The 115,551-nt window shown below is 41.0% G+C and overlaps 1 protein-coding gene across 1 annotated transcript; it reads left to right on the top strand.

Annotated features, from left to right (window-relative positions):
- The first annotated feature begins 52,920 nt into the window (after positions 1–52,920).
- Positions 52,921–115,218, top strand: SMAD5 (SMAD family member 5). The gene is made up of 7 exons (NM_001077107.4): positions 52,921–53,034; positions 80,666–81,237; positions 91,762–92,013; positions 95,922–96,041; positions 103,027–103,248; positions 108,068–108,324; positions 109,887–115,218. Exons 2-7 carry the CDS (start codon positions 80,835–80,837, stop codon positions 110,028–110,030), a joined length of 1,398 nt encoding a protein of 465 aa, NP_001070575.2. The 5' UTR covers positions 52,921–53,034; positions 80,666–80,834; the 3' UTR covers positions 110,031–115,218.
- The last annotated feature ends 333 nt before the right edge of the window (positions 115,219–115,551 follow it).

A 115,551-nucleotide genomic window follows, 5' to 3' on the forward strand; every position in this document is an offset into this window, starting at 1 on the left:
CTCTTCGTGACCCCATGGACTGTAGCCTGTCAGGATCCTCTGTCCATGGGATTCTCCAGGCAAGAATACTGGAGTGGGTATCCATTCCCTGCTTCAGGGGATCGAACCCAGGTCTCCTGCATTGCAGGCAGATTCTTTACCATCTGAGCCACCAGAGAAGCCCAGAAACACCTTTATTTATGGTTTATAGTATACATTCTTGAGACATTGAACCAGAAGAAATACCCATTATAGGAAATAGATCTTTGAAGGTATATATCACCCTTTTTAGGAGATTATGGAAATCATACCAGTGGATGATCAAAAACAAAAGCCCTTTGTCATCTTCCTAACCATGTTTAGCTTTACATCATAGTTTTACATTTAGTTTTGTTTTCTAATTTGTCTATCATTGTCTTGTTAACTTTTCAATCCAATTTGAATTTGATTTTCTCTAAGACAGGAATCTCACCTCCAGATTTTTATCTCATCCCCAGGAAGTCAACAGTTTCTTCCTTCCCTATTATCTTGTTTTGCCTTCTTGGAGACACATTTGATTATTCATATCAGCTTGTGTCTCAACCTGGTCTTTGATCCACATATCTGTGTCTGAACCTGGATATCACCACTTAAATTGGTGTTAATTTAGTATCTTTTAACATCTAATAGAGTCAGGTTTCCTAGCTTTTGAAGTTAACTTTTCCCTTTTGTAAAATTAACACTTTCTCTTTGCCAAAAGGTTCAGAAAATTTAGAGAAGCAGAAAGGAAAAATAGAGATGACCTGTAATGCTAACAACTAGTAACAGTCTCTGTCGTGTTATTAGAACAGATTCTTCCTGATTTTGTTTTTGAGGAAAATGCAAGCATGTGTCACAGACTGTAATCCTCCTTTATTGTGCCCAAGTACATTACTGAAGGAAGTCCCGAAATAAAACAGGCCTTGTGGGAGGCCAAATTGTAAGACAGCCTCCGTGACCTCATGACTGCCTCCATGGCGAAAAGGAGGCTGGACCCAGGTGGGCCCAATGTCCTCACGAGCCCTTCTCTCAAAAGCAGTTTCTCCAGCTGGTGGCAGAAGAGGCAGCCGGAGGTTAGCCATGGGAGGAGCACTCAATGCAGAGATGCCGGTTTGAGGATGGAGGGGGCCAAGTGAGAAGTCACACAGATGGCTCCCGGGAGCACGGAAGAGCCTCGCTGCCAGCCAACAGGCAACGGGGCCCTCAGACCTTCAACAGCCCCCACCTAAATGGGCATGACAACCAGTTCTCCAGAGCCTCCAGGTAAGAGCCTGCCAACGCCATCCTTTCAGCACTGAGCAGGGAACCCGGGCAAGTCCACCCCAAATTCTCACAGAATTGTGAAATATCAATAGTTGGTGCTGTTTTAAGCTGCTAAGTTCATATTAACTACTTAGATGGCAATAGAAATTAGCATAGGCATTTAAACCAGGGAACCGTTGAAAATAAAAACCCTTTGATCAACTAACTGTATTTTCAATATTAGAAAAATCATATTTGGGGATAAGCCTGTGAGGTTAGTTTCATTTTCTTTACTCACTGTCTATGAGGGCCTCTAAATTGCCCTCGCTCCATGAAAAGCCTGTGTCCTGGCTCCAGATGGGGTCCCTGGTGCTGGGCTTCAGGAGGCCTCACAGGCTCTTTGGGGCCCCACTGGGCAGGTCCAGGCCCTTCCTCTGAAGGAGGTGATCCTCTGCCTCTAAAACTGTCCCAGAGCCACACGAGACCTGCTGAGAGCTTGGGGTATAGAACTGCCTTGGGTGGGCCACATCCCCTCCTCACATGTGCTTGGGCACGCCCCCTGGAGCATGTGGAATCTGCCCGGACCAGAACCCTTGTCCCCTGCATTGGTAGGCAGATCCTTAGCCACTGAACCACCGGGAAGTTCCCAACTTTGCATTTTACACTTTTAACAGCCCGCAAGTTTCTATCCTATAGCAGCCCAGGCTGGCTGGTAAAAGGAAAATTGGATCACAAAGGGTCCTGGAGCTCCTCCAATACCATCCTCTGGTGCCAACCACAATAATCTGAATGCTAGAACACATTCTCTTTTATCATCTTATCTTTGCTTTAGTTTACAAAATGAGAAATGGGCTTAGAGAGGTTATGTAATTTACTCAAGGAGGCACCATTAATGGTTGTCAGAATTCTGACCCAACTCTGACTCTTGGCTCTTCTAACCACTACTTGGGGTAGCCAAGGGGGAACCCATACACTCAACAGAGACCCAGGAGCAGTGGGTTCTCAATCTTGCTGCCTGTTAGAATCCCGAGGGACTTTTATTTTTTTGAATATCGATTTAGTTAGGTTGCACCCGGTCTTAGTTGTGGCATTTGGGATCTTTGTTGCATAATACGGATCTTTTGGTTGCAGCATATGGGATCTAGTTCCCTGGCCAGGGACCGAACCCAAGCCCCTGCAATGGGAGCGTGGAATCTTAGCCACTGGACCACCAGGAAAGTCCCCTCGTGGTGCTGTTGTTCAGTCACTCAGTCGTGTCTGACATTTTGCAACCCCATGGACTGCAGCATGCCAGGTTTCCCTGTCCTTCATTGTCTCCTGGAGTGTGTTCAAATTTTGTCCATTGAGTTGGTCATGCCATCCAACCATCTCATCCTCTGTCGTCCCCTTCTCCTCCTGCATTCAATCTTTCCCAGCATCAGGGTTTTTTCTAATGAGTCGGCTCTTCGCATCAGGCGGCCAAAGTATTGGAGCTTCAGCATCAGTCCTTCCAATGAATATTCAGGGTTGGTTGACTTTAGGATTGACTGGTTTGATCTCCTTGCAGCCCAAAGGACTCTCAAGAGTCTTCTCCAGTACCACAATTTGAAAGCATCGATTCTTTGGCACTCAGCATTTTTTATGGTCCACTCTCACATCTGCACACGACTGCTGGGAAAACCATAGCTTTGACTATCCAGACCTTTGTTGGCAAAGTGATGTCTCTGCTTTTTAGTGCACTATCTAGATTTGTCATAGCTTTTCTTCCAAGGAGTGAGAGTCTTTTAATTTCAAGGCTGCAGTCACTGTCCACAGTGATTTTGGAGCTCAAGAAAATAAAGTCCGTCGCTGTTTCCATTATTTCCCCGTCTATTTGCCTGAAGTGATGCCATGAACTTGAGGGATAGAGCTAGCAATTTGAACAAGCCTCCCAGGTGATTCTGATGCATGGGAGAGTTTGAGAACCACTGTTACAGAAACAGCCACATTTGCTGGGACAGCAGCTCAGGGCTGGCAGAAAAGTGGTGTCTGGTTCTCTCAGTCTCTGCTTTGGGCTTTTCCCCAGGGGGCCAGGTTAGGATGAGCAAGAAGCAGACTAAGATTCTGCCGGCCACATCTGGAACCCAGCATGAATCCCCAGTTTCCAGCCTTGTTGGTATCATTATGCAAAATGCGAAAAGGAACATTCTTAAAGGGAAGCCATTGACTTTATGATTTTAATGAGATCTGGCTCAGCCTGTTCTCAAGATGTCTATTTATTGGTTCACCAACAGCTGCCAGGGAGATGCAATACAGAGTTTGTTTGTTTTCTCAATTTAATGCATCAGTTTCTGGAGCCTAAGCATCCCCTTCTGGAAAGCAGTGGGATTTCCCTGGCCTGAGGACATAGGGGAAGTTAGTCCCTCTCTGAGAGGAGGGGGTGGGATTATCCTTCTGAACATTCATTCTTTCAATAAATACATACTGGATGCCTGTTGTATGCCAAGCAGTATTCTAGGAAACCAGGAGAAATAGCTCTGGTAGGAAGGCGAGGAAATTCTCCTGGATGTACATGAACTTCCCATCAGTTGGGAAGGAGATAGGGAATAATTCTCCTGTCCTTGGTTGCTCAGTTGTGTCTGACTCTTTGCAACACCATGGACTGTAGCCCACCAGGCTCCTCTGCCCATGGGGATTCTCCAGGCAAGAATACTGGAGTAGGTTCCAATCCCTTTTCCAGCATAATTCTCCTAGGGTTCTTTAAAAAATGCAAATTCCAGGGCAGAACCCAAATGATCCTGACTCAGCTGTCTGAAGCGCAGCCCAGGAACCTGGAGCTTTAACCAGATCCTCTTCTGATGACTCTTGGTGGGAAGTCCTCTGAAACAGAGCAGTAAGGGTTTGTCGTTTGTTTTGCTTTAAGTAATTTCTGTTCTTTATGTAAAGTCAGACAATAAGGACTGAACAACATCCAGTTTAACACTCCTGTACCCCAACTTCACCTACCCTCATCACTGTTGATAGATCAGCTTCCAAGCTGGACTTAGTGCAACAGTTTTCTTCTCACTCCGTTTCTCTCCCTTGCAGGGTTCAAAGTCCTCTGGTTGGTTTGGGGAGGGGGATCCTCTTTCTGGGCCAGGACTATTTTCCTTAATAAGGATGTTTGCCTTCAGGCTGTCTGTCGTTCCCAGTCCCCTTTCAGGATCCTGCTGTCTATTGGGTAGGGAGCAGAAGGTGTGTGCGACCCTCTGAAGACTTTCTCCATTGGCCAGCTTGAGGCATGTCAGGGGACCACACAAGGCTTTGTCACCCACCGTGCGCAGCCCCAGAGGCTCCCTCCTCCTGAGCCAAGGGCTGAAAGGAGGTGCTCTGAACTCCAGGCCTGATCTGGGGCTGCAGGCTGAGCTGTGTGCAGTGAGGAGGGGGAAGCAGCGTCCCTGCAAAGACTTGAAAGCAGGATAGATCATGGTGTGAGCAAAGGTGCATGTGGTGCTTCAGAGCCAAGGTGGGTGGAAGGCAAGGTCAGCTGGTCATTGGTCCCCACCACTCAGAGTTGAGAGGAGAGTCAGAAACATAGCCTGAGAGTGCCTCCAGGGGACCCTCTGTGTGGCCCTGAACCCCTTCCCCCAGCATGCTGTCTCCTCCTCCCTGGGGCCCACTGGAATTTCCTCCCCTGAGAACTAAAGCCCCTCCCCAAACCAACCCGGCCTTTCTAGAAGGAATGTCAGTAGGAGTTATCTAAAGCCCTGAAGATAGCAACTCCATGCCGAGGCATTTAATCTGAAAACTACATGTGTGTGATGTGTGTGTTTGTGTGCTCATTCTGGCCTACAAAGTGCTAGATACACTAGTGCTATCCACTAGTAGGGTGGAAGTTCCTACCACCGTGGGCTTAGTGAAGTGAAGTGAAGTGAAGTCGCTCAGTTGTGTCTGACTCTTTGCGACCCCGTGGACTGTAGCCTACCAGGCTTCTCAGTCCATGGGATTTTCCAGGCAAGAGTACTGGAGTGGGTTGCCACTTCCTTCTCCAGGGGATCTTCCTGACCCAGGGATCGAACCTGGGTCTCCCACATTGTAGGCAGACGCTTTACCCTCTGAGCCACCAGGGAAGCCCCACATTAAACCAAGTTGCATAAAATGTCTGGAGACCCTAGGAGTGCTAGAGAGAAATCAGGTGGAGAGAAGGTAAGAGGAGAGATCTATGGATTGGGAGGCAGGTGGCCACGCTACAGGAGTACCACCACGATTGCTGCAAGGGAGCGTGGCTGAGGCATAAAGAACTGGAGGTCTCAAGGCCTTGCTCTGTGCTCCACAGACCAAAGTGCACACACATAAAAAAGGCAGTAAGGATAAAATAAGTGGAGTGATTGTATTAAAGTTGCAGAGGCATTCTCATTGAACTTGAATATGTATGATATCTTAATCCACACTACGACCTGAAGGTCCTGGGGCTCTGACCTTGACTGTGAATCTCTAGTCATGCACTATATATATATATATATATATATATATGTATCTTTTGCTGGCACCATCCAACCTTGCAAGAGATGTTGGTCAGTCAGTCATCTAGGACCAGGCTGTGAGCCAGAAGTGAGCTGTTCCATACACTCCATCCAGCCATCAAATCTACCCCGATTTATATTACCAAAATTAAGTTACAATGAATTAAGTTATTGGGCAAAACGAGTGGTGATCGAGGACATATTTAATTTTTGAAGAGATGGAATTCATTTTTAATTCAGTAGACAAAAGGATCAGAAAGCACCCTCAGGTCTCAAACCTCAATATAGGTATCTGAAGTCCAATGGATCGGAGTAACTGCTTGCGCTGAATCTGACCAGGTAGCTGGTAGTGATCCTAACTCCTAAAGGATTAAGGAGTGACATGGAGAGGCGGGGCTACATCTGCTCCACACCCCCAAGCTGTCTGCACCACCTTGTCCTTCCCTGCTCCCAGCTCTGTGCCCCAGAGCTTATCCGAGTTGTCAGAAGGCCTCTCAGCCCGACCTGTGCCCTGCTGGCAGAACCGCTGAAAGGCATGGGAATTCATGACTGTGGATGGAGGGTGTGGATGAGCATCTGATTTAGGACTGTGGGCCTAAATCAGAGCAGGCAGCCGAGAAGTCCTTTCCTTCTAGAAACCCCTCAGGATGTCCCTGAGCAGATAGGGGGAGCTGAAGGCCCTCCATAAAATAGTCCACGAGCAGTTGTGAGGCCTGCCGAGGGCTGAGGCCCAGTCATTTATCTCTGTGTCAGGCCTTGAGCTGGGGCCTGTGCTTAGTTGCTCAGTTGTCCAACTCTTTGTGACCCCAAGGACTAAAGCCTGACAGTCTCCTCTGTCCGTGGGAGTTTTCAGGCAAGAATACTGGAGTGGGTTGCCATTTCCAGTCCTGGGAACACAGAATTAGCGGTCAGCAAAAACTTGCATGGCAAGTTGAATGAATTAATTAGGGTTTTCAAGTCCAGGAGAAGGCTGAGATGGAGCCTACAGGCCCAAGAGTTTAAAGCCCCACAGCTCAGGAGAATATCCCCACCCAGGATAAAGCAGCATGAATGGCTCCTGCTTTCCCCCACCCCACCCCTTTGTCTACCGTTCTTTCCTTTTGGAGAATTCAGAAGCTAGATGGAGACCTTACACATAAATTGCTAACACAGAGACTGAGACCTCGAGGATAGGACTGTCTCTGTTTATTGAGCATACAGCAGGCACCAAGCTCTGGCTTAAGCATTTTCCTCATTTAATGGCCAGAACCACTCTGTGAGGTTGTTAATGCTGACCCATTTTGCACATGAATAAACAGACTCAGAGTTTAAAAACTGACATGTTAGAAAATCTAAAAACATGACAAGATTATTCAGAGACAGAACCAATATTTGGACTGTCAGGAAAGGGGAAACATTATCTGTAGAATCTGTCTTTTAAAATATTTCAAATAGTAAGGTCCACTAGACAGAGATCTTCTATTGTGCTCTTTACTATGTCCATACACCTAGCACAGGACCTGGTCCACGGTAGAAACTCAGGAAACGTGGTGAGTGAAGGAGGAGAACAGAACCCCGTTATGTTGGGTTGGCCAAAAAGTTTGGGCTTTCAGTAAGGTGTTACAGAAAAACCCGAACAGACTCTTTGGTCAACCCAATATAAACTGTAGTACTGCCAACCTGGGTTGAGCCCCATTTCCCCCTACTTCCGAGCTATGAGACTTCAAGCTCACACTTTGCACTGTTTTTTTATTTTCATGCTGTATGGAAAAGACTCTGATGCTGGGAGGGATTTGGGGGCAGGAGGAGAAGGGGATGACAGAGGATGAGATGGCTGGATGGCATCACCGACTCGATGGATGTGAGTCTGAGTGAACTCCGGGAGATGGTGATGGACAGGGAGGCCTGGCGTGCTGCGATTCAAAGAGTCTGACACGACTGAGCAACTGAACTGAACTGAACTGAACTGATGATACAAAAGGGCTTCCCAGGTTGTTCAGTGGTAAAGAATCTGCCTGCAATGCAGGAGACACAAAAGACTCAAGTTTGATCCCTGGGTCAGGAAGATCCCCTGGAGTAGGAAAGGGCAAATTCCTCCCATTCTGGCTTGGAAAATTCCACAAACAGAGGAGACGTGGGTTACAGGCTACGGGGTCACAAAGAATCAGACATGACTGAGCACACGTCCACGAAACAAAAACCACGTGAAAAATTAAAACCAATACAGTCAATGAAAGCCATACTTGACGTGATCCCAGCTTTCAATCCAAACCCCTCCCCAGAGATAATAGCTATTTTTGAACAGTTGGCTGTGCCTGCTTCTAGTTCTCTTTCTCTAAATTGACATATAGTACTAAATACAAACACATAGCTTTGTTTGGGTTATGGCTCTGTTTTGCTTGATGTGATAGGACTGTACTGCACCAGCTTTGTGGGAAACTCCACTGTATGTCTGAGACGTGTTCCCACAACAGCATCCGGAGAGATCTCATTATTTATAATAGCTCCCCAAGAAGACATGAACCATGATTTATTTTGCCATTCACCCCATAGGACTGGACATTGACGTTGTTTCTGTTTTCTTCACCAGTTTATAGATAGTGTTCCAGTGAACATCTTTGCAAAAGCCTCTTCACGAACAGAGACAAATACTTCTTGAGGATAAATTCCCAGAAGTGGAATTGCTGGGCTGAGTAACACACAATTTAAAATTGTAGTTGCCATCCCCAAATGGTCCTCTTAATAGTACGTACCTGATGGAGGCCTGGGAAGTTCTGCTGTAAAGATGTGCTTCATTCAGGCCGGGCACACAGTAGGCTCAGTAAGCACTTACCAAAGCAGTTGCCGGTGGGTCACTTCTCTAGTCTGCATTCCCAGCCCCTGATCTGAGCACGCCCTGGCTTTGGCGCCTGGAGCCAGGTTGAGGAATGAGAACTGGCCAGCAGACAAGGGAGGACTCAGAGGCTGTGTTCCGGGTGCTCCCCCTGGTGGGCAAACGTCCCCGGACAGTAAGCCATCCCCCATCTTTGTAAGCCCTAAAGCAGATCACAGTCCTTCCTGCCCAAAACCCTAGAAGCCCTCCTCTTCTTCTTAGACTCCGACCGAGACTTCATCTGCTGGATGTTCTGGTGCCTGCCTTTCTTATAGTGCCTCGTGCCCCTCCCCTCTTCCCTTGTTTTGTTGCAACCACATTCCTTTCTCTGGCTTTCTCAAGCACATCCTTTCTAGCTCCTTCATTCTTTCTCAGTGATCTTCCCACCCTACAAGCTTGTCTTTAATACTAACTCATTCTCTGCCTCTTCAGAGGGCCCTATCAAATACACTCTGTCTCAAGGGCCACCTCTCTCCTCTCCACACACCTCCCCCGACCCCTTACTCTTTGTCGAATCAGCCTGTGTTTTTCCTCCATTAGCAAGTTCCCACGGAAACAAACCCAGACATTTCCAGGTGTGGCAGAGTACAGTGTCATGAGAACAAGGACCATTTCTGTCTTACACGTGATCCCTGTCTCCCAGCGCCTGCCAGTAGCACCCAGCAGTGCCAAGCATTCAACACACGTTGAATGAATGGATGAATGAGTAACTGAATAATACTAACAGGCAGGGACAGAAATGACACTGAGAGCTCACAGGGGCTGAGGCAGAACATATTTCCCAAGGTTTTGGCTCTGTTCCTCTGCTAGATGCCCTCCTATGATCAGTAAGAAACAATTTCCCTGGGGTAGGCTTTAGCCGGAGGTATCATCTTGAGTATAATGGAGTAGGGTGAAGGAGACAGAAGGCAGGGGTGGTTTCAACACCTTTTCCTTGCTAACGTCGCCTTAGACTGCAAGGTAGGTCATATTTTCTGGATGAGCAAACTGAGACTCAGAGAGGAGAGTAGGATGTACAGCTGGCATCAGTTCAAAGAATGACAGTATCTGGTAAGAGAAGGGCTAGGAAGCCATCGTTTCCTCTAATTCAGAAGGACACACAGTCTACAGGAAGTGTAGCCCACACTTACGGCATGGAGGCCCTTCTCAGTGGAGAGATCTACACCGGAATTAGGTGGTGGCCTCGTCCATTCAGCACACCCTTAAAATCATGCACTGTGTGCCAGGCAGCTCAACCATGATTAAGTGGTTAATTCAGCTTTCCAAAGCTTCACAGTCAAGAGATAAAATAGACCTTTGTTCTGTAGGATATCCAAGTGGTATGTTTGGAGCACAGACAAGCAGGGAAGCCATATGGCCAGCTTGTGCATACCTCAGATGCAGGCATTGCCCTTCACAACGACCACCATGTGAATGATGCTCTCGGAGCTGAACAGCAAACAACCTGAGCTCCTCAAGGGGATGAGATAAGTCATCCGGAATGAGATCTCAGAAGAGAGAGTAGATCTCAGGGGAGCACCAAGATGTAGGAGTCCGTGGAAGAAGCAAAGGCCAGAGAGGCAGGAGGAAGAGCAGGTTGTGAGAGAAATCAACAGAAGAGGAGTCGCGATGGAGAGGCAGCTGAGAGCACTGAAGCCTCTGAATTGTCAAACAGAGAAGGGCTCCCAAGTGACTGGCAGCAGGACGTGGTGACCTTGACAGGAGTGTTGATGATGGGAGTCATGTTTGTTGAGAGGTGAATGGAAGATGGGGAGAAAGTGAGAGTGTTCAGCTCTTTCTGGAGGTTGGGCTGTGAAAGGAGAGAGGGAGCAAGGGTGGTGGGGCCTTTGGGACTGAAGGAGAGCTTTGTTTTATGGTTAGTCTTTGAGATGAGAGCCTTGTGCTTGTCTCAATGCTGTTGGGAAGGAGGCAGTCAAAAACGTATGAGAGAGCATCTTTACCAGCATGATTGACAGAGGAAAATGGGAGAGAGGTTAGATTCAAAGTGGGTAAAGCTTCCAGATGATGGCTAGACAGGATTCCAGAAGGCTTCATGGAGGTGGTGGGCCTGTGTGTGTTAGTTGCTCAGTTGTGTCTGAGTCTTTGCGACCCGCCATGGACTATAGCCGGCCAGGCTCCTCTGTCCATGGAATTCTCCAGGCAAGAACACTGGCATTCCCTTCTCTAGAGGCTCTTCCTGACCTAGGTCTCCAGGTCTTCAGCATTGCAGGCAGATTCTTTATTGTCTGAGCCACCAGGGAAGCTAGCCTTGGGCAAAAGGGACCTCTGCCCAATGCTTACTGCTTTAAAGAGCCTTGCCTACAGTGCTCTCCACAATGCAAGAAAGAATTGTCGAAGAACCAAAGGAAAATGCATAGCCAGGACTATTGTAGATCATACTCTGCTGCTGCTGCTAAGTCACTTCAGTCGTGTCCAACTCTGTGCGACCCCATGGACCGCAGCCCACCAGCCTCCCCCGTCCCTGGGATTCTCCAGGCAAGAACACTGGAGTGGGTTGCCATTGCCTTCTCCGAGATCATACTGTAAGTAACCCAAATATCCAAATCACCTGCCAGAAGGGCCCTGATAATCTTCCAGGGTCTTTTTGGGCCTTTTTCTCAGGATATCCTCTCAAGAACAGACCACACCTAAGGGGAAGCCGATTTATTTTTATGTTGCTAGCATCCCTCTAATACCACACCAGAAAAACTCATTATAAGAAAGCAACAGACTAACATAGATGTAAAATGAACATATATGTAAAAATTCTAAACAAAGTCTTAGCAAATTGAATCTAACAATCTATAAAAGGAGTAATATATCATGACTAAATAGGATTTATCCTAGAAATGAAAGTTTTGTTTAGCCTCCCTGTAATTGGTTAACTAACATAGTTCACTATTAACAAACTAATACACACACACACACACACACACACCCCACATACATAGACAGATACACATACATATGAAATCATAGCAGGTGATACAGAAAAGGCATTTAAAAATCCGATGTCCATTCCTGCTTTTTTAAAAAATATACAGCAACCTAGGAAGAGCAGGAAACTTCTTCAACCTGATAGTGGGCATCTATAAAAGGCCTACATCCAATATCAAACCCAAATATCAAAGACTGAATGGTTTTCCCCCTCTAAGATGAAGAACCAAGTTAGGGATGTCCACTTTTATCATTTTTATTGAAGATTATACTGAAGGTTATAGTTGATGTAATAAGACAAGAAAAATAATTTATCTAATTCAGAAAGAAATTAACCTCTTCTCATTGACTGATGACACAATTGTCTATGCAGAAAATTTAATGGAATCTACAAAATCTACTAGACTTAATAAGTGATTTTGACAAGATTACAGGATACAAGATCAGCATACAAAAAGCAACTGTATTTTCATTTATTGCAATAAACAGGTGACATTTTCAAAAATACTATTTATAATAGCAACAGTATTTATGAACTACTTCAGGGTTAATATAATAAAGTATGTGCAAGTTCCATAGACTTAAAACTGTAAAACAATACTGAGACAAATAAAAGAAAACCTAAATAAATGGGAAAACCTACCTTGTCTATGGGTCAGAAGATTCACTGTTGTCATTCCTCTCCAAACTTTTCTATAGATCCAGTACTCCCCCAGTCAAAATCCCAGCTAGCTTTTTTAGGTTAAAAATTGATAATCTGATTTTTAAATTCATATAGAAACGAAAGGAACTAGATTAGCCCAAACAACTTGATGAAGAAGAAAACCCGAGCACTAACACTACCTGATTTTAAGACTGCAATTGTCAAAACAGCATGATATTGGCGTGAAGATGGACCAATAGGAGATGGACCAAGGAGACAGAATAGAGACTCCAAAAATAAACCTGTGCGTATATAGACAACTGATTCTTAATGAAGTTGCAAATGCAATTCAGTGAAGAAGTCTTTCCATAGGATGAGGCTGAAATAATTGGTTATTCATATACAAAAAAGTTTGAGCCATTCTTCCCACCACATATTAAACTGAATTTTTTTTAATTAACTGATGATGAAGTATAGATCTAAATGTAAAATCCGAAAACCATAAAACTTTTAGGAGAAACTATTTTTGACCTTGAGTTAGGCAAAGGTTCCTTAAATGTGAGATCAAAAAGCATAATTCATAAAAGAAAAAACTGATCAATTGAATTTCATCATGATTTAAAGCTCTGCTCTTTGAAAGATGCTGTTAAGAGATTAAGAAAACAAGCCATGGACTGAAAGAAAAATCTTTGTAAATCATATACCTGATAAAGGGCTTGTATATAGAATATAAAAAACCCTTAAAACTCAATGATAACAGAATAAGCAGCTCATTTTATTTTAAATAGGCCAAAGATTTGGACAGTTCACCAAAGAAGATATGTGGATGGAAAAATAATTGTATGGTAAAACATTCTTTATATATACTTTTTTGTGTGTGTGTGTTTACTTATTTTTGGCTGTACTGCACCTTCGTTGCTGCTTGGGTTTTCTCTAGTTGCAGCTGGCAGGGCCTCCTCTCTAGCTGCGGTGTGCAGGCTTCTCATTGCAGTGGCTTCTCTTACTATGGAACAGGGGCTCCATGGCACGTGGGCTTAAGCAGTTGTAGCATATGGGCTCAGTCATTGCAGGTCTCGGACTCTAGAGCGCAGGTTCAGTAATGTGGTGCATGGACTTAATTGTTCTGTGGTCTTCCCATTGTCTATTGCATTGGCAGGTAGATTCTTCACCACTGAGCCACTAGGGAAGCCCAAGCATATGGTAAAATATTTTTCGTATTATTAATCTTTAGGAAAATGCAAATTAAAACTATGATAGAGTCCCTTGGACAGCAAGGAGATTGAGTCAGTCAATCTCAAAGGAAATGAACCCTGAATACTCAATGAAAGGACTGATGCTGAAGATAAAGATCCAATACTTTGGCCACTTGATGGGAAGAGCCGACTCATTGCAAAAAGCCCTGATGCTGGGAAAGATTGAAGGCTGAAGAAGAGGGCGACAGTGGATGAAATAGTTGGATGGCATCACTGATTCAATGGACATGAGTTTGAGCCAGCACTGGCAGATGGTGAAGGAATGGGAAGTCTGGCGTGCAGCAGTCCATGGAGTTGCAAACAGTCAAACACGACTGAGCGACTGAACAACAGGGTATCGATACACGTTTATTAGAACGGCCAGAATGAAAAAGACTGACTATTCCAAGTGCTGGCAAGGAGGAGGGAACTGGCACGCTCATGTACTGCTGGGCGGAATGTGGAAAGGTGCAACCACTCTGGCGGGAAAAGAGTTAGATGGTCTCCGAAAAAAGGGAAACATATACATATCATATGATCCAGGCATTCCGTTACTAGGTATTTATTCAAGAGAAAAGAAAGCATGTACAGAAACAAAATCTTGTGCATGAATATTCCTGAAACTTTCATTTGAAATAGTCCCAAGTAGGAAACAACTCAAATATTCACAAATAGGTTAATGAACAGTCTGTCATATCCATACAGTAGAACACTGCTCAGCAATAAAAGGAATTGGAATGTTGCTACCTGCATCAACATGGATGAATCTCAAAAATAATTATACTTAGCTCAGTAAGCCAAAAGAGGTACATACTATATGGTTCTGTTTATGTAAAACTCATTTAAAAAAAAAAAAAAGGCAAATTAGTCTCTTTCAATAGAAAGCAGAACTGTAGTAGCCTGAAGGTGGTGGAAGTAGAGTGGGAGGTATGTTGTTGCTGCGTCGCTTCAGTCGTGTCCGACTCTGTGCGACCCCATGGACTGCAGCCTACCAGGCTTCTCCGTCCATGGGATTCTCCAGGCAAGAACACTGGAGTGGGTTGCCATTTCCTTCTCCAATGAATGAAAGTGGAAAGTGAAAGTGAAAGTGAAGTCGCTCAGTCGTGTCTGACTCTTAGCGACCCCATGGACTGCAGCCTACCAGGCTCCTCCATCCATGGGATTTTCTGGGCAACAGTACTGGAGTGGGGTGCCATTGCCTTCTCCCAGTGGGAGGTATAGGAGGCTGGAACTATAATGGGAGAGGTCTTTGGGGGAGTATTAGATGTTTTCACGATACAATTATGGTTTCATGGTGTATGCATATGTCAGAACCTGTCCTGTGGAGTTTGTTATGCCCACTATACTTCAGTAAATCTGTTTACTATATAGGCCCATAGAATAAAGGCCTCCCTTAATACTCTGCATTTTGGCCCATGAATGTTAGGAACGAGGTTAATGATGGCCATCATTAGATAAGAGTGAAACATTTAGAAAGATGAGAAGCACATAGACATTTCTAGGTGTGTATGTGTGAGTGTGCTGCATTTGTGAGTGAGAGAAAGCAAAAAGATATTTCTCTCAAATCCCCAAACAGCCAGAGGTTTCAAAAAGTCACCAAATATAACTTACAGCAAGTGCGTATTTTTCTTATTGAAGTATAGCTGATTTGCAATGTTGTATTAATTTCTGCTGTATAGCAAAGTGGCTCAGTTACAGACACACATATGTATTCTTTTTCATATTCTTTTCCATGATGGTTTATCACAGGATATTGATGATGGTTCCCTGTGCTATACAGTAGGACCTTGCTGTTTATCCATTCTCTCTGTAATAGCTTGCATCTGCTAATGCCAAACTTCCACTCCATCTTTCCTGTCCCCTTTGGCAACTACCAATCTGACAGGAACTATTTATTTAGCAACCACCATAATGCCAGCCTTGAGCTGTTCTTGACAAATATATATAGTAATCCTTTTGACCCTTTAAGCATTTACTTTGATGGTTTAGAAAACTGAGGTTCAGATACCTCAAGTCAGCTCTCCAAAATTGCACAGCAAAGAAGCAGCAGGGCCAGGACCCATGGGGCGCCACATGGCTGGACTGGCTCCCTTGCTGTCTTTGGGGACCCCTCCCAGTTCCCAGTTGGGCAGCTGTGGCTTCTGACTGCACGTGGGCGGGTGTTAAGACAATAGACCAAGCCTGTCCAAGTGTTCAGCCCTCTTCCAAGGTTAGCTATTGTATGTGGAACTATGTATAGCTAACTGTGGGGAAGAAAGAGAAAATAAGATTTACTTTTTGGAGGCTGAGAGGAGTTAGACAATTTGAAAGGTCCTGACAGCCTTTGCAGAGCAGGGCTGAAAGGGCATTGGCTAAGCACACTTGGAGTGCGGTTTTCTGGCAAAGGAGATGTCCTGGCCCAGGGAGGTGTGACATGTCTCTGCTCAAAATAGAGACCAGCCATTTCCTGAATGAGAGTCAGCTGGGGGTGGGAAGGCAGGCCCAGCCCTAAGGCCTCTGACCACTGGAGGGGTTCGCAGCCCTGCTGGAGAGTGGGAAATGGGGTGAACATTCAGGGCCCTCAAGGGCCTCAGGCTGGGGTTGCTGTGCTGTGCTTCAGTGGTGTCCGACTCTGCACGACCCCATGGACTGTAGCCTACCAGGCTCTTCTGTCCTTGGGATTCTCCAGGCAAAAATACTGGAGTGGGTTGCCGTGCCCTTCTCCAGGGGATCTTCTCAACCCAGTGATGCAACCCATGTATCTTATGTCTCCTGCACTGGCAGGCTTAGGGGATGGCAGAAAAGGGCTGTGAGGAGGCCGCTGCGTTGCAGATGGGCAGCGCAGGGTCGGGGGGTAGACTGGCTCCACCTGGGCCTGGTATGGGGGGTGCTGGGGAGAGAGGGGTGCTTGGTTTCCATGGAGAGGCCAGTCCCTGCCAAAATATGATGGTGGAGGTGTTGCTGAGGCTACAGGTCACTGGGCATGGAGGGACATGACGTTTCCTGTGCAGCTAGTGATCAAAGAGGGTCCGGAGGAGCCAGAGGCTGGCTGATGACCCTAGCAGTGCCGCTGAGCATTCAGAGGGGCTTTTCTAATGGGGTGAGACTCAGCAGTGCCCTTGGGTTAAGATCTTCTACAAGATCTAACTCAGTACTGGCTCCAGGGCTGACAGCGAGCTGATTTGCCACCCTAGGGGCTAAACGTAGAAATACTTCTGTACCATTTGGTAACTAACCAGATCCCTAAAATGGCCCCCACCCCCAGCATCACAACAGCCCCTGCCCCTACGCCCCCCCGACCCATGTTAGCCTACTTCTCGTCTCCCGCGAATCCAACCACCAAAAGGTAAATGCTTAGCCTCCCTCTGTTTGGCTGCTAAATATCATCTTTGCTGGACCCCAAAGAATAACAGTAGTCAATTGCTATTTGCTATGTGCCAGACACCCACCATTCTAGAGGCTTTACCTGCTTTTAGAAGAACAGCAATAATGGGATAACAATAGCTAACTACTATCAGATGCTCCTTAGGTGCCAGGATTATACGAGGTGCTTTGCTTTGATCATGAAGTTTTAATGCCCACTCAGGCCCTGTAACCCTATGTGGCAGGTTCTGATGCCATTCCTGATATTCCTTCCTCCATTTTGGAAGGGGGAAAAAAAAAGCCCCAAGGCCCACCCAGAGAGGTTAAAGAACATGCTTTGGGTCTCATAGCTATAGTTGTAGGGCCTGATTCAAATCTAGGTCTCACTGACTCTAAAGCCCTTGCTCTGGCATTATTCTATATTTGAGAAATAATTTATAAAAATGCTCATAATATGGAAAATCTTGGTTCTAATATTAAAAATGCTCCCTTCCTTTCTGATCTGAGAGTCTAATGCCTTCCTTAGGCAGTTCCTCCAACTTTGTTGCTTAAATGTTTCTAATATATCCTAGAAATTCTCTTGTTGTGAAAACAAGTTTGTGCCAGGAATCTCCTAGTTAATTTGGCTGAACAGTGGCTCTAAAACACTCTATACAGAGGATGTGAGTGAGTCCTGGCCAATGTCTACAAGTGACAAATGGGAACACAGAGCCTTCCCCAGGTCCGTGCCATCCATTTGCTGTCCAGACTCCAGGCTGTTCCTGGAAACCCTCCTTCCTGATTCCTTTTTTATTGTTGGGCTGAAGTCAGTACAAAGGCCCTTAATCTATGCAATGTCTCATTGGCAAGCCTTATAAGAGATGCCCTGTTCCTGAAAATAGGCCTTCTTCTGACTGTGTTCCTGGAACTGTCCAGTGTTTTGATGGCTGGTCATTAGGCTGCAATCATCCATTCACCAACCATCTACGGAGGGCCAATCATGGGTCAGGCATTGTTCTAAATTTGGGAAATAGAACCTTGAATGAAATAGACCTTGCCACTGCCTTCATGGGGCTTGTCATCTAAGGAAAGGTAGAGATATTGGACACAGATGACAGAAATAGGGCTAACTGTGTATTTATGCTTTGTGATAAATGCTAGGAAAGAAGGTAAAGAATATAAAAAAATTTGATGTAAGATCTTAGATTAGATTGTCTCAGAAGTAGGAAGAAGGAACATTATGAGTAATATTCACGTTGACACAAGAGTTTACCAAGTGAATGAAGGTGAGGACCTCTGAAGAAAGTAATTTCCAGGCAGGCGGAACAGCACAGATGAAGGCCATGGGGCTGGGTGAAAGCCTGGCACTTTTGAGATTATGATAAGAAAGAGAACAAAAGCACCGTACTTTAGTTTAATAAGCAGGGGGAAAAGTGAGTTAGTGAGCAGGGGCTAAAGTGAGAGGGGATAAGGCTGAACAGTGGTCGTGGGGACAGACTTTCTGTGAACAAGTTTCTTTATTTAGAAAATGCAGATGAGGACTAAGGGCCTAAGGAGAGCAGTGGAACCATCTCAAAACAACACACTTTGGCAGAACAAAGATAATGGTGAGAGGAGGAGGACATTCAGATTTTTTTTCAGCTGCTCCATGTAGCATGCAAGATCTCAGTTCCCTGACCAGGGATTGAACCCGTGCATACTACAAGTGGAAGCATGGAATCTTAACCACTGGAACACTAGGGTTTTTATTCATAAGGAGAATGAGGATGGCAGTTACTTTCATTAAAAAAAAATTATCTTGGGCTAAAATCATATCATACTGGCAAGGGAAAGCATTCCTGATTAAAACAAACCCAGATAGCTCTTGTTAGTAAAAGTATCCTGAAGTTTTAGGGGCTAGGACATTGCCTTAGGATTCTTTTAGTTAACAGCGACAGAAATCAACTGTAATTAGCTGAAGTTAAAAAAAGAAATGGGGCTTCCCTGGTGGTCCAATGGTTGAGAATCCACCTGCCTGTGCAGAGGACACAGGTGGTCCTGGAAGCTACTGCACGCTGCGGAGCAGCTAAGCCCAGGCACCACAACTACTGAGGCTGTTCTCTAGAACTCAAGCTCCACAAGAGAAGTCACTGCAATGAGAAGCCCGCAGACTTCACTGAAGAGTATCCCCTGCTCGCTGCAACTGGAGAAAGCCTGCGTCCAGCAATGAAGACCTAAGCATAGCCAAAAAATAAATGTATAAAAAGAAATGCATGGATTCAAACCACTGGGAAGTTTAAGTAGTAAACTGGCAGCGTCGAGAGATTCAAGCTGGCCACTTCTGTCCCTTTTGGTCTTTGCTCCCCTGTTCTCTCTTTCTTCCTCTCTGCCTGCTCTGAAGTGGTTTCATTCTAAAACAAACAACAGGGACTTCCCTAGAGGTCTAGTGGTTAAGACTTAGTCTTCTAAGAGGGGTGCAGGTTGGATCCCTGTTTGGGGAGCTAGGATTCCTACATGCCTCATGGCCAAAAAAAATAAAAAGAAAAAAACCAACCAAACAAAGCATAAAGCAGAAGCTATATTGTAACAAATTCAATAAAAACTTTTAAAATGGTCCACATCAAAAAATCTTCAAACAAGCAAGCAATGATGATGTCATGCTATATACTTCAGATAAAAAGGCTAGATTGTTATGTACAATCTGGAGTTACAAAGCCATATACTCTTAGATTGTATACCCATCCCTGAGCCAACTGCCAGAAGGACAGAGCTGTCCAATTGTCCAGGATCAGTTGTGTCTAACACATGGCTCAGGGAGTAAGTATGTGGAACTGAAGGAGTTAGTCCCCAAAGAGGTCCTGGCAAACCAAAACAGATCCCTAGTACTTAACAGGGTATAAAACTTGTCCTGCCTCCACAGGTAGAATTTAATGGTTCCATTATTTTTAGAAATTAACAAAAAATAAATATTACACATAAACCTACCATTGATTGTTGATATTTTGCTATATATCCTATCAACCATTCATGCACATAGACATAAACACATTTCATTGGCTTCATTTTCCTTTTTTTTTTTTTTGTAGTCACTTGGTTGGAGAATTTAAGTCCAATGGTATTAATTTTTAATTTTTTTCCAAAGATTAAACCTCTATTCCTCTCATCAGTGATGTCCCAAATGAAACTCTTGTTGACACTCCTTGATGTAAACTTCAATCAAAAAGTTTACTCTTTCCATCTTTCCTAACATGTAACACTGATATCAAAAGCTCCAGTCACATTCTCATCATTTGATTTTAGATTCACTCATAAGGGCTACAATCGTCTTGTTCCCAAATATTTTTGTACTTTTTGTTTCACCATAGCTTGCTTTCTTTATTTTCTGATTCAAATTTGACCTATTAGAATACTTTCCTTATTCCATTTTCCTAGAAAACATTAGTGTGCTTTCTGAGTCCCTGTGTATGTGAAAAAAATAGTCTTCACACATGAATGATAAGTTGTAGGATTCTTGGAATGTAGTCCTTTATTTTGAAAAGGGTTACTTTTTCACTGTCTGTTAGTTCCCAGTGTTGTAGATGAGATGAGACGTTTAATACCAGTCTGGTTCATTTTCCTTTGTAAATAAGCTTTCTCTCTGCCTGGAAATATGTTGGGTTTTAACCTCAAATCTGAGAAGCTTCACCAGGATATGATTAGCATGGAGTTTTTTTGTGTGCAACCTGAAAGTTGATAAGCCCTTTAGTCCTGAAACTGCAAGTTTTTCTATATCTGAGAGCTTTGTTTCATTATTTCTTTAATTGTTATTTTTCGCATCTATACCTTTTGCCTTAAGGATCTCCTGGTGTTTGCATACCAGATCTTGCAGAGCTGCCGTTTCTGAACTTTATCTTGTGCCCATGATTGACATGTATGTGGGGGATTTTTGTTTTGTTTTGATCTCTGGGTGTGTGTGCTGCTTCCCTCATTTGGTTTTCCAGAACACAAATTCCATTCTCAGCAGTAACTGGTGTCATTTTCCAGTTCTTTCGTTAATTTAAAAAAAATTTTTTTTTTTTTTGCAATTTTCAGGTTATATCATCTATAACGTTTTCAGCGTTAGAGATTTCTTGTCATTCTTTTATTTTAACTGCTCCCATAGGTGCCTCAGTATCTATTCGGGACTTGACTTCTCTCCTTTAAATGGCTGTGAGCTTTCTTTCCTTGAAACAGGGACAGTTCCATTCCACTTTCTGCTGCCATATTGTATTGTTGAGGAATATTCTGATACAAGCCTGATTTTCATTACTTTGTAAGACACCAATTTTCTTTCGATTGAGTGCCTAGAAAGCTGCGCCTATGCTGAGGCTGGTGATGGGTGGCTCCTGTCTTTAGTTTGGGAAGGTGACATCTAACAAGCCGTGGACCACACTAAGAGCAGTTAGAAATCCCCCATGAATTCTTTTTTCTTTCCTACCCATGATTCCATCAATCAACTGTTGGGCTTTAGCCAGGCTTTTACTGGTGGAGAGTCCTCCTGATGTCTAGAACCATTGCCCAGTAGTCTGGTGTCTAATATTCAAGATAATTATTTGTTCACACAGTTAGTTCTGTGAGAAGATGGTGGGGAGTGGGGAGAAATGATTCCAGATAGTAGTTAAATTAAACTCTCTCTCAGTTGTATTATTTGAAAATTATTGGTGAGCTCCAAGAATTGAAGGATGCATTAGTAAAGCAGGCTTAGAAAGTGGGTAGAAACCAAAGGATGTAGGGTGATTGGGAAGGAGGCTGGGAACAGTCTGGCTACTACACTTTGTCATTTCTTCTCTCCCATCCTGCTGCTAGATTCTTAATCTAGCTACTGCCACTGTGAATCATTCCTGACTGCCCCTTGAATCTTTGCACTACTCATGCATTTCAAACACAGCAGGCAGGGTATAAACATTTCCCATTTGGGCTTCATGGTGGAAAGGGGGTTCAGCCTCCCTCCAGGAACCGTAGAATAAAGGAATTTCTCCCCAGAGGAAGGGGTTTAGATGTTGCCAACCACACAGGGGTCATGTGTCCATCTTCACGAGCATCAGTAGGTTTCTTATTTCTTCCACTAAGTAGGAGTCTTTAGTTCTGTTTGGGAATTATAACACTTTCTCCAAAATGATAAAGTAGATGCTGTCTTTGCCCTGCCCTCTTGACACTGATCTATCCCCAGCCTCTGATTACTCCAAACATCTGCAACTCTTGGCCAGCTACAGGAGTGCATTTGACCTCTATCCAGGGCAGGTTGGAAGAGTCACATACTTAATGCCCCTTGATTCACTTCTCAACCAACAACAGGTCATGGCCGTAATGGTTAAGTACACCAGCTTCCAGTTCCATGGTTGGGGTGTCTCTGGGGTGTATTCTATACTCTTTTCTCATGCTTTCCAGCAGGATTCAACACCAGCTGCCCACAGTGGGACATGGTATGATAGATCAGATCAGATCAGATGAGATCAGTCGCTCAGTCGTATCCGACTCTTTGCGACCCCATGAATCGCAGCACGCCAGGCCTCCCTGTCCATCACCAACTCCTGGAGTTCACCCAGACTCACATCCATTGAGTCAGTGATGCCATCCAGCCATCTCATCCTCTGTCGTCTCCTTCTCCTCCTGCCCCCAATCCCTCCCAGCATCAGAGTCTTTTCCAATGAGTCAACTCTTCGCATGAGGTGGCCAAAGAACTGGAGTTTCAGCTTTAGCATCATTCCTTCCAAAGAAATCCCAGGGCTGATCTCCTTCAGAAGGGACTGGTTGGATCTCCTTGCAGTCCAAGGGACTCTCAAGAGTCTTCTCCAACACCACAGTTCAAAAGCATCAATTCTTCGGCGCTCAGCCTTCTTCACAGTCCAACTCTCACATCCATACATGAGCTGGATCATAGAAAAAGCAAGAGAGTTCCAGAAAAACATCTATTTCTGCTTTATTGACTATGCCAAAGCCTTTGACTGTGTGGATCACAATAAACTGTGGAAAATTCTGAAAGAGATGGGAATACCAGACCACCTGACCTGCCTCTTGAGAAATCTGTATGCAGGTCAGGAAGCAACAGTTAGAACTGGACATGGACCAACAGACTGGTTCCAAATAGGAAAAGGAGTTCGTCAAGGCTGTATATTGTCACCCTGCTTATTTAACTTATATGCAGAGTACATCATGAGAAATGCTGGACTGGAAGAAACACAAACTGGAATCAAGAGTGCCAGGAGAAATATCAATAACCTCAGATATGCAGATGACACCACCCTTATGGCAGAAAGTGAAGAGGAACTCAAAAGCCTCTTGATGAAAGTGAAAATGGAGAGTGAAAAAGTTGGCTTAAAGCTCAACATTCAGAAAACGAAGATCATGGCATCTGGTCCCACCACTTCATGGTATGATAACATACCCTTTATTTCCTGTCTCACTTACCCATTTCCCTACTTGTATTTCTTGATACCCCCTTCCAAATAAACTACTTGCACTTGAGTACTTATCTTAGGGTCTACTCTCAGGATTATTCAAACCCAGACAGGTGGTGAAGCCCTGTTTGGAATGGGGTCAAGAGTAAATGGAATGAAGGGACAGGACTGAGGAGTCTTGATCCCTTTCCCGCTTCTCAGAGCTGCAGAGGAAGAATTAAGGCTTTATCCTGCAATCCTACTCTCTATATGCCCTTTGACCCAGTGATTTCACTCCTAGCACTTTATCTTATAGAAGGACTCCTACTTGTGTGCAAAGACAACATAAAATGATTGTAGCTTTGACTGTGACATCCTTTCCATGTTTCCATTTTGCTGTCTATCAGTCAGGTCAAACAAACTACATTGCCTCCCTACAATGTAACACAATGCAGCAAGGAACAATAATGCTACCAGTTTCCAGGAACCAATATGGAAGGAGGCCCAAAATATGCCGTGGGGACAAAAAAATCAAATTGCAAAGCAGCACTGTAGTTTTATTTTGCAAAGAGATATCTCAATAAATATTTATGAAGTGTCTATATGACAGGCTTTCATTGTCCTGTTATTTTAAAATTTCAACTGTTCTCTTACTCAGTTGTGTTTTTACTTTTAAAAATGGCTTCTCTTCCAAACGTGTTCAAAGAAGATAAGAAAAGGGGTATTTGGGGTACCTTTTGGAAGCTGTTTAGAGTTAATAGCTTGAATACCTATATAATAGACCATTTTCTGCCATTTATTTAATGAAAGACCTGATTTGAAGATAAACATTGTATATGAGTATTTGTACATATATCTGAGTTTCAGACAAACCTAGAATTATATACATATACATGTACCCCTTCTGGGCTATATAAAATTTTTACCTCTACACACACAAACTCCAGTACTTTGGCCACCTGATGCAAAGAACTGACTCATTGTAAAAACCCTGATGTTGGGAAAGATTGAAGGCAGGAGGAGAAGGGGATAACAGAGGATGAGATAGTTGGATGGCATCACCGACTCAACGGACATGAGTTTGAGCAAACTCCGGGAGTTGGTGATGGACAGGGAGGCCTGGTGTGCTGCAGTCCATGGGGTCGCAAAGAGTCGGACATGACTGAAGGACTGAGCAACTGAACTGAACACACACACACACACACACAGACACACACAGGGTTTTCTCTCTAAGCCTCCCTTCCTGGTTAGTGGCTCCCAACTCTTTGGAATCCTTGCCCCTTTTTCACTACCAGACTGCTCTTGATCTCCTCTGAACCATTTAACCGATGAGGGCAAAGAGCCATATTTTTTTATTCTTTTTATTTTATATTGGAATGTAGCTGATTAACAACCCACTCCAGTGTTCTTGCCTGGAGAATCCCAGGGACGGGGGAGCCTGGTGGGCTGCGGTCTCTGGGGTCGCACAGAGTTGGACACAACTGAAGCGACTTAGCAGCAGCAGCAGCCGATTAACAAATACTGTGACAGTTTCAGGTAGACAGCAAAGGGACTCAGCCATACGTGTACATGTATCTGTTCTCCCCCAAGCTCCCCTCCCCTCCAGGCTGCTGCATAACATTGAGCAGTGTTCCCTGTGGCAAAGAGCCATAGTTAACCGTCCCGAGGGAGCTGTGTGCTTGGTTCTAGTGCCCTAACACTCTCTTCTCTTCCAAAGGTACTCAAAGATGAGGAAGAATGCAGGGGAGAGCGTTTTAGAAATGTTCAGGGTTCACAACTTGAATACCTTAAAGCTTTAAGACTATTTTTTTCCATAAAAGACTTAAGTTGAAGAAAAATACACTGTGTCATATTTTCCCTGCGCCCCACCCTGTGCATGACTGGCATAAAGCTTTGCTCATTGTAAAGCAATTGGTTATTATGACTCCTTCCGCAAATTAATTTACCTCAGGAAGCCACGTTCCACCATAAAGTGGGAGAAACAATGGGGTCTTTTACATTCTCAATAATATGGTGCTCATTAGCTAAATGCTGACTTTGTTGCGCTCTGGAACAGAACAAAATATCCTAAAGCAAGGTCATGGATGTAGCAAACTGGAAAGAAAGGAGACCCTCATACCTGTGTCTGAGTCCTGGGTGGGGAAGGAGTGGGACTGGGAATCTGGGGGGCAGCTTGCTGTCCAGGTGGCCTCTTTCCCAGTGATCTCCTGTTTGGTTTTTTTTTTTCCTCTCCATACTGTTTTGATTACAACTACCTCTCTTGGTAAAAATGTCTGAGCATATTCTTCCAATATAATTATGATACACTGTTGAGTATCTTCGGAGAAGGCAATGGCACCCCACTCCAGTACTCTTGCCTGGAAAATCCCATGGATGGAGGAGCCTGGAAGGCTGCAGTCCATGGGGTCGCTGAGGGTCAGACACGACTGAGCAACTTCCCTTTCACTTTTCACTTTCATGCATTGGAGAAGGAAATGGCAACCCACTCCAGTGTTCTTGCCTGGAGAATCCCAGGGACAGGGGAGCCTGGTGGGCTGCCGGTCTATGGGGTCGCACAGAGTCGGACACGACTGAAGTGACTCAGCAGCAGCAGCACTGAGTATCTTACAAATGAAAAGAAATCAACATTTTATAGGATGAAATGTTCAAACAAAGAGAAATTGAAGTATAAATATAAGACTACTCAAGTGATAGACCGGGAGCACTCAGCCCTGTGACCCCCAAATGAATCATGAAATGATCCTTAGAACTTGCAGCTTTAAATATAAGCAAGTGGCCTCCTACCAACCTCTACCCCCAGTATCCCACCAAAATGTTTGTGAAGGTACAAAAAAGTCTCAGGGCTGACACTGCTCAAAAGATAGACTTCAATTGAATTAGTTAAGAGTTTTCACCAAATATAGAGTAGGACAGAGAGGGAAAAAATGGTGATAATTCTTGCCTCATCCATTATATAGAACATCCCATTTCCCTAGAAGGAAGGCAGGAAGAGTCTTCAGCAACCTTCGTTTTCTACACTTGAGGAGTTCTGAAACAGCCATGTTATCAGATAGACATTTCAGAACACCAGGAGGCTGTCTTCTGCAGAGCCCTGAGGACCACTCCCCACAGACAATAGGTCTACATCCATCCAAAGACCACACATCACAGAAAGGAGAGCAGAGCGTTTGGGAGTGGGCGAGAGAGAGAGAGGAGGGGGTGGTATGGGGAATTTTAAAGGGTTAAGGTCCCAAGGTCAATGCTTTGACAACAGAAAAGAGCAAAGAAATCTTCACAGCAGCACCTGATGAGGGTGTCTGATTACTTATTCCATCAATTCAACCCATCAGAGAGCAAAGGACTGAGAAGTAAGAGGAAAATCTGCCTTAGGACAAGAAGCATATGATATTGAGAGCCCTTATCCCTCTCTTAAACCAAGCTTTTATGATATTATAGATTTTTATGTCAGAGTTCCAAGTAAGATCTTTTCTGGAAAAAAAAATCTGCTGAAAATCATGACAGATATTCCTCCTGGACACTGGAAATTGGGTCATGAGCTTCTGCAGCCACCTACTCTTCTGCTGAATTGATGAGAAAAGGAGCTGGGCAATCACCCACTCATCTGCCCCTGTAGTTAGTTCTCTCTTTGTCCAGAACCAAGTAGGGGAGGGGGAGCCTCACAAGGGACAACTAAAACCCTCATGAAGAATCACAGGAACAGAAATAACATCTTAAAAATTCAGAGGAAGAATGTAACAATAAAAATGGCATACAGCGAAACCCAGAAGAAAATTTTGGAAACCTGTTTGGCACCTTCCACAAGCAAAGCTTTTATGACATAGAAATGGAAAACCATAAGAAGAGAACAATACGAGGGGTAGAAGGAGGGCAAGGAAGCTGTGGCATTAATGGTCAGATTAAAATCATCTGAATTGGAGGCAATAAATCAAATGCCCAGAAAATTAAATCATTGGCATGAAGGACATGACATGAATTCTAGCAGTCTACAAAATGCAGAGGAAGTGGGGAAAGGCAATAAAGATTATGAGAAAGGAAACAATCTACTTGGAAATAAATAATAGAGACTAATTCCAAGAACTGTAGGCTATCCTAAGTAAGAATCAAAATAAGTGGGTGTAGAACCAATAAAACATAACTGAAACATTACAGAGATTTTTTAAACTGTAACAATGTGAATCAAAAACAAAACCATAAAAGAAGAAAATGCAGGTCAATGTCCTTCTGAAGCTAGGAGGGTTAACAACTCTCTAAATGAACAAATAGCATTACTAATAGCATATATATTTATCAAGATCAATGAATCTAGATATATAATTTTTTACGTTAAAGAGCATCACAAAATTGAGGTGAATTATAAACTTTGAAAAAATGTCTGTGATAACTATGATAGAGGATTACTATATTTAATATATAAAGAACTTTTAAATATAAATAAAAATACAGATACCTACCCTGAAGATGTTGGGCAAAGATCATAAATAAAATAAAGACAAATATCTGATAAATATCTGATGACATATTTATTTATTGAACATATTCAAATATAAAATAATGCTGACATATAAATGTTTGCTTTTTATGCTTGTAGTTTTTATTTAAAGCTGCAATACTTAAGTGCTCAAGGCAATTCTAGTATAGTTGGTTTTTGAAGAGTACAATCAGATTAGTACCGACCCTCATTTGAAGAATTCTTATCGTTTGCTGCTGCTGCTGCTGCTAAGTCGCTTCAGTCATGTCCAACCCTGTGTGACCCCATAGACGGCAGCCAACCAGGCTCCCCCGTCCCTGGGATTCTCCAGGCAAGAACACTGGAGTGGGTTGCCATTTCCTTCCTTTATCCTTTAGGTTTAAGTTTTATAGTCACTTCCTCCAAATTTTGTCTGACCACCCAGGCCTGATTATGCTATCCTTTGATAATTTTTCATTGCATTTTACTCTTTGTGGCATTTATCTCAACCATATTGTGACCATTTGAATGATTTATTTATTCAATATCAGGCATCTCACAGAGATAGTAAAGTCTATATTGAGAATTCGCTTTGTGCTAGGCACTATTTAAGTGCTTTTTATGTGTTTGTCTCATTTAATCATCCCAATAACCATATTTATATATATATATATATACATATTTATATATATAGTCACCTTATTTATTTAATTTATATGCAGAGTACATCATGCAAAATGCCAGACTGGATGAAGTACAAGCTGGAATCAAGATTGCAGGGAGAAATATCAATAACTTCAGATAGGCAGATGACGTCACCCTTATGGCAGAAAGCAAAGAGGAATTAAAAAGCCTCTTGATGAAAGTGAAAGAGGAAAGTCAAAAAGCTGGCTTAAGACTCAGCATACAAAAAATGAAGATCATGGCATCCGGTCCCATCACTTCATGGCAAATAGATGGGGAAACAATGGAAACAGTGACAGATTTTATTTTCTTGGGCTCCAAAATCACTGCAGGTGATGACTGAAGCCATGAAATTAAAAGATGCTTACTCCTTGGAAGAAAAGCTATGACAAACCTAGACAGCATATTAAAAAGCAGAGACATTACCAAAAAAAGTCCATCTAGCCAAAGCTATGGTTTTTCCAGTAGTCATGTATGGATATGAGAGTTGGACCATAAAGAAAACTGAGCACTGAAGAATTGATGCTTTTGAACTGTGGTGTTGGAGAAGACTCTTGAGAGTCCCTTGGACTGCAAGGAGGTCAACAATCAGTTGTAAAGGAAATCAGTCCTGAATACTCATTGGAAGGACAGATGGTGGAGCTGAAGCTCCAATACTTTGGCCACCTGATGCAAAGAAGTGACTCATTGGGAAAGACCCTGATGCTGGGAAAGATTGAAGACAGTAGGAGAAGGGGATAACAGAGGATGAGATGGCATCACTGACTTGATGGACATGAGTTTGAGCAAGCTATGGGGGTTGGTGATAGGGAAGCCTGGCACGCTACAGTCCATGGGGTCACCAAGAGTCAGACATGAGTAAGGGACTGAAGTGAACTGAACCTTATGATGCAGAGGTTTTAATTGTGCTTGTTTTATAGAGGATGAAACTGATTAAACATAGAAAGGTTTATTATCAGGCTTGCTGCCCACCTCCACAGGCTACAATCCACAGCTCCTGATGGGAGAACTGCAGGCATCTTTTCTAAACCTTTTTCCATAGAGACAGATTGAACAGAAGCAAAGCTCCCTCCCTTCCAGGAAGTGACTGGATCTTTCATCTTCTGAAACACAGGCAGCACTAAAACACCTCTGGGGGCTCCACCAGTCAATCAAAGTTGTATCTCAAAGATATAAAGCAAGATAGCTTAATTAGACAAGACTCAAAATTTGTCCTCTTTTTCTCATTTTAGTGAGCAAAGCTTTTCCCCATAACAACCACTTGCATATTTCAAGACACCACATTCCACCATAAAGATAGAAAGCAAAGCTGGGGCCATGGAAGAATTCACAACTCAAATGGGATCTGAAGGAAAATATCTTGCAGCTCTCACATGGTGAGATAAGCAACATGTTTTGAGGATACAGGACACAATGGAATTATTGAAAGTTTAATCAAGTGAAGTTAGGTTATTGCCTCTTGTTCATCAGCAATACCCAAGAGTTTCCGGGAGGGGTGAGCTGGTGCAAGAGACTTCCAGTTTAGGAGAGGGAGTGGAGGAGGCAACTGGTAGAGAGAGAGGGTTTTCTAATTAGCCTCTGTAACCAACAGAGAGCAGGGAAAGAATTGTTGAAGGTGTGCTGTTTTCTACAGCCTGTATGAACTTCTAATCTGTTCCAACACCCTTAACACAGGATTCACATACAAAAAAAACCCAATGCAGCTCAGGGCACTGAGAACCTAAGCTTTAACATTAGGCAGGCCTAATGGGTCTCGAATCTGAACTCTATGGCTTGCCTGTGTGCCAGTTTCTTAACCTATGGGGCCCAACTGTCCCATACATTCGTGATAATAAAAGGGACTGTTTCATAGTGTCGCATGAGTGGTACATGAGATAAATAAGCAAAATACTTAGCACTGAACCTGGTGTGTCACAGGCTTTCCGTACATGTTAATCATTACTTCATAATGGCAACTTGATCTGCCAGTGAAAATAATCCATTCCTTTCGACATTCGTTATTTTTTTCATACCTTAATTATAATTTATGGAAACATGCTAAACCAAAGTGCATTATTTTCCAGGCTTTTTCAGTAGAATGTATGAAATACAGTGAAGGTTTTTTTACTCTGTTGGGCTTTTGTAAGGCATAATGTACTTCATTGTACAAACGTCAGCAATACAGGAGTCTATAAGTCGAAACTGGATGTCTGCTGGGTCTGCTCCTGTTCTCTAAGTAAAGACTCAGAGTTTGTGGCATGTCCCTTCTGATTTCGAACTTTCCTGAAAGTTCCATCAAATGCTGTGATGCAGAGCTGTTCTCATCTGTAGCTGTGGCAGAGTGCAGCGCAGTGTGCTCTTACTCGGTGCCAGCCTGCCAAGCTCTCTAAGCTCCAAACGTAGTGATTCTCCATCTTTCTGGTTCTCCTGTGAGCCTATGGCCTCCTGCTCCTTTCCAAACTAGGTATACTCTCTAATCCCAATTGTTTAGAAAACAAAAAGTCAAACCCATTATAAGAGTAGGCAATTAGGATAGTCATTTCAGCTGTTTCAGATGTATAATATGTTTCATATTATTTCTGAGTTTGTGATTATACCATAAAAACAAGGGTAGCATCCCTTATTAGGATTTAGGAAAAATCCTAAATGAGACTTCTGAAGATCTGATTTTTAGTCCTGGCCCTGCTATTTAACACTTGCATGAACTTGGAAAAGTCACTGAACCTTACCAAGCCTCTGTTTCCCCATCTATAAAATGGGATTCATTAATGAATTCATCAAACCTGTAGTTAATTATTGCTTTCTATGTGCTTAGGCACATTTCTAGGTGTTATACATGCAGCAGTGAAAAAAAAAAACAGGGTTATTAAGCCTTCTAATAAGTTTCATCAAGGATTTTTTTTTAACAGACTATAGCCCATGATGTAAAATATAATTTAACTCTTAGAAAACAAGAAAGTACTCATATATTTGTAATACCAACCACCCAAGATTCTGTGATTCTATAAAGTGTGAGAGAGGGGAGGGGTATCCAGAAGGCACGCAGTTGAGAAACGTTGCTTTACAGTTGATAAAATGCTCTGTCCCCGCTTATTCCATCCCTTAGGTTTTCAAAATGTCTCCCAAATATTGTGGCAGGGAGTGATATGAGAAAAGGAAGAACTTTTGCCCTACATACAAAAGTCAACCTTGTTGATTATGTGAGCTGGACCCCTGCCATTAGCACCAGGATGCTCAACAACAGATTGGAAAGGGAACCTAGACTGAGGCTCTGCGGTGTCCTTTGGCAGTCCCCCCTCTCAAGTGTTTGTTTCCAGATAGTTTAATACATCAGTGACAGGAGGAACCCAGAGCAAGTGGCTCCAGCCACCACGGATGAAGACCAGCAAGACATTATAACGGAGCACATCTGGTAACATGATAGAGGCAGATTTGCACACCTTGGGTTAGGATTTCCATTCATTGGGCTGGAACTGGATCCTTCTTTCAAATGTCCAGTGATGTTGGTTTGTTGTTGTTTATTTTCTAAGTCCTGTCCTACTCTTTTGCGACCCCATGGACTGTAGCCCACCAGGCTCCTCTGTTCATGGGATGTCCCAGGCAAGAGTACTAGAGTGGGTTGCCATTTCCTTCTCCAGGGGATCTTCCTGACCCAGGGATTGAACCCAGGTCTCGAGCACTGGCAGGCGGATTCTTCACCATGGAGCCACCAGGGAAGCCTAGTGATGTTGGTATCAGTCTCCAGCTTCATAGATGACAAAGCTGAGGTTCACAATGGAAGCCTCTTCCAGATTGTTTGCTGAGTATGCTTCTTGGTTTTGCAGGCCCTTAGGAGTCTCCCAGGAGCTCAGGCCTCTCTGGATGTCTCTGGGTCCTAGGCTCCCGACAGTATTGCCTGTTTCCACATCTCTGCTCCTCATACCTCCTCTTCCTGGCCCTCTTCCCCATCTTGAATACAGATCCTCCTATTAATTTTCCTCTACCATAGCACTTTTCTTCTAGGCACTTACAAAGAGATATCATTACATTTTTGAATGTGTTAATCTGTGCACTTTCAGTCTTCATCATGATGTCAGAGTTCATGCCCGTTGGGTTCACTACTGTATTTCCAGCACCGGGTACATTGCTCAATAAATGCATGTTGAATGATGAGTGGAAGAAGGGAAGAAAGTCAGGCCAACTCATCACTTTTATTCGAAAATTCAAACATAAAATAAAAATGAGATTTCCCCTGATATCATATTATGAAAATATTCAAATGCATAGAAAGTTGAAAAAATTGTGTGGCAGTGATTCATCCATTGTTAACATAAATGAACAGCTATCAACTGCAGTTCTTTCAGGGAAAATGGAATTTCAAGTTGGGTGAGTTGGTTGTGACACAAATAGGCACCAGACCAGCATCACTAGCAAATGCTTTGGGGGTTTTCATTTTCTAAGAATTGGTTCTACACCTTGTGACCCAGAAACAGCACCTTGGACAGAAAGCTCCATGCACCCACACGTGGGGCTCAGGCCTCTTTACAGTTCCTTTACTCACCTGGTGTCTTACAAGGTCAGGCGTTGGGGGAACAAGGACAAGTCTGGGCCTGGAAGCCTAATTAAGGCTGAATTGCTTTTCTGAGTCTCCCAGGCCTGACTATTTCATCTTCCCTCACCAAGCTGGGATGATGGGAATTAGATGTAGGACATTGTCCTTTGTAAGCAAAGTGCTGTTGTGATTAAGGGATTATTACAGTTGGGGGTATACATAAAGCATCCGGGTATCTGTTTATTTTCCTTCTTGCTAATTTGCACTGTTAATGAAGAATTCCGGGTGGACTCCCAGCATCTGTTATCGGGCAGGACTTTGGATCGGAGCTGTATGGCTCCTCCTGCAAACATGAAATTGAGCCAAGGGCAGACCTGTGAGGGCCTCTCGGATACCGCTCACTCCCCGAAAGCCAGAGCCCTTTGAATGTTTTGCCAAGTCTCTATCCCACTCTTGGAAGAAGATTTGAGCTCAAAGAATACAGCAACAGTTGTTTTTGTCCACCCTTTCCCCTCCCCTGGCTGTAGGATTTCTGTCTCACATCTCCCCTCCTACTCTCTTTCTTCTCCTCTCTCCCAGACTCAAGCTTGTAGGGGACCTTTTGCCCTGAATTTCAGCAGGAAACACAGCTAGCAACCAGATGTCTGACTTTTTCACCCCATTGGCAAGGATTGGCCATCTTCCTTGTAAACTTCCGGCCTTTCCCCCCTCCCCGTTAGATCTTTCAGCTTCTTCACGCCCCATCTCCTTTGGCTTATACACACGAACACCCTCGGAGGAGAAACAAAAGGTAGCCTGCAAAGTCGTGCAAATGTGCTGAGTATTTATATACCCAATTCAGGAAGTGAGTCTTGCTGGATGTCAGAGGAGGTGGGGGTGGGAAGGGTAGCCGGTCAGTTCTTGGATTCATTTGGTCCATCATTAAATTCAGATCCAATGAGGAATAGGTGGACTTGATCAAAGATGGAGGTAATTAAGTGAATTTGCAACTTAAAATAACACACAAGTGAAGATCAATGCAAATTCTGTTACCATCCAAGTGTTTGGGTGTGAAAAAATAATAGGTAACGCAGCTTTCTCAGCTTCCAGAATAATGAGAGCCCTGGAACTTCTTTGACACAAACCAGAGGACTTTGGTAGAGAAGGAAATGGCAACCCACTCCGGTGCTCCTGCCTGGAAAATTCCATGGATGGAGGAGCCTGGTAGGCTACAGTCCATGGGGTCGCAGAGTCAGACACGACTGAGCGACTTCACTTTCTTTTTTTCTATAGTTCCTTTTGGAGAAGGAGATGGCAACCCACTCCAGTGTTCTTGCCTGGAGAGTCGCATGGACAGAGGGGCCTGGTGGGCTACAGTCTATGGGGTTGCAAAGAGTCCGACACAACTAAGCAACTAACACAAACACACAGAGGAGTTTGGAACTAGGAAAGACCTTAGGGAGAAGCCCAGCCCGTTCCTTCCATTTGCAGGTGGAGAATCTTCCGGGTTAGAAAGGGCCCCAGGTGCCTGGGTTGATAGCAGCTCTAGGGTCTACTAATACCTTCCCTTGAGATGTTTCTGGGTTTCCCTGGTGGCTCAGATGGTAAAGAATCTGCCTGCAATGCAGAGACCCGGCTTTGATCCCTGGGTGGGGAATGAGATGTTTCTGGTAAAGCGAGTGGCAGTCAAAGGGCTGTGCTTTGCCTGCCTGTTGCCTGCTGCTTCCTGTCCCCCTGCTCTTGGGTCTTTTTCTCAGGGGTCACCCTGAGCTACAACCTCTGTCACATAGCAGCAGCACCTGTGAGGGAGCCTCCAGTCACCCAATAAACACCTTAAGGGGGAGGAGAAGCACAAGCCTTATATTTGTTTAAATACAAGAGAAAATAAACCCAGAAAATACTCTGGTTTTCAAGTCAGCACGCTTGGACTATCTACAGGCCAGAAGGATCAAGGGTTTCCCAAAGACAGCAATGGAAAGCCAGTGGGTTATCACAGGAAGCCTTTCACGTGGGCTGGTGAGGGATTTCGCTCAGCTGTGCACAGCGCTGCCCTGCCTCCTTTCCCGTGGACTTCTGTGCTTCCTGGTGTACATCCTCATTCCTCCAGCCCCAGGTGTGGGACTCTGGTCAGGTCTGGTCTCTGTGTGCCTTAATTTCCTCTCCTAGAAAAATGGAATGATTGCAACTAAAAAAAAAAAAAATTTATTGGAATACAGTTGCTTTAAAACATTGTGTTAATTTCTGCTGTTCAGAAAAGTGAATCAGCTCAACATATACATATATCCCCTCCTGTTTGGATTTTCTCCCGTTTAGGTCACCACAAAGCATTGAGTAGAGTTCCCTGTGCTGTACAATAGGTTCTCATTAATTTTCTGTTTTATACATGGTGGTATATATATGTCAATCCCAATCTCCCAATTCATCTCACCTCCCCCTTGGTATCCATACATTTGTTCTCTCTGTCTGTGTCTCTACTTCTGCTTTGCAAATAAGATCATCTACATCATTTTTCTAGATTCTACATATATGTATTAATATTCAATATTTGTTTTTCTCTTTCTGACTTATTTCACTCTGTACAACAGTCTCCAGGTCCATCCACATCAGAATGATAGTTCTTATTCGATATAGTTGCGCGGAGATTATGTGAAGTGAGAGTGATCACACTTAGCATGCAGTAGATATTTAATACACTTTAGTCCTCTTCCAGGCCTCTTCCTTCCATAAGGGAGGACTGTAAACATGGCCCTGAGGCTTTGGTCCCCCGAGGACAGCCAGATGCTTCTTCAGCAAGCACCATAGCATTCTGTCTCCTCACTCACCTGCATCTTTGTCCTGTAGCTCTGGCTGCCTTCAACACAGACTGCTCTGGGCCCCAAAGGATGTGTTTACCTTGTCTAGGTGACTAAGGCTCCTCATCCTGGCAGCATCACTGTGAGAAACCTGTATTCCTTCTCTCTTGGGCCCATAACCAGGGACTTTACCCTGATGTTTCTAATTGTTCACTTCACAAAACCTGAAATTTTCTTCCAAAAAGAGAAACCAAGGCCCCAACATTAATGTAAATGAATCCCAAGGGGTGCCTGTTAGCTTTGGGCCCAGAACAATGAGCTAATTGGAAGTGGTAATGAGAAAAAGCAGCTGACACTCATCAACCTATGCAGCAATGGGCAGTTCAGTTCCTGGGCAGTGGGTGACAGCCAGCCTTTCTAGCCAACCAAGGTGTCAATGGGTTCTGAAAATGATTGCCTGAGGAATACCAGGCTGCCAGCAGGGACAAGGCTTATCTGTAGATCCTGTCACTTGGCTGGGAGCCACCTGTGATGGCTGAGTGCCCAGGGATTCAAGTTCTGAGAATACCCTGTGCATTGAGGAAATACGTGAGATCTAAAGACAATCAACTGGAGTGTCATATGAGAAGCCCCAAAGTCAAGGGACTTGCTTCATGGATTTCTTTGGGTGCATCTTCAGGCTTCAGCCTTCCAGCCATCAAATAAGCACTTTAATACCTGTCCCCCCAGACTCCCAGCACTGCTTTTTTTGGACATCAAATGAGACGATATATTTGGAACTTGGAACACTCTATAAAGTGAGAGATGTGATGTGCGAACAGAAGAGTTTCGCAGGGTGAGCTGAAGTATCAGACTACCTATTTTACTCAGGTTAGGCTCAAAAACTAATTCATAACACCTAAGACTAATGAGAGAATTGAGGTGTATGTATATAATATAAATACAATATAAAACATATTAAATGTATTTGGAATGGTACTGAATTAAATAGTTATGGGTTATTGTTTTCAGGGCTACTTTGTCTTGTAGTGACTGATCTGAGCTCATGGCCAGAGATCCAGTTTGGGCTTGTACTTTGCTTCTTTTTCTAATCATTTCTGGTCATGTGGATCCAATGTCCATTCTTCCCACAGCAGTCCTGCATTATACAAAGAGGGGCGGTAGGCTCAGTAGACAAAGCAGTGGAGGATTCTAAAGACACAGTAGTTCACAGTGCACGAGAGATCTAACCAGTCAAGCTGCCATTTCTTTCCAGAACCTGGCAATCACACTGCATTGCAGACTCAGTACACACTTGTCCACCTGCAGGGCCAAGCGGGGATGTAACATCATCTTCAGTGAGCCTTGGACTGTTTATCTAGATAACTGATGGAGTCCAAGACACAGGAAATTGGGAAGTGTGTGTGTGTGTGTGTGTGTGTGTGTGTGTGTGTTTCCTGCACAGGGAATGCAGAACATCCAACAGGAAAAAATGATAAGCTCCTTGGATAAAAGAGAGGATACAGGGGGTCTCCCCAGCTGTCTCTCTGTCCACCTCCATCCTGCCTGTGTCTCTCTCAGGGTCTCCTTGGACCTTCTAATTAGTCACGTGCAGTCTCAAGTGGGACTTTCTGGCAGGTGCTGAGTGATGTCTCCCACACTGTGCTGAGCATAAATCCCATGGTAAGTCCAGGAACAGGGTCCATGTGGCTGCGTCTGAGCACATCCCTCAGTAAAGCACAACTGAGTACTTCACACACTGCCAGTAGGAGTGAAAACTGGCACAGCCTTCTGAGAACACAATTTGGCAGTCTTTCAAAACTAAAGATGCACCTACCATTTAACCCAGCTTTTACTTCGAGAAATCTGTCTTCTTGAGAAACAAGTACACACATGCATAGAGGAAGAGGCATAAACCTGTTGACTGCTGCAGATCAGTAAAAGTAAGGAATCAGAAACAGCCCACATGCCCATCCGAATGCACAAAGATGGGAGCGCGCTCACTATGATATGTTTGGAATCGTAGAAAAGGGAGATCATGCAAAATCCATTTATAGAAGCTGTTTAAGATATTGAGGTGATTTAGTATGCAGACTAGAGTGGCACAGAAAGCTTCCAATTACATATTGAGTAGAAAAGGTAGACTGCAAAATATTAAATGTAGTGAAGTCCCTTTCATTAGCATATGCATAGAGACAAGGTCTTGATGAATAGATGTGGAACCATTAATGACTCTTACCTTGATGGGAGAAGGGGGTGGAGAATACAGGCGATCTATGCTTTCTTACGGAGAAGGCAATGGCACCCCACTCCAGTACTTTTGCCTAGAAAATCCCATGGACGGAGGAGCCTGGTAGGCTGCAGTCCATGGGGTCACTAGAGTCGGACACGACTGAGCGACTTCACTTTCACTTTTCACTTTCAGGCATTGGAGAAGGAAATGGCAACCCACTCCAGTGTTCTTGCCTGGAGAATCCCAGGGACGGGGAAGCCTGGTGGGCTGCTGTCTGTGGGGTCACACGGAGTCGGACATGACTGAAGCGACTTAGTAATAGTATGCTTTCTTATTTATTTCTATAGTGCTTGACTTCTTCAAGATGAAGAAATATTAATTTTGAATGTTAAAAAACCCAGTCAATATGATTAAGAAAATGCACATCAACAAACCTGAGGGTAAATAAATCTAAGGGGCTGAGGCTGCCTGTCCACCCTTGGGGTATTCAGAAAGGTTGGAGTTGCAGTGTTAAGGATCCAGAGAGGTGGTTTGATTCAGGCACTTCTGTGGGAGCTTTGGTAGGAAGTGATCATGTTTTGCTGGACTTGGATGGAGCACAGGCAGCTCAAGGAGACTGTTGACATTGCCTTCTCCAGGGGATCTTCCCAACCCAGGGATTGAATCTGAGTCTCCCACATTGCAGGCAGATTCTTTACTGTTTGAGACACCAGGGAAGCCCCTTCCCATTGAGGGCACCAAACGCCAATCAGTTTCAGAGCAGAGGAGAAGTTGGCCCAGTGAGGATGCAGGGACAGCCCTTACCATTCTTCTCCCGAAAAGCTGGCATGCAGGGAGGCTACGTCAGAGCTGGCTCCCCATCAGAAGCAGTTCTGGGTCTGAGCCAGCTGGGAAGGAAGGGTTTCCTCAGGACCAACCCATCTCAAAGGCGGGGGACTCAGCACATCCCCTCTTTCCTTCTTCCTTTCCTCCCAGAGGTCCCAGAAAAAACTTTTTTGATCCCTTTTATGACTCTCTAACTCTTAAAAATGTGGTTCCGGGTGAGCTGGACTAGAAAACTCTGACGGTACACTGGGGAGCATCAGTTCTGGGAAATGACCTTCAGTCAGCATCCTGAGTGTACAGTAATTATCATCCTGAGTATATAATGCTCTGAAAGATGAAACTGGCTCTATGGGAACTTAGAATGAAGGACTCCCTCTAGTCTGGGGGTTGAGAAAGGCTCTCTTAAGGAAGTGGGGCTGAGCTCTCAAAGGTGAGTAGGAATGGACAAGGGTGGGAGGCTTGGGAGGGAACACTGTGGGAGACACCCCAGGCAGAGCAGATGGTGTTGTGAGCCAGGGGGACAGCAGGGACGGTGGAGAGAGGTGGACCAAGGGGAGAAGGGGGGCAGGGAGAGAGAAAAGAAATGATTTGTATGGAGATACACGTGACTACCAGCGTCACTAGCCCCTCCACACACGCCCCACCTCTGAACATCTTATTTGGAAACAGATGGAGGGCGAACTGGTCAACCCCAAAGGATGTCTCACAGGGTTGGATCCCTCTTTTTACTAATTATTTAATCCTTTACTGAGAGAGAAACTAAGAGTTGAATTGACTCAGGTGCCTGCTAATTAAGAAACAATGAGAAATTAAGATAAGAGGATCTGAACTGAATATGGTAAAAATACACACTTGACAGTCTAGGTTTTATCTTTGTCCTTTGTACTGGACAGGAATCCGAAATGCCAGACGGTCTGGTTCAAGGCCATGCACTCCTTGTCCGGACTCCTGGGCCTTCTTCCTTCCTCAGGAAACGCAGGCCATTGCCTGTGGACTCAGACGCCCAGAACTTTTCCCTCTTGAACCCAAAGAGCTCCCTACTGCAAACCTCGGGGATTTCACTCTGCCAACCTTCCTCTCACCCTCGCAGACCCGGGCTCCTTTCTCTGGGTGACTGTGCACAGCCCCTTCCTGATACCCAACCTCCAGCCACCTCTGAGCCACAGAGAGTCCTCACACGCACCTCCTGAGCCCCAAACCCCCCCCTCCCCTCACATGCTGGTCCTTCCTGGCCTACACTTCACTCTACCATTTTATTTTCTTTGTCCCAGGCGGAACTCACAGGCCCCTCTGACCAGATCCCTTCAGGCTACCGGTAATGGGAGGGGAACAACAGTAGTGAAAGGGGAATGGGAAGGACTCTCTCTAGACCCCTGGACCTCCACAGCCACCCACACCCTGTCCCTCTCTCTCCACCTCTTCCTCAATAGCCAGCCTCCCATTAGATAGAGTGTCACCTTGGCACGCAAGGGTGCTGGGGATATCCGAAGACCCCTTCTTAGAACTGGAACCTTGGAGCTGTCTGGCCTGAGGAGTGGCAGAGGTGGGAGGCCTGGCCAGTGGGTGGAGAGCACCTTTCTGTGGGTTCTGCCTCACAGGAGCAGGTATTTCCCAGAGAGAAAATCTTCTGGTGCCACAGGACTTCATGTGGAGCTAGTTGCCTTCATCACAGATTCGCTGGGCCACCATGGGCCTGTTCTCCTTGTGGAGAGATGGTCTGGGACTGTCAGACTGGGTTTCTGGAAAATGAACTAAAATACAAAGAATCTTGTTTATAAAGATAAGAGGTTCTTAGCATCTTGGAGATCACAAACACTTAGAATGGGGGTAAAGGGCCCAGAAAGATGTCTATGTACAAAGGTGCCCCAAACTCTGCACACAGCATGGGTTCCATCCTGCAGAGGGCCAGGGAGAGTGAGGCTGGCCACTTGAGTCCCCGCCCCAAGGCCAGAGAGGGCGAGGGCAGCCAAGCTGCTCCTGGGTCCAGCCCCCAGGTCCTGGCTGCAGAGAGAGAATAAATGAACAAGCACCTTTCTTTTTTCTTTAGGGATAGCATCATCACACAGAGGCCCTTCCTGTCTCATGTCATTTCAGCTGCAGCAGAAATCGTCCTCCAGGTCGAGAGGTGAGCAAAGTGCTATTTCAACGCTTTCATTTGGGAAAAGTCTACAGAATTTGCCCTACAGCCTCGAAACAATCTGTTGAATCCTGACCAGCCAGCTGAACCTAGGGCCTTCCTAGGTCTCTAGAGAGGAGAGACCCTCCTAAACACACACAGGTATATGCGCGCGCGCACACACACACACACACACACACGGGTCAAGAGACCAGTCTCTATGGTAGAAATTTATCTGGGCTCCAAACTTTGCTGGAATGTTGACCAGGGCAAAATAAATGAGGTTTCTACAATTCAAATAAATAAGCTAACAAACAAACAAAAATCAATATCTCATAAAGGAATGAGAGCAAAGTCTGAAGGAACCCTGGCTTAGTCTGAGACTTCTCTATCCCTTAAAAAAATTTTTTTAAATGTATTGGTTTACAATGTTGTGTTAACTTCTGTTCAGCAAAGTGACTTATATATATATATATATTCTTTTTCATATTCTTTTCCATTATGGTTTATCAAAGGATATTGAATATAGTTCCCTGTGTTGTGCAGTTTATACATCCTGTATATAATCGTTTGCATCTGCCAATCCCAAGCTCCCAGTTCTTCACTCCCTCACCCCTTTCCCCCTTGGCAGCATGAATCTGTTCTTTATATCTGTGATTCTGCTTCTGTTTCATAGATGTGTTGATTTGTGTTGTATTTTCAATTCCATATATAATTGATATCATAGGTATTCGTCTTTCTGTTTCTGATTTACTTCTCTTGCTGTGATAATCTCTTAGGTCCATCCAAGTTGTAGCATACCCATTTAAATTTGTAATGAACTCACCTTGCCCCAGTCTAGAGGACAAGAAATGAAATTGTTTTCCCTGTCTATTTGGGGTGTTCCTCCTAGATTTTTGCTCAAGGTAATAAGAGAAAAATTGCCTTTTGTTTATTTTGCATTAGGATTCAACCAGCAAACATTTACTATGGGTCTTCAACGCACCACTATACATAAAACACCACAGCAAAGAGTCGGACAGGTGCGCCCCTACCTCTTCCCTGCACCACAGAAATAAGTCTGGGTGCAGTAAGCCTTCCCACAGTCTCCCCTGGATGTCTTGTCATCTAGGAGTCATGCAGGAGTCCCCGCACTCCAGGAGGACATGACATGAAGTGCCCCCTAGAAGGGTGAAGCAGCACATGGGGCTGGGTCTTCCAGGGGCTGTTTGCCGCAGACAGACTTTCCCAGCTCTTCAGTGTTCCATCTCACTCCCACCAGCGGGTGTGCAGGTGGGTGAGACGCGATCCATACAGTTACAGGGCCACCACAGCAAAGTGGCACAAAGCCCCAGGAGTGCCAGCTGCGGTGGGCCTGGGCTGGTCCTGCATAGAAGCCACAGGCGAGAGAGAAGTCACAGTCCTGAAACGTTGGTGGAGAGCTTGTCCTCTGAGCAGCCCCACCTTCCTCCTTCCCCTTGGTAGCCCCGTCTCTTCTCTGAGGGCCCCAGCCTTCCGCTTCCCTGGGAAGGCAACCACCTGGGGCCCAGTCGAGTGGTGCCTGTGAGGATGACACCGAACGCCAGCCATGGCCAGAAGCCCTGGCTTGTCTTGCTCGTCTCTCCAGGTGCAGCCCCACTGGTTTCTCTGTCCAGCGTTGGTCTCCCTTAGTTGCTCATTGCTGCCGCCTGTCCCTGGGGTCCTCACACACACTGTTCCCTCCTCTACCTGAGGGTTTCCCCTGCCTCTCTCTCCTCACCGGCCTTCACCCTCACTAAATTGCCTCTTGTTCATCCTTCAGATCTCAGCTCAAGCATCTCTTTGTCAGAGCAGCCTTCCCTGCCCCCTGGTTCTGGCTGCTCATTGGTCCTTGTTCCTTTTTATACAGCGTGGTTATTTGATCAATACCTATCTTCCCTACTAGGTCATACATACATCATCTGTGTGGGCAGGGACTGGCCTGTTTTTGCTCACTGTGTCTGACATCTATCACAAAGCCTGTGATTGCCTACAGAGTAGGCAATCAGTAAAAGCCTGATGAACTCTTGGATGGATAAATGGATCAATAAATGCCTTGTGTGGGGGAAGCTGTCCACACCAAGCAGATCCCCTGGCATTCACTTTGTGTGCCGGGTTGGCAGCAGTAGAGTCTAAGGAGCCCAGGGTGTCTGCCAGGCCCACAGCAAAATTGTCAGGAAAGTGGCCCAAGCTAATCCATTTCTAGAGAGGTCACTGTGACTTGTGCCCTGTGGTTTGAATGGAAGCAACCTTATAGCTCTGGCCATGGTTGCTCAGATGAGGTCTGATGCCCCTGCCAAACTGCAAATAAGCTGGATGTGGAGAAGCCAATACTTTTCTGAGGAGGACTGGCATGAAATTCTACCCCGGATAATTCATTCTGGGTGATGGCAGATATGGTAGTTTCTCTTAAGAAATCTAACTACCAAGAATTCTGGAAAAGGGAGAAAAGAAAAGGAGGGTCGGTCACTCTAGGGCTGGCTCGGTCCGCAGGCACGCCCTGAGCTATTGTTCTAGGAGACTGCTGGACAACCCAGCCTCGGTAGCTCGGAGACCACAGTGACTTTATGGCTAAGGAAACCACATCCTTGCCACACCACATGCCACATAGCCTTGGAGTATGCCTCTTTTTATCACTGGTGACTCATGTCCATCTCTTCCTTTCAGTTTTAAGGAGTAGGAACAGATCTAGTGACCATGAGGATGAGGAATAGTTTTCTCTGTATGTGTTCATCCTCAAAGTGTGGTGAGTAGAGAAAGAAAAATCTCTGCTTCCTTGTTAAGCTTGTCAGGAGTCTCTAGAGGCAGAAGTTAAGAACCACCGGCACAAAAACTTGTGTCTAGTGTCTTTTTCTCATGCTCAGAAAGCTGTGGCACATTAGCCTGCTGCTCGAGTTGTTCGTGGCATCCTAGTAGCTCCAGAACTGCTGGGGTCCTTAAGGTGACAGAGCATAGACCATGAGGACATGGCCTGTTTGTGAATCAATGCTAATCACCAGCACCCCAGGTGCTGAACCTCTCAGGAGTCAATGCAGATACGGGTGCCTGGAGGTCTGGGTGCCTCTTGTTACTCCAATTTGTTTGTGGTTATGTCAGTGCTGCAAAAACAAAAAAACCAAGCAAAGTGAGAGTGTATCCATGTCCATGAGATTGCTCATAGACCTCAAAAATGAATCCCAGCTGTGTAATGATGTGATATGTAGAGGGAGAGAAAGAAAAAAAAATTGCAGTTTAAAAGTTTAGTTCAGGCAATGCTGATCAGAATAAAAGGGTGTTTTGGGTCCACCTTATATTGGTGGATTGGAGAGGGAGCCATGTAAGCCTGTCTACCTAGCTTGATTGCAGTCCATGTGAGCAGGGGCCCTGTCTGGTTTTTGCACTCTAAGTCATTCCCAACGTCTGGCCCAAGGCCTGGCACATAACAAGCCCGTCACAAATGTTTGTTGAGTGAATAAATGAATGAGAAAGGAGGTGTCAGTCATGAAGTCAGAGATCAAAATAGACAACTGACTAAACGAAGAAATATGGAGGGAAGGTCAAGGAGAGAGGCGAATGTTCTTTTCCACTATTTTTATCTCCGAATATCCTTATTTTTCATGAAAAAAATAGAGGAACATTTGGGACCATTCCCTTACCATCATAGTGCCTGTATATAATATTAATAGAAACTCATCCAGTAATCATAAGAAAATAAGATAAATATTTTAACCCATATGATAAATAGACTTCTTTCCTGTGGTCCTGGAAACCAGAAGCATTCCCAGATGGCTTTTGCTCAGACCCCAGAGACATCAGAGCCAGGACCACATGGGAGCTCAGACATTTCATTTTTGGCAGAATGATCTGGCAGAGGGCTCCCACTACCCCATCCATGATACGTTCAATGCAGGCAAATTGGTTGACTTCTTACCTCATTTTTTGAATTGTTTGAACTTTGATTTTAGCATACAGTGCGATAGCATTCTTACCAAAACAGGTTTGTGGAAGCAACACAGATGAGATCAACCCCCTTGGACTGCTTAGCACAGCTCCTCTCTGCAATGGAAACATTACACGCCATGATTCGGGTGGCCAGAGTTGACTTAGAGGAGCTTAACTGATTTGATTCATCAGTTCAAATCACCTTTAATGTGGCACATTAGTAATGCCACCATATTGTAAATGATACATCCACAGAGGCATTAGTCACTATACAAATAGAATTCATAGGTTTCACTACACTTCAAGATAAACATGTTGGAACAGTAACTGCATTCACTTCGGACCTTTGAGCTTGTTCAGGGCCCTTACCTGACTGTTAGAATAAACACAGAGTTTTACGGCCTACTTGCTCTGGGTGACTTCACCACCACCAAGTGACACACATCCAGTTTAGAAATTACAACTGTGCCTGTCCACACATTTATTTATTCATTTCTGTGTTGGTTAATTCATTCATCATTCGTTCATTCTTTTATTTAGTCACTGAGATTATTTTCCAGCTCAGTTCAGACAGTATTGTGATTCCTTGACTATTATCATAGGATTCACAAAAACCATTTTGTCAGGGTGAGTCAAGAGAGCAGGCAGTGCGCCTAATATTTAGAGCAGGAGTTTGGGTGTTGGATGCACCTGGATTTGAATTCTAGTTTCATTATGAACAATCTGTATGAACTCAGACATTGACTTCACTTCTCTGAGACTCCGTTTCTTTACTGTAAAGTGGCTGTGAAATCCCTCACCTCCCACCTTCTCTACATTGCCTATCTCTTCCTTCCTATGCAACTCTCACTGGATCAAGAATCACATAAAGGTCTGTGAGGGCCAAACAGACCTCCTGAAGTAGGCATTTAACTTGGCCTAGGGAGGAAAGACAGGTCCTGTGGGAAGGACCATTCCCTACAGAGGTTACTGTGAAAGCAGAGTTAAGTTGATGGGAATGTTATGGCGGGTTGGGAGTAGTGGGTCAGCTGACATCAGCTTAGTGATGGGAAAGGTGGTGGTACAGGGGCCTGGAGGGAGGAGTTAGAAGGGCCAGGGTGTGGAAAGCAGAGAGTGCAAGATATTCAAGAGATTACAAAATTCAAGGAGTAAGAAATGGGGCCTAGGTACAAAATATTTCAACCAAATTCTATTATACTTTTCAGTGATCCACAAAGCATTTTGCAAACATCAGTGCTTAAAACACACCCTCCAAGGTGGAGTCAGAAACATCTCTGGGAGTTGCAACCCCAAGCGGGCTGTAGCAATATGTCTATTCACAATGACTAATTCCTTAATGGCTTGTGCCTTAGTTTCTTCATTTAGAAAAAGGAATTTGATAATATTAGTAACAGGAATTACATTGTCAGTTTTCTATGACATTTAGTAAAATATAGAAGGCACATTGTCCTGTACTTAGTATAAAGTCTGTGTTTGATCAATATTAGCTATTCTTATTGGGCTCCCCTGGTGGTTCGGTGGTAAAGAATTAGCCTGCCAATGCAGGAGATGCAGGTTTGATCCCTAGGTCAGGAAGATCCCCTGGAGAAGGAAATGGCAACCCACTTGAGTATTCTTGCCTGGAAAATCCTACGGACAGAGGAGCCTGGCGGGCTATAGTCCCTGGGGTTGCAAAAGAGTCAGATATGACTTAGTGACTGAACAGCAACAATGTTATTATTATTGTTGCATGAAGTGATGTCTGGAAAGATGTTCCATCAACTTATTGACCATGGTTATTTCTACATGTGTGATTTCAAGTAACTTTTACTCTTTTATTCCTTTTCTGTATAATTTGAAATTTTCTAGTAAACATGCAATATTTTTAAAAACTATAAAGCTCTTTTTAAAAAAGATTCATATGAAATATTTCAGGATATGTAGTCTAGAGGGATGCAACTCTGCCTGTAACAACTTTTCAAATGATCAAACTGCATAGTTTAACCCTTAGCACTAAAAACTCCATTTCAGAAAGGGGTCTTTGTTTTTCATTTTCACACATGAATGGTCTATAACATGTGTGAGCTTTATTTTTTTCTTTTTTTTTAAATTTTATTTTAGTTTTTAACTTTACAATATTGCATTGGTTTTGCCATATATCAAAATGAATCCGCCACAGGTATACATGTGTTCCCCATCCTGAACCCTCCTCCCTCCTCCCTCCCCATACCATCCCTCTGGGTCGTCCCTCAAGAGATCCTCAAAGGTATGAAAAATCTCTTCCATTGTAAATGCTTGGGCTTATGGCTTTGAAATGACAGATTTTATTTTCTGGCTTCTGATTTTCCATCAAATGTTCAAGTAAATTGAAGACAGAAGACCAGCAAACATTCGCCCTGGAGACTGAGCTTCACCAGGACAGAGAAAATACCACTCCACCTTAGTATTCTGAGTTCTTGGCCCAGTGCCGGAGGCACAGTAGGTACTACAGCAAGATTTAAGCTGAATGAATAAGTGAATGAATGAATCCTAAATCCAAGGGTTGAGTTTTTGCTTGGGTAGTGGGGGAGTGACACCTGTTACATATTAAAATTTGAGTAGGAAATTTTAAAAAATTAAGTGCAAGCAAAGTGATTTTACTAGGATCAAACATAAAGCTGAACTTGAAGCAGAAAATCCAGTGACTGTTTATTGAGGGTTTAGGGCACTCCAGGCCTGATGTAAGTGTTGAGGATTCAGTTGTGAAGAGGAGCTTAATTCCAGTGGAGAACATAAACTTTGATCAAGTCATGACATGTGAGAAGAGAGACCCATGAGGGAAAGAGCTGGATGCTCTGGAAGTGTATGTACACTGGGATGGAGGGGCAGGTGGAGTGAAGTGGCAGAGAAAGTTTTTGTAAGGAAGGGACCTTTAAGCTGAGACTCAGGTTGGAGAGAAGGAGTGAGACAGATGAGGAGTGGTGGGCAGGGCGTTTCAGAAGTTACCAAGGTGGAAGGTGAGCACAAGGAGAAGACAGCACAGCCATAAAGCTCCAAGTTGGAGAGTAGCTTGTGACATGTGAAGAACAGAAAGAAGGTTCTGTGTGGGCAAGGTTCGTGTGAGAGTGTTGGTGATGGCAGGGACCTTATCACTTGGGGAGGTGCCCTGGTAGAGGGTCTGGAGTTTATTCTAAAAGCAATGGGATGGCCTTGAAGAGCTTTACTTTGAGAGTTACCATAACCTCAACATTTACATTTTTAGCGTGTAGTATCTGTTGGGCGATCAAGGGACTGGAGCAAGGCTGAGTAGAAGCAGCCAATAGTCCAGGTGAGTAATGATAGTGACCTGAACTGGGATTAAACCTGACTATCAGTGGATGGAAGATGTGGAGAGAAGTGGATAGATTTAAAGTATGGTTTGAAGGTAGAACTGATAAGTCTTGATGCTAGATTGTGGAAGGATGACTTGATTTAATCCTGACTACTCCGTCCAAACAGGGGGCTTCCTTGGTAGCTCAGTGCTAAAGAATCCACTTGCCAATGCAGGAAGACACGAGTTTTATCCCTGGGTTGGAAGATCCCCTGGAAAGGGAAATGGCAACCCACTCCAGTATTCTTGCCAGGGAAATCCCATGGACAGAGGAAGCTGGTGGGCTGCAGTCCATGAGGGTGCAAGTCAGACAAGACTCACTGACTAAACAATAAAAACAACAACATGTGTCAGGCACTGTCCTAAGAGCCTAACAAGTATCTGTTCATTTAATCCAAATAATAATAACTCTATAAGTTGATATCGCTGTTATCTGCATTTTACAGACGCTGAGACTGAGGTACAGACTGGTTAAGAAACTTGCGCGAGGTCACACTCATAGTAAGCAAGACAGTCTGTGTTCAAACCAGGAACATAGGGTTAGCTTCAGAGTTGTCACTACTATGATTTTGTCCAGTTAAAGAGCATTTGGGAGAAGGAGAAGTTTCTGTCTCCTTCCCATCTCCCCAGTACCATAACACTTCCAGATTTTCACCTGCTGCTCTGGATTTGTGGCCGAGTGCACATGTGGTTTGGCTCATCTGAGACTATGTGTCTGAGGATGAAAACTGAGACTGTAGAACCGGGGAGGTCAGTTGAGTTAACTCAGAGGGCGTTTGCCGTCAAGAGGAACAGATGCTGTTTAAGTCAGGAAGAAATGAGTGTTCACTCCAAGCCTCACTTTAGAAAGCCTCTTTGTTTTATGACTCTGGGTGCAGGCAACCCTTTTAATTTCGTGTTTTGGATTCCAGCCATAGGAGGCCTTCTTTAATGTAGCAGATGGCTGGAGACAGGCAAGCCTGGTTTCTACTCTCTGCATGAAGCAGCCTTCCCTGGAGAGGAATCTCCCAATTATGTTGCTCTGAAAAAAGAGAAGAAGAAAAGATAACTTAAAATGGACACATTAAATTTACACCACACATAAAATAACCACTGCTTTAGGCATCTGCAAACATTTGGAGATCAGGAAACCTTTTGAGAATCTGATGAAAGCTACAGACCTTTGCTGCAGAAGATCTGAATAGAATTTTCTACACAGAAACGTGCATATTCATTCCATGGGGCTCATGGAGTCTCTGATATCCATTCCTGAAGCTTAAAAGTCTCTGGCAGCAAGATTCCTGTGCTTCCAGCAGAGGCAGCTATTACTCTTTTACTTTCCTTTTCCTTTTTTCAGTACATTTTGTATTGATTCTCAATTTTGTGTTGTGATAGTAAAGGGTCTGTGGAATATTAAGGGCTCATTTCACACAAGAACACTCAAATTTTACTGGAAAAAAATCCTTTCAAATATTGGGTAAAGTCACTTTAGTGTATTCTCTGGTTGGCACAGAACCTTGGCTTGCTCTGTTAAACACTAATGTGAAGTTTCTTTTGAAAACTGTAACATGATGTTTTTCTCTCTGTGGGATCTTGGGGTATGTCTTTGCACAACATTTCTTTAGAACTTCACTCTTCTCAGCACTTTTCTCAGTTTAGGTCTGCCTTCTGCATTGCTTCCAATATTAAGGATGGAGGGTAGGGCTAATTTATCCATTGAAGAGCATACAATTTTCAGAACTTGGAAAGACAGGTTTATTGTTTCCCAGACATTGTCGAGAGGGGTCACACAAACTTAGACATTTCTTCCTTTGATGTCCACTTGCCATGGCTGTGTGAGAAAGTGAGATGTCTCTGAGGTGGCTACCAGATCCCTTTATGGATTTCTGTGATGTCATTCATTGATCCCTCTACACTGGGCAACTCTTTGGAACATCACCACATTCTTCCAATTCTACTGGAGGTCCACTGGTCATTTAGGGAGAATCTTCTGAACTACAGCAAAGGGTCAAATTGAGACATATATTAAATATATTGAAACCAAACCCAATTTGCCCCAATTACCATATATTTAAAAATATGGAAAGACTAAGTTAAGTATTCCAGTTCTTCTTGTTTCATATATGCTCTCACATTTCCTAAAAATTACCTCCTTATAAAATTCAGGGTGTGAGTATGTCACTGACCAAATATTTAAGCTGGTTCTTTACATCAAATGAATAATTAACATAGTTATTGGAAAAGTTCAAAGAAAGGGCTCATTTTCTCCCTAAGCATCAACAGAGCTAGAAGGAAACTGGGGCTTAAATCAGGGTTGTGAACTTCAGCATGATTGATATTTGGGGCTAGATAATTCTCTCTTGCTTGCTTTCTTTCCTTCTGGCTGCTCTGTCTTCGTTGCTGTGTGTGTTTCTTTAACTGCGGTGGGCTGAGGCTACTCTTTGCTGCAGTCTCGGGTTCTCACTGTGCTGGCTTCTCTCATTGGAGCACAAGCTTCAGCAGTTGTGGTACGTGGGTCAGTAGTTGGGGCCCGTGGGCTCCAGCACGCTGGCTCTGTCGTTGTTTCCCACAGGCTTAGTTGCTCTGTGGCATGTGGGATCTTAGTTTTGGGACCAGGGATTGAACCCGTGCCCCCTGCATTGGCAGGTGGATTTTAACCACTGGACCATCAGGGAAGTCCTGGGCCGGATAAGTCTTGGTAGAAGAAAACTGTCCTGCGTATCATAAGAGTGTTTAGATCCCTGGCCACTACAGAGTAGATGTCACCAGCACCACCTTCCTAGATGTGACAACCGAGATTCTTTTCAAATATTGTCAAATGTTCCCTTGGGGTCTTTGGCACCCCTGCTTGAGAAGCACTTGTGTGAGTTTTCCAGTATTAAGCTTCTCTATAAGTAACACAAAATTGAATTTTGAAGCTGCTTCAGTTTGAACTTTCTGGTCGGGTGAACGCTAAACTGAAAAGGCAGTTTGTCTCTTTTGATGCCCCACCAACTATTCTATCAGTTCAGGTTGTCCTGTTCTACATTTGCTTTTAGTCCCTGTCCCCAAAACAGGGACTTCCTATTCCTTTCCTATGGCTCTGACAGGCCTGTTCATTTGCCAACTGATAGTCTTTTTGACTATATAGATCTTTAATGATCTGATTTTTTTATACCCTTTGAATGCTGAGTGCTGTCTTGTCCTTTGGGAGGAGTTTCTCTTCCTGTATTCTATGTTAATATCTCTTTCTATTTAAGACCTAAGCTGAGCCTACACAGCAATTTGGAGAAGTTTGAGTCTCGGGTTGATTTAATCAGTATTTGGACACACAGATCAGGAAGCAAAACTGTTGGCTTTGAGATTAACCTGAGATTGTGAAAGGAATCCTGTAATCACAAATTGTTCTTTACATATGTGCAGTGACTACAAGACAGCAAACAGTTTGTTTTGGGAAGGATTTTACTGCCTGTTTGAAGGGAGGAGTGGCTGAAGTGTACAAAATATTTAAACCACATTTTTATGTCTTATAATGTTCAACAAACCTCTCTGCAAACATTAGTTCTGGGGAAATTTAAAAAAAAGGTCCTCCAAGGCAGGGTTATGGGCACTTTGGGGAGTTGTAAAGCCATGCAGGCTCCAGAAATATGTGCTTTCCAAGGGCTGGAAACTTCTGAATTAACAGCAAATAATCAGTGAGTGTGACAAAGAGTTAAAGTACACAGACTTTACTTTCACAAACTTTATGATGTAGTAAAGAGTTTTAAGACATAGACCTGAGATTACAAACTGATGGCCAGCAGGCTGAATCAGGACCACGGATTTGTTTTACTTGGCTTGTACAGGGTTGGCCTCCTGAATGTCTAAGAAAGAAAAAAGAAAGAATGAAAAAAAAGTTGCTACATACATAAAAATGAGATTTTGTATTGAAGTCCAGATTTCCAGCTGTTTTTGAAAAATCAGATCTCCCAAAACTGGGTCCTTATTTCCACATTTCCCCACGGTGACAGTTGGCTAGAGTGAAATAGCAGCTGCCCCCTTTGAACAGAGGAGGCTCTCTCTGGTTCTGCACCCAGGCCCACTACATTCCCTCACCAGGCCTCTGTCCACATTTGAGATGACTATCCTTAATGCAGAGACTTGGACAACATTCACCATGCCTCTTCCCTGTGGAAAAAGCCTGGAGCAAAACAGCTGCTTCCCATTTAATTTCAGGTGAGATGACCCTGGCTCAGGGCACCAATGCTGGTCAGATCTGGGATGTATTTGAAGGTAGTGTTAGTAAGATTTCATGATGGTTTGGTTTAGAGAATGAGAGAGAGGATTTGAAAATGACTCCAATTTTGATTTTCATTTAGGTTAATTTGTTTTTAAAAACAAACCTATACCAGACTATTGGAAAGTCAGCATTGAACTTTTAAAATAAAAACAAAATTATTTAAAAGTTTTTCTTCACTAGTACTCTCCAAATTGCATGCCCTAGATGGTGAAGTGAAGTGAAGTCACCCAGTCGTGCCCGACTCTTTGCGACCCCATGGATAGTAGCCTGCACCAAGCTCCTCCATCCATGGGATTTTCAAGGCAAGAGTACTGGAGTGGGGTTGCCATTTCCTCCTCCAGGGAATCTTCCCAACCCAGGGATCGAAGCCAGGTCTCTCAGATTGTAGACAGACGCTTTACCGTCTGAGCCACCAGGGAAATCTATGTATTGACAAAGATTCTCAGATTTATATTACAAATCATTAACAGTAGCAAAGTTATATCCGACGATATTTTTATTTACACTTCATACAGGACTGGGAAAATCGCCAACTGTCCATGTCGAAAACAATTGTTTTATTTTATTATAATGTGGGTTGATTTGGCTAGTGGAGACTTCCAGTGGCTATCGTGGCGGTGGGAACTAGCCGACTGCCAGTCCTGGGCCGGCCATGGACGCGAGATGACTCTGGCAGATCGGAAGCTGGAGTTTGCGGGCGCCAAGCCAAGCGCGGAGGCTTCCTCCAGCCGCGGGAGCCAGTCGGCCCTTCCCTCGGTCTGTCCCGCAGCGGTCACTCGGCCGCTTGCGCGCATGCGCCGACCCCGCGGCGTCCTCCCCGGCTCCGTCCCTCCTTCATCCGGGTCCTGGACGAGCGGGCGCCGTGCGCGTGTCCCGCTGCCGAGCTGCTAATAAAGTTGCGCTGAGGAGAAGCGCAGCGACGGCGCCGGGAGAGCGCGCGCCGCCGGCTCGTGAGTGAATGTGGGGCCCCGGGACGGGCGGGCCAGTGAGTGGGACCGTGGGCTGCAGGCTTTGCCCGGACGCGGTTCTGCCCTAGCGGCCGGACTCGGGCCGAGGCGGGGGCGGGCGGAGCGGAAATCACCCGGGCCTGCGGGGCGGGAGGTAGGCCGAGACCCGGCCTGCCGGGGTCCAGGCGGGCGGCGATGGTGCGGCCCGTCCGGCTGCGGAGGCCTTGCCTGCCCCGGGGGCGTCCCGAGGCGGGGCCAACGCTGGCCCTCGTCCGGGCTCCGCCGTTACCACCCGGACTGTGGCGGGAAGCGTTCAGGACGCCCTCGCGGGGATCCCCGGCCCCACTTCTGTCCGGGGGAGCGGTTTGCCCTCCCTTATGCGAGCGCCACCCTCAACACACACCCCTGGTGGGACTGCCGAGCTCGGCCGAGCAGCTTGGTCGGCTACATTGCAAAACCGTCCAGTGGCTTGATGAATCCGTGCCGCCGCCGTCGCTTTGTGTTTCAAAGATAAGGATCCACTCTTATCGGTGGGAATTACACCCCGGGCAGTTGTGACCTGCTGCTGCACTCAGCTGGTAGTTAGACCCGGTTTCTGCCACTTGCCATGCCAGTTTCCATCATTGCAAAGATTTCTTCTACTTTGTGTAAACTTTTGCTGCAAGGATAACGACAAGCAGTATCTGTTTGCCTTCATCATATTCAACCCCTGCTGGGGTCTTTCACTCTAGTGTCAGGGCTCAGATTCATATTCGGTCTGCCCCCTCCCCATGCTCTCCCTCTTTCCTCTCTTCCCCTTTCAGCTGCTGTTATTACGTGGAGTTTGGAGCCTAAGCTTTGAAAACTCCCATGTGGCGCCTGTCTTAAGTCGGAGCATGCTCAGTAGCCAAAACAGATTTTGGTTGCAAAAAAGAACTGGGGCGAGGATAGTCGGGTATTTGGACGTTCGCCCACTTCCTAACAAAATGTTCCAATTCTGGTTTGGATGGCATTGGAGAGTGGAGCTGTAGGCCAGCCCAGAGGTGAGGAATGCCTGAACACCCTGGGCCAGATCTCTATCTTGATTGTAGAGACATTGTTTCCTGACCAGCTGGAGGTCTAGAGAGAGACAGGGGGAAAAGCATTCCTGGCTGCCCGTGCATTTGTATGGGTGTGGTGCTAAGTGTATCTTGTTTACCTTATCTTTCTGTGGAAAAAGTTTTGAAGTTTGGTCGGGTTTGTCACATCATGCCGGTTGCCTAGTACCCCCCCAGAGTGTTCTTATTTAGCAAAAAGACTGGATAGGTGGGAGGTTGTGGCTTGGCCTCACAGAAATTGAGAGGAAGGGATACTGAAGTTGCTGTTTTCAAATTCTTTCGAAAATTCTGTTTCTAAACTTGGGTAGTTAAATTTCCTTAAATTAGAGCACCCATATTGCCCGCAGTGAATTAGTTTTTAAACTTTAATTTGAAAGCTAAAGGGTTGAAAACCTTAGTCTGAATAAATTAGTAACTTGCCAAGCAGTTTAAAATTGTTCCTAGGTGCCAGTGTTGTGGAAGACAAAAGCTAGAGACAATGTGAACATTATGGATCTGAATACTTTTATGAGTGTGTTCCAAATAAGGAGTTTTTTGTTTTTTTTTTTTTAATAGTTCTAAGGGCTTCCCAGGTGGCTCAGATGGTAAAGAATCTGCCTGCAATGTGGGAGACCCGGGTTCGATCTCTGGGTCAGGAAGATCTCCTGGAGAAGGGAATGGCTACACACTCCAGTATTCTTGCCTGGAGAATTCCATGGACAGAGGAGCCTGGTGGGCTATACAGTCCATGGGTTTGCAAAGAGTTGGACATGACTGTATGTTCAACTAACGCATGTACACATATAGATCTAAACCAATTATTTTATATTCTTCCTCTTATTGGTACTTTGGTAACTTTTACCCCCCTCTAAGATGAATCCAAGATTACAGAAATACAGAACAGTTAAGAAACAAGTTTAAAGTGTAACTTTCATGAGAGTTGTGTTGATTATGTTTAGATTTTTTTAATTTAACTTTTGCATGATTGTCTCTGTAGCAGCCTCCTTTCTTCCCTCTCTCTACCTTGCTGCTCCCTCAGTGTGCCTTTCCTTTCACATAGCTGCTTTTATCACATAAACTGTACCTATTTATTTTTGTTAATAAAATCCATCTGTCATTTATGCCTCCATTTTTCAGATCATAGTTGAAATAGACTATAAAAGTTAGATGAACCTTCCCAGCTGACTTTCTTCTTAGATTTTAAATGCATCCAATGATATAGTTAAGAGAACAGTGAACTGGAAAGGAAAAGAGTAAAATATTTTTGTAGGTTCTGTGCAGATTTGGTGGAATTATCTACTTGTCTGGTTCACAGGGTTAGGCGCCACAAAAATGGGTAGATTGGTACGTGCTACATTTCTTTCCCCTCTGGCAAAGTCAGTTTTAATTTCAGTGAGAGACAGTGGCAGAATGTTGTTACTAATGAGGTTTGAATCAGATTGTTTACTGGTTATATAACATGTTGCTGGGAGTATTATTAAAAGTTGCCTTCTGTATCAAGGTAGAGGCAAGTAAATTCTGCTTACCCTCTTCACTGGGTTTTAATTCTTGGCTGAGCCTGAAGCACATTAGACTATAACCATCATTATACCTGGGTAGCCTGCCTGTTTCCTGTTTTCATCATGAACCCAAACATTATGATTTGCAGTGATGATCTTTTTTGTGCCTTGCGTTAAACGAGGCAGTATGTTTTCTCTTACTTCTGAAAAGAGATTTGTAACTTGGTCAAATCAAAGCTACCAGCTTCTTGTCTTTTGAAGACTAGGTAGTAAAATATAAAACTTCTAAAAATTTCTTGGTAACTTGAAATACTATTTATAAAAATCTATTTAATACATATTGTTTTAGTGTTTTTATGTAAATTTTAATGTTACCAGTAGTATGTAGAGTCTGAATAAGAAAGCCCTTTTTGTTTATGACTTATCAGTGTTTATTATTACCAGATGTATATGTTGACTTAGCTGACTTGAGAACTCTTTAGGATATAGCTGCCTTTATTCCCCTGATTATCAGTTTTTCCTGTTCTCGTTATTTCTAGAGTGACTGTATTCCTAGTCTGTTCGTGTGCTTCATACCAGCCCAAAGAAGAAACTGAATAGTTTATTTCTTCAAATGTTACAGCTCCCTTAGATCCTATGGGTTTGCTGGTATACTAATAAAGTCAAAGACAATGGAGAAGATTTCCTTTTATAAGGGACAGTCTTATAAAAGCCTGAAGGATGATTCTTATTTCTACCAGTCTGGATATTTTGGAGAAAAGATTATTTGGGAGTAGGACCCAAGAAGACTGCACAGAGGTAGAATGTTTTCCCCACCAAAGATGATGATGAACGTCCTCACAAAGCCTGCCCATGTCTTTTTACACTTTGATTTTCTGCTTCCAAAATTAATAGAACAGTAGTAATTGAAACTCTCAGTGCTGGCTTATCCAATACATTGCCATTACCTAGAACTCTGAATCTTAGAGGTACATTTACTACTTGGAAGGTTAAGATATAAAATTCTTTTTTAAAAATTGTTAAAAGCTAGATTGTTGTTGCTGCTGCTAGGTCGCTTCAGTCGTGTCCGACTCTGTGCGACCCCATAGACAGCAGCCCACCAGGTTCCCCCGTCCCTGGGATTCTCCAGGCAAGAACACTGGAGTGGGTTGCCATTTCCTTCTCCAAGATTGTTGTTAGGACCAACTAGTTTTTCAGTCTCATATTCTAACATCTTTCAGTGTTTGACAGCTTAGAAAAGATGGGGTAATTACACAGTTACTATTTTTTCGTAAATAATCAGCTAGGTCTTCACTCTGCAGTTTTGATACTTTTTTGCCCTGGGCACCTAGGTGGGGAGATATTTGGCCTTTTTCTATTAGAGAAGTGGTATCAGTGACTTTTCTTTCTGCTTTTATTGTATTCCTAACTTGGTTGTGACAATATTTTAGAAGAAAGTTTGCTTTATTAGGTGGTTCCATGTGTGCGATACTGTAATTGTAATTCGTTTTTGGAAGTCAGTTGTTAAAGTGCCTTTTGTAAGTAGGATTTGCTTTTGATTTCTTTGGTATACCAGTCTCTGCTTATAATGTGTATATATATAAATTACAGAATGGTATACTCTGGAAATTTGAAAATGGCCTAATCTGTTGTGAGGTTTAACTGGATTTTTCCTTTTTGATGTCCATATATATTGTTTTGTTATTATTGAAAATAATATTAATAGTAAGAAAAAGACTGGTATCACCTTCCTACTTTTCTTTGAACATAGCAGCTGGAGTCCTGTAAACAGTCTTAAACTTTTTAAATTTAACTGTGGTCTCAGAATATGGCTGGTACTTTTTCAAGGCAAGCTTTGTTTTGGTCACTTCTGTTTTCATAATATGTTAGGATCTGCCTGGCATCCTATCTGGTAGACTATAACTTGAGATCTAGTTATTCTGGTTTGTGTGTTTCTAGGAAAAGAGGGGCTCTGCAGAACTTTTTCAAAGCTAGTCTTTCATTTTCTTTACCTTCTTCACATCTTTCTGCCCACTCAAGTGAGTAGATGAGCTTATCTGGAAAGTGTCTTCATAAAGATTTGAAATATATGTTGTGTACACAAGTTAGCACTTTGTACTCCAGAGAGACATTTTGTAACATACTGATTGGGTATCTGCTCTTGGTGATTTTATAATTTAAAGGAAAAGCGCTGTAAAGATTGACCAGCTCTGTGTCTACTCCTGTGCCTACAAGCCTATGCAGGTATTCTCAGACACATCTGGTAGCAATGTCAGAAATCTTGCAGGCTCTGTGGGGGTGAGTGATACATCTAGATCAGGCTCTGCTTAATTAGAGGACTTAGAGAAGCAGGTGAGGTTTAAAGAGTGATTAAAAACTGGGAAACAAAAGTCTGGATGTGGGAGATAAAAAAAGACTTGTATGGGCACCGAGAGAGCCTGGGTGAGAGTTCTATGCTGTGAGAAGGGTCAGCTGGCAGCTGCTCAGCTCCTGAGTGGCTTTGAAATCACTGTGAGAACTTTGGATGTCTTTGGAAATTTGGGAACCATAATTGGGAAAAGTGATGATTTAAGTGTTTCTCTAGGAAAATGATTTTGGTGCTCATGTGACTGTATTTCCTCTTCTTTCTAGATGATCTAGTAAAGAATAGGTTTTCTGAATCTAGGAGATCTGTGGGGCCAGCTTGTTCTTGGTTTCTTTCTCTTATCTGCTTGCAGTCATGGATGTGGCTTAAACATTTTATAGTGATTATATACCTAGATCTAGGATTGGTTTGATAGTTGTGGTGACGGATGTCTACTTTTGCTAATACTTGGTGACTAAAGATGTTAGAACCACAGGGGTAAGACACTTGTAAAGCTATACCCCCACCAACCACAAAAAAGTTACCTCTGAATGTGTATAAGCAAGTGACTTTCTCCCATTGTGGATGATCCTAAGGGCCTTGGTTCTCAATCCTACTGCAGAACCTGGGAGGTAGGGCCCTGATGTCAATGAATCTGAATTTTGTGGAATGGTTATGAAGGATTTGTTTCTTTAAAACCCCCATCTGTAATTCTTCTGTATCGGTTTGGTTGAAGTGATGGTGGCTTTGACCCATATGCACATTTGCAAGGGTTAATGTGGTCAGGAGATTTCCTTTTGGCTAACGGTGTTGGGTGAAATTTTTGAATTGGTTTGTTTGCCTTTTATTTTGGATTGAAGCAATCAGAGAGATGTTGGACCAGAAGGTGAAGGAGCTGTTTTTTTAAATTTTCCTTTGAATCTGGGGCTGAGCAGTGTGTGTCTAAAAGTCTGTCTATCTCAGGGAGACTATTGAGGGGGGTTTGTGTGTATGTGTTTATGGCAGGTCAGGAGGTTCTACTCAGGTAACTTGAAGTAAGAACAAGACTTGGTTTCTTGACATTAATAACAATTCATTTGAATGGAAACCTGGTTAAGTTTAACAACATTTTCTTCATACATTCATTTTATGTAAAATCATCCTTTAGCTTCCCTATCAGCCTCCCCTAAATCAATCCCATTCTGGTAGCCCAGGTTGACACCTTGGAGTCATTTTTGACTCCTCCATTCTCACATTCCCCTTATCTCTTCCACCAGGAAACCTTTTGTCTCCCAAACATGTGAAACTGTCTGCTTCTCACCACCATGCTGCAGTCATCCTGGTCTGAGCCAGCATCATCTCTTACTTAAATTGCTGCAGCACTGAACTGATCTCGGTCTCCCTGCTTTCTACCCTTGCTGCCTCCATCCCCACCCCCTCCCCATTCTGAACATGTGGCCCGGAGTGATTGTTTAATAACATAAGTCTGAAAATGTCATATCTTCACTCAGAGCTCTTAAATGGGTCTACATTTCACTTATAGTAAAGGCCAAAAGCACTTATATTACTGCATGGCTCTCTTACCTGTTTGATTCCATTCCTGTTTTCCCTTTCTTATGTGCTTATTGTCAGGGTTTGTGGTCTTGTGGTTACTTGAACGTGCCAGACATGCTCCCACTTTGGGATTTGCACATTGCCTGTTGCCTTCGCTTGTACTAGTTTTCCCTGCCTGGCTCACTCTTTGGTGCCTTCTCAGTGAGGCTCAGCCCAGCCACCCTGTTTAAAATTACACCTCTTTCATAGCACTCCTGATCCACCTTCCACTGTTTTATTTTTCTCCATAGCAGTTTTCACCTTACAGCTATCCTGTATCATTCATTTATTGTACTTTATCTGTCTCCCTCCACTGGAATGCAGGCTTTATGAAGACAAGGATTTTGGTCCACTTTTATTCACTTCTATATTCTCAGCGCCTATACTGTTCAGTTCAGTCACTCAGTCGTGTCCGACTCTTTGTGACCCCATGAACTGCAGCACGCCAGGCTTCCCTGTCCCATTACCAACTCCCGGAGCTTACTGAAACTCATGTCCATTGAGTCAGTGATGCCATCCAATCATTTCATCCTCTGTTGCCCCCTTCTCCTCCCACCATCAGTCTTTCGAAACATCAGGGTCTTTTCCAGTGAGTTAGTTCTTCGCATCAGATGGCCAGAGTATTGAAGCTTCAGCATCAGTCCTTCCAATGAATATTCAGGACTGTTTTCCTTTAGGATGGACTGGTTGGATCTCCTTGCAGTCCAAGGGACTCTCAAGAGCCTACTCCAACACCACAGTTCAAAAGCATCAATTCTTTGGTGTTCAACTTTCTTTATTGTCCAACTCTCACATCCATACATGACTACTGGAAAAACTATAGCTTTGACTAGACGGACTTTTCTTGGCAAAGTAATGCCTCTGCTTTTTAATATGCTGTCTAGGTTGGTCATAGCTTTCCTTCCAGGGAGCAAGTGTCTTCTAATTTCACTGCTGCAGTCACCATCTGCAGTGATTTTGGAGCCCAAGAAAATAAACTCACTGTTTCCATGGTTTCCCCATCTATTTGCATGAAGTGATGGGACCAGATGCCATGATCTTAGTTTTATGAATGTTGGGTTTTAAGCCAACTTGTTCACTCTCCTCTTTCACTTTCATCAAGAGGCTTTTTTGTTCCTCTTCAATTTCTGTCATAAGGGTGGTGTCATCCACATATATGAGGTTGTCTATGTTTCTCCCAGCAATCTTGATTTCAGCTTGTGCTTCATCCAGCCTGGCATTTCATATGATGTACGCTGTGTATAAGTTAAATAAGCAGGGTGACAGTATACAGTCTTGATATACTCCTTTCCCGATTTGGAACCAGTCTGTTGTTCCATGTCCAGTTGTAACTGTTGCTTCTTGACCTGCATACAGATTTCTCAGGAGGCAGGGCAGGTGGTCTGGTATTCCCATCTCTTGAAGAATTTTCCACAATTTGTTGTCATCCACACAGTCAAAGGCTTTGGTGTAGTCAATAAAGCAGAAATAGATGTTTTTCTGGAACGCTCTTGCTTTTTCAGTGATCCAGCAGATGTTGGCAATTTGGTCTGTGGTTCCTCTGCCTTTTTAAAATCCAGCTTGAACATCTGAAAGTTCACAGTTCACATACTGCTGAAGCCTGGCTTGGAGTATTTTGAGCATTACTTGGCTAGCACGTGAGATGAGTGCCTTGGAAACAAACAGAGATCATTCTGTCGTTTTTTGAGATTGCATCCAAGTACTGCATTTCTGACTCTTTTGTTGACCATGATGGCTACTCCATTTCTTCTAAGGGATTCCTGCTCACAGTAGTAGATATAATCATCATCTGAGTTAAATTCACCCATTCCAGTCCATTTTAGTTCTCTGATTCCTAGAATGTCGATGTTCACTCTTGCCATCTCCTGTTTGACCACTTCCAATTTGCCTTGATTCATGGACTTAACATTCCAGGTTCCTATGCAGTATTGCTCTTTACAGCATCAGACCTTGCTTCTATCACCAGTCACATCCACAGCTGGGTATTGTTTTTGCTTTGGCTTCATCCCTTCATTCTTTCTGGAATTACTTCTCCACTGATGTGATCAGTATAAACTGTGGAAAATTCTGAAAGAGATGGGAATACCAGACCACCTGACTTGTCTCTTGAGAAACCTGTATGCAAGTCAGGAAGCAACAGTTAGAACTGGACACGGAACAACAGACTGGTTCCAAATAGGAAAAGGAGTACGTCAAGGCTGTATATTGTCACCCTGCTTATTTAACTTATATGCAGAGTACATCATGAGAAACACTGGACTGGAAGAAACACAAGTTGGAATCAAGATTGCCGGGAGAAATATCAATAACCTCAGATATGCAAATGACACCACCCTTATGACAGAAAGTGAAGAGGAACTAAAAGGCCTCTTGATGAAAGTGAAAGAGGAGAGTGAAAAAGTTGGCTTAAAGCTCAACATTCAGAAAACGAAGATCATGGCATCTGGTCCCGTCACTTCATGTCAAATAGATGGGGAAACAGTGGAAACAGTGTCAGGCTTTATTTTTGGGGGCTCCAAAATCACTGCAGATGGTGATTGCAGCCATGAAATTAAAAAACTCTTACTCCTTGGAAGGAAAGTTATGACCAACCTAGATAGCATATTCAAAAGTAGAGACATTACTTTGCCAACAAAGGTCCTTCTAGTCAAGGCTATGGTTTTTCCAGTGGTCATGTATGATTGTGAAAGTTGGACTGTGAAGAAAGCTGAGTGCTGAAGAATTGATGCTTTTGAAGTGTGGTGTTGGAGAAGACTCTTGAGAGTCCTTTGGACTGCAAGGAGATCCAACCAGTCCATCCTAAGGGAGATCAGTCCTGGGTGTTCATTGGAAGGACTGATGCTGAATCTGAAACTCGAGTACTTTGGCCACCTCATGCGAAGAGTTGACTCATTGGAGGAGACTCTGATGCTGGGAGGGATTGGGGGCAGGAGGAGAAGGGGACGACAGAGGATGAGATGGCTGGATGGCATCACTGACTCGATGGACATGAGTTTGGGTAAACTCTGGGAGTTGGTGATAGACAGGGAGGCCTAGTGTGCTGCGATTCATGGGGTCACAAAGAGTCGGACACAACTGAGTGACTGAACTGAACTGAACTGAGATGAGTGCAACTGTGCGGTAGTTTGAACATCTTTGGCATTGCCTTTCTTTGGGATTAGAATGAAAACTGACCTTTTCTGGTTCTGTGGCCACTGCTGAGTTTTCCAAATTTGCTGGCATGTTGAGTGCTGCACTCTGGCATGTTGAGTGCAGCACTCTCACAGCATCATTTTTTAGGATTTGAAATACCTCAACTGGAATTCCATCACTTCCACTAGCTTTGTTCATAGTAATGCTTCCTAAGACCCACTTGACTTCACACTCGAAAATGTCTGGCTCTAGGTGAGATAAACACCATCGTGGTTATCTGGGTCATGAAGATCTTTTTTGTGTAGTTCTTCTGTGTATTCTTGCCACTTCTTAATATCTTCTGCTTCTGTTAGGTCTATACCATTTCTATCCTTTATTGTGCCCATCTTTGCATGAAATGTTCCTAAAATGCACCTCAGTAGTTTTAGATGAATAGCTTGAATGAATTTAACAAGTTCTCTAAATATGCTTAGTACTGTTTTTTAAAGATTACATTCTAGAGAGAGAGTCGAAAATACAAGAAAACCAACAAATACTTACAATTTGGTAGTACAGTGAAGGAAATGAACATAGTTTTAGATTAGAGATTGGGGAAAACCTACTTTATATAGAGTTAATGGGTTGATCAGGGAAGGTGTCGGGGATGATAGCTAAAGCTGAAACCTTGGAGAGCTAGACATTAGTGGTTGGAGCTTGAAGAAAGTGGTCCAGACAATAGCATTTGTAAAATATGTAAAGTAGAGAAAATATTCTAGTACAGGAAGATAAATGCTTTTCAAAAAATGAATTCTTACTATTATTTATTGGAACCCGAAAGTATTTGGCCCTATCTTTGATTTTTCTTAAATTTCAGCCTCTAAATTTGTATAACTTTAAAATTACTGGAGAGAATTCTTTTGAAATAAAAATGACTCTTATAAATCCTCTTTAGTAAGAATTTTAATATGGTTGAGGTACATCTGCACTTCCATTTTAAAGTTGGTTTTCCCTGGTAACTATACAAGAAATTCATGTTTATTTTAAGATATGCAAAATTGCATGAAACAGAAAGTGAAAAGCACCCTGAATCCCTCCCCATCCCCTGGCTAATTCCTTTCAAAAGGTTTGTATTCACAGTCTCTTTCATTCGTTAGACTTAAATACTTATTGAGCACATGTATCATTCGGTTTACAGTGATGAGCCAAAACAGATATGGCTCCTCTCATTTACATTCTTGCCAAGTTGGACTGGTAAATGTAAAAACAAAGATATGTTAAGTGCTGCAAAATAGAGATACGCGACACAGTAAGTGTGTATAATAGGGGAGTTTCACCTCGGTAAGGCAGTCTGGGAAGGCTTCTCTGAAGAAGGGATGCTTGAGCTAAAATAAAAGTATGATGTGTGTGTGTGTGTGTGTGTGTTTTGTAATGTGATAGATTCTTTTGTAGTACATGATAGTCTCTTAATTTTATTGCTGAGGTACTACTGTATTCTTTGGATTTCCAAGGTACTGCTCTGTATTGTTTTTGTCTGGTTGATAGTTGCAGTTTTTCAGGAGAATTTCAGGGAACCTGACATACACAAGGATTTCTAAAGCTCATAATTCCTTTTCTTTCTAGCTGTCTGAAATGACAATACCCATCAACGAAAGAATCAACTATTAGGTTGGTGCAAACGTCATTGCGGTTTCAGACCGTGAATTTTAAATCATTATAACTAGGCTCAAACACACCTTTATTAGTCAAAATAGTAACCATTATAATCAGTGCATTTTTGCCAGTGAGAAATAAGTTTATTCCTGTGGTGTAAAAATTCATGACTCAAGATTCGACAAACTCTTGGAAAGCATTTTCTGCGTCCTGCTGGTTGTGGAAGCGTTTTCCCTGCAGAAAGTTGTTGAGATGCTTGAAGAAGTGGTAGTTGGTTGGCAAGAGGTCAGGTTAATATGGCAGATGAGGCAAAATTTCGTTGCCCTTTTCTTTCAACTTTTGAAACAATGGTTATGCGACATTAGTTGGGTGTTGTTGTTGACCAGTGCTGGCTGCAGGTGTTGCAGTTTTTGGTGCATCTCATTGATTTACTTCTCAGATATAATGGTTTCAGTGAGATTCAGAAAGCTGTAGTGGATCAGATGGGCAGCAAACCACCGAACAGTGATCATGACCTTTTTCGGTGCAACTTTGGCTTTGGGAAGTGCTTTGGAGTTCCTTCTCAGTCTAGCCACTGAGCTGGCCATCGCCAGTTGTATAAAATCCACTTTTTATCACATGTCACAATCCAATCGAGAAATGGTTCATTGTTGTTGCATAAAATAAGAGATGACACTTCAAAGCATTGATTTTTCTTTTTAAATTTTCATTCAGTGCACGAGGCACCTACTTATCAAACCTTTCCAGTTTACTTCAAATGCTGAACTGCCATAGAATGATTGACATTGAGTTCTTTGGCAACTTCTTGTGTAGCTGTAAGAGGATCAGGCTTTTCACGTGGCACTAGTGGTTAAGAACCTGCCTGCCAATGCAAGAGACATAAGAGATGTGGGTTCAGTCCCTGGGTTGGGAAGATCCCCTGGAGGTGGGCATGGCAACCCCCTCTAGTGTTCTCGCCTGGAGAATCCCATGGACAGAGGAGCCTGGCAGACTAGAGTCTATAGGGTTGCAAAGAGTCGGACATGACGGAAGAGACTGAGAATGCACACAGCAGCTTCAGTGATGCTCTCAGTTGGTCATTATCAACTTCTGGTGCCTGGCCACTGTGCTCCTCATCATCAAGGCTCTTGTCTCCTTTGCACAACTTCTGCAACCACCACTGCACTATGCATTCGTTAGCAGTTCCTGGGCCAAATGCAATGTTGAAGTTGCAAGTTGTCGCCACTGCTTTATGACTCATTTTGAACTCAAATAAGAAGATGGCTCAAATTTGTTTTTTGTCTACCATCATTTCCTTCAGTTCAGTTACTCGGTTGTGTCCTACTCGGTTGTGTCCGATTCTTTGTGAACCCCATGGTCTGCAACATGCCAGGCTTCCCTGTCTATCACCAACTCCTAGAGCCTACTCAAACTCATGTCCATCCAGTCAGTGATGTCATCCAACCATCTAATCTAATGTCATCCCTTTATCCTCCTGCCTTCAATCTTTCCCAGCATCAGGGTCTTTTCCAGTAAGTCAGTTCTTCGCATCAGGTGATGAAAGTATTGGAGTTTCAGCTTCAGCATCTAGTCCTTCCCATGAATACTCAGGACTGATTTCCTTTAGGATTGACTGGTTGGATATCCTTGCAGTCCAAGGGACTCTCAAGAGTCTTCTCTAACACCACAGTTCAAAAGCATCAATTCTTTGGTGTTCAGCTTTCTTTATTGTCCAACTCTCACATCCATACATGACTACTGGAAAAACCATAGCTTTGACTAGATGGACCTCTGTTGGCAAAGTAATGTCTCTGCTTTTTAATATGCTGTCTAGGTTGGTCATAGCTTTTCTTCTAAGGAACAAGTGTCTTTTAATTTCATGGCTGCAGTCACCATCTGCAGTGATTTTGGAGCCCCCAAAAATAAAGTCTCTCACTGTTTCCATGGTTTCCCCATCTATTTGCCATGAAGTGATGGGACCAGATGCCACAATCTTAGTTTTAGGAATGTTGAGTTTTAAGCCAATTTTTTCACTCCTCTTTCACTTTCATCAAGAGGCTCTTTAGTTCTTCTTTACTTTCTCCCATAAGGGTGGTGTCATCTGCGTATCTGAGGTTATTGATATTTCTCCTGGCAATCTTGATTCCAACTTGTGCTTCATCCCGCTAGCATTCGCATGATATACTCTGCATATAAGTTAAATAAGCAGGGTGGCAATATACAGCCTTGACATACTCCTTTCCATTGTCTAAAATAAATATAAAATACAAGCAAGTAATAAGTCATTAGCAAAAAAACATTAAAATGATGGATAACATAACCACATTTATTTAAGAATGTATTCCAATATCAAATGGCAAAGTTCAGCAATGCAAAACCACAATTACTTTTGCACCAACTTAATAGTCAGGTCTTTGTAAACCAGAGGTAAACTGTAAAAAGCCAAAGTAATAGCAGATAATGCGTTCACAGTTAAGTCCCTCCAGTTGTAAGCAGTAGTACACGTTCCTATCTACTCAGTTACTGGCCTTTGTGCCTGCTGTATATATTCTTTACTCTATTTTAATACTGCATCTCTGTTGACTTATCGTATGAAAATCCAGAGTAAAGCTAAGTGATATGGGACTTCCTTGATGGTCCAGTGGTTGAGTCTGCCTTGCAATGCAAGGGACACAGATTTGATCCCTGTTCCGGGAGGATCCCATATGCAGCAGGGCAGCTGAGCCTGTGTGCCACAGCTACTGAGCCCATGCACCACAAGTGCTGAAGCCTGCGTGTCCTTGAGCCTGTGCTCCACAACAAGAGAAGCCATTGCACTGGGGATCCTGCATGCTGCAAATAGAGAATGGTCCATGCTCACTGCAACTAGAGAAAGCTTGCACAGTAACGAGAGACCCAACATAGCCAAAACCAAATAAATACATTAAAAAAACAGACCACCAAGTGATGTGCTGAACAGCACATGAAGCTCTTCATAGAATCTTCTCTTTTTTCTGGTTACTCTTTATGCTCTTTGAGATTACAGATCGTGTCTTTTAAGACTTAGTTCCTAGTACAGAGTATTCCTGGCTTATTGCTGCTGCTAAGTTGCTTCAGTCGTGTCTGACTCTGTGCGACCCCATAGACGGCAGCCCACCAGGCTTCCCTGTCCCTGGGATTCTCCAGGCAAGAACACTGGAGTGGGTTGCCATTTCCTTCTCCAATGCGTGAAAGTGAAAAGTGAAAGTGAAGTCGCTCAGTCGTGTCCGACTCTTAGCGACCCCATGGACTGCAGCCCACCAGGCTCCTCCATCCATGGAATTTTCCAGGCAAGAGTACTGGAGTGGGGTGCCATCGCCTTCTCTGCCCTGGCTTATTAGGTACCCAATAAATTTGTCTGAATCAACTTCAAATCTTACTCCTCTTTGTATCATCCTCCAAATTTATATATTTATTCCTTCTCTCTTGAGCTCTAATTACACATCTGCTTGGACCAGTACTTGCCTCCTTATACTCCTCCGCCATCACCTTTTTACCTTGTCTTGGCTATAACTAGAATCCCCTTTTGGGGTGAGTGGTGTCTAATTCTTTCAGCTTTTAAACCTTTACCTTTCTTAGATTGCCCTGTTTCTCTTCTTCAGTTCAGTTCAGTTCAGTTCAGTCGCTCAGTCGTGTTTGACTCTTTGCGACCCCATGAATCGCAGCACGCCAGGCCTCCCTGTCCATCTCCAACTCCCGGAGTTCATTGAGACTCACGTCCATCGAGTCAGTGATGCCATCCAGCCATCTCATCCTCTGTCGTCCCCTTCTCCTGCTGCCTCCAGTCCCTTCCAGAATCAGAGTCTTTTCCAGTGAGTCAACTTTTCGCATGAGGTGGCCAAAGTACTGGAGTTTCAGCTTCAGCATCATTCCCTCCAAAGAAATCCCAGGGCTGATCTCCTTCAGAATGGTTAGCAAATCCTGTGGATTGTTTGTCACGTCCCTCACGTCTCTTCCACCATTACTGCCTGGTCTGTGTACCACTATCCTAGTGTGTCTTCCTCTCATAGTTGGATTACTAACATGTTTTCAGTTTACGCTCTCTGCCTCTCCTGGTGAAGCCTTTACTTGTCTATGTGCTTTTGCCATTTTTGTCTTCCTGAAATGCCTCTTTGAACGTACCTTTCTGCTTAGATAGAACTGTACCCTGCACACAGGATTACTTCTAGGAGCCTGATCCCTTTGCTTTTATATTCAGTCTTCCCTTGTTTGGCTTTCATTCTGTGGTGATGTCTTTCCCTTTAGCTTCACAGTCTAGCTGATTGTCTCCTCCCAGTCTCTTCTGCCTCATTTGGTTTAATGATACATGGGTTTTCCTTATTCCTGTCCTTTATTACCAACTGGGCTATGAGTTATAGATGGTCATGTTCCTTTTGGAATATGTTCCTAAAATATGTTCCTAAAATTTGTGCTGATATAATGAACTGTTATCCATACCTCATCTTTAAAACTTTCTTTTTTCACTTAGGTGCTGTGTGTGTGTGTGTGTGTGTGTGTGTGTGTGTGTGTGTGTTTAGGTGGGGGAAACGGAGCCTGTCAGAGAAAGGTTACCACTTTTTTCTTTCACTTGCCATTTGCAGCACAGTTAATTCCTTCTTTAGGTGGGGGAAACAGGGAGCCTGTCAGAGATAGGTTACTCTCATAGCTCAGTTGGTAAAGAATCCGCCTGCAATGCAGGAGACCCCAGTTGATTTCTGGGTTGGATTCCTGGGTTGGGATGATCCGCTGGAGAAGGAATAGGCTACCCACTCCAGTATTCTTGGGCTTTCCTTCTGGCTCAGCTGGTAAAGAATCCGCCTGCAATGCGGGAGACCTGGGTTCAATCCCTGGGTTGGGAAGATCCCTTGGAGAAGGGGAAGGGCTACCCACTCCAATATTCTAGCCTGGAGAATTCCATGGAGTCACAAGAGTCAGACATAACTGAGTGACTTTCACTTCACTAATTCCTTCTTAAACAATCTTATTCATGACTGTGTAATCTTTCCATCTTTTCCTCCCCAGTTTCCACTTAGACTGTCATAATTCCGCTTCCTTTCTGTTCCTTTTAAGTTTCCCCTAGATAGAAATTTGAAAGTGTTTGATCACTAGATTCCATTGTAGTCACTCAAACTGCAGTATTGATGAGATTTGATCCCTGGATTGAGAAGATCCCCTGGAGGAGGGCATGGCAACCCACTCCAGTATTTGTGCCTGGAGAATCCCATGGACAGAGGAACCTGGCAGGCTATGGTCCATAAGGTCAGAGAGAGTTGGACATGACTGAAGTGACTTAGCACACATGCAAGATTTACCTTACACAGATTATCCTATGTATTTCCTAATGGAATGTTAGATTTGGGGGGATTCTGTGGGTTTTAAGGTAGAACTAGAAGTTCCCTGAAAGATATCTTAGGCATTATTCAACTTTTTGTTGGAGCAGTTTGTTTTATTAACTTCTTTGTTAGTCTACCTTCTATTATTGTAAGAAGACTTGGCTTTTCAGGAGAAGGCTCAGTTTGATATTTAACATTCAAAAAGGCTGGGTTAGTGTGACTTCAGAAGAGCATAAAAGAGAAAACGGAATTTTTCTTCTATCCCTGCTTATGCTATTGAAATGTGACTTTAACATTTTTAATAATAACTGTTTTGAAAGAGCTTCTCGTGGAGGTTTTTTGCAAAAGAAAATAATTCCATGATTTAACTTCCATGATTTTGGTTTTCATAGGAACTAATTAAATCACATTTAAGGAGTGATAATAGATATGTTATTCCCAATGGTGTACCTTAGGGTAGCTTTAATGTGTTAGGTGGCCCAGCATGACAGGCACACAGAATTTGCTCAGAAGCCAGTTTTCATGTGCGGCATTGTCTTACATATCTGGGCTATCGAATACATTTTCTCTTCTCCTTCGAAGAAAACTCGGAGGTGAGCAATCCCTGGTGCACATGAATATACCAAAGATACAAAATATGGACTCCATGCTGAGTAGGTCCTTTGGGAGTTAGAAGAAATGCTTATTTTCCTTAGATAGTTTATGCATCATTAGGCAGTAGCCAAGCTTCCCCAGAATCCACTGAGGAATGTGAGAGAAGCTGTGAGGATTGGCGAAAGGGGAGGCAGGAAAGGAGAATGAGCACAAGAGAGAAAGAGAGTAGATGCTGGTGGGAAGTGATGGGGGAAAGAAAAGGCTGCCTTATTTCTTGTAAGATGTGCATTATTTTCACCTCTTAACATCTCTGAAGTTGGGATGTGTCTATTAACTGTTGGCGTCTGAATATTGCTTTTCACTAGGTGGCAGTTTTGATGTTATTGTCATTGCACGTGCATGAAGTCTGCTTTTGCTGTTTTATTGCTGTCATTTCTCTCATTTACACCCTCTGGGAAGATCAAGCAAGGACCAGTAGCAAAACTTGCAGGATGGGTGTCAGTGGTTTGAACTATAATCCAGGAGTAATATTGGAACATTCTTCAAACCTGCAGTATTGATGGCAGAAAAATGATATTATGAAGAAAAAACTAAGTGATGAGAAAACATGGTGTGACAGTTTAATTTACAACTTTCTTTTCCTTCAAGGTTCATAAAATAATGGTAGATTGACTTTGTATATTTGATGAAGTAGCCCAGCTGTGTATTTAAAAATCCTGATCCTGATGTAAAAAAATTTCATGATTATTACAACAGTAATGACTACAGTTTCCCTTTGCTGAATATGTACTGTGCCAGGCACTGAGTTAAGTGTTTATCTCATTTAATTCTCAGGACTGATATTCATTATACAAAATAGAAATAAATGGAGGTTTAGGTGTGTTAGATCCAGAATTTGAACCCTAGTTCATTAGACCTCAGATCTAGTGTTTTTGTGTGTTACAATACATATATTAATATTAATGTTCCTGTGTAGGTTAGCCTTATTGTATATTTCTAGCCAGTTTTCTTGTTCTACCACCTATGTTCCAGCAAACTGAGCTGTAATATTTCCCTGTCCTGGTAGATAAAGTCTCTGATTTTATGTCTTTCCAGGAATAGCATTTATGCCTAAGATACAGCTACTTCATGCCTTTTGTCTTCCTCCATTCCCTTCCCCAACGGCCATCCCCTGAATTTCTTTAACATCCTGTTCACCCTGAGGGTATCTGTCGTTCTCCATGGTGTATTGCAGAGAGGGATGGGCACTTTTAGTTGATTATTAACTTGTAATTCTTTACAGTTAAGGTCTGGGCCTGATTTATCTTTTAGCCACTTAGCATCTAGTTTAGTGGCTTGCCCTTTTTAGGTATGCTTAGTAAACATGTGTTGGATAAGTAAGAGTATAAATCTGAGGTTAAGTGTAGCATGTTATTTGTGCCTTAGTTGACCCAGAAAGCATTGTAGAAAGGGAGCATAGAGGACCAGGTTTAACTACCCCACAATTTGTAACCTCTAAAGACTTAAGTTACTGAATGTAACCTTTTTGAAATTTTCTCTATTACTTTGATAAGTTTAACAATAGTATTAAAGAGTTTTGTGGATGACTGTGAACACAATCAGCTGATTGAATTGAGGATGGGTGTTCTCATTGTTTCTAAATTCATTTTATTTAGTGAAAGGTGAAGGGAGTGTGAAAAATGGAACTAACTTTTTAATGAGAGAGATAAAATTAAACCTTTTGGGTACTAGAAAACCTAATCATACTCTAATTTTCAAAGGTATTGCAAGTTCACTTGGGGCTCATGTTGCATATGCTAGCATATGCAAATCAAAAATTGTTATTTTAGTTTATTTTTATATACATAATGAAAAAATTATTTCATAACGGAGGACTTTTGTGAGGATAGAGAATAAATCTATTGCTGTATCGCAAGCACTCTGATACTTTCATTTCAGTTTATGAGCCAATATGTTACTTTTAAATACATATTTTACAGAAAAGATGACAAGAGAAAATTGCTGTTACATGGATATCATAAACAGTTTCACCCACAGTATAACAATTTTCACTTAGAAATATAAATGCTAAGTATTAAGAAAGTGAATATGTGAAATAGAGTTGGGCATATTCTTAGAGTGTTAAATGGAGAGTGCAGAATACCAAGCAGTGCTGTGTTAAACCTCAGTCATGGCCAGAAGTTGGGGAGACTATATATATGCAGAGAAAAAAAATTTAAGGAAGTAAGTATACCAAATGTTAATGCAGTGATGTGGGTAAGTATATTTTATAATTAGAACATTTGTATCTAGAAAAAAATGTTTTAAAAGTAGTACATTATTCCATCATTTCTTAGATAATTATGTTCTTGTGATAAATGTGGCAAAAATGTCCTAATGATAATTTAAAAGGCTTTGGATTAAGTCTGCTATAATAAATGTAAATTTTATACAATAGTAGAAACACTTAGACAGTCCTTTCATACCTCAAGAGTGACTGAGCTCAACAGAGAGAAGAGTGAGTTAAAGTAGATTAAGAAGCTAAAGAAGCATGGGAATTTGCTGTGTGACTCAGGGAACTCAAACAGATGCTCTGTGACAATCTAGAAGGGTGGGATGGGGAGGGAGATGGGAGGGAGATTCCGGAGAGAGGGGACATGGGTGTACCTATGGCTGAGTCTTGTTGATGTTTGACAGAAAACTACAAAATTCTGTAAAGCAATTATCCTTCAATTAAAAAATGAAGTGGCAAAAAAGAAAAGTTGAAAGAAAATTACCAGGCCCTACACTAATGTATTTGCACGTGTGTATTAAAATGCAGTTACGTGAAAGCAAAAAAAAAAAGTTGATGAGCTATATTAAGTGGTATAAAAAAGTCAGTTTGAAAATGAACACATTGGATTATCCTTGGTTGAAATTGTGTGGTCTTATTTTTTGATAACATGTAATGATTTGAATGTTTTGGAGAAGTCTAGGAGATATGGAAGGTATTAATAGTAGATCCTGAAGGGGAGAGCATTTCTTTGCAGGAGGCTTAGTGGGCAGTGTGTGCAGTCCTTAGGAACATAGGTTTCTGGAGCTGGGCTGCTAGGGTTCAGTTCCTGACTTTGTTTCTTCCTATCTTTGTAAATAAACATTAATTTATATAAGTTACATCTAATTTCCTTTTACCTATTCTCTTATCTGTTAAATGAAAATTATGGAATTTACCTTGTATGACTGTTTTGAGGTTTGAATGATTTTCAATTTATAGGTGCTCGATGGTGGTTGGCATAGTGAAGTTTCAATAAATGTTAGTGGTATTATTCTTCTTATCAGAGGAATATTATTATCTGCTTTAGCAGTTGCTTTTGTAGAAAGGAAACTATTCACATTCTTAAAATAGCTGTATTCTTTCAAGAAAGTTATATGTCTAAAAGTCTACCTCTGTGGGTAACTTTTTAAGATCACGCATGCACTTTTGTCTTTTCATCAGTAGCAGCACAGCCCACAGTCTACACTTCCTATAGAGGGTTTTTAGCATGACACAGTAACAGAGGTTCATAATAATAACTAAGTCATTAAGAAAAGCTTCTGCTATATTTAGGTCTTCATGAGCCAGTGATATTTGGTTCAGGAATGCACTCATTCAAAATGAAATCACTTTAAATGCAAACCAGTATTTTATAGTGGATTGTGAATAAAAGGTCTTACTGGGACTTTATCTTAAAAAAACTAAAAATTTGGAAAATCATTAGGTTATAATTGTAAACATGCATTAATCTTATAATAAAGACTGAATTGAATGTAGACCTAATTTTTCTTATAAAATAATTTAGTTGCATAATATGACATCCTACATGCTTGACATTTGTGATACTAATATTAAGAGCATTTTTATTGTGAAAATACTCATGAAAATATGTATCAATTTCCCCAGGGACTTCTGTTAATCTTTTGATAGTGAAGTTATTGTTTCTGAACAGAGAATAGATTTCCTTACTGATCACTATAAAAGTGGTGGACTTCGCAGGCTCACTGTTCATCATCAGTGCAAACCACTGGAGTACGAATAAAGTTGCTATGGACATGTACTTGCCTTTAGGTTGACATAGCACTTGTTTCAGTTGGATACCTACCTAGGAATGGAATTGCTGGATCATAGGGATCCATGTTTAGCATTAGTAGATGTTGTCAGTCTCCCAAAGTGGTTGGGCTAATTTATGTTTCTGTTGGGCTAACAGAATATGTAAGAGTTGTTTTGATTATCATGAACATCTGCTTTTTTTTTTTTTTTAATTCTAGCCATTCTGGTGGATGTAGAGTGATACTTCACTGTTTTTTTTTTTAATTTTTTAAAAAATTTCTTTGGTAACTAATGCTGTTGAACCCATTTTATCATCTAATGGCAGTTTTGATACCTTTTGTGAAAGTTCCTGATCAGGCCTTTTATTTACTAGTGAATTTTTATGATCAGTTTTGCTCCTTTTTTAACTTTGTAAGTTGAAACTTATAAAACAAATACTTGGATTACTTGTGGCACACACCAGCTATACAGTTTGGAAAGTTACAAAACATTTTTAAAAAGAATTCTGGTAAACATTTAAAGTTTTTAATCATTCCACATTTAAAGAGGTGAGTGCAAAGTTTGTCCTTTCCCCTTTCCCAGTAGTAGAAATTCATGTGTGAATAGCATATTTCAGTTTATGAAACATTTATTACATGTGTGTTTAATTGTGTTTTTAGTACTTTAGGCACACATTATTTTATTACTTCAATATTTTAATGACTTAGGAACCATCATCCCTATTTTATAGAAAAATCAATGGAGTTAGAGTGATACCTCATCATGGTCATATATCTAGTAAAGGATAGAATCTGATTCTCTTCTATTTTCATTATGATACTTTAAAAAATTAAAATAGTGCATTTTTGTGTTATAAAATATTTATACACATAGAAAAATAGAGAAAATAACATACTGATGATTTGTCAGATTTTCTTCTAATGTAGTTTTAAAAGAAACACAGCTAAAGCTTTTCCATTCTTTCTTCTACATTCTTTCCTTCTTTCCCTGAAAAGTAATCAGTATTCAGTATGCATGTCATTTTCATGCATACTTTTATTCTCTCTGTGCATGTCTGTAAAGAACTATTTTTTTTGTTTTAAATTTTATGCTGTTGCTCTTATAAAGGTATTTTATGTTTTTATGAATTGCTATTCTAAAACTCTCTACTCATTCATTTAATAAACAAGCACTGTCCTTAGGTTCAAGGTTATATGATGATGGATAAGAAAGACAAGGCTACCTGTCTACTAACATTTTTGTGAGGAAGACTTGTAGTTAATAAGTAAAATCAATATCATTGTTTTGAATGCCATGAGAGAAAATTGAGCAGGATCAAGGGATAGAGAATGATGTGGGAATTGGATGTATGCTATTTTAGATAAAATAGCAAGGGACCTCCTTTTCAGGAAGTGACAACTGAGCAGCTAAATTAATTGAGAGAGAAAGCCATGTTAAAAATCTGGGAGAGGAGATTTCCATAGGAGGGAACATCAAGTGCAAAGGCCTTGAGGTAGAAATGACTTTGGAGTATTTGAGAAATGAAAAGCCTTCAGGTGTGGTTAAGTACAAAGTTAGCTAAGAGAAGGCTAAGAAATGAGATAGGAGGAGAAGCCAAAGGCTCAATTGTGTAGGTCCCATAAAGCAATGTTAAAGAATTTGGATATTGAGTGTAATGGGAAACAGCTGGATGATTTTTGAGCCGAAAAAGGACGTGGTTTGATATACTGTTTTTAGCTTTTTTTTTTTTTTTGGCTGTGCCTTTGCAGCATGTGGGATCTTAGTTCCTTGACCAGGGATCGAATTAATACTACTACGTTGGAAGCCCGGAGTCTTAAGCACTAGATTGCCAGGGAAGTATGGTTTGATACACTTTTAAGATTACTGTTTAAGATTCCAGATTACTGGAATTCTGTGTATTAGAAAACAGGATGATAGTTCTGTAGAGATACGGAAAGAGCTTGATGATAACATTGTGTATACATTTTTCTGTGCGTTTTTTCAATATACTACTATTTGTGTAAAAAAGGTTATGATTATTTATATATCTGTATTTGTGTAAAATTTCTCTGGAAAGACATAAAAGACAAAAGAGGGATTCCCTGTGAGAAGGGGAACTGAAGATGGGAGAAAAATAAGAAGGAAGCTGACCACTCTATACTTAACATGACAGGAAAATACTTAAAAATTGTTACAGAAATCGTACACGTCTTCAGTATTCAGTCAGCCAAATTTTCACAAAGTGACTCTCGCATAAAATCACTCAGAGGGAAATGAAGAGCTTTGCCAGGATGGCAGAAACCCTCAAGTTTCCTTCTGGTCAGTGCCCACAGCCTTCCTTTTAAAGGGTAGCCGCCATCCTGAGTTCTCATAGCATGAATTGGTTTCACCTGTTTGTTTTTTGGTTTTGTACTGGCACTCTTAACTCCATTCTGTTCTATAGTAGATAACAGGTTATCAACTAGTTGTGTTTTAGCATTATGCCTCTGTTAACATATTATTGACCCCAGGGCTTTTTATAGAAACTAATACCTGTAGCCAGCGATTTGTTATGTAAGTGAATATTGAAACACTCTGGTCAATAATGTTCGGGTAACAAAAGGAGTATTACTATGTCTCTGGTCTATACGTTGTTAAAAGGTTAAAACAATACAGAAGCATATGGAACAAATCATGCAGGACCCCCTTTCTATTGCTTATCTCCCATTCCATGCTTCTTCCTAGAGGTAACTGCAGTCGGTTATTTAGTGTGTAGCCTTTTAGTCCTTGTTCTGGGTTTATATACACAAATAACTTTTCCCCCTTTTTTCTTGTTAGTAAATAATATGGTTAGTATTTAATAGTAGAGATGCTAGATTAGTAGTTAACATTTATTAAGCATGCTGTAGTGGTTAACTAAGTATCAGGTTTTCAAGCTCCTCTGCTTTTGTCTCCCTCTTCTTTAACATATCATTGCTTCGTACATGCTGTCTCTCATATACATGCACTACTCTAGATTGCCAGGAGAAATATCAGTAACCTCAGATATGCAGATAACACCATCCTTATGGCATAAAGTGAAGAGGGACTAAAGAGCCTCTTGATGAAGGTGAAAGAGGAGAGTGAAAAAGCTGGCTTAAAACTCAGTATTCAAAAAACTAAGATCATGGTATCTGGTCCCATCAGTTCAGTTCAATTCAGTCACTCAGTTGTGTCCAATTCTTTGCGACCCCATGGACTGTAGCATGCCAGACTTCCCTGTTCGTCACCAACTCCCAGAGCTTGCTCAAACTCATATCCATCGAGTTGGTGAGGCCATCCAACCGTCTCATCCTGTCATCCCCTCCTGTCATCCCTTTCTGATCCCATCACATCATGGCAAATAGATGGGGGAACAGTGGAAACAGTGACAGACTATTTTCCTGGGCTCCCAAATCACTGTGGATGGTGGCTGCAGCCATGAAATTAAAAGACGCTTGCTCCTTGGAAGAAAAGCAATGACCAACCTAGACAGCGTATTAAAAAGCAGAGACATTTCTTTGCCTACAAAGGTCCGTATAGTCAAAGCTATGGTTTTTCCAGTAGTCATGTATGGATGTGAGAGTTGGACCATAAAGAATGCTGAGCCCCGAAGAACTGATGCTTGGTGTTGGAGAAGACTCTTGCGAGTCCCTTGGACTGCAGGGAGATCAAATCAGTCAATCCAAAGGAAACCAACCTTGAATATTCATTGGAAGAACTGATGCTGAAGCTGATCCTGCAATACTTTGGCCATTTGATGCGAAGAGCCGACTCATTGGAAAAGACCCTGATGCTGGGAAAGATGGAAGGCAGGAGGAGAAGGGGATGGCAGAGGATGAGATGGTTGGATGGCATCACCCACTTAATGGGCATGAGTTTGAGCAAACTCCAGAAGATGGTAAAGGACAGGGAAGCCTTGTGTGCTGCAATCCATGAGATCACAAAGAGTCGGATATGACTGAGTGACTGAACAACACTCTGTCTAGCCTGTGTTATATTCTAGTATTATGGAATTAAGGTCTTAGTCAGCTGGGCCTGTCTGCTCTTTATCCTGGGAAATGCCCTATTCATACCTGCCCATGTATTTTTTTATGTTCCCCTTTCCTTTGAAATTTCCCTTCTCATCTCAGACAACCAAATCATGCCTGTACTTTCTGACCCAGATGGCTTTTATCCTGTATCCTTAATGCTGCTACAACTGAAGACTTTTTATACAGTTTAACTCATAACACTGTACACTCTGTGACCTGTTCCTAAAGCGTGCTTTTGTTTTCTTGTTATATTTCCCTGGTTTAGTGTAGGCAGTTTTGTTTTCCCGGTGAAAATTATCCTATGAAGTGTTGGGAAAGACATACTGCCTAGGCTTGGGCATATCCATTCCTACGTAAGGAGTATACCTTCACTTCCCTGCACCCTTCCTCATATGGTTCCAGCACGCAGTCTGTAGAGCCACTGCCGAGCATGTCTCTCACTTCCCAGTGACAGCAAATTACTTGGTGGAATTTGAATTTAGTGAAATGAGGTGTGCGTTTTTCTCTGCACTCTGTGTGGTCTGGCCTTGCAAGTAGGGAGGAGTCAACATAATTGAAGATTGTGCAGTTCCTAGTGACAGGTGCCAAGAGGTTATGATACACATTTCTTGGGTGTGGTGTACAGTGAATAAATGCTTGCAGCTCTTGGCCCTTTTTTGATCAGTGAAGCACTTTTTAATTAATATTTTTATTTCTAGAGGAAGAACTGTAGTTTTCCATAGCTCTTCAACCCTTTTCTCCTAAAGAGGAGTCAGTGCTCCTTTTTCTCTCCTTTTCTGGATCAGCACCTAGAACAGTGCCTAGCACTTTAATAGGCTCTTAGTAGGCAGCAGGCATATGTTGAAAGAATAAATCAATTGGCTCTTAAGATGAAACTATTTGATACTGTGTTTTTTTTTTTAAGTACCATTATGACTATTCATAGTACATGGCACGTAATGTTGTTGAATTTAACTCTATTTTATTTTGTTTACTCAGACTGTAAGTATCTGCAGTGTGGGAGACCCGGGTTTGATCCCCAGCTTGGGAAGATCCCCTGGAGATGGAAATGGCCACCCACTCCAGTATTCTTGCCTGGGAAATCCCATGGACAGAGGAGCCTGGTGGGCTATAGTTGATGGGGTCGTGAAGGGTCGGACATGACTGAGCAACTAACACTTTCACATTATGGGACTTATTTTATTTTTTGGCTCTGCTGGGTCTTTGCTGCTGCGTGGGCTCTTCTCTAGTTGTGGTGCATGGGCCTCTCACTGCGGTGGCTTCTGTTGTGGAGCAGGGGCTCTAGGGCACACAGGCTCAGTAGCCGGAACTCCCGGGCTCTACAGGTTCAATGGTTGCATCGCACAGGCTTAGTTGCTCTGTGGCATGTGGGATCTTCCCGGATCAGGGAACAAACCTGTGTCTCCTGCACTGGCAGGCGATTCATTACCTGTTAGTCACCAGGGAAGCCCTACTGGAGTTTTAACTGAGCACATATAGTCTTTTCTGGGAAGATCACCCCAATCCAGAATAAACTTGATGCTAGAATATTCTATTATTTGTCCAAGACAGAGTTGCAGCATTATTTAGGTCTAAGAAAGGAAGCATCTTTTGTTACTGACATCCTTTTCCAAGCATTACTCCTGCTATTTCACTAATAACTAGTTGTATGGTTGACTGTAGTAACCACAGGAGATTGTACCCACTCTTATCAGTGGAATGCCACTCCATATCACTTCTTCAGGGTATACAATGGTGTTCTGCCTGGAGCAGGTTCATTAACTTAACATACTTAAAATATCGGAGAAGGCAATAGGAATTATAAAATGATAAACTATTTTTGGGGGGATTAAACCTTGGGTTTATTCTTTGTAAATCTAACTTTCTTCATTTTAAACGTAGATGCTTCCCATTTTTCTGCCAGTTATGATTTATTTGAGTATGTCTTATGACAACTTCTAATACAATTTGCATCTAATAATGTGACTTGAATAGTACTGTGATTTTTGTGCAAACCTTACAAGTCTGTGAAACATTTTAAAGAAAGTAATGATGCTAGGGAAGCACTAGGTTTCTCTTAAGACCTTTGTTCAAATCAGGATACTATTATGTTCAAAACTGACACAGCATATAACATGGATTTCAGTGAAGAAAACTACTTCAGAAACTTGGCTTCTGACAGAAGGAAATAAAGGTCTAGGGGCTGTTTTTTGTGGGGTGATAATGTGTAGAAAGTAGAGCACCCTACTTTGCTTGTGGTTATCATTTGACATTGCCAATGAGATTCATATTATGAAGAAGGAAGTGAGTGGTCACAGGACTTAAGAGAAAATTTTTCTGTCTAGACTTAGGTTTTTTGTTTTATTTGGTAAGGCTTTTCTGCTCTTATTGAAAGTAACATACTTTTCAAATTATATTGATTTAAATGTATGTAAATTTTGTTTGTTTAAACTAGGGATCTTATCCTTTTTACCTTTTCTCTTTCAGGGCTTGAACCAATGAAAGAAGCTTCTGGCACTTATGAAGATAAAGGTCACTCCTTCCTTTTAAATTGCAGCTTTTGCTTAGGGCCTGTATATGACTTTTCACCTGTCATCTGTATGTTCAGTAGACACTGACTTTGAGTTGCAGAAAGGTTTCTGAAGATTTAAATCAAATGACGTCAATGGCCAGCTTGTTTTCTTTTACTAGTCCAGCAGTAAAACGATTGTTGGGCTGGAAGCAAGGTGATGAAGAGGAGAAATGGGCAGAAAAGGCAGTTGATGCTTTGGTGAAAAAACTAAAAAAGAAAAAAGGTGCCATGGAGGAACTGGAGAAAGCCTTGAGCAGTCCAGGACAGCCCAGCAAATGTGTCACTATCCCCAGATCTTTAGATGGACGCCTGCAGGTTTCTCACAGAAAAGGCTTACCCCACGTTATATACTGTCGTGTTTGGCGCTGGCCTGATCTGCAGAGTCATCATGAGCTAAAGCCATTGGATATTTGTGAATTTCCTTTTGGATCTAAGCAAAAAGAAGTTTGTATCAACCCATACCACTATAAGAGAGTGGAGAGTCCAGGTAGGTTTTAATTCCCCTGGGAAGAATTATAAAAACTTCTGCCTCCTGATTTGCATTTGACTGAATTTAGTAATTAATAGATTACTTTAGTTTTATGCTTCCTTCTTAAAGTTTTTAATCTTGGGAGGAATACTGGACCAACCTCAAATAAAAGTTAAGAAAGAATTCCTGTCCTGACCTCAGCCACGTGACCCCACCTCCTACGTACCTTGTTCAGTTAGGAATCTCCATCTGTATTACCTCTACATTACCGTTCTTCCTGTTCTTTGTTGACACCCACTCTTGTTAGTCTTTCTTTTCTACCTTTTGACTTGTCAAATTCACTAATGACTGTGTTCTTACAAACAGAGGGATCAATCATTCTCGGTCCTCATCTTACTTGCCCTGTCAGCATTGTTTGGTACAGTTGCTCTCCTTTCCTCCCACTCAAAACTTTTTCATGTTGGCTTCTGAAGCACAGCACTCTTAGAATTCTCTTACCTCACTACCTGTTTTTGCTTAGTCGCTTTGTTGGTCATTTTCCTGTTTTCACAGGACTCAGTCCTTGACTTTTTCTCCATCTATATTTTTCCTGTAGGTACTCTCATGTTATCACATGTCTTAAAACCATCTATAAATTCATGCTCACATTTTGAACTCCAGAGTCAGCTTCTTCTGACTCTATCCAGTTGCCTACATAACATCTCCACCCAAATGTCTAATAAACATACCAGATTTAATGTCAAAATAGGACTTCGAATTTGTTTTTCCCACTAAATCATTTTTTCCTCCAGTTTTCCCTGTTGAAGTCAACGGCAGTATCATTCACATAATTGCTCGCTAGAAGTCATCTTTTATTTCTCTCTGAAATTCTGTGCTTAAGCTATGAGGAAATGCTGTTTGCTATACCTTCAAAATGTACTTTGATCATATCATCTCTCACCATCTCTAACACCACTACTCTAGTACAGACCATCATCATCTTTTACCTTTAAGTAGTCTCCTAATTGGTCTCTGCCTTCTCTGTCCCCCAGCCCATTCTGTTTCCTGTTATAGCAGCCAGAGTGAGTCTTAGGAAGTATATATCAAATCATGTCAGTCCCTGCCCAGACACTTAAAGGCTTTCTGTCACACTTAGAACAGATTTCTACAAGGGTCTACATGACCTATCCTCAAGCTTCCTCTGTTCCCTGGACTTGTCATACATGCTCTTTCCTCTACTTAGAGTACTCTCCCCCAAGCATCTTTTCATGTCACATTTTCTTATTTCATTCTGTCCTTGCTTAAATGCCTCATCACTGCTTGAATGTTAGGTATTCATTTTGTTTATTGACTAATGTGAGAAGGACCTTCCTCTGTCTCATTCTGTACTGCATTCCCAGTGCCTAGAATAGTTTTATTACCTGGAACTTACGAGTGAGTGCTCAGTAAGTATTTTTTTGTATTGAATGAATTATATAAGCTGAGATACTAGTTGGGTACATTACTTACCTATTGCTACATAACAAAGTACCATAAGCTAAGGGGCTAACACACATTAATTATTTCACAGTTTCTGTCAAGTCAGGAGTCAGGCATGGCTTTACTTGGATCCTTTGCAAGGCTGTAAACTAGGTATTGGTCAGTCTTGGGTCTCCATTGGAGGCTCAACTGAGAAAGGTTCTGCTTCCAAGCTCATGTGATTATTATCAGGATTCAGTTCCTTGCAAGCTGTTGGATTCTGGCTGGTTGTTGACTCCTTCATTTGCTTACCATGTGACCATCTCAGTAGGTAGCTCACATTCGTGGCTGCTTATTTCTTCAAAGCCAGTAAGAAAGGGTTTTCTTGCTAGAAGAGGCATTGTGTTCTGGTGGAATGTTAGTATATATATTCTGTTACTTTTGCCATATTCTGTTGCTCAGGAGCAAGTCACAGATAAAATACTCAGATGGAAGGGATTACACAGGGTAAACAGAGGCAGGAATCATGGTAGCCACCTTAGTCTGCTGGCCACACTAGATTTCACATGAAGATAGTATATGCTGATATGGTTTAAAAAAAAAAAAAAAAAAAAACTGTAGCAATAACATTAGATGTGGAGACTAGCAAAAAAAATAAAACAAAATAGGAGTAATGGTGCTGTCAGGGAAAGTTTATTTTAAGGGCTTTAGAGCTGCCAGTTGGTATTTGAGGTGATTCTCAATTTCTTATTGAATCCAAGGAGAGCTGTAGCCAGAGGAATTGATGAGGAAAGGCAAGTATGAGGATTTAAAAGAGAAGTATAGTCTGAAAATCCCAGGCTTGATATTTGCTGGAAGTTGTTGGCAAGAAAGGGACTTTAGTATATTCCCTCATAACCAGGGTGTGTCTGATAGTCAATAGAAATGTCTTATTTTTGTTATCTGTTTTCCTCAGCTGTGATTCATTCTGTAGAAAAGATTGGGGCTTAGGCCTGGTATGCTTAAGCAAGTTAAACAGCTGTAACATGGGATGGATCACTTCATAATACCAGTATTAATAAAGTCATAGTAATTAACATCATTGAGCACTTAAGGACTAGATACCCTTCATGAATCACTGCCTTGTCATGGCTCAGGGGCTTGCATAACTCAATGAAGCTATGAACCGTGCTGTGCAAGGCCACCCGAAACAGATTATAGTGAAGAGTTCTGACAAAACGTGGTCCACTGGAGGAGGAAATGGCAGCCCACTCCAGTATTCTTGCTGTGAGAACTCCATGAACAGTATGAAAATGCAAAAAGATATGACACAGAAAGATGAGCCCCCTTCATCAGAAGGTGTCCAGTATGCTACTAAGAAAGTGTTAGTGTTAGTTGCTCAGTTGTGTCCAACTCCTTGCGACCCCATGGATGATAGCCCTTCAGGCCCCTCCATCCATGGAATTCTCCAGGCAAGGATACTGGAGTGGGTAGCCATTCCCTTCTGCAGGGGATCTTCCCAACCCAAGGATCAAACCTGGGTCTCCTGCATTGCAGGCAGATTCTTTACCATCTAAGTCACCAGGGAAGCAAAAATGCTGCTGAGAAGGTAGTGGTAGTGATTTAGTCACTAAATTGTATCCAACTCTTGCAATCCCTTGGACTTTAGCCTGCCAGGCTCCTCTGTCCATGGGATTTCCCAGGCAAGAATATTGGAATAGGTTGCCATTTCCTTCTCCAGGGGATCTTCCTGACCCAGAGGTCAAACCCATTTCTTCTGCATGGCAGGCGGATTCTTTACCACTGAGCTACTAGAGTCACAGAGGGCAATTATTAATAGCTACAGAAAGAAGGAAACAGCTGGGCCAAAGCAGAAATAATGCTCAGTTGTGGATGTATCTGGTGGTGAAAGTAAAGTCTGATGCTGCAAAGAACAGTATTCCATGGGAACCTGGACTGTTAGGTCCATGAATCAAGGTAAATCGGACATGGTCAAGCAGGAGATGGCAAGAGTTAACATTGACATCTTAGGAATCAGTGAACTAAAATGGACAGGAATGGGAAAATTTAATTCAGATGACCATACATCTACTACTGTGGGCAAGAATCCCTTAGAAGAAATGGAATAGCCTTCACAGTCCTCAAGTCTGATATACAGTACTTGGGTGCAACCTCAAAAATGATAGAATGATCTTGACTCGTTTCCAAGGCAAACCGTTTAGTATCACAGTAATCCAAGTCTGTGCCCCAACCATTGATGCTGAAGAAGCTGAGGTTGACTGGTGCTATGAAGACCTACAGTGTCTTCTAGAACTAACCAAAAAAGATGTCCTTTTCATCACAGGGGATTAGAATGCAAAAGTAGGAAGTCAAGAGATACCTGAAATAACAGGCGAGTTTGGCCTTAGAGTACAAAATGAAGCAGGGCAAAGGCTAACAGTTTTGTCAACAGAACATGCTGGTCATAGCAAACACCCTTTTCCAGCAATCCAAGAGACGACTCTACACATGTACATCACCAAATGGTCAATACTGAAATCAGATTGATTATATTCTTTGTAGTTGAAGATGAAGAAACTCTATACAGTCAGCTAAAATAAGGCCTGGAACTGATTGTGGCTCAGATCATGAACTTCTTATTGAAAAATGTAGGCTTAAATTGAAGAAAATAGAGAAAACCACTAGGCTATTCAGGTATGACCTAGATCAGATCCCTCATGATTATTCAGTGAAAGTGATGAATAGATGTAAGGGATTAGATCTGATAGACAGAATGCCTGCAGAACTATGGATGGAAGTTTGTAACATTGTATAGGAGGCAGTGACCAAAACCATTTCAAAGAAAAAATGCAAAAGGCAAAGTGGTTTTCTGAGGAAGCTTTACAAATAACTGAGTAAAGAAGAAAAGCAAAAGGCAAGGGAGAAAGGGAAAGATATACCCAACTGAATGCAGAGTTCCAGAGAATAGCAAGGAGATAGAAGGCCTTCTTAAGTGAACAATGACAAGAAATAGAGGAAGACAGTAGAATGGGAAAGACTAGAGATCTCTTCAAGAAAATTAGAGCTATCAAGGGAACATTTTGTGCAAGGATGTGCATGATAAAGGACAGAAACAGTAAGGACCTAACAGAAGCAGAAGAGATTAAGAAGAGGTGGTAAAAATACACGAAGAACTGTACAAAAAAGGCCTTAATGACCTGGATAACCACAATGGAAGATCATTCACCTGGAGCCAGACATCCTGGAGTGTGAAGCTGAGTGGGCATTAGGAACCATGAACTATGAACAAAACTATTGGAGGTGATGGAGTTCCAGCTGAACTGTTTAAAATCCTGAAAGATGATGCTGGTGAAGTGCTGCACTCAGTGTGTCAGCACATTTGGAACACTCAGCAGTGGGACAAGACTGGAAAAGGTCAGTTTTCATTCCAGTCCCAAAGACACTGCCAAAGAATGTTCCAACTACTAGACTGTTTTCACATGTTAGTAAGGTTATGCTCAAAATCCATCAAGTTAGGCTTCAGTAGTATGTGAACAGAGAACTTCAGATGTACAAGCTGAGTTTCAAAGAGGCAGAGGAACCAGAAAGCAAATTGCCAACATTTGTTGAATCATGGAGAGAGCAAGGGAATTCCAGAAAAACATTTACTTCGGCTTTATTGACTATGCTAAAGCCCTTGACTGTGTGGACCACAATAAACTTGAAAATTTTAAAGAGATGGGAGTACCAGAACACCTTACCTGTCTCCTTAAAAATCTATATGCAGGTCAAGAACGGTTAGAACCAGACATGCAACAATGAACTGGTTCCAAATTGGGAAAGGAGTATGACAAGGCTGTATAGTATCACCCTGCTTATTTAACTTCTCTGCAGAGTACATCATGCGAAATGCCGGCTGGATGAATCACTAGCTAGAATCAAGATTGCTGGGAGAAATATCAACACTTCAGATATGCAGATACTATCATTCTAATGGCAGAAAGCAAAGAGGAACTAACGAGCCTGTTGATGAGGGTGAAAGAAGAGAGTAAAAAGCTGGCTTAAAACTCACCATTAAAAAAAAACTAAGATCATGGCATCTGGTCCCATCACTTCATGGCCAGTAGAAGGAGAAAAAATGGAAACAGTGACAAATTTTATTTTCTTGGGTTCCATAATCACCACAAATGATGACTGTAGCCATGAAATTAAAAGATGCTTGCTCCTTGGGAGGAAAGCTATGACCAACCTAGACAGCATATTAAAAAGCAGAGACATCACTTTGCCTACAAAGGTCCATATAGTCAAAACTATGGTTTTTTTAGTAGTCGTGTATGGATGTGAGAGTTGGACCATAAAGAAGGCTGAATTCCAAAGAATTGATGTTTTGAAACTGTGGTGCTGGAGAAGACCCTTGAGAGTCCCTTGGACTGCAAGGAGATCAAACCAGTCAATCCTAAAGGAAATCAACCCTGAATATTCATTGAAAGGACTGAAGCTGAAGCTCCAATACTTTGGCTCCTTGCTGCGAAGAGCTGACTCATTTGAAAAGACCCTGATGCTGGGAAAGATTGAAGGCAGAAGGAGAAGAGGGTAGCAGAAGATGAGATGGTTAGATAGCATCACCAGCTCCATGGACTTGAATTTGAGCAAACTCCGGGAGATAGTGGAGAGCAGAGGAGCCTGGCATACTGAGTGAGGTCCATAGTGTCGCAAAACTTCAGAGATGACTTAGCGACTGAACAATGACAAGGACTAGACACTTTCGTAATCCTATGAGGTTATTCCTTCATGGGGTTTGAAAATGGTATAAACATTTTATGATACTCTTAAGTTTACCAGTAAGTTACAGATAGGGAAACCAAAAATTAATAGAAAAGTAGCTTATAAAAGGGGCTTCCCTGAAGGCTCGGAGGTAAAGAATCTACTTGCCAATTCAGGAAACATAGATTCAATCCCTGGGTTGGGAAGAACCCCTGGGGAGGGAAATGGCAACCCATGTAAGTATTTTTGCCTAGGAAATTCCATGAACAGGGGAGCCTGACAGGCTATATAGTCCAGGGGGTCGCAGAAAGAGTCAGACACAATGTAGGGACTAAAAAACAACAACTTATAAAAGATCACGTAGTTAATATGTAGTGGAGCCAGCAAGTATTGCAGAGTTGGAAAAAAAAAGAGTAAAACACAGTTGGAAAGTGATAAAAGCAAAATAGAGAGCCAGGCTAGGTGATTCAGTATTTAATAGTGTTGTCCAGTGGTTAAGATTACTTTCTTGAACCAGATTCTCTGGATTTGGATACTGACTTCACCAGTACTATCAAAATGACCATAGAGAAATTAATTAACCTGTCTGTGACTTTGTTTCCTTATCTGTAAAATGGGAATAATAATACTTACCTCAGGTTAGTTATGAGAATTAGATGAGTTAATGTATGAAAAGTGCTTAGATAAAACATTAACTGGCTCAGAATAAGTTTCATATTAAATATTCTTATAAAATAATAATTCTTAAAGCATTGGAGATAATGTGAAAGAGAAATTATGAAAGAAATACTATTAGAACAATTCCCAGAACTGAAAATTGAATGGGCCCAATGACTGAGTAACCAGAAAAGGAGACAGAAAAAAGATCCATACGTGAAATTTTAGCATATCATGGATAAGAAGATTTTGAGAGCTCCCAGAGTAAAAAAGAGAGGGCACATAAAAAAGACTGGAAATGAGAATACTGGATTTTTCGGTACAATTTTGGATTCTAGAAAAAAATAAAGCAGTACCCTGTACATTCAGAGAGAAAAAGGTTATTCTGGAATTTGTCTGTAGATAAACATAAGACAGGTTACTTTCATATAAGCAAGGACTCAAAATTTATCTTCCTTACATCCTTCCTTAGTAAACTAATAGAGAATGAGGTCCAGGAAATGGGATCCAACTGGAGAGAAAAGAAGAGGAAGTCTAAAGACCTTGACTTTGTAGGGAACTTAAATAGCAAACGATGGAGGATCCAGGGGAGAAAATTGAATCAGTAGATTCTTTATTTGTGGCACCTGGAAAATAGTATTGGTAGGAATTTATTAGATCTGTTGGACTTCGGGAAATTAGTGGTACAAACATGAGATTAAGCAAATGAAGGACCAAGGCAATAATTAAAAAAAAAGTTGTTCAAGAAAAAATATAATACAAATTTGGCTCAGCAATGAATTGTATCTATGTAATTTATATAATATATAAACTATCATAAACACAGGATATTGAGTTAACCAAATTTTTATGTGACTTTATTAGGAAGAGAATGGGGAATAGAATGATTTAAGAAATCTACTTCATTTGCCATAAAAGTAAGTCTACAGATAATGTCTTGACAAAACAGTAACAGCAGTATAAGCATTATTATTTAGTAGGGCACAAAGTGAATTTTAGAGGAAATGGATAAGTTTAAATTTGTTGTTTCTGGAAGCAGTTTGGGAGCAGGCTTAGAAATTGTTCTTTTTGTTTATAATCTCTTGTAGCATCTATCTTTTTAAACTATCAGTGTATTATTAATTTTGAAAGAAAATAATTTCCTAAAAAAGTATGTGTATAGGTAATATACAAGTTAAAGAGAAATTAGTGATTTTAGTTCTGTCTCAAAAAATCCTTACTGGATTGAATTCCTAAATAGTTATTTCACTACGTCTTTCAGATTGCTAGAGAGCTGAACATAGACATTCTCAGTGTCTCATGTCCTTCTGTCCCGTGGCAGCTGCCCATCATTTTGTAAGGAAAACAGCAGTTAGTAATACATAGGAAAAAGCAGTCCTAATCAGATATTAACTACATAGTCACAATACTAATTCAGTAAAATAAAAAGATAAAAAAACAATACAAATTACAGAGCTTCTGATCGCTGAGGTTCATCCCTACTTCAGGAAGCGGAGATACAACCTAGTTCATTTTAAAACAGTTTAATTTTGTCACTGCTGACTTGGGAAGATCCCTTGGAGAAGGGAAAGGCTACCCACTCCAGTATTCTGGCTTGGAGAATTCCATGGACTGTATAGGGTCTCAAAGAGTCGGACATGACTGAGCGACTTTGACTAAACAGGTTTAGTGAAACTAAATGTTTCATTAAACATTTCACTAAATGTTTCACTCTTTCACTCTGCTTAGATGTTAGAGTCAAAGGGAAATTTTTGAAAGTGAAACTACACTGACAAATACAACAAAATTATGAAAGAGATGAGTTAGTACCTTAAGTTTAGAGAAATCAGATTTTTCAATTTCCTCTTGGGAAAGGTGATCAGATGTTATTGATCACTTGAGTTTTTAGAAAAATTGAATGTTTGAATAAAGTGGATCTGTTAAAAAATGTGTTCTTTAAAATTGTTTAGTGAAAGTTGCTCAGTTGTGTCCGACTCTTTGTGACCCATGGACTATACAGTCCATGGAATTCTCCAGGCCCGAATACTGGAGTGGATTCTTTACCAGCTGAGCCACAAGGGAAGCCCAGTTTAAAACTGTTTATGCTTGTGTATATTTTTGTTATGGATGTGTTTAAGAAAATAATTTTGAGTGGAAGACCTCTATCTAGGAATTGTTACTGTTTTCAGTTGGGTAAACTTTACTGAAGAACATAAAATACGGGCTTCCCTTGTGGCTCAGCTAGTAAAGGCTCTGCCTGCAATGCGGGAGACCTGGGTTCAATCCCTGGGCTGGGAAGATCCCCTGGAGAAGGGAAAGGTTACCCACTCCAGTATTCTGGCCTAGAGAATTCCATGGACCCCCATGGGGTTGCAAAGAATTGGACACACTGAGTGACTTTCACTTCACTTTACATACTATTTGGACCTTGCTAGTGGCTTCCCTTGGAGAAGGCAGTGGCACCCCACTCCAGTACTCTTGCCTGGAAAATCCCATGGACGGAGGAGCCTGGTAGGCTGCAGTCCATGGGGTGGCTAAGAGTCAGAGACGACTGAGCGACTTCCCTTTTACTTTTCACTTTCATGCATTGGAGAAGGAAATGGCAACCCACTCCAGTGTTCTTGCCTGAAGAATCCCAAGGACAGGGGAGCCTGGTGGGCTGCCATCTATGGGGTTGCACAGAGTCAGACATGACTGAAGTGACTTAGCAGCAGCAGCAGTGGCTTCCCTGGTGGCTCAGATGGTAAAGAGAAAGAAAGAAGAAATGTTCAAAATTGGAAACATGGAGGCTTTTAGGACCTATGCATAGCTGCTTTCAACTTTATTCTCTAGTCTTACCTCCCAGTTTAGTGCTTAGCCCTCTGACTGTCCTTTGTTCTATCTTTCCAGCTCCTCTTCTACACTCTTGACACGCTCCACCCCTAGCACTTCCATGTGAAATGCTTCCCGTTCTTTAAGGTCCAATCAGATGTTGTCTTTTCCACAGTATTTTGTTTGCCTCCTTGCTCGCTGGGAATACTTACCTCTGTTGAACTCTCAGTGCATTAAATTCTCTGTATTATGGTTGTTTTCATCTATTTTTTAATTAAAAATTTTAAAGTTATATTAGCCCACTATTTTATTTCAGATTCATATGAACACCTTATGAAAATTACAGTCTTGGATGGTAAAGAGCAAACATGCAGAGAAGTAGGACTGTCATGGAAACGGCCATCTGGACTGCAAACTAAGGAATGATGCTTTGGCCCACATGGTTTAGGATGTGTTCCCTGTTTCATATAGATAAAGCAAGACCAACAGCAGTAACATCTAAGGAGATGATGACATATTTACCTTTTTTTTTTTTTGGTATCATTGACATAATATTATATTAAGTTTCAGGTGTACAACATGGTGATTCATAGTTTTTAAAGGGTTAGGGCTATATGCCAATTATAGTTTTTGTAAAACATTGGCTTTATTCCCTTTGCTGTAATTATGGTTGCTCTTAAATATGCTTACCACGATTATCTTCTCTGCTTGGGTATCTGTCGTCTAGAGTATATTATATAGGCTGAATGCTTAGAGAATTTTCGCTTTAATTATTATGTAAATACCGATTCAGGGTTCTAACAAAGCAGCCCTTCCTAAACGTAAATTGTTTTAATAGGTTTACCATCTTCCCTCAATCCTTTCTTATCTGTCCCTTCATGTGTATGAGTTGTTTTAGTCATTGCTCACAGACGACTTTTGATTTTTGTCTTTCAGTCTTACCTCCAGTATTAGTGCCTCGTCATAATGAATTCAATCCACAACACAGCCTTCTGGTTCAGTTTAGAAACTTAAGCCACAATGAACCGCACATGCCACAAAATGCAACGTTTCCTGATTCTTTCCATCAGCCCAACAACACTCCTTTTCCCTTATCTCCAAATAGTCCCTACCCGCCTTCCCCTGCTAGCAGCACATATCCCAACTCCCCAGCAAGTTCTGGACCAGGAAGTCCATTTCAGCTCCCAGGTAAGAATTTATTTTATTGATACAAAAAATAACTCCTAAGAATTAGCATTTGTTCTAATACTGCTGATCCTCTGGGTCAGCTGTTAATATGTCAAGAACTATTTTTGACTATTCTTTGGTAATTGTTTGATTTCCAGAAGAGTTTTGAATTTTATTTTGCCAAGTGCTGTATGTTTAAAAATGCAAGTAGATACATTTTTCACAAAATATAATAGTCCTAAAATGTGTATGGAACCACAAAAGATACAGAATAGCCGAAGCAGTTTTCCGAAAGAGGGACAAAGCTGAAGGCAAAGCTGAAGGCATCATACTCCCTGATTTCAAACTGTATTACCAAGCTGTAATAATAAAAATAATATAATATTGGCATACAAACACACACATAGATCATGCAACAGAGTAGAGTGTCAAGAAATCAACTCATGCAAAAATTGTCAATTAATTTACAACAGAGGAGCCGCAAATGTACAAGGGGGAAGGATAGTGTCTTCCATAAATACATTGGTGAAACTGGACAGACACATGCAAAAGGATGAAATTGGACCATTGTCTTGCACCACCCCCAAAAATTAACTCAAAATAGATAGAGTTTAATGTAAGACCTCAAATCATAAAACTCCTAGAAGAAAACATATATACTAAGCTCCTTAACTAGGTCTTGCTGATGATTTTTTTTAATCTGACACTAAAAGCAAAAGCAACAAAAGCAAAAATAAACAAGTGAAACTATATCAGACTAAAGCATTTCTGCACAGCAAGGGAAACCATCAATAAAATACAAGGGCAGCCTACTGAATGGAAGAAAATTTTTGCAAATGATGTATCCAATAAGGGGCTGATATCCAAAATTTATAGGAAGAACTCATACGACACAGTGGCAAAAAAAAAAAAAGTCTATTAAGATCTGAATACATACTTATCCAAAGAAGACATTCTTTTGGCCAATAGATACATGGAAAGATGCTCTAGACATCACTAATTGTCAGGGAAATGCAGGTCAAAACCACAGTGAGATATTACCTTACCCTTATTACAATGACTGTTTATCAGAAAGGTGGACATAACAAGTGTTGGTGAGGATTTGGAGGAAAGGGAATTCTTGTGCACTGTTGGAATGAAAATTAGTGTGGCCAGTTTTGAAAACAGTATAGAATTTCCTCAAAAAATAAAAAATAGAACTGCCATATGCTTCTTTAATTCTACTTTTGGATATTTATCCAAAGAAAACAAAAGCACTGACTCAGGAAGGTATCACCCCTCTCATGTTTATTGTGACTTTATTTATAGTTGCCATGATTTGGAAGCAACCTAAGTGTTAATTTATGGATAAAGAATATATGATAAATACACACACAAATATTATCCAGCCATAAAAAAGAATGAGATCTTGCCATCTGTGACAACATGGATGAATCTTGACAGCTTTATGCTAAGTGAAATAAGACTGAGAAAGACAAATACTGTTATGATCTCCCTTATATGTGGACTTAAAAAAAACAACTAGGCTCATAGATACAGAGGACAGCCACCTCTGGTTGCCAGAGGTGGTGAAAAAGCAGTTGAGGGAAGTGGGTGAACTGTTTTTATTTTTTTTAGTTTACATAAATGGAAGTGTTTAAAAAAGCAAACACAGTTTGGGGGAGATTGGCAATTACCCTTTAAGAACAGTGACAATAAGGTAGATAAAATTTAAAAGTTGCACTCACTCCTCCAACCCACCTTCCCTTATCTCATTGCTTGATCGTTCTCTATGGCATGTATTACAATCCAGTGTAGTATATTTTGTCTTTACTTATAATCTGCCTCTTCCCCCTCCCAACTTGTCCATAAACTCCATGAAAAAAGGGATTTCATAGCATCTTTTGTTTATTGCTACATCTCCAGTACCTACGTCAGAGTCTAATATGCAGTAGATCCTCCAGTAAACATTTGTTAAATAAATAGATGAAATTACAGCAACACATAAATATATTTACTGCTAGCTATGTAGATATACCTATATGTTAAGTGGTTGCCAGTGCAGATTGAGAGTTTGAAGCCAAATGGTGCTAACTTGAATGATTTCATAGAGAGGAGTCCTATGTACAGTAAAGGCAGAATATAGTAAAAACTCATCAAAAACATAAAGACAGAAAATGACTCTGTCTGATGAATATGAAGGAAAGTAGATAATCGGAAACAAAGTGTTGTTAGATATCAGTTGGCCATATATTGGACCAAATGACTAAATCTATGTATGCCACTAGGCATTACAATTAAGTTCTGTCAAAGCAACAAAGGAAGTGGCTGTATCCGACTTGTTGAATATTTTCATAAAGTTTTTACTACCGAATACCATTTATCAAGTGCCTTTTATAGATGAAAGATATCACATTAAATTTAATCTTCAGAACGTCCATGTGAAATAGATATTATTCTTATTTTACAGATGGAAGATGAAACTGGTATTAACCCCAAGAGTTTAAGTACCTTACTTAAGGTCACATAGCTAATAAGTGGGGGTTCAGGCTCAGGTTTCTCTGACTCTAGTCTGTGCTTTTTTAACTTTGCTACATTGCTTGTCAAATCATTTTATACTTTGATAGCTTAAAATGCAGAGAAGGCAGTGGCACCCTAGTCCAGGACTCTTGCCTGGAAAATCCATGGATGGAGGAGCCTGGTAGGCTGCAGTCCATGGGGTCGCGAAGAGTCGGACACGACTGAGCGACTTCACTTTCACTTTTCTCTTTCATGCATTGGAGAAGGAAATGGCAACCCACTCCAGTGTTCTTGCCTGGAGAATCCCAAGGACAGTGGAGCCTGGTGGGCTGCCGTCTATGGGGTTGCACAGAGTCGGACAGGACTGAAGCGACTTAGCAGCAGCAGCAGCAGCAGCTTAAAATGAACTCCAGTTATCTTTAATTAGATAACTGATGCACTGATTTGCCTGAAGAAGGATCATAAGCAGATTTTTAAAGTAGCTAAATTTTATTAATGGCATGCATGGTCTTGTATGGTTAAATCATTAGAAATATTGGAATGCCTCCTATTGCAGGCAGTCATATATAAATATATACTTAGTGGTTTCTTCATTGCAATGAAATACCAATTGAAAAGGATTTAAGTTCCAACTGTTTAACTTGCTCTTAGGTGTCTTTTCAGAAACTGATTTTCATCCTTTGTACTCCAGTCAGTGCCGATTGGTAGCTCTGTCTCAAAATACATCTTGTACAAACCTTGAGGTGAAAGACAAGTTATATATTCAGATAGATGTTCAGTATTTATAGTTACTGAGACAAAGAAGTATGGCTATAGCTTTTGTAAAGGTTTGCAGCCGGAAATGTTTTAACTGAAAAGATTTTGTAGTTCATTTTGTTTCCTTAGAGCCATAGGACATAATGCCATTGTAAGACATCGTAAAAGAATTAGATAGCTGCTGTTAGTGTTGCAGATTTTGAAAGAGCATGGTTTTATTTTCCAGTTTTAAATAACAATACAGTGTGTAATGATCTTGGCAATTTAAGAATGTCTCTGTAGATATCTGAACGAGGGAGGATAATCTATGGCCTTCAGATTGATTTACAGTAGTTGCAGTTTCTCTGAGCATATGATTCTAAGCAAATGAAGGCAAAATTCTTGACCTTAAATTCTATTGTAGTGAATTTTAGCAGTGATAATACTATGCTGGATTGGACCAAATTCATGTGGACTGGTAGTAGGTTTCTGGTGGCTAAGGGGTATGCTGTCTTTTCTCCTTTTGCCTTGCCCTAAGGTAGCATCCTGCATTTTTGTGTGTCTGTGATGTTTGGTAATGAATCCTACTGGCAATTTTTAAGAACTTTCTGATACATTTAGATTTAACTTTGAGCAAGATAAAGATTTTAACTATTATTTTGGGACTCTAACTTGTCTTTTTTTCTTTCTGTTAGCTGATACTCCTCCTCCTGCCTATATGCCACCAGATGATCAGATGGGTCAAGATAATTCCCAGCCCATGGATACAAGCAATAATATGATTCCTCAGATTATGCCAAGTATATCCAGCAGAGGTAAGAAGTACAATGCTTATTTTGTTGTTTTTGCTCTTAAAAAAAAAAAAAAACAAAAACAAAACTTCTCAGTCACTTTTAGAAGCCAGCTTTATTGAGTTATAGTTTATATACCATGAATTTATCCATTTTAAGTATATGATTCAATGATTTTTTAAAAATGTATAAAATTTTAAAATTACCATGATCTCGTTTTAGAACAGTTTTACAATGCTTTAAAAATATCCCATATGCCTGTTTGCAATCTATCCTCTCATACCCCCAACTCCAGAAACCTTCTAATCTGTTTTCTGTACCTATAGATTTGCCTTCTCTCATTTCATATAAATAGAATCACAGAATGTGCAGTCTTCAAGATTCATCAATTTTGTACCATGTATCAGTAGTTTATTCTTTTTCATTGCTGAATAGTATTTCATTGTATGGATACACCACATTTGGTTTACCCATATATCAGTTGATAAACATTTGAATTGTTGGTAGTCTTTTGCTAACATGAACAATGCTGTTATGAATGTTTGCAAATACTAAGTCTTTGTTTTTCTTTTTCTAAGTCATATGGTAAATTTAAGTATTTAAGAGAAACAGCCAAACAACTATAAATGGTAGTACCATTTTTACGAGTACCATATGAGTGTGCTAGTTTTTCCATACCCTTCTGACACTTGTTACTGTTTATCTTTTTGATTGTAGTTATTCTGTTGGGTATAAAGTGGTGTCTCCTTTGTTTTAATTTGCATTTTCCTACTGAGGAATGATTTTGAACATTTTTAATGTACCTAGCCATTCATACATCTTCTTTGGTTTATTTAAATCTTTTGCCTTTTTTTTGAAATTGAGTTGTCTTATTGAGTTGTAAGAGTTCCATATATTTGGACCCAAGTCCTTTATCAGACATATGATTTGCAAATATTTTCTCTCACTCTGTGGATTGTCTTTTCATTTTATTAATGGTGTCCTCTGAAGCACAAAAGTTTTTCATTTTGATGAAATTACCAGTTTTTTTTTTCCTGGATTATGCTTTTGGTGTTGCATCTAAAAAACCTTTGTCTGTCCCAAGGTCATAAAAAATATTCTCCTGTGTTTTCTCCTAGCAGTTCTTTAGCTCTTATATTTAGGTCTGTGATTGATTTTAAGTTTTTTTTTATGGTTATGGTCTAAAGTCATCTTTGTTCAAGTAGATACCGAGTTGGTTCTAGCACTATTTGTTGATAAGAGTATTGTGTTGTCTTCTCTTTTAGGAATCAGTTGACTATAAATGTAAGGGTTTATTTCAGGATGCTAAATTTTGTTTATTGTTTTGTATATCTTTTCCTTAAAATCTTGATCACTAAAGTTTTATAGTAAGTTTTGAAAACAAGAAGTGTTAGTCCTCCAATTTTGTTCTTTTTGAAAATTGTTTAGCAATTCTACATTCTTTGCATATTTCCATATCATTTTAGTATCAGTTTTTCAATTTCTGTCCCCCTCAAAAAAATTCCTCCTTGGATTTTGATAGAGGTCACTTTGAATCTTCAATCAATATGGGGAGGTATGCCATCATCTTCTAGTACATGGACATGGATTATACTCTGTGTTCTCCATTTGTTTAGACCTTCAACTTCAGTATAAGTCTTTTACTTATTTTCTTTTTAAATTTATTCCTCAGTGAGTGGAATTTTTTAAAAATTTTGTGTTTGGATTCTTCATTGATAGATAGAAATAAAATTGACTGGATGAAGGCTGTCAAAAGGCACAAACTTCCAGCTGTAAGATAAATAAGTACGAGGGACATAATGTACAACATGATAAATGTAATTAACACTTCTCTGTGTTATATATGAAGTTGTAAAGAGAGTAAATCCTAAGAGGTCTCATCAGAAAGAAAATATTTTTTTTCCTGCTTCTTTAATTTTGTGTCTATATGAGTTGATGATGGAGGATCTCCCAGGTGGCTCAGTGGTAAAGAATCTGCCTGCCAGTGCAGGAGATGCAGGAGGCCACAGGTTTGATCCCTGGGTCAGGAAAATCCCCTGGAAAAGAAAATGTCAACCCACTCCAGTATTTTTGCCTGGGAAATCCCATGGACAGGGGAGCCTGGCGGGCTACAGTCTCTGTGGTCACAGAGTCAGACACGACTGAGCGCGCATGCATGAGTTGATGAGGTTCATTAAACTTATTGTGATAATCATTTCATGATGTATGTATGGCAAATCATTATGCTGTGTACCCTAAACATACAGTGCTGGTGTCATTTGTATCTCAATAAAACTGATGAGAAAGACTTAAAATTTTTTTTAATTAAAAACTACAATTGCCTGCATTGACAGGCAGATTCTTTATCACTGAGCCACCTGTCTTCTGAATTTGCTTATTCTAGCCACTGCATCTAAGTGGAATCACGTAATGTTTGTCCCTTTGTATCTAGTTTATTTCACTTAGCATAATGTTTTTAAGGTTTATCCAGGTTGTAGCATATATTAGAATTTCATTCCTTTTTAAGGCTGAGAAGTATTCTGTTGTAAGCATATATACCACCTTTTGTTTATCCATCTATCAGTTCATGGACATTTGGTTTGTTTACACCTTTTGGCTATTCTGAACAATACTGCTAAAAAACATTGGTATACAGGTTTCTGTTTGAGTCTCTGTTTTTTAATTCATTTTGTATTACATACCTGGGAGTAGAATTGCTAGATTTTATGGTAATTCTCTTTAGCTTTTTTGAGGAACTGGCAAACTGTTTTCCACAGTGGCTGCACCATTACATTTTCACCAGTATTGCAGTGGATTTCCAATTTCTCCATATTTTTGCCAACGTTCGTTATTTTCTTTTTTCTTTTGATAATAGTATCCTAATGGGTATGAAGTGGTATCTCAATTGTGTTTTTTAAAGTCATTTTGTTTTGAGACCTTAAACTTCTTAATTTGTCACAAGTTTACATGAAGTAAGGTATTGGCACTTTAGTTTCTTGAAAGAATGATGTCCTTGTGTGTATTTTATAGTGTCTGTGATGATATGGGATGACTGTATGTCCCATAAGCCCTGCATTCCTAAGAATAAATTTCAGGCCCCCTGATAATCTTGTTAATGTTTAAATAGTATAGTACCTTGGCTTTTTCAAGATTAGAATTTATCTAGGAATTTTGTCATACTAATTTGCTTAATATTCATAGTATCTACCTTCATTTAGAGCAGACTGTCTCAGAACATGAATTTATGGATTTGAATTCCTGCATCTCTACTTATTTGCTTCGCAGCTTAGGGTGGCTTTTAAAATATATCTAAGCCTAAATTTCTCCATTTGTAAAATAAAGAGATAATAACTACATAGGATTATTAGTATGTTGATTGACTTTGACTGTATTTATAATGATCTTAGTATACAGCATCAGGTAATTCCCCAAAAATGATATTATCATCCTCTTTCTAAAAATTTGGAGTCTGTTTACCCCATCTATCATTTTCCTTCTTTCTTTTGATTCTCCAGAGATTGGAGAGTGCAGTTTAGTGGTGATGTATATTAAATATTTCTTGGATTATAGTTTCTTAGCCAAACAACTGAGACCCTTTAGAAGAACCTGGCACCCAAGTCTTCTCACCCTCCTAGATGTCTTTTTTCACCAGAGTTTCTTCTCACTTGGGAAATTAGAGTTAAATTGCAATGCTGTGAATCACCAGTTAACAAGATGTCCTTTGCCTTGAGCAGGGTCGCAGACCTTTTGATTTTCTTCTTCTCATTCTAACCAAAATTGTCTTTTTTGTTTTGCTTATCTTGGCTCTAGTCTTTCATGACATTGTTATAACTTCCTGCTACTCATCTATATATGTGTTTGATTATGAGTCCCTCCTTGTTCCATCTTTTATATAAACTTCTTTAAAATCTGAGCTCTTAGAACTTTGCTCTATAGGTCCTCATTGGTTTTTTTTTTCCGTGTACCTCCTCATCTGAATTCTTTGCAGCTGTATAATTAAAACTGAGTTTTAAAAGTCAACCAACTCTTTTGTGGTGTCTACATAGTGTGACTTACTCTTAACATTTTTCTTGGACATTTTAAAAAATTTCTGCCTTTCTTGAAAGAAAACTGACAATTCATGACTTTTCTTTCTAATTTCAGCTCCAAGACAGACACTCTACTAGTGCTGGATGAAGAATTTCCACGTGTCTCTTCCATCCATTGTGTCCATTAGGAATTGTTGATTTTTAACACTGATAAGAATTTGGCTAATGTTTTATATTTTATACAAACCTTTTTCCATAGGCTATTCTGGCACTTAGAACTTCAAATGTATACCACCTTTTACCCAAAGATCACTCATTTGGTTGTGTTTTTTCCTTTCTTTCTTTTTTTTTAAACAAACTATTTTTTAGATTCACAGCAAATTTGAGCGAAAAGTACAGAGTTCCCACATACCCTCTCCCCCTACGCATGTACAGCTTCCCCCACTACCTGCACCAGAGTGATACATTTATTACAATCTGTGAACCTACATTGATACATCATTATCACCCCAGATGTATAATTTACATTAGGATTCATTCCTGGTATAATACATTCCTTGAGTTGTAACAAATGAATGATGACATGTAGCCATCATTTATAGTATCATATAGAATAATTTCACTTCTTTAAAAGTCCTCTGTGCTCTGCCTGTTCGTTCTCCCTCTTTCCTAACCCCTGGCAACCACTAATCTTTTTATTGTCTCTATAGTTTTGCCTTTTCCAGAATGTCTTGTAATTGGAATTTTATAGTATGTAGCCTTTTCAGATTAGCTTCTTCACTTAGTAATATGCACCTAAGTCCCTCCCCTCCATGTGTTTTCATGGCTTGATAGTGCATTTCTTTTTCATGCTGAATAATATTTGGTTGTCTGGTATACTACAGTTTATTTATCCATTCACACATTGAAGGATATCTTGGTTGCTTCCAAGTTGTGGCCATTATGAATAAAGCCTCTGTAAACATCTCTCTACAGTTTTTGTGTGGACCTAAGTTTTTGACTCCTCCAGGCAAACAGTGAGGAACACATTTGCTGGATTGTATGGTAAGAGTTTGTTGCTTTGTAGGAAGTCAACAAATTGTCTTCCAAAGTGGCTGTACCATGTTACATTCTCACCAGCAGTGAATGAGTTTCTATTGCTCCACATCTTCACCAGCATTTGGGATTGTCAGTGTTTTGGATTTGGCAATTCTAATGGTTTTGGTAATTCTAATGCAGTAGTATCTCCTTGCTATTTTGATTTGCATTTCCCTGGTGACATACAATGTGGAGCATCTTTTTATATGCTTATTTGCTTTTGTGTATATCTTCTTCAGTGAGGTGTCTGTTCATATCTTTGACCAGTTTTTCTCATTGGCTTATTCATTTTCTTATTGAGTTTTAAGAGTTCTTTGTATTTGTGTAACAGTCCTTTACTAGATGTGGCTTTTGCAAATATATTCTCCCATTCTGTGGCTTGTCTTCTCATTCTCTTGACAGTGTCTTAAAGAGTAGAAGTTTTTAATTTTTAATGAAATCTAGCTTGTCAATTATTTCTTCAGTGATCATACCTTGGTATTGTATCTAAAAAGTCATTACCATATTCAAGGTCATCTATATTTTCTCCTCTGTTTTTTTGAGATGATTTTCATAGAGTGTCTACTATAGTTTTATAGCCAGTTTTTAAGTTGGGTGGTGTTAATCTTCTTGGTTTGGTTTTCAGTATTGTGTTGGCTGTTCTGGGTCTTTTGCCTTTCCATGTAAACTTCAGAATCAGTTTACAAGATGATTTGCTGAAGTTTTTATTGGGATTTCATTCACTCTTAAGTCATGGTGGGAAGAACTGAGGCTTCCTGCACATGATCATAGAGTGTATTTCTACTTATTTAGTTCCTTCTTTGAATTCTTTATTTAGAATTTCATAGTTTCAACATATATTTCTTACCTGTTTTGTTTGTTTGCTTTTTACCTAAATATTTCATTGTTTGAGTGCTGCTATGAATGATAATGAATTTTATTTCAAATTCTACTTGCTCATTGCTGGTATAGGAAAGTGATTGACTTTTGTATATTAACCTTATATCCTATAACTTTCCTATAATTGCTTATCAGTTTTAGGAGGTTTTCTGTCATTTCAGTTTTTTTGCATAGATAATCTTGTCATTTGTGAACAAAGACAGTTTTATGTCTTCCTTCTCAATCCATATAACTTTTCTTTTATTTTCTCTTACTGCATTAGCTGGGATTTCCAATATGCTGTTGAAAGGGAGTGGTGAGCACATCCTTGCTTTGTTACTGATCTTAGCAGAAAAACTTCTAGTTTTTCACCCTTAAGCATGACATTAGCTGGAAGTTTTTTGTAAATGTTCTTTATATCAAGTTGAAGTTACCCTCTATTCTTAGTTTGCTAATAGTCTTAATTTTTTAGTCCAAATTTTTGTTTAAAATAATTTTACAGATGCTGGTATAGTTGTCTTTCAGTTTGTTGAAACAGAGCTTTTGTCATCTCAAATTTAAACCTGGATTTGATTCTACTAGAAAAGAAACTTAAAATGTAATGTTGCCCATCCTTGTAAATGCATAATTTATAAAAAACTTTTATGATCAAAGGATTTCTGGGGAATTCCCTGGCAGTCCGGTGGTTAAGATTTCACCTTCCAATGCAGGGAGTGTGGGTTTGATCCCTGGTCAGGGAGCAAAGACCCCATATGCCTCCTGGCCAAAAAACAAAGCATAAAAGCAACAGAAGCAACAAATTCAATAAAAATTTCATTGTAACAAATGCAATAAAGACTTTTAAAATGGTCCATATCAAAAAAATCTTAAAAAAAGAAAAAAAGCACTTCTGATTTTTTTTTTTTTTTTGATACAGACTGAAAGCCAGAAAGGCAATGAGACGTCAGTGAAATATCTGAAAATTTTCTTTTTCATATAGTGCTTGAGTTGTGTTAAAGGAAACCCCAATATAGTTTTGAGTTTCTGATAATCATTAAACATTGTTTTTGTGTCTGGTTTGTTCACAGATGTTCAGCCTGTCGCCTATGAAGAGCCCAAACATTGGTGTTCAATTGTCTATTATGAATTAAACAATCGTGTTGGGGAAGCTTTTCATGCATCTTCTACTAGTGTGTTAGTAGATGGATTCACAGACCCTTCGAATAACAAAAGTAGATTCTGCTTGGGATTGTTGTCAAATGTTAATCGTAATTCAACAATTGAAAACACTAGGCGACATATTGGAAAAGGTAATGTTGTCATTTTCCTACATTCAGTTGAATTCAGTTGTGTGTTGTGCTTGCTATGCACCCTGCATTATGTAAGGGCATACAAAGAAACTTAAGGCATGGTCCTGCCCTCAGGTTGCAATACAGAAGAAGGTGTTAAGTAGAGATGTACTCAGACTTCTTTTCTTTATCCTGCCTATTTTTTCTTCATAGTACTTCAGATCTGAAATCATACTATTCTGTATTTTTTCATTTTCAGTCTTCTTGACTGAAATACAAGCTATACAGAAATTTGCATTGTTCATAACAGTATCTTTAGCAATTAGAACAATGCCTGGCTCATAGTACCTACACAGGAAATATTTGTAAAATATATGAATGCTAGTGAAGAATTAAAATTTTTAAATTATGATCTTTGTGGAATATTTTGGGTTGAGATGACTTGTAAGAATTTTCATTATGATGGAGGAGCAGGATTACTGGTAGAACAGTTTGAATAACTTAAGTCTTCAGTGGCTTCACTACCACTCTTCCTACCTTTAAATTCAGGTAACAGTGTTCTATTTATAATTCATCCTCCAAGACAGTTGCTACAACAAACAAGGAACTTTTCACATTGCAGTGAAATTGTCTCATGCGTTAAGTGGTCAGAGAGGAAACCTATCCCATGTCGGGCTGTTTGCCTATCTTTGAAGTTTTGTTTTTATTACTTTTTGCTGCTTTGACTTGAGAAGATCTTAGGAACAAAAGGTAAATAACTTTAATTGTAATATGATTTCTTATAGAAGAGACTCAGAAAAAATACTGTGTCCAAAAATAAATTGGAAAGAAAGTTTCCATTCTTTTTTGACTGAACTATTAACTTGCTATAATTTTTTAGGTAAAAATGCCCCACTTCTATTCATTGATTTTTCATTCTACAGTAGGATAATTTAAGAGAAATCTGCTTGGTGAATTCTTAAATACTAGACTCATTTTACCCTTTTTTCCCTAGTATATAGTTCTAGGATCCTTTCTTCCAGGGGAAGTATTTGCTCAGAAACAGAACATACTTTTTAATGTCATAGCCTGATACCACTCTGTGAATCACACATATGTACTACGATGGTCTTTTTAGTACTACGTGCAGTAGTGAAAAGTTGGGAACAACTTGAGCTTTAGCTATATAGTTTGAACTTTTAAATAGTGAACATTCATATATTATTTCGGAGAAGGCAATAGCAACCCACTCCGGTACTGTTGCCTGGAAAATCCCATGAATGGAGGAGCCTGGTAGGCTGCAGTCCATGGGGTCGCGAAGAGTCGGACACTTCACTTTCACTTTTTACTTTCATGCATTGGAGAAGGAAATGGCAACCCACTCCAGTGTTCTTGCTTGGAGAATCCCAGGGACGGGGGAGCCTGGTGGGCTGCCGTCTATGGGGTTGCACAGAGTCAGACACAACTGAAGCGACTTAGCAGCAGACGCAGCATATATTATTTATATATTTTTTAAAAATACCAAAAACATTTTTTAAAGGAAAAAGAATAGCAAGAAGAGATAAGAAAGCCTTCCTCAGTGATCACTGCAAAGAAATAGAGGAAAACAACAGAATGGGAAAGACTAGAGATCTCTTCAAGAAAATTAGAGATACCAAGGGAACATTTCAGGCAAAGATGGGCTCGATAAAGGACAGAAATGGTATGGACCTAACAGAAGCAGAAGATATTAAGAAGAGGTGTCAAGAATACACAGAATATGGAGAAGGAAATGGCAACCCACTCCAATGTTCTTTCCTGGAGAATCCCAGGGACGGGGGAGACTGGTAGGCTGCCGTCTCTGGGGTCACACAGAGTCGGACATGACTGAAGTGACGCAGCAGCAGCAGCGATAGGAAAGTAAGTGATATGAAACAGCTTTTCTATCCTGTGTGTTGACCTGGCTGTAGGTGTGTTGTATTATTTGAGCAAAGATAAATCTTAGGAATCCTTACCTCAGGCTTTTTAAAACACAGGGTACCACTTAGCCACCAGGAAGCCCATTAAAAGACAGGGAGGTCCAGTAATCAGTCTTTTAGGAAATTGGTAATGATGTCACCTAAACTTGAAACATTAAAAAAAAAAAGTGTTCTCAACTATGTAAAATCTTTCTCCTCCTACCTTCTCAAATGTAATCCTAGGAATTTTGCCTGTCAACAAAGCATTTCTGGGCCAGAAATACTTCTCTCTTTATAGCAAGGCTTCACATTATATTGAGTGCCACAGGTTCCATCATTTTTAAAGGCACAGACATAAATGATAAATAATGGATATAAAAATATTACAATCTACCACCTCAAAAAATATTGTTTATGGAGCTTGGAGATTCAAGTATTGATTGCAGTTTTATTTTGAAAACAATGCTACAACTTATGTGGTTTTTCTTCCTCATGTTTATATTAAAAGAAAAGCTAATAAACTATTTTAATTAAAAAAAAAAAAGAATACACAGAAGAACTGTACAAAAAAGATCTTCACAACCAAGATAATCACAGTGGTGTGATCACTGACCTAGAGCCAGACATCTGGAATGTGAAGTCAAGTGGGCCTTAGAAAGCATCACTACAAACAAAGCTAGTGGAGGTGATGGAATTCCAGTTGAGCTCTTTCAAATCCTGAAAGATGATGCTGTGAAAGTGCTGCACTCAATATGCCAGCACATTTGGAAAACTCAGCAGTGGCCACAGGATTGGAAAAGGTCAGTTTTCATTCCAATCCCCAAGAAAGGCAATTCCAAAGAATGCTCAAACTACCACACAATTGCACTCATCTCACACACTAGTAAAGTAATGCTCAAAATTCTCCAAGCCAGGCTTCAGCAATACATGAACTGTGAACTCCCTAATGTTCAAGCTGGTTTTAGAAAAGGCAGAAGAAGCAGAGATCAAATTGGCAACATCAGCTGGATCATCGAAAAAACAAGAGAGTTCCAGAAAAAACATCTATTTCTGCTTTATTGACTATGCCAAAGCCTTTGACTGTGGATCACAATAAACTGTGAAAAATTCTGAAAGAAATGGGAATACCAGACCCCCTGACCTGCCTTTTGAGAAACCTATGTGCAGGTCAGGAAGCAACAGTTAGAACTGGACGTGGACCAACAGACTGGTTCCAAATAGGAAAAGGAGTTCGTCAAGGCTGTATACTGTCACCCTGCTTATTTAACTTATATGCAGAGTACATCATGAGAAATGCTGGGCTGGAAGAAGCACAAACTGGAATCAAGATTGCCGGGAGAAATATCAATAAGCTCAGATATGCAGATGACACCACCCTTATGGCAGAAAGTGAAGAGGAACTAAAAAGCCTCTTGATGAAAGCAAAAGAGGAGAGTGAAAAAGTTGGCTTAAAGCTCAACATTCAGAAAACAAAGATCATGGCATCTGATCCCATGACTTCATGGGAAATAGATGGGGAAACGGTGGAAACAGTGTCAGACTTTATTTTTTGGGGCTCCAAAATCACTGCAGATGGTGACTGCAGCCATGAAATTAAAAGACGCTTACTCCTTGGAAGGAAAGTTATGACCAACCTAGATAGCATATTCAAAAGCAGAGACATTACTTTGCCAACAAAGGTCCATTTAGTCAAGGCTATGGTTTTTCCAGTGGTCATGTATGGATGTGAGAGTTGGACTGTGAAGAAAGCTGAGCGCCGAAGAATTGATGCTTTTGAACTGTGATGTTGGAGAAGACTCTTGAGAGTCCCTTGGACTGCAAGGAGATCCAACCAGTCCATTCTAAAGGAGATCAGCCCTGGGATTTCTTTGGAAGGAATGATGCTAAAGCTGAAACTCCAGTACTTTGGCCACTTCATTCAAAGAGTTGACTCATTGGAAAAGACTCTGATGCTGGGAGGGATTGGGGACAGAGGATGAGATGGCTGGATGGCATCACCGACTCGATGGACGTGAGTTTGAGTGAACTCCGGGAGATGGTGATGGACAGGGAGGCCTGGCATGCTGCGATTCATGGGGTCGCAAAGAGTCGGACACGACTGAGCGACTGAACTGAACTGAACTGAAAATAAATCTGCCATTTAAAGACTCTTCCTATGACCTGAAATTAACATTATATGACTTAGCTTGCTTTCTTTTTTTTTCCCAATGATGCAAACCCTTCCGTTAGCAAAAAGAGTGCAGAACTCTTTTGCCAACCAGCTATTCATGATAGTTGATAGCACTAAACATTTCTTTGAAAGGACTCATCATAAGGTGCCTTCTTGGGGAATTTTTTTGGCCATTATTTCTCTCATAGAGATCATAAAACGTTGGAAAAGGGGGAAAAAAAGCAACTCTGAGAACTGATAATCTAATATGCTGCCAACTTGAGGCTTAAGTCTTAGTTATTTGAGGATCATTTTAGATTTAGGTAGTCATTCAGTTCAGTTAAGTCGCTCAGTCGTGTCCGACTATTTGCGACCCCATGGACTGCAGCAAGCCAGGCTTCCCTGTCTATCACAAACTCCTAGAGCCTGCTCAAACTCATGTCCATTGAGTTGGTGATGCTATCCAACCATCTCATACCCTGTCATCTTCTCCTCCTCCCTTCAGTCTTTCCCAACATCAGGGTCTTTTCCAATGAGTCAGATCTTCACATCAGGTGGCCAAAGTTATTGGAATTTCAGCTTCAGCATCAGTCCTTCTCATGAATATTCAGGCAGACATTAGCCTCGACTGTCTTCAGCAACATAAGGCCATCTAGTGGTAGTTTCTATTTGAAGACTTGCTCTATAGTAGTTATTTTGTCTTACCTCATGCAACCTCTTCAATTTTATTATACTGCTTTGTGAAGGTGGCTTTTGTAATTCTTGTCTTTTTAAGGTGTTCATCTGTACTATGTTGGTGGAGAGGTATATGCAGAGTGCCTCAGTGACAGCAGCATATTTGTTCAGAGTAGGAACTGCAACTTTCATCATGGCTTTCATCCTACCACTGTCTGTAAGATTCCCAGCAGCTGCAGCCTCAAAATTTTTAACAATCAGGAATTTGCTCAGCTTCTGGCTCAGTCTGTCAACCATGGATTTGAGGCAGTATATGAGCTCACCAAAATGTGTACCATTCGAATGAGTTTTGTCAAGGTGAGTGGGTTGAGACCTGTAGCTTAATTTGAGTCACTGTAACATATAACATGTGTATTATATGTCTGTAGGTTATAATTTTTAAAAGTCTGTGTTAAATGAAAGGTAGTAATTACTTCTGACCTGATTTAACAGGTTTCTAAAGAAAATTCTTAACTTCATAACTTAAACCACATGATTGGTCTGTGATTTTATTTTATAATTTAGACATTATAATAAAATGCTTGATATTGGTATTGAGTAGGGGCTGAGTTTATAAAGAATTTCAGTTAAATTTTAGCTAAATTGCCAAGAAGCATTTAATATTAAAACTGCTTTTTAAGTTCCTTTAGTTTTAGCAATTTCAATTATTACTAGATCCCTTAGATTGACTTAAAGAATTAATCACCATAATAAAATTATTTTTCCTTGATTTAAGCTCTGTTATTAAGGATTTGCAAAATTGAAAGAACTTTTCGAATTTATCATTTGCTCTTGGCCTGATTTTATTGGCATTGTAAATGATGATTCATGAGCAAAATTTAGAAAGAATTTTAGTGATCTCTTTTAGCAACCTGTGCTGCATCCACTTGTTCCTTAAGGATTTAGCCAAAGAAGAGTAATTGTCAAATGCTCTGTGTAGGATTTTTTCTTTCTGGCCCACAGTCCCACAGCCCAGTGTTTCCTTGCTGCTTGTTACAGGCCTTTTTGTGCAGCAGTTTATCAGTAGCCCTGAAGGCATTTCCCTTCCCTGTTATAGAAACATGGCTCTCATGTTTAATCTAGTTACCCACTCCGCCCTCATCACACCCCACTTGGTTTTCCTAGGCAAGGACTACTGTAAGCAGTAAAGCAAAGAACTTGATACATCCAGCAAATAAAAGTGAAAAATTCTGTTTTATTCTTTGGAGTTTTTGGCTAAAGTGGTGCTGCTCAGTTCATCCCAGTAGTTTCCCATCTTAAAGGATAATGATGTATCATTTCCACTTTAACTACATTTGCATGCATTGCTCAGTTTTACAGTGCCTTATCTGATGTTTAAAAAAAAAACAAAAAACCTAAAAATTAAAAATTTTTTGTTAACAAAATCTGATGTGAACTAACATGAGGCTATATATGGGTTTTATTTATCCATTAAAGAGAGACTATATAGCTCATTGCAGAATTATTGATGTTTTAATTATGAGGTATTGCACCATTACTAACTTTCTAAAAATTAAAAAAAAAAGAAAAAAGAATTCTGGAATGTATCTTGCCTCAAGAATTTCTATTAAGGGATTATATGTTGTTATGATGTAGCTATTGTTTTGCTTTAATTCCATAGTGAATGCTAAGGTTGGTTTTGAGAGTTTTTCTTTTAGGTTACATTCTGTGTATCTCTAACGTTAAAAGTTTATTTTTTTGTTCAGAGAAGGCAATGGCACCCCACTGCAGCACTCTCTCGCCTAGGAAATCCCATGGACGGAGAAGCCTGGTGGGCTGCAGTCCATGGGGTCGCTAAGAGTCGGACACGTGTGGAAATTGGTTTAGACTGGTTAATGATTTAAAAAATGGCTTGTTGTTTTATCTGTTCATTTTCATAGGGCTGGGGAGCAGAGTATCACCGGCAAGATGTTACCAGCACCCCGTGTTGGATTGAGATTCATCTTCATGGGCCTCTTCAGTGGCTAGATAAAGTCCTCACTCAGATGGGCTCCCCGCTAAACCCCATTTCTTCTGTTTCATAGTGCAGAAGTGTCCTTTCTCAGTTACATTATTAGTGGACTTGTTTTAATTTTAGGGAAACTTCCAGTACAGATACTGTGAGCTTACATGGAAAACAGATTTTACAGCCTGTTTTTTTTCTACGTAATTGTGACCAATACATTTGTTTTTGTGATGAATCAACATTTGTTTGTATTCATGTTCATGTGATTAACTCTCAAAAGTGTTGTGAAAGATGCAGAGCAAGTCTTGTGCCCTGGTTCAAAAGTTTGGCATTGATCTTAAACTGGAACATACTTTTGCCTTATTGTCCCAACAGTTTTTTTATTTGTGAAATTTTTTTTGGAAAAGTAATGCATCACATGGTAAAGAATTTTAGCAGTATAAGAGGGTGTTCATTGAAAGTCTTCCGTTCTAGTCTTGATTCTGCAGAACTGTGCTTTTACCAGTTTCTTAGTCCCACCAACTTTAAAAAAGTATATATCATTGTTTTATAAAAGCATATGGTAGGGACTTAAAAGAAACTATAAAAAAAATCTTTTATTTGATGGAACACTATGCACTGCTCTAACAAGTAGTGTTCAATAAAAGCCAAGTGATAATTTTCTAAGTGACATCATAAAATTTACATTTAATACAGCTAAATGTCGTCAGTGTGTTGTGACTCCACTCAGTATATCTTTTGTAAAACTTCTCCTTTTATAAAAAAAGTTTCTGCGAACAGCAGATCTCCATTATATGTCTTTTACTCACATCTGTCACGAGTACTACTTAATGGCTAGTGACAGTGCGTGCATGGCCGTGCTCAGCTATGTTTGCTGCTTTTGGCCAATATTGCAAGAACTCTAATTTTGACATGCATTAATCTTTTATTTTGCACTTTGATGGGTGACAGTTTTTAGTGTAACCTTCGTGAAACACACTCTAGTGACTTGGACTTAAGTGCTCATCCTTGCTTCCTTGGTACCCCTTTTGTATTAAACACTGCAATTTATAGATTACAGTTATAGAAAGTTATACTTTTTCTAGCTTTTGTTGTATTTTCAGCCTAGATTATTAGACTGTTATCCTGTAGCTCCAATTTAAGGTTTCTTTTTAATTCCTTGCAGTTTTACGGATGATATTAATGTTGGAAAATCTACTTAATCCCATTGCTGTTAACTTACATCAGTCTCCCATGCAGGGACCTGTGTCTTATAGCCATAGGAGCCTCTTCAGCCTGGCCCCAATGATGAGGCCACCTATCTGATGTATGAATCAGCAGTGGTTGTTGAGCTAGCTGGTTTGAAAACATTCACATATCAAAGAATACAGACTGTTCTCTCAGTTACCATGCATGCTCTTCCATTTTTTTAAGCACCTATGTGGATGCTAGTCTCAACAATCCTTAGGAAAGACACAAAAACTCTAAAATATTCTTTTAATCAGTCATATGTAAGGGCTTTGAGTGAAGGACGCATAACCTCTTTTCCTAAGAAACAGTACAGTGGACACTTAGTTATGGCATGAAGAACAAAGATGTTACTTTGGAGGGGGGAAATCACCTAATTTACCTATTAGAAGAAGCTTATTTTTCAGTGTCTTTTGAAAATATGTGGAGCCATGTCAATCTTCTTTTTAAAATGTTAGTTTTGTTAGACTTTCTTCTTTGCCCTTTCTGCTTTTATGTGGGGAAAAAATGCATTTTTGAGGAAAGGAGAATGCAGTTTTTTGTTTTCTGTAACATTATTTACTGCTTTTATAAAGTGCAGCCAATGGATGGCTTTAGTTTTCTCAGATGCAGTGCCATTCATGTTTCAGCTCTCAGTCCTTTGCTAAGTGAAAATCTCTGATAGTAACCTGAGCCTTAAACATCAGTTTTATACGACATGCATTCTCAGTCTTCCGGAATTGTGTCAGCCACACAAAAGAGGATTATTTGCTTAGTGATAGAACTTAGCTATTTACATCATTGTACACTTAGCCGGTTCATGGCACAATCTTTGAAACACATTTGTAGAAAAATCACCTAGGGTGACTGGCATATGCATGTAATCAATAATCAACATCAGTGGGCCTGAACTGATGGAAACTATTGTTTTTATTGATGCTTTCAACTGAGTTAATTAAAAATTGTTTTTATTCATGTAGCAACCTTTAGAGTTAGCAAGATTTTATGTGATTGGCTTTTTCTGTGTTTTCTCTAAAGAGTTGTGTTTCATGAATGACAGTACTGAAGCTATTAACTGGTAAGAGTTTCATGGAAAAGTATAAGCCTATTGTATTTCCTAAAAGCTGTTAACTCCACACCCCTGGGTTTTACATGAAAACTTCATTCAATCCAGCAGATCCTGTAATTCTTGACGATGCTCAGTACAGGACTGGATGGGAAATAAAAATTAGCCAGTAAGATTAAAAAAACTAAAATTTTACCAATGAGAAAAGTACCTCTGAAAGAAACCATTTCATAAAATTACAGTTCTAAGTTTTTATTTAATCTCCAGAATGGTTTATAGTCAAATTTATGAAAGCATCATCACACCCAAAATGATCTTGTTTTATAGCATTACAGCATATAAATATACGCCAACTGAAAAGACAGAGCCTGGGAATAATAAAACTACATCCAGTTTGGTAAATGAGAAAAAGAAGAATAGAATCAAAATTAATCTCAGTTATGTATTAAAGTAAGATTTCCCTGGTGGCTCAGACGGTAAATCGTCTATCTACAATGCGGGAGACCCGGTTCGATCCCTGGGTTGGGGAGATCCCCTGGAGAAGGAAATGGCAATCCACTCCAGTACTATTGCCTGGAAAATCCCATGGACACAGGAGCCTGGTAGGTAGATACAAAGAGTCGGACACAACTGAGCGAAGGCAATCAATCAATCAGTCAATGTATTAAAGCAACAAAAATATACTGACTGGAAAAAAAAAAAAACAACAGCAGAATTTAAGAGGTGCATCTCACTATTGTATCTCTACATAATTACCTGGCTTAAGTTACGGAGTATAAACTAGTAGGCATGTTATTGATCTACTGAAGTGAACTTTTTTCCTTTAGAGAAAATTTAAAGAAAACATCGATCTAAATGTCAAATATATACAACAGAATATAAATCATTTTTCCATTCTCTTGTTATATAAGTAAACTATGAGAATAGAATTGGCTGGGTTTCTGAGGTGAAATCCACAATAAGATTACTAGGTAGTTCAGTAAGTTATACCTAACAGTATGAAAAGAGGGTATAGCTATTTTATACTTTTCATAACATTTGAGAGTAAGACATTCTTTTAGGATGGAAAATGATCAGTAAGTATTTAGATCTGAAGTCTGTTGTCAAGATAAGGACTGGGGCTCACATTATGTAACCTTCAGTATTATCTTAGAGTACCCGGAAGAAACAGTTCCCCTGTCATAGTGTTCTTTTAAAGGAGAAAGTTTATGCAAAAATGAAATCATGCCAGTAACAGAGAAACTGTAAATTCAAGTTTGATAGTACCTGTTTAAGTGTTGTACTTCCATTGCAGAGAGCATCTAATATCCCAGTTTAGATCTGTTTCTTTATACTTTTTCTAGTTGCTTGCTTAACGTTACGTTAGGTCATTATAACTCTCCCACTAAAAATATATTAATATCTTTTATATTTTCTGAAGAACGATACATCTTTTATAATTATTAAATTTGTCTTCTAATGATGATTAAAATTTTGGACCTACTAACTTTGAAGAGGCTCAGAGCTTTTCCTTATCTTATTATAATAGATTCTTACTTAAGTCTCTCTGGTAGGAATTATGAATGTGTCCTCATTATACCCATCAACTAGATAAGCAAGAATCTTTTAACATAGTAGATAGCCTGGTGGTTTTAGAAGTCTTTGGTGATTTTTATTGGCGGGAGTTTTCCTAAGTATTGGTTTAGGGACATCTCCTCAGATACTAGCACAGCATTTCTTGGGTGGTAATCACGGGTTTGATGCCTATCTCCCTCAGAGAATAGCGTTTTCCTCACTAACACAGGTGGGACTCTGAGGAGGTTTTCTTCTCATAGAAGATGCATGTGTGGAGAGAATCTGAGGCATGCATTCTGCGTAAATGGTTCTATCTGCTAAACAGAAAGGTGGACCGTTCTTTGCAATTCACTGGATTACAGTTTAGCATGTCCTAATTACAAGAGGTAAGAGTATTTGTCAAGCCTTTGTTATATTGGCTTTTTCATAATAGAAACTTCTCTTTTAAAATGAATTATTATAATTGAAGTGTTACTTTAAAATTGGATGATTTACAGAAACAAATGAGAATTTTTTCAATTTTTCAAATTGAAAAAAAATAAATTTCAAAAATTTATCAATCTTTTTTTTTTTAAATAAGAGCTTATCTGTAATATTTGCTGGTAGCAATTGCTGTAAAACAAGTGATGAGTTGTTTTGTTGAAAAGATCCAGTCTCAGAACGGGATTCTTCTGTTATTTATGACAGAGTGAGAAAGGTTTGTTTAGTTCTCATCCAAATAATTCAGTTCTTAAAATTCTTAAAATTTGAAATTGTTGTAAACCATAGTCCTTTAAGGATTTATTTGAGGATACTGTTTTTTAAAAGTTTGAATTTTTGTGTAGAGGTAGATTTTTTTTTTTTTACCCTATCGATAGATAGTACCTTCTTACTACTAGCTGGTGTTAGCTATAACAGAACTCCAGTGAGGCCAAGCAATCCCAAATAAAGAAGAAATCTTTTATTAGAGTCAGAAATCTTTTATAATAGTCTAATACCATTGGAGATGATGTTGCTTTGATTTATTCATAAAGTATTTTAACTGTAGGGACTCTTGAAGATAATAGTTGGGCGAGTGCTTTGCTTTTCAACGTGGTTGGTTAAAGTTGCATTTTGAAAATCGCTTGCATTAAAATTGAGTAGAATTGTAATCATGAAAACTGGGTATATATGTGTAATCCTACCAGTGTTCTCTTAAAAAGATGCTTCATATGAGGATGATAAAGACCAAACCAATGGCTGCACTATAGGTCTGCTTCTTACTTGTACTTGTTCTCCTTCTGTTTATGTTGTAGAAAATGAAATTCTAGCAACATGCTTCAATTCTGTTATCATTTTGATACTTATAAATATGTATTAGGTTTTACTATATTGTGCTTTTCAAAGCCATAACTCTTTTAAGAACTTTGTTTTTGCATATTGTTTGCTAATACTTTATTTTAATAAATCTCAAAATCTGCTTAATGTGTTTTTTTGTTTGTTTGGGGGGCTCTTCTCTTTTGATTGAACATGTTTCGTTGAGTAGAGTCTTAAAAACAAGGAGATTATCAGTTTCTGTGACCAGCTGTGTTATCTGTGTTTGTGCACTAGTGGTAGAAAATGAATATACAAACCTTTCCAGCCAGCTTGAGGTTTGCTCAGAGTAATCAGTATGTTTTATTCTGTTTATAAGAGAGTTGATGTGTTTTTCTTTGTTAGTTTAGTTTTGTTTTGTTTTGAAAAGGGATTTGAATCTAGAGTCTGGAGTTTTTTAGTTTAACCACTAATTTCCCTTCTCTAGCCCTATCTAAAATTA

Source organism: Bos taurus, chromosome 7 (genome assembly GCF_002263795.3).
Source record: "Bos taurus isolate L1 Dominette 01449 registration number 42190680 breed Hereford chromosome 7, ARS-UCD2.0, whole genome shotgun sequence".
Lineage (NCBI taxonomy): Eukaryota > Metazoa > Chordata > Mammalia > Artiodactyla > Bovidae > Bos > Bos taurus.

What these genes read in the sequence shown, in the direction of transcription:
- SMAD5 (NM_001077107.4), top strand. Translation starts at nt 80,835, where the DNA reads ATGACGTCAATGGCCAGCTTGTTTTCTTTTACTAGTCCAGCAGTAAAA. An exon ending in TAAGAGAGTGGAGAGTCCAG is followed by an intron (nt 81,238 to 91,761) that starts GTAGGTTTTAAT and finishes TTTGTCTTTCAG; the next exon opens with TCTTACCTCCAGTATTAGTG. An exon ending in TTCGAATGAGTTTTGTCAAG is followed by an intron (nt 108,325 to 109,886) that starts GTGAGTGGGTTG and finishes TCATTTTCATAG; the next exon opens with GGCTGGGGAGCAGAGTATCA.